Source organism: Entelurus aequoreus, linkage group LG01, assembly GCF_033978785.1.
Source record: "Entelurus aequoreus isolate RoL-2023_Sb linkage group LG01, RoL_Eaeq_v1.1, whole genome shotgun sequence".
Lineage (NCBI taxonomy): Eukaryota > Metazoa > Chordata > Actinopteri > Syngnathiformes > Syngnathidae > Entelurus > Entelurus aequoreus.
The window spans coordinates 92,283,112-92,416,423 of record NC_084731.1 but is presented as its reverse complement, the minus strand read 5'-3'; the positions used below and the strand labels follow the sequence as shown (position 1 = coordinate 92,416,423).

At 39.4% G+C, this 133,312-nt stretch overlaps 3 protein-coding genes across 6 annotated transcripts; all 3 read left to right on the top strand.

Annotated features, from left to right (window-relative positions):
* Positions 1 to 24,564: 24,564 nt before the first annotated feature.
* LOC133659148 (splicing factor U2AF 35 kDa subunit-like) lies at positions 24,565 to 37,835 on the top strand. The gene is made up of 8 exons (XM_062061886.1): positions 24,565 to 24,640; positions 28,708 to 28,795; positions 28,887 to 28,953; positions 30,383 to 30,432; positions 33,226 to 33,324; positions 33,393 to 33,526; positions 37,453 to 37,563; positions 37,605 to 37,835. Exons 1-8 carry the CDS (start codon positions 24,597 to 24,599, stop codon positions 37,672 to 37,674), a joined length of 663 nt encoding a protein of 220 aa, XP_061917870.1. The 5' UTR covers positions 24,565 to 24,596; the 3' UTR covers positions 37,675 to 37,835.
* A 2,660-nt stretch (positions 37,836 to 40,495) lies between these two features.
* cbsa (cystathionine beta-synthase a) lies at positions 40,496 to 71,457 on the top strand. 2 transcript variants are annotated; one of them, XM_062061877.1, is made up of 16 exons: positions 40,496 to 40,653; positions 43,669 to 43,944; positions 44,462 to 44,568; positions 47,647 to 47,781; positions 47,906 to 47,985; positions 48,067 to 48,271; positions 48,385 to 48,476; positions 59,290 to 59,415; positions 59,488 to 59,572; positions 59,673 to 59,778; positions 59,965 to 60,042; positions 65,288 to 65,422; positions 65,489 to 65,597; positions 65,757 to 65,841; positions 70,736 to 70,897; positions 71,188 to 71,457. In XM_062061877.1, the coding sequence occupies exons 2-15, from the start codon at positions 43,676 to 43,678 to the stop codon at positions 70,870 to 70,872; spliced, it is 1,749 nt and encodes a 582-aa protein (XP_061917861.1). In that variant the 5' UTR covers positions 40,496 to 40,653; positions 43,669 to 43,675; the 3' UTR covers positions 70,873 to 70,897; positions 71,188 to 71,457. The 2 variants fall into 2 exon arrangements, with proteins under 2 accessions (XP_061917861.1, XP_061917855.1); XM_062061871.1 differs by having other exon boundaries at positions 70,736 to 71,457.
* Positions 71,458 to 73,493: 2,036 nt separating this feature from the next.
* On the top strand, positions 73,494 to 90,456 carry arl13b (ADP-ribosylation factor-like 13b). Of its 3 annotated transcripts, none has more exons than XM_062061848.1 (10): positions 73,494 to 74,024; positions 82,322 to 82,392; positions 82,492 to 82,741; positions 82,845 to 82,950; positions 83,094 to 83,296; positions 83,514 to 83,628; positions 83,702 to 83,858; positions 89,429 to 89,551; positions 89,775 to 89,843; positions 90,094 to 90,454. In XM_062061848.1, the coding sequence occupies exons 1-10, from the start codon at positions 73,966 to 73,968 to the stop codon at positions 90,168 to 90,170; spliced, it is 1,230 nt and encodes a 409-aa protein (XP_061917832.1). In that variant the 5' UTR covers positions 73,494 to 73,965; the 3' UTR covers positions 90,171 to 90,454. The 3 variants fall into 3 exon arrangements, with proteins under 3 accessions (XP_061917832.1, XP_061917845.1, XP_061917838.1); XM_062061854.1 differs by lacking the exon at positions 73,494 to 74,024 and adding an exon at positions 79,857 to 80,010 and having other exon boundaries at positions 90,094 to 90,456; XM_062061861.1 differs by lacking the exon at positions 89,775 to 89,843 and having other exon boundaries at positions 90,094 to 90,455.
* The last annotated feature ends 42,856 nt before the right edge of the window (positions 90,457 to 133,312 follow it).

Below are 133,312 nucleotides of genomic sequence, written 5' to 3'. Positions count from 1 at the left end.
TTCTGATCTCATTCCTGCACCGCTAAAAGTGCAATATAAGGCGTTGCCGGACGAGAAATGACAAATGAATGGACCAGAAGCTTGAAAATATTGCATTATGAGGAAAAAGTACATATGTACACTTTTAAAGGCCTACTGAAAGCCACTACTACCGACCACGCAGTCTGATAGTTTATATATCAATGATGAAATCTTAACATTGCAACACATGCCAATACGGCCGGGTTAACTTATAAAGTGCAATTTTAAATTTCCCGGGAAACTTTTGCTTGAAAACGTCTAGGTGTGATGACGTTTGCGCGTGACGTCAATGGTTGAAGCGGAAGTATTCGGACACATTGTATCACAATACAAACAGCTCTGTTTTCATCGCAAAATTCCACAGTATTCTGGACATCTGTTGGTGAATCTTTTGCAAATTGTTTAATGAACAATGAAGACTGCAGAGAAGAAAGCTGTAGGTGGGATCGGTGTATTAGCGGACGGCTGCAGCAACACAACCAGGAGGACTTTGAGTTGTATAGCAGACGCGCTATCCGACGCTAGCCGCCGACCGCATCGATGATCGGGTGAAGTCCTTCGTCGCGCCGTCGATCGCTGGAACGGAGGTGAGCACGGGTGTTGATGAGCAGATGAGGGCTGGCGTAGGTGGAGCGCTAATGTTTTTAGCATAGCTCTGACGAGGTCCCGTAGCTAAGTTAGCTTCAATGGCGTCGTTATCAACAGCATTGCTAGGCTTCGACAGGCGACACAGCATTAACCGTGAGACTTTAAACTGTTTTTAACTTTTAACTTTTTTAACTGCTTTTTATCTAACAAAATTGTTCTTAGGGTAATTTTGTATTTGCTTTTTAATGTGTATTTTACTTCTGTTTTAAATTTGATTTTTTTAGTCTGTCCTTTGCCTTTATTTCTTTGTGGTGTACAGCCCTTTGTTTTTCAACTGTGGTTGTTTTTGAAGGGCTTTATAAATAAAGTTGGTAAGGTATGGTATGGTGTGGTTACTTAGACTTAGACTTAGACACACTTTAATGATCCACAAGGGAAATTGTTCAACACAGTAGCTCAGTTACAATGATGGAAAGGACAATGCAGGTATAAATAGACTAATATAGCTATAAAAAAATCTAACATATATACGAATATATACATAATATGTGTACAGAGTAATTTATATACAGATATATTATATTATGTCCATAAGGTCCAGTGTTTGGTTCGGTGTCTCCTGATAGTAGTATTGTTGATCTTCTGTCTATCCTTCCAGTCAGGGGCTTATTTCTTTTGTTTCTATCTGCATTTAAGCACGATGCTATCACGTTAGCTCCGTAGCTAAAGTGCTTCACCGATGTATTGTCGTGGAGATAAAAGTCACTGTGAATGTCCATTTCGCGTTCTCGACTCTCATTTTCAAGAGGATAAAGTATCCGAGGTGGTTTAAAATACAAATCCGTGATCCACAATAGAAAAAGAAGAAAGTGTGGAATCCAATGAACCCTTGTACCTAAGTTACGGTCAGAGCGAAAAAAGATACGTCCTGCACTGCACTCTAGTCCTTCACTCTCACGTTCCTCATCCACGAATCTTTCATCCTCGCTCAAATTAATGGGGTAATCGTCGCTTTCTCGGTCCGATTCGCTCTCCCTGCTGGTGTAAACAATGGAGAAATGCGAGGAGCCCTTCAACCTGCGACGTCACGCTACTTCCGGTACAGGCAAGGCTTTTTTTATCAGCGACCAAAAGTTGCGAACTTTATCGTCGATGTTCTCTACTAAATCCTTTCAGCAAAAATATGGCAATATCACGAAATGATCAAGTATGACACATAGAATGGATCTGCTATCCCCGTTTAAATAAAAAACATTCATTTCAGTAGGCCTTTAAGGTACAACCTTACCACAGTCCAAGTATAACATGGGTGTCAAACTCATTTTTACTGGCCTCGGATGGCTCCATGACCCTGATGCCTTTGATTATTACGATAATTTGCTTTGAAATCATAATCCTAATCAGGCAGATATTTTAAGAGTTTTTGATAACCAAAAAAATGCTTATAGTATATTTTTGCATGATCAGGTGATATTTAAGTTCAAAACAGAGCCAGGACCAAAATTATGCATATGGAGCGCGGACCCTCTTATTATATATCCTTTATCAAATTGTATTTTTAATTAAACTGGCCCTACAAGTTATTATCGTGTGCCCTGTTGCGTCGACAGCTCTTCCTCCCAAGGAAGTCAAAGTCTGCTGTCCACTCCCAAGTTCTTTTAATGGCAAATAAGCTGATGTTAAATTGACCACCAAAAGCAGTAGTTGGTATTTCGTTGTTTATTGTCAAAGCTTTGGCAATAATGAGACCAATCCAGCACCCAAGCGTTCCCTAGCCCGGTCCAGATCGGTCTAGCTCAAAACTCCCGCAAGTCCCGTGATCCTCCGTCTCTCCCTGCCCCCACTCTCTTTGTTTAGACTACTCCGAGTTATCTCTACTCTGACACATTCCAATCTAGAAGGCCAACACCTCACTATGAGACTCAAAAGAAGGAAGAATACTAGCTATTCTTTATATGTCTATAGGAGTTTAGAAATAAGTAACACTTAAATATGGATATATGGAAAATATCCCGTTCCATCACTCCCCCTTTAAGATCTTCTTATAAGATCTTTTACTACTAGTTAAACACTTCTAAAGCACGCCCCACATTAAAGTAGGTGCTGTTTTTTTCTTTGAGCAAGCTAGCAATAAAACAACAGCTTATTTACATGGGAGATAGATGGAGGGAGTCCACGTCAATGTCGTCATGGTCAGGGAAGTAAACCAACAATTCTCGAAAGTCTTAAAGTTACCACTTTGCTAGACCCCCTTTAGTGACACTTAGCCCAAGGGGCGATAAAGCAACTGCATGAGGCTATGATGGCCAAAAAAAAGTTGGTTTCCCGCTGGACTGGACTCTCACATTACCTATTAATGTAACAATTCAATAATTGTACCCACTCTGCATCCACTACAGCCTGTCACCCCGGAGGGGGTCCCTACATCTTCGGTCCCTTCCTAAGGTTTCATAGTTTTCCCAGTTTGGGCTTTTGAAGCTTTTCCTTCCCTGGATGTGGGTTCAGATCAAGGGATGTCAATGTGAAGCCCTTTGAGGCAATTAGGATTTGGGCTGTATAAATAAATAAATGATTGATTGGTTGAGCAATACCAAATTATTAATGGCAGTACAGCCCTAATCGCTGGAAACTTGAGCACCAATCGCTAGCTATCTTAAATGCTAATATAATCATATTAATACTGTGTAAACCTGCAAAGTGCTGCCATTTCCAAACTACACTGCAATATGTTAATACACTCAATATGTTAATGAGTATTAAAAGACATTTGCAGGAGGGAATACAAACGTATATTCAAAGAAATGTTTAACCAAACCAAAACCAAAACCAAGACCTGCTCAGTGGCCTTGTGGTTAGAGCAGTGGTTCCTAACCTGGGTTCGATCGAAACCCAAAGGGTTCGGTGAGTCGGGCTAAGGGGTTCGGCGGAGGTCAAGACACACCCGACTCATCGTGTAGATAAAAACTTCTCCCTATCGGCGTATTACGGATACGGCAACAGCAGAAGTCAGACTGATTTGCAGGTGTGTAATTTGTTGTGAGTTTATGCACTGTGTTGGTTTTGTTGTTTGAACAAGGTGATGTTCATGCACGGTTCATTTTGTGCACCAGTAAAAAAAACATGGTAACACTTTAGTACGGGGAACATATTCACCATTAATTAGTTGTTTATTAACATGCAAATTAGTAACATATTGGCTCTTAACTAGTCATTATAAAGTACTTATTAATGCCTTATTCGGCATGGCCTTATTATAACCCTAACCCTCCAACCCTGCCCCGAACCCTCTAACCCTAACCCTAACCAAATAACTCTAAATTAAGTCTTTGTTCATTAGAATATGTTCCCCATACTAAGGTGTTACCAAAAACATGAACTTTGTCTTGAATTTGAAAAAAAACAATTTTATTTTTCACTAAAGAAGGGTTCGGTGAATGCGCATATGAAACTGGTGGGGTTCGGTACCCCCAACAAGGTTATGAACCACTGGGTTAGAGTGTCCGCCCTGAGATCGGTAGGTCCAAAGACTATAAAAATGGGAACCATTACCTCCCTGCTTGGCACTCAGCATCAAGGGTTGGAATTGGTGGTTAAATCACCAAAATGATTCCTGAGCGCGGCCACTGCTGCTGCTCACTGCTCCCCTCACCTCCCAGGGGGTGGAACAAGGGGATGGGTCAAATGCAGAGGGTAATTTCACCACACCAAGTGTGTGTGTGACTATTAGTGGTACTTTAACTTTAACTTTAACTTTAACTTAAAACATTCAAGACCCCACTGCAGTACCTCTGCGGACCCCCCTGGGGGGGCGAGGATCCCGTATTGAAGACCTCTGGTTTATAAGATATACGATTGCATGTAGCATTGATGGACATTTTTCCCAGGCTATAGGCGATGAGGTGGCGACTTGTCAAGGGTGTACCCCGCCTTCCGCCTGAATGCAGCTCAGATAGGCTCCAACACCCGCCACGACCCCGAGAGGGACAAGCAGTAGAAATGGAACCAGCCACTTGAAATGACGTGGCTGGCCAGAACTGGCACTGTGCAGACTGTGACCCCACCCGGCTTTAAAGAGGGATTTGACAGTGCAGGACGTCTGTCACAGTGCAGTATGCATCCTGCTATTGTTTGCTTGTTGCAGTGTAGTGAGAGGCTGAAAGTATCATGCATTTTTGGTATTATCGTACGAATACGATCAGTATCGTACATCCGGCAATGCTGCACGCTTTCATCAGAATCAGAATCAGAAATACTTTATTAATTCCCAGAGGGGAAATTAAGATTTTCAGCACAATCCCATTCAAGAGCAGATAAACATTACAGGGAGACAGAACAGGATCGCTAACGGGTCTGCCAACTTCCGGCGCCCCTTTACAAAAAAGGTGAGAAACCGGTAAACGCTGGGGGGAGGTGAGAAAAAAAAAATCAGTATAAGCCTGGGCCCCTGGAGAGGGGGTCCAGACTGAGGCAAAGGAATAAAAAAAAACCTCATATACATAGCATGTGTGTAAGAGGGAAACATCAAAGAACACAAAGGACATTAAATACATTAAAAGAGCAGAGCTGATGCAACCAGACATTTCTGCATACAGTTAAGTTAAGTTAAAGTTAAAGTACCAATGATTGTCACACACCTGGGAGGTGAGGGGAGCAGTGGGCAGCAGCGGTGCCGCGCCCGGGAATCATTTTTGGTGATTTAACCCACAAAAGTAAATGAAAGCTGCAAGCAGCGATGGACGGGACCGACTTTGACGGCACATAAAATCCAAACCGTAGCAGTAATTAAAACTCTTTGGTCAACTTTTAACCAGAAGGGTTCAATCTCTCTCCTGTGCTAGTTTGAAGCCGACACGACAAACGCGCTCAGAGGAGATAATGTTTGAAAAAAGGTGACCGGTTTTTACAAAACGTTTGTTTTGAAGGGGGAATTGCAAACTTCCTGTTGATTTTTGCTGGGGGTTGTCAATATATAAAATGTAGGTGTGTGTCAAATATGGTGAGTTTTGAAGCATGTTAAGAGGGTCAAATTACAGCTCAAAGAGGCGGCGATATAATAATAATAACAACTTTTGTTTTGAAGGGGGATTGAAAACTTCCTGTTGATTTTTGCTGGGGGTTGTCAGTGTATCTAATGTAGGTCTAAGTGAGACCTACATAGAGGTTTTTGTTTCATGTCTCTATGACATTCCTACTGCAAGTTACAGGCAGTTTTGTCTGAGTTTTCTTCCTAGGAGCAGTTGTGTCTGCGTTTTCTTCCTAGGGGGCGCTAGAGCGCAATTTTGAGTTTTGGGGTCTGGTTTTTTATTAGATCGCAATATTTGCCAGTCCTGTTGTGTGTGTCCAGTTTGGTGAGTTTTGAAGCATGTTAAGGGGGTTAAATTACAGCTCAAAGAGGCAAAAGTGACTGTTTTTACAAAACGTTTGTTTTGAAGGGGGAATAGCCAACTTCCTGTTTATTTTAGCTGAAGAATGTCACTGTAGGAAATCTAGGTGTAAGTGAGACCTACATAGAGGTTTTTGTTTCATGTCGCTACGACATTCCTACTGGAAGTTAGAGGCAGTTTTGTCTGTGTTTTCTTCCTAGGGGGCGCTAGAGCGCATTTTTGAGTTTTGGGGCTAGATTTTTTTAATAGATCGCAATTTTTGCCAGTCCTGATGTGTGTGTCAAATATGGTGAGTTTTGAAGCATGTTAAGGGGGTCAAATTACAGCTCAAAGAGGCGGCGATATAATAATAATAACAACTTTTGTTTTGAATGGGGGGTTGAAAACTTCCTGTTGATTTTTGCTGGGGGTTGTCAGTGTATCTAATGTAGGTCTAAGTGAGACCTACATAGAGGTTTTTGTTTCATGTCTCTACGACATTCCTACTGGAAGTTACAGGCAGTTTTGTCTGAGTTTTCTTCCTAGGAGCAGTTGTGTCTGTGTTTTCTTCCTAGGGGGTGCTAGAGCGCAATTTTGAGTTTTGGGGTCTGGTTTTTTTATTAGATCGCAATTTTTGCCAGTCCTGATGTGTGTGTCCAGTTTGGTGAGTTTTGAAGCATGTTAAGGGGGTCAAATTACAGCTCAAAGAGGCAAAAGTGACTGTTTTTACTAAACTTTTGTTTTGAAGGGGGAATAGCCAACTTCCTGTTGATTTTAGCTGAAGAATGTTACTGTATGAAATCTAGATCTAAGTTGGACCTACATAGAGGTTTTTGTTTCATGTCGCTACGACATTCCTACTGGAAGTTACAGGCAGTTTTGTCTGTGTTTTCTTCCTAGGGGGCGCTAGAGCGCATTTTTTGAGTTTTGGGGCTAGGTTTTTTTAATAGATCGCAATTTTTGCCAGTCCTGATGTGTGTGTCAAATATGGTGAGTTTTGAAGCATGTTAAGGGGGTCAAATTACAGCTCAAAGAGGCGGTGGTATAATAATAATAACAACTTTTGTTTTGAAGGGGGATTGAAAACTTCCTGTTGATTTTTGCTGGGGGTTGTCAGTGTATCTAATGTAGGTCTAAGTGAGACCTACATAGAGGTTTTTGTTTCATGTCTCTACGACATTCCTACTGGAAGTTACAGGCAGTTTTGTCTGAGTTTTCTTCCTAGGAGCAGTTGTGTCTGGGTTTTCTTCCTAGGGGGCGCTAGAGCGCAATTTTGAGTTTTGGGGTCTGTTTTTTTTATTAGATCGCAATTTTTGCCAGTCCTGATGTGTGTGTCCAGTTTGGTGAGTTTTGAAGCATGTTAAGGGGGTTAAATTACAGCTCAAAGAGGCAAAAGTGACTGTTTTTATTAAACTTTTGTTTTGAAGGGGGAATAGCCAACTTCCTGTTGATTTTAGCTGAAGAATGTCACTGTATGGAATCTAGGTCTAAGTGAGACCTACATAGAGGTTTTTGTTTCATGTCGCTACGACATTCCTACTGGAAGTTACAGGCAGTTTTGTCTGGGTTTTCTTCCTAGGGGGCGCTAGAGCGCATTTTTTGAGTTTTGGGGCTAGGTTTTTTAATAGATCGCAATTTTTGCCAGTCCTGATGTGTGTGTCAAATATGGTGAGTTTTGAAGCATGTTAAGGGGGTCAAATTACAGCTCAAAGAGGCGGCGGTATAATAATAATAACAACTTTTGTTTTGAAGGGGGATTGAAAACTTCCTGTTGATTTTTGCTGGGGGTTGTCAGTGTATCTAATGTAGGTCTAAGTGAGACCTACATAGAGGTTTTTGTTTCATGTCTCTACGACATTCCTACTGGAAGTTACAGGCAGTTTTGTCTGAGTTTTCTTCCTAGGAGCAGTTGTGTCTGTGTTTTCTTCCTAGGGGGTGCTAGAGCGCAATTTTGAGACCAAATAATTTGGACCAAATAATTTGGATCAATTTGCTTATATTTTTGTTATTGTGTATTAAAGGCCTACTGAAATGAATTTTTTAAATTTAAACGGGGATAGCAGATCTATTCTATGTGTCATACTTGATCATTTCGCGATATTGCCATATTTTTGCTGAAAGGATTTAGTAGAGAACATCGACGATAAAGTTCGCAACTTTTGGTCGCTGATAAAAAAAGCCTTGCCTGTACCGGAAGTAGCGTGACGTCACAGGTTGAAAGGCTCCTCACAATTCCCCATTGTTTACACCAGCAGCGAGAGCGATTCGGACAGAGAAAGCGACGATTACCCCATTAATTTGAGCCAGGATGAAAGATTTGTGGATGAGGAACGTGAGAGTGAAGGACTAGAGTGCAGTGCAGGACGTATCTTTTTTCGCTCTGACCATAACTTAGGTACAAGGGCTCATTGGATTCCACACTCTCCTTTTTCTATTGTGGATCACGGATTTGTATTTTAAACCACCTCGGATACTATATCCTCTTGAAAATGAGAGTCGAGAACGCAAAATGGACATTCACAGTGACTTTTATCTCCACGACAATACATCGGTGAAGCACTTTAGCTACGGAGCTAACGTGATAGCATCGTGCTTAAATGCAGATAGAAACAAAAGAAATAAGCCCCTGACTGGAAGGATAGACAGAAGATCAACAATACTACTATCAGGAGACACCGAACCAAACACTGGACCTGTAACTACACGGTTAATGCTGTACCGCCTGTCGAAGCCTAGCAATGCTGTTGCTAACGACACCATTGAAGCTAACTTAGCTACGGGACCTCGTCAGAGCTATTATAAAAACATTATCTCTCCACCTACGCCAACCCTCATCTGCTCATCAACACCCGTGCTCACCTGCGTTCCAGCGATCGACGGAGCGACGAAGGACTTCACCCGACCATCGATGCGGTCGGCGGCTAGCGTCGGATAGCGCGTCTGCTATCCTCCAAGTCCTCCTGGTTGTGTTGCTGCAGCCAGCCGCTAATACACTGATCCCACCTACAGCTTTCTTCTTTGCAGTCTTCATTGTTCATTAAACAAATTGCAAAAGATTCACCAACACAGATGTCCAGAATACTGTGGAATTTTGCGATGAAAACAGAGCTGTTTGTATTGACATACAATGTGTCCGAATACTTCCGTTTCAACCATTGACGTCACGCGCAAACGTCATCATACATAGACGTTTTCAACCGGAAGTTTCGCGGGAAATTTAAAATTGCACTTTATAAGTTAACCCGGCCGTATTGGCATGTGTTGCAATGTTAAGATTTCATCATTGATATATAAACTATCAGACTGCGTGGTCGGTAGTAGTGGGTTTCAGCAGGCCTTTAAAATGGAAGTAATTCAACCATGATTTTGACAGGAAAAGCCAAAGACATCATCCACCCATACATTTTCTACCGCTTGTCCCTCTGGGGGTTGAAGGGGAACTAAAGACAAGAACAAAACATTGCTTGTTTTCCTGTTTTAAACATGAACTCTGATCCTGATGATTCCAGCCCCATACTGCTAACGGATAACTGCGTACACTGAACCCTCCTCCGTGGGCGGCAGTGGCCAAGCAGCGCCACCAGGTGGCAGCCGGTGATCGAGAGTAGCATACATGATGGAGCTTCCATCTTCTAATGTCTTTTTGTTTGACTTGTCTACATCCTGTGGACTCATCCGGCCGCTTCTTGGCAACCGCATGGAGGGTGGTGTCGCTTTCGTAGTTGGCGGGTCCGAGGCAGTTCGCCTGCAGGCCACGGATTTAGTGTCGATATGTAGGTTTGCCATAGAGATGTCCTGCAAACTTTACATATTAGATCAACTTTAATGTTGTACTGAAGTTTCAGGACGTCTTACCTGATTTTCAATGTGCGTCTCTCTCTTTGTGTTCCCTGCGTTTTCAGTACAGATAATGTATCGGTTTATGTATATTTCTTCAATATCTTGGAAAACATGTATAAATATATTTGACATGCAAGGATACGGAAAAAGACCTCACCTTTGCATCGCTGCATTGATATGACATAAATACATGTCATTATTATGAGAAATGCCAGAGCGCCAGCAGCAAAAAATACCCCGGAAATCCTTCCCGCTTCCTCCTCTGGTGCTAAACATAAGCAGATAAACATAGTTTATTTTAAAAGGGAGAAAAAAAAATGTCATCAAAGCAGGAAAAGCAAGAAAGCAAAACATTTCTCATGGGTGTTTTAGATTTAAAAACATAAACTGTCATTTCCGGACTATGAGCCGCTACTTTTTTTCCCGACCGCTGATTTATGAATTTTTCCAGGATCAGGACCTTCACATGCCACCAATAAAATTCAGCCTTGTCAAATAAGACTAATGAAATTGCCGAACTGGTCACGGTGAACCAGTGGAATCGTTCACATTAAATCAAAACACCTACACCATTATTCAGTCGGCCATTTAGCGCATTATGGACTCACCCGCGTCATGGAGAAGACACTACGAAACGCACAAGATGTAGCCCCAAATCCGAAGGAAATCGACTCGGCCATCGAAAAAAGGAAATAGAACGGAAATCCACCACCAATAATGGGCCCCGAAAGGCCAGACCAAAGGAGAAGGACGAAGGCCGCACTCAATGACTTACCAATGGCTACTTGTTTTATACTTTTGTTAAATTTGTCAGTGAACAAAAGCACCTGTGTAAATATTTCATGTTTCAATGTGTTATAGAATTGTGCGGCCAAACGTGTAAAAAAATTAAATGATGAGTGTGTGGTTTATTTCAGGTGTGCTCCACAGCCCGGAAATTACAGGTAGTACATTAGGAATTGGTTGCAAAAGCATTCTTACTTATTGTATTCGTAACTGAGTCGTTGCTCATCATACGGTTATCTAAAGAAAAACAGGTGGTATTTAATGTAAGATAAGCTCTCAAAATTAACCAAAATTCATGACACTGACCTTGCACAGAGACGTTGATGGGGAGCCCCAGGCTGTATCCACTTTCACTTTGACACCGATACAAACCGGCATTGTTTATTTGTATAGCTGTGAAGAGTAAAAATAATGTCCTATGCAATGCATGTCTGACCTTAAGTTCTATATGAGCATGAGAGTCGATGGTCACTGGCACATAGCTGTTGTTTTCCAACTTATACCAGGAGACATTTTCAAACGTGTCTTTGCAAGTACGGCTGTATGTGATTGTGCAATTAATCCTCAACTGTTTCTCAACTGAAACTTTTAAACCAATGTTTTTCGGACCGTAGATGTGTGGGATGCAGTCGTCTCCGTCTGGACAGAAGGGATGAGAAACACGGGAGTTACAGCCGACAGACTGGCGTCCATTTTGAAGACAGTGACAGACTCTACGGACACACAATTGTGACGTAGTAGATGTAAAGTACACATCCGTTCATGACCTCTGTACAAAAATATGACACATTGTGATGCTTTCCAGTAATTTGCACATTGTTGTAAATGGGTCATTCCAACGAATAGGTGCCGTTTGAGCCCCCAGGAAATAGAAATGTTTTATTTAGGGCTGTCAAGTATAACGAGTTAACTCATGTGATTAATCACAAAATATATTGCATTAATCATGTAATATATGCAGATTAATCACAAAATGTATTTTGACCTTTTGGGAAGACTATGTCTCCCGGCTGGCCTGGGAATGCCTCGGGATCCCCCGGGAGGAGCCGGACGAAGTGGCTGGGGAGAGGGAAGTCTGGGTTTCCCTGCTTAGGCTGCTGCCCCCGCGACCTGACCTCGGATAAGCGGAAGAAGATGGATGGACGGATGGATGCTCCTTTACCTTAAAGAAGCCATATGGGAAGAATTTCATGTCAAGTCATCATTAAATGGCCCTGATATGTCAAAAGTAGGGATGTCCGATAATGGCTTTTTGCCGATGTACGATATTCCGATATTGACCAAACCCTTAATTACCGATACCGATATCAACCAATACCAATATATACAGTCATGGAATTAACACATTATTATGCCTAATTTGGACAACCAGGTATGGTGAAGATAAGGTCCTTTTTAAAAATAAAAATAAAAATAAAATAGGATAAATAAATTAAAAACATTTTCTTGAATAAAAAAAGAAAGTAAAACAATATAAAAACAGTTACATAGAAACTAGTAATTAATGAAAATTAGTAAAATGAACTGTTAAAATTTAGTACTATTAGTGGACCAGCAGCATGCACAATCATGTGTGCTTACGGACTGTATCCCTTGCAGACTGTATTTAAATATATTGATATATAATGTAGGAACCAGAATATTAATAACAGAAAGAAACAACCCATTTGTGTGAATGAGTGTAAATGGGGGAGGGAGGTTTTTTGGGTTGGTGAACTAATTGTAAGTGTATCTTGTGTTTTTTATGTTGATTTAATACAAAATAAAAATAAAAATGAAAACGATAATAAAAAAAACGATACCGATAATTTCCGATATTACATTCTAAAGCATTTATCGGCTGGCCGACATTATCGGACATCTCTAGTCATAAGGCATTAATAAATCATCCATCCATCCATCCATTTTCTACCACTTGTCCCTTTCATGTTCTTTTCAAATACCTTTGTAACTGATAACCGTAGTTCAGCCGGGATATGCTCATTTCCGAACTAGATTTACAGCCCTGAAATCTTGTTATTGTTTTCAATTCGGTGTCCCGCCCTCCACCGTATTAACCGATTAGAAAGTCTGTGAGTGTGTCACATCCAGGTTGCCAGTTACGCACCGCCATCTTCGTCGACCTACTGCCACTGGTAAAGTTACTCAACACGTCAGACCTTAGTAAACTTAAAAGGCCTCGTTACAATTCTTAACTTATTCATGACAAAGCCAGGAACAAAATGAGGATTTGTATTGGGGATGCCTTTGAAGGATGGAGACAATTGAAGGCGGAGAAGATTTTTTCATCTGACGCCAAACTTGCTAGTTTCCTCCTTGATAGGTAAGTCAGGCATTTACGTTTTCTTATTACTTGTAATAAATGGAAATGGGCATTTAATATGTAAACTATATTGTCCAATACAGTCTGTGACCTTTGTACTCCGGTCCATTGCTGACCTCCGGTCCAGAGGAAGAAAGTTGCATCATTGACATCCGTTGCAGGCCAATGGAAAGGCCAAAAGTAAGCTCATTCATTTATTTGTCTGTATATTCAATGATATTTCAACTACGACTGAGGGAGGTAAAGTTTCAGTGCAGTCCTGTTACCTGAACTATTTTTTTTTCAATGTTATTTGTTTATTTATTAAACACTTTTTTTTTAATTACTATAATGTGCCTATAGTGCTAGTTCCATGAAACAAAACTCAGTCCTGTTACTTTTAGCCCTGTCATTTTCAGCTTAGGGACCTTTGTTAGAATAATTATGTAGTATATATTATCACACTAACTTTATGCTTAAGGGCCATTGCTATAAATTAATGTCAATTGTGCAGAAGTGGTATTTTTGTATCTGCGCAAAGCTGGCAGTCCAAAAGATTGCCAGCCGACTTTATCAGTGTTGTGTCCAGACTTGGCCTGCTGGCTGCCAAGGCCGAACACCGCCGTGACGCAGACAGAGCAGAGACAAGGCGATATGACCTGCGTCAACTAATTTTTATTTATTCTATAATCATATATTGGGTCTAACTGGAGTTGTCGAGATTACCCCCTTCCCTCAGCGACAGCCTCAGTGATGTAATAGGGCCCTTCCAAATAAATAGAGGAGGCGCGCGGGCTTGACTTCTAGAACGTCGTTTGGATCTGTAACTAGAATACAGCCCAAAACACGTGTCTCCTCCAGCTAAATTGAACTCTGTCTCTGCATGATTCCTTGCTTCTTGTCTGATTATTAAATGTCATCAGTGTTTGAACCTGACACCTGCTACAAACAAAAAAAAGTTGCCAGAGATGGACCAATGTACAGTTTGAGTAAGTTCAACACATGTACATTTTAGATTTAGAGCTGAAAAAAGGCGCTGATTCGGCTGAATTGATTGATTGATTGAGAAGTTTATTGACATCTTAAAGAATTGAATCCATGTAATGCTTTAAAAAGGCAAATGGATGGCACAAAAAGCCAAAAGGCTTGTTTCCATTGTGGTCCATGAATGACCCAAACCCTTTGGATTTACTTTCATGAAAGCATTTCATTATTAAACTATTACTATGTGTATAATACTGTTACTATTATACACATACTTTCTCAGGTGTATTTTGATTTATCTTAATCAAAATGGACATACTCTCTACACACTGTAATTCCTGGATAATAGTAAAAGCTACATTTTAAAGCTGAAAGTCCACATTTCACTTGAATTTCATTGAAAATAATGCACCATTGTTGTGTGTAAATGACTTTCTCTATCATAGTTATATAAGGTATATAGACTCTGGCTATCAATGGAAGTTATGAACATTTAAGGACTGTCCAACAAGTTGGTAATATTAAAATATAGGGTGACTTACCGCTGTCGCTTGTGGTGAGATGTAGCAATGCCAAGATGGACACAACTTGCACGGTCCAGGTAAGCGTCATGGTGGACAGCGATACTAAAACATCTCATTGCAGCACATTTAAGACCAGTCGGTGTCTCAGCACGTCATCTTCTCATCGCACAAACAGAAGTGAGTACTGTTACTTCCTCTTTCTGTTGCGGCTCCGCCACGAGAACTGCAGGTAAGTGATACTTGGTGGGTTTGCAGCTTCTGCAAGAACCTTAACTCAAACATCCCTGATTTGGGCATGCACGCTACCTTGAACGAGTGACGTTGTAGCACACACGTGCAGAGACATGACGGGTTTCAGTGTGGTTGTGGTAAGTGTTTGACCCAGGACGTGAGTTCATTTTGGCCCCTCTGTAAGTGTTCGACGGTGTAGGAAGACGTCGGTCACGTCTCGGAAACCATAAACAGATGACTGCAGTATAACCTTATAACCCATTTTTGTCTCAAATAGTGGGGCGGAGGGGGAGGGGGGTGGTGCAATGGGGGTGAGCTAGGGGAACATGCTTTATCAGTATCATGCTTCAAGCCCCGCTTCGAAAAGCTGTGCACTGCAAAACGTGCTCATTGTAGCCAATCATTTTGACTTTCTGCAAAAAGTGTTACATTTTTGTTTTGTTTAACGATTATATATAAGGATTTCAATTTTTTTTTTTAATGATGAGGCAATTCCTGAAGGAATTGCGTGTGAATGCTCCAATGCTTAAATTGAACTGAAATCCTGGATATTTTTTTTTTTTTATAGAATTGTTGAAGTAGAGCACACAATTCCTGACCAGGCTGAATATTTTCAAGCTGGAACAGTTTGAATCGGACATAAACTGTGGGAGTTGTGGAACTTTGAAGAATGCCCCATTGATTTCAATGGGAATTTCCCAAAAATTTGGGAATTTTGGGAATAAACTTGAATGGTCTGAATGAGTTAAAAAGGTTGGTGTTGGAATTTTTCAAATCGGTCGAGAAATGTTGAAGGAGTAACATGTTGAATTGATAAATGGTATAACGGAATTCCTGGGATTTCGGGAAAACAGGGAATTTTTCCAGTTCATAAAAACAATTTTGTTTTTTTCATGATTAAGAGGAAGGTTTTGACGGTAGAACGGTTGAAATGAATTGAAAAATGTGGAAGGGGTAGACGCCAGAAAAAAAGGGTTGAAATAGGGCTTTGGAAAACCAGGAATTCTGGAAAGTCCTGGATTGTTTTTTTTAGAATTGTTGAAGTAGAGCACACAATTCCTGACCAGGCTGAATATTTTGAAGTTGGAACAGTTTGAATCGGACATAAAATGTGGGATTGGTGGAACTTTGAAGAATGCCCCATTGATTTCAATGGGAATTTCCAAAAAATGTGGGAATTTTGGGAATAAACTTGAATGGTCTGAATGAGTTAAAAAGGTTGGTGTTGTAATTTTTCAAATCGGTCGAGAAATGTTGAAGGAGTAACATGTTGAATTGAGAAATGGTATTACGGAATTCCTGGAATTTCGGGAAAACCGGGAATTTTTCCATTTAAATTTTTTTTTTTTTTTTTTCCTGATTAAGAGGAAGGTTTTGACGGTAGAACGGTTGAAATGCGTTGAAAAATGTGGAAGGAGTAGACGCCAGAAAAAAGGGTTGAAATAGGGCTTTGGAAAACCAGGAATTCTGGAAAATCCTGGATTTTTTTTTTTAGAATTGTTGAAGTAGAGCACACAATTCCTGACCAGGCTGAATATTTTGAAGTTGGAACAGTTTGAATCGGACATAAAATGTGAGAGTTGTGGAACTTTGAAGAATGCCCCATTGTTTTCAATGGGAATTTCCAAAACATGCGGGAATTTGGGGAATAAACTTGAATGGTCTGAATGAGTTGAAATGGTTAGTGTTGGAATTTTTCAAATCGGTCGAGAAATGTTGAAGGAGTAACATGTTGAATTGAGAAATGGTATTACGGAATTCCTGGAATTTCAGGAAAACCGGGAATTTTTCCATTTAAAATTTGTTTTTGTTTTTTTCCTGATTAAGAGGATGGTTTTGACGGTAGAACGGTTGAAATGCGTTAAAAAATGTGGAAGGAGTAGACGCCAGAAAAAAGGGTGGAAATAGGGCTTTGGAAAACCAGGAATTCTGGAAAATCCTGGAATTTTTTTTTTTTTAGAATTGTTGAAGTAGAGCACACAATTCCTGACCAGGCTGAATATTTTGAAGTTGGAACAGTTTCAATCGGACATAAAATGTGGGATTGGTGGAACTTTGAAGAATGCCCCATTGATTTCAATGGGAATTTCCAAAAAATTTGGGAATTTGGGGAATAAAATTGAATGGTCTGAATGAGTTGAAATGGTTGGTGTTGGAATTTTTCAAATCGGTCGAGAAATGTTGAAGGAGTAACATGTTGAATTGAGAAATGGTATTACGGAATTCCTGGAATTTCGGAAAAACAGGGAATTTTTCCAAAAAGAAAAAAAAAATCAGTTTTTTTTCCTGATTAAGAGGATAGTTTTGACGGTAGAACAGTTGAAATGCGTTGAAAAATGTGGAAGGAGTAGACGCCAGAAAAAAGGGTGGAAATAGGGCTTTGGAAAACCAGGAATTCTGGAAAATCCTGGAATTTTTTTTTTTAGAATTGTTGAAGTAGAGCACACAATTCCTGACCAGGCTGAATATTTTGAAGTTGGAACAGTTTCAATCGGACATAATATGTGGGATTGGTGGAACTTTGAAGAATGCCCCATTGATTTCAACGGGAATTTACAAAAAATTTGGGAATTTTGGGAATAAAATTGAATGGTCTGAATGAGTTGAAATGGTTGGTGTTGGAATTTTTCAAATCGGTCGAGAAATGTTGAAGGAGTAACATGTTGAATTGAAAAATGGTATTACGGAATTCCTGGAATTTCGGAAAAACAGGGAATTTTTCCATTTAAAAAAAAAAAAATCAGTTTTTTTTCCTGATTAAGAGGATGGTTTTGACGGTAGAACAGTTGAAATGCGTTGAAAAATGTGGAAGGAGTAGACGCCAGAAAAAAGGGTGGAAATAGGGCTTTGGAAAACCAGCAATTCTGGAAAATCCTGGATTTTTTTTTTTAGAATTGTTGAAGTAGAGCACACAATTCCTGACCAGGCAGAATATTTTTAAGTTGGAACAGTTTGAATCGGACATAACATGTGGGAGTTGTGGAACTTTGAAGAATGCCCCATTGATTTTAATGGGAATTTCCAAAAAATGTGACAATTTTGGAAATAAACTTGAATGGTCTGAATGAGTTGAAATGGTTGGTGTTGGAATTTTTCAAATCGGTCGAGAAATGTTGAAGGAGTAACATGTTGAATTGAGAAATGGTATTACGGAATTCCTGGAATTTCCGGAAAACCGGGAATTTTTCCATTGAAAAAAATGTAGTTTTTTTTTCCTGATTAAGAGGAAGGTTTTGACGGTAGAACGGTTGAAATGCATTGAAAAATGTGGAAGGAGTAGACGCCAGAAAAAATGGTTGAAATAGGGCTTTGGAAAACCAGGAATTCTGGAAAAGCCTGGATTTTTTTTTTTTAGAATTGTTGAAGTAGAGCTCACAATTCCTGACCAGGCTGAATATTTTGAAGTTGGAACAGTTTGAATCCGACATAAAATGTGGGAGTTGTGGAACTTTGAAGAATGCCCCATTGATTTCAATGGGAATTTCCAAAAAATGTGGGACTTTTGGGAATAAACTTGAATGGTCTGAATGAGTTGAAATGGTTGGTGTTGGAATTTTTCAAATCGGTCGAGAAATGTTGAAGGAGTAACATGTTGAATTGAGAAATGGTATTACGGAATTCCTGGAATTTCGGGAAAACCGGGAATTTTTCCAGTTTAAAAAAAAACAACATGTTTTTTTTTCCTGATTAAGAGGAAGGTTTTGACGGTAGAACGGTTGAAATGCGTTGAAAAATGTGGAAGGAGTAGACGCCAGAAAAAAGGGTTGAAATAGGGCTTTGGAAAACCAGGAATTCTGGAAAATCCTGGATTTTTTTTTAGAATTGTTGAAGTAGAGCACACAATTCCTGACCAGGCTGAATATTTTGAAGTTGGAACAGTTTGAATCGGACATAAAATGTGGGATTGGTGGAACTTTGAAGAATGCCCCATTGATTTCAATGGGAATTTCCCAAAAATGTGGGAATTTTGGGAATAAATTTGAATGGTCTGAATGAGTTGAAATGGTTGGTGTTGGAATTTTTCAAATCGGTCGAGAAATGTTGAAGGAGTAACATGTTGAATTGAGAAATGGTATTACGGAATTCCTGGAATTTCGGGAAAACCGGGAATTTTTCCAGTTTAAAAAAAAACATGTTTTTTTTTCCTGATTAAGAGGATGGTTTTGACGGTAGAACGGTTGAAATGCGTTGAAAAATGTGGAAGGGGTAGACGCCAGAAAAAAGGGTTGAAATAGCGCTTCGGAAAACCAGGAATTCTGGAAAATCCTGGAATTTTTTTTTTTATATAATTGTTGAAGTAGAGCACACAATTCCTGACCAGGCTGAATATTTTGAAGTTGGAACAGTTTGAATCGGACATAAAATGTGGGATTGGTGGAACTTTGAAGAATGCCCCATTGTTTTCAATGGGAATTTCCAAAAAATGTGGGAATTTGGGGAATAAACTTGAATGGTCTGAATGAGTTGAAATGGTTGGTGTTGGAATTTTTCAAATCGGTCGAGAAATGTTGAAGGAGTAACATGTTGAATTGAGAAATGGTATTACGGAATTCCTGGAATTTCGGGAAAACCGGGAATTTTTCCATTTAAAGTTTGTTTTTGTTTTTTTCCTGATTAAGAGGAAGGTTTTGACGGTAGAACGGTTGAAATGCGTTGAAAAATGTGGAAGGGGTAGACGCCAGAAAAAAAGGGTTGAAATAGGGCTTTGGAAAACCAGGAATTCTGTTAAGTCCTGGATTTTTTTTTTTTTGAATTGTTGAAGTAGAGCACACAATTCCTGACCAGGCTGAATATTTTGAAGTTGGAACAGTTTGAATCGGACATAAAATGTGGGATTGGTGGAACTTTGAAGAATGCCCCATTGATTTCAATGGGAATTTCCAAAAAATGTGGGAATTTTGGGAATAAACTTGAATGGTCTGAATGAGTTGAAATGGTTGGTGTTGGAATTTTTCAAATCGGTCGAGAAATGTTGAAGGAGTAACATGTTGAATTGAGAAATGGTATTACGGAATTCCTGGAATTTTGGGAAAACCGGGAATTTTTCCAGTTTAAAAAAAACAACTTCGTTTTTTTTCCTGATTAAGAGGAAGGTTTTGACGGTAGAACAGTTGAAATACGTTGAAAAATGTGGAAGGAGTAGACGCCAGAAAAAAGGGTGGAAATAGGGCTTTGGAAAACCAGGAATTCTGGAAAATCCTGGAATTTTTTTTTTTTAGAATTGTTGAAGTAGAGCACACAATTCCTGACCAGGCTGAATATTTTGAAGTTGGAACAGTTTGAATCGGACATAAAATGTGGGATTGGTGGAACTTTGAAGAATGCCCCATTGATTTCAATGGGAATTTCCAAAAAAATTGGGAATTTTGGGAATAAAATTGAATGGTCTGAATGAGTTGAAATGGTTGGTGTTGGAATTTTTCAAATCGGTCGAGAAATGTTGAAGGAGTAACATGTTGAATTGAGAAATGGTATTACGGAATTCCTGGAATTTCGGAAAAACAGGGAATTTTTCCATTTAAAAAAAAAAAATCAGTTTTTTTTCCTGATTAAGAGGATGGTTTTGACGGTAGAACAGTTGAAATGCGTTGAAAAATGTGGAAGGAGTAGACGCCAGAAAAAAGGTTGGAAATAGGGCTTTGGAAAAACAGGAATTCTGGAAAATCCTGGAATTTTTTTTGAACTTGAAAAAAAGGTAGTTTAAATGTCCAGGATAGTGGAATGTGTTGAAGGGGAAATGGTTTAAATCGGTTGAAAAATGTGGAAATGGTGGAAGTTTAAAAAATGGCCAATTCATTTTGAATGGGAGAAATATCCCAGAAAACCTGGAATTCTGGGAAATCTGGGAATTTGGGGAATTTGTCAAGGGAAAGCCCGCGATTCCCGAATAGGCTGAACAGTTTGAAGTTGGAAGAGTGCGCCAAAATCTGGAGAAGAAGAAGTAGTAAAAGAATAAATAGATGAATTTTGGTGTAGAAAACCATGTGTGAATGCTTTGGAGCATTCACACTATAAACGTATTCTTTGTGGTAAGTTGATCTATATTTAGGTCTTTTTGGTTTTCTCTAATGTTAAAAGGGATACAATGTCAACTAATAGCCAGACATTACAAGCCATACCTATGGCAATGTTTATTACACTTCGATATGTTTTTATTTTTCATTTATTCATTTTTGCATAATTTATTTTTACTCATTTTGTTATTATTATTATTATTTTATTGTTTAAAGATGCCTACTGTCTCTCGTCTCCTTAACACTGTGTAAAATAATGTTCCGTGACCCCCCTAAATTTAGTTACTATTTATAACGTGTTCATTTTTATTTATTACCTATACAACACACTTTTGTTACATTCTTTATATAATAACCTTATCATCAAAGTACTGCAGGTGGATAAAATGAGTTGAAATAACATCTGCAAAAATGATGACCAATTTCCATGTTAAGTTGATTAGATAAATATGAAACATTTAAACATCACTGCTCATTTTTCTAAATACACAGGGTAAAAAGTGGGTTGTGCATTTTTATGAAGCTTGGACAGTGGTGTTATGGTAGTTATGGTTATGGTGTTAGTTTATTTTGAACATGCATACAATTACAATATGATACATCACATATTTCCAGGTTCACATCTCACTGCATGTCCGAAAAGCATCCTTCCATTCATCCATCTTCTTCCACTTATCCAAAGTCGGGTCGCGGGGGCAGCAGCCTAAGCAGAGGAGTTCCCAGGCCAGCTGAGAGACATAGTCTCTCCACCATATCCTGGGTCTTCCCCGTGGTCTCTTACCGGTCGGACGCTCCTTAAACACCTCCCCAAGGAAGCGTTCGAGGGGCATTCATATCTATATACAGTATATATGTGTATACATGTTTACATATGTGTGTGTTTGTATACATGTATATATGTATTTACAGTATGTATATATGTATGTATACATGGCAGCATATAAATATTATATATATACATATACTGTATATATATATTACATCTGTATATACATTCATACATATATAAATATATATATATATATATAAGTATATATATATATATATATATATATATATATATATATATATATATATATATATATATATATATATATATATATATATATATATATATATATATATATATATATATATATATATATATATATATATATATATACATGTATATATATACAGTATTATACAGTATATATATCTGGCCCTGGTCTACAAATCCTTAATAGAATCCATGTTAATTTTCAATAAGGCTTCCTGTCTCAACTCAGTTACCATTAAAACATAAAACAAAATTTTCCCTCATAATAAAAAAGGCCAGTAAAATATTTGGACTCGACCAGACCTAACTTACAGATCTCTACACTCAGGCAGTTACCAGGAAAGCCACCTTCATCATTCAGGCCTTCGCTTTAAAGGGAAACTGCACTTCTTTTGGAATGTTGCCTCTCAATCACAATCGTTATGTACGACAAGAACGCATGTTTTCTTTTTTAATGTATTCTAAATAGTAAATAAATGCAATCAAAAGTTTGCTGACGATGGAGCATATGGGAGTCGCTCACTTCTGCCTATAGAGCCCTTAAAAACATCCAAACACCTGCATTAAGGTTTTATATACATGCCGTAAGTATATATGTAATATAGTAACCGGCACATATAGTAACATTCAATATTTACGTATTTTGCTCATTTTAAACATACGCTGCACATTAATTTCAGGAACGCGTCATGTTAGCTTTTTTTAACAACACCTCATCACTGATCTGATCACTGCAGACTTCATGTGAGCCAACAAACATAATAAAACATTACTTACTGTACAAGGTCTGCTGTCATTAGGATGCCGACTGGTATAATCTTGCTATATTCCCGTTAAAATGATGAATGACTCATAATCCTCACAAAAGAAAAGTGTCCTTTCGTGTCGTTCTCACCAATTTCTAGGTCCAAATTGGCTGTCATGGTGTACCAACTTGTCGGAATACGTCCTCATCCTTCTACAAGCCAGGTGAGAGGCATTATTTATGATCTAGAATAAACTTTCACGAGCATGAAAGCAAGGAAACAGCTCATCATGTCAACATTAGCATACAAGCTTGTTATCACGGCACCACCATAGTTTGTCTGCATTAGCGCTTATTATAACAATATATCACTAATACTTGGTCAAATTCAAGTAAGGAAATGTAAGTGGAGTATTGTTGGTGCTTTTCGGATGTTTACGTATTTGGCTGTAAGCAAAATTGTATTTACGTTTGTTTACGAGTTAGGATGCATTAAACAAAATACATCCGTCGTCATGTTTTTCGTAATGATTTTAACGATAGGAAAAAATATTTTAAAAAGTGCAGTTCTCCTTTAAAGTCCGACTTTTTCCGGAAAATCCCATATAAAAATTGTATTGTAATTTAATTATAATTAAATTGTAGTTAATAAAAAAATATGGTAACACTTTAGTATGGGGAACATATTCTAAGTAACAAAGACTTAATTTAGAGTTATTTGGTTAGGGTTAGGGTTGGGGTTGGGGTTAGGGTTAGAGGTTTAGGGTTAAAGGGTTAGGGTTAGGCTTACTGGTTGTATAATAAGGCCATGCAGAATAAGGCATTAATAAGTCCTTCATAATTACTAATTAAGAGCCAATTTGCATGTTAATAAGCAACTAATTAATGGTGAATATGTTCCCCATACTAAAGTGTTACCAAAAATATTACTTGTTTGTTTCTTGTGTTTTATTTTGATTATAATGATCATCAACAAATTCAAGGCAAAATAGCAATTAATTAATTAATGGTCCTTAAAATGTTAATACTGTGTACAGCTCCACTAATGGACATTGGAGTGTTACTTTCAAAGGCAAAATTAAAGTATTGCTAGAAACTTAATTTTAAATGGGACTTTATTGTATTATATGTATAGTGTACTATACATATAATACAATAAAGTCCCATATAAAATTATCAACAAAAAAAAAAGCATAAAACACCACCAAAATTAAAGATATTACAAGTCAAAGTGATGAAGCTTAGTGTTACGCTCATGACTTGGTGTAACTAAACATTACCCTATAAGATGAAGGCAATTGCATTTTATTGATATTTGAAATGTATTCAATGTTTATAAATTAATATTTAAATATCCTAAATGTAAAAAAGGGAATACATATTCTAAATAAGATCATTCAATTAAATCTAGTTTGGTTACGCCATCATGAGCGCAACACAAGGTTGTAAAAGTTTCAACTACAATTCTAAATAAGATGTCAAAAGCAAACTGACATCAAATACACACAGCTTAAAGATTGATCAATACCTATTTAAATTTAGTAATGCATTAATATATTAATATATCAAAATATAAAAGAAATATACCTGAATAGAACGCTCATGATGGTTACACCAAAAAAGTAACACTATGAATCGTGTTTTTCCAAGTTTTTGGGGCATTTTTATGCTGTTTCCAAGCATCTCCTTTTTATTATCGTTGATTTTAAATGGTCAAACTAATGCATATTATATATGCATGCCCTAGTAAACAAACAAAAAAGTCATATTTATTTTGATTGTTACATTTTGAAGTACATTTGTGCAGGTAGGTGCGAATATATCCATTACCAGAGCTGTACACTACTGTAATAACAGTACTTGATATCGGATTAATACCAACATTTGCCAGATTGCCCCTCTTTTCATGGACTGTAACTATTTTAGTGATATTTTGGACCAAACTTCAGCAGCTATCAGCTCACACTTATCCAACTTGAATCATTCAGATACAGAAGTTACATCAGTTACATATGTATTAAAAAAGACATATTTCTGAATGGTAAATACAATAATAAAACACTTCACAGGCGCGCCGCTATGTGGGTGATTGTGTCATTGCAACCAAGTCACGCCCATCGCTCTTTACGTGATGACGTCATTCCACGGCGTCAGCCAAAATGGCGGAGTATCTGGCATCTATTTTCGGCACGGAAATAGACAAGTAAGTTGTACTACCTGCTTTATTGGAGACGACTTTAAAAAAAATGATGGACGAAATGTAACTACACATTTGTAGCGTAACTAATAACTAGAAGTGAGGCTCATTTATAGTTGAAACTTCAACTGAATGGCTCAGTGAAGCTGATGCTAGCGCTGAGCTAAGCCTATGAACGAACCCCATCGTGAATTCCATTTCTGCAAACCTGTAGCTGCAATGTGCCTTTCTCGCAACATTTGCCCATTATTCAACTACGTTTTAATCCCAGTTTTGTTTCGAATCGATTATGAAGGTGTCGGCTAATTTAGGTGCTTTTCACTTGATTGTTTTGGTTTCACTTCACTAAAGACGAGCAGCACATTTGTAGTGATTTATGCTACTATTTATTGATAGGTTCGTCATGCATTACTATGTTTTCATTCTTCTGTTTAAAAACACTGTCAATGTTTTTTTATGTATAGAAAATGTCAATATAACAGGTAGGGATGATGTTTGATAAGAAATTATCGAGTTTGAGCCTATTATCGAATCCTCTTATCGAACCGATTCCTTATCGATTCTCTTAACGAGTCCAGATAGGTTGTTGTATATGGAAAAAAACACACAATATTTGGTTTAACAAATCACTTCATATTCTCTACTGCTCGCTACTATAGTATTACCATATCTGAGTTATTGTGCAGAAATGTGGGGAAACAACTACAAATGTGTGCTACATTCGTTAAAGGCCTACTGAAACCCACTACTACCGACCACGCAGTCTGATAGTTTATATATCAATGATGAAATCTTAACATTGCAACACATGCCAATACGGCCGGGTTAACTTATAAAGTGCAATTTTAAATTTCCCGCCACACTTCCGGTTGAAAACGTCTAGATATGATGACGTATGCGCGTGACGTAAACGGTTGATACGGAAGTATTGGTACCCCATTGAATACAATACAAAAAAGCTCTGTTTTCATTTAAAAATTCCACGGTATTCTGGACATCTGTGTTGGTGAATCTTTTACAATTTGTTTAATGAACAATGGAGACTGCAAAGAAGAAAGTTGTAGGTGGGATCGGTGTATTAGCGGCAGACTACAGCAACACAGCCAGGAGGACAGAGATGAAAAGCAGATGCGCTAGCCGCCAAACTCACCTTAACTTCCTCCGTCTCGCCGACCGCATCTGTGATCGGGTGAAGTCCTTCGTCGCACCGTCGATCGCTGGAACGCAGGTGAGCACGGGTATTGATGAGCAGATGAGGGCTGGCTGGCGTAGGTGGATAGCTAATGTTTTTAGCATAGCTCTGTGATGTCCGGTTGCTAAGTTAGCTTCAATGGCGTCGTTAGCAACAGCATTGTTAACCTTCGCCAGGCTGGAAAGCATTAACCGTGTATTTACATGTCCAGGGTTTAATAGTATTGTTGATCTTCTGTCTATCCTTCCAGTCAGGGATTTATTTATTTTGTTTCTATATGCAGTTAAGCACGATGCTATCACGTTAGCTCCGTAGCTAAAGTGTTTCGTCGATGTATTGTCGTGGAGATAAAAGTCACTGTGAATGTCCATTTCGCGTTCTCGACTCTCATTTTCAAGAGGATATAGTATCCGAGGTGGTTTAAAATACAAATGCGTGATCCACAATAGAAAAAGGAGAGAGTGTGGAATCCAATGAGCCAGCTTGTACCTAAGTTACGGTCAGAGCGAAAAAAGATATGTCTTGCACTGCATTCTAGTCCTTCACTCTAACGTTCCTCATCCACGAATCTTTCATCCTTGCTCAAATTAATGGGGTAATCGTCGCTTTTTCGGTCCGAATCGCTCTAGCTGTATTGAAAACAATAGGAAAATGTGAGGAGCCTGTCAACTGACTACGTCACGCTACTTCCGGTAGGGGCAAGGCTTTTTTTTAATCAGATACCAAAAGTTGCGATCTTTATCGTCGTTGTTCTCTACTAAATCCTTTCAGCAAAAATATGGCAATATCGCGAAATGATCAAGTATGACACATAAAATGGATCTGCTATCCCCGTTTAAATTAAAAAAATTCATTTCAGTAGGCCTTAAATCGTGTTACAAAAAAAATTAATTAGACTGATACATAATGTTTGATATAGAGAACATACAAACACTTTATTTATTGAGTCAAAAATATTAAAGGTCGATGATTTGGTAAAATTGCAAACAGGTAAAACAATGTGGAATTAAATGATGGAATGGATTAAATAAAGAAGTTAAACATTGTACTGATATGATCCAGTTTAAGAGGTTGTTCTAATGAATAGTGCTTACAAAGTACAAAGAAGAAAAATTATGAGAAATACTTTCAACCTTATTGAAAATAAGATATTCTTCATCTCAGTATATTAATAGTGACTGAATTAATTGATTACATGTTACAAAACTGTTGTATATACTAAATCACAGATATTTTATTATAAAAAGGTCAGTAAATGATGTATATATTTGTAAACGCTATGAAGTGGGAAAGGGGTAGGATTAAAAAAGCTTTGCTTCTTCCTACTCCTGTAAAGTGAAATGATATGAAACTGTGATGTATTATACTGTAAGTGTGTTCATGTTCCAAATAAACTAAAGAAATAAAGAAAGCACTAGTTTATTAGACAGACTTGCAAACTCTGTCGTGGTGTAGGCTACAAGATAACGTTAAGGTTATCAGACACATACAAAAAGGCTCACGTTAACGTTACCGTTAGCCACTGACTATGCTTAGGTAACGTTAGTCTAGCTAACATTACTGCAGTCCTGGTTGACATAAGAGGTAACGTTACTACAAGTGAGCAGATATGGAAATTGACCGGCAACAGTTAACATTAGTTACTCACCGGTGTCACCGCCACTGTAGCTGGGACTTGGGCAGCTGGCAGAAGAAGAGGGGCGTTCTTCGTCGTCTCTGCCGCTGCTTCAAAACGTGTCGAAGACACGACACGCTTGTTGTGCTTCCCCCCTTACACGAGAGCGAAGCCTGGCCAGTGTTTCCCACACATTCATTTATTTGTGGCGGCCCGCCACGAAAGAATTACGTCCGCCACAAATTCAAAAAATAAAAAAAATAAACTTTTTTTTTTTTTCCTGTCCAGCTTCTTAGGCAAATCATATAGTTGATGTAGATGCCCATATAGGCTGTTCAGATTTACTTTACAAAAGAGAAGTGTAGGATACTTCTCTTGTTGCCTTATTTGTATTTGACCACTACTGTTTTCTGTTTATTTGTTACTGACTGTGGCAGGACACCTCTGCCTCTGTTTCACTTTATGTTGCTGGTAAATAATATGGTTGTAGTAGTAGGCTAAAGTTAAATTATTTAGTATGCACTAATTAAAGGGGCAGAGCTTTAAGAGATATTTTAGCTTCTATATTTTATAAGATATATTTTTTGTAAGAACCACAATTAATAAATATATTTCAGTGAATAACTTATTGTTCAAATCTGTATATAATTCTGTACATAAAGTGTTGTAATTATATTGTAAAATGGATGGATGGATGGACGTTTAAAACAAAACAGTTATTATTAATTAGTAAATATACATTTTTTGAGCCTTTTTAGAGGAAATCATATCATTGTAGTAAATTATGCAAATTACTCGATGATGTCATGGTGACCACGCCCATAGCCACGCCCCCACCGCCACAGGTATCTTGGCAGTTTATGGGAAACACTGCTGGCAATAATTGCATATTGCCGCTTCCTCTGTTTTTTTTTGGTGAAATGAAGCCATGCCTTGGAGCGCTTTTTGCGGTCCATTTTTTTCTTGCTTTCCCCATCTGCGCCTAATGACTGAGCTACGTGACGTCATTTCTTGTGATGTCCCACGGGGCATTTCTTGTCGGGATGGGATTCGTTCCCAGGGATTCGAATAAAGAACCAACTCTTTTTCTTTACTATAGTGGTCTCGATAACGGGTACCGGTTCTCAAAAAGGGATTCGAGTCCGAGGACTCGGTTCTTTTCTTATCGAACAACCGGGAAAACCGGTTTCGAGCATCATCCCTAATAACAGGTGACTTATGTGAAATTGTCATGCTTATGATTGTCTTTTTTTTTTTCTTCCACAGGGTCAATTGTTCCTTCTATTTCAAAATTGGAGCTTGCAGACATGGAGATCGCTGTTCAAGATTGCACAATAAACCAACCTTCAGCCAGGTTTAGAACACTGCTGTTGTGCAATTGCTACCAACGCCACACACTGCACGCTTGATTTGCCTTTTAAACTTTATTGTTTTTTTCTCTCCAGACGATATTGATTCAGAACATCTATCGCAACCCCCAGAACAGTGCACAGACAGCCGACGCAACGCGCTGTAAGCCTCGCTTCTACACTTGTGAGATGCTACAAAAAGAAACAGCCACATGCTACACGACACAGGAGTACACAAACAACGCACGTCTGGTCCTGCGCGTCAGCTGGTGAGGCAACGCCTAAAACAAACATCTGGTGGGGAAAAGTACACCACTAACAGGCTAGCTCGTTAAACAGTAAACTGCACACGTGACTTCAGACTTGTTGGTTGGTTGTATCGTTATCCTTTGTGTCTCCTGGTTGGTAAAACACACATCTGCGCATGACTGGCACTTTGTCGGTCGCCACACACACATACAATAACAACGCCAAACACACTGCAATGCATTTACAACATATTGTGGGGGTTTACTGCAACATAAGGCCGTAAAAGGAGACTTCGGTGATTATGCCGTTTTAAACTCTATTGTATACGTGTCGTTCCTACCTGCAATATGATACCTCAATATTTTGCCCGAGCTGGTGAAAAGTGTATGTTTTATCTTTATCAGCATTCTGATTAGAAGCCCGACCTTGGAACAGGAAAATAAAAAACTGGCATCTCTGTGCTGTTTTTCCTTGCAAAGTCACGATGAGAAAATCAAGTTTAAAAACGTACCGCCATTAGCCCTCTGGCTTCGTTGCTCGCACATGCAAAGCCACTCTTCAATATCTCCAATATGATTAACTGAGAAGGTGTAATTATTGTCCTGAGAAATGTAATAATATGTTTTCCCTCCCCAGCTCCACATTCTGGTTTCTGTATGTCACACAAGTTTACGTTTTGTATTTCAGACCATTTCCCTCTTGAACATTTCCCTTCAAAACCTTGAAAACTGTGCCCAAGTCTGCTGATGGTTCGCACTGTAAGTTCTTCCTCATACCCAGGACCCTCCAGCATTGACTGCAATAATGTTACCGAATCCCACAATATTCGTAACAATTTGGCCGGACTTCAAACCAACGGACCATGTGCAGTTTCCTGTCTAGTTGTGCCTGCGTGGTGCGTATATTCCTACAATGTCTTTTCTTTTGCAATTTTGCTGATTTCAAATTAATGGAACATCCAAGATGGGTCGATTTCTAGGGTTCACTTGCCCATGTCTATCCCTAGTTTAACTCTCCTTGGATTGGCCGTGACATACTGGGCCTGTTTGTCCGAGCCTGTTTGCTTTGTACTCCTTTGACACTTAATACACACGTAATCTGATCTACTGACACAGGGCGCAGATCCCAAACTCTGTAATGAGTACATCTAGAACCCGATCAATAATTGAGGTCATAGTAGCAGTGACACATTGTACCTTGAAGACAAAGCCAACTTGCTAGTTAATATGAACAGAACACACACACACCAAACTTAGTTATTTCACATCAACTGGTAAAATGTCAAAGTTTGTGGACTTTGGGGAAGCTGAGGTTTTTGACAGTGCTGTGTTCTCATTTTGCAGGTGCCGTCAGTGATGTGGAAATGCAAGAGCACTACGACGAGTTCTTTGAGGTGAGTGACCTTTTGTGTCGCTCTTTCTCATTTCCTGGTGTGTCACTATGTAACAACTACCCCAGCAGTGCACTTACACTACCGTTCAAAAGTTTGGGGTCACATTGAAATGTCCTTATTTTTGAAGGAAAAGCACTGTACTTTTCAATGCAGATAACTTTAAACTAGTCTTAACTTTAAAGAAATACACTCTATACATTGCTAATGTGGTAAATGACTATTCTAGCTGCAAATGTCTGGTTTTTGGTGCAATATCTACATAGGTGTATAGAGGCCCATTTCCAGCAACTATCACTCCAGTGTTCTAATGGTACAATGTGTTTGCGCATTGGCTCAGAAGGCTAATTGATGATTAGAAAACCCTTGTGCAATCATGTTCACACATCTGAAAACAGTTTAGCTCGTTACAGAAGCTACAAAACTGACCTTCCTTTTAGCAGATTGAGTTTCTGGAGCATCACAATTAAACGGTCAATTAAACGCTCAAAATGGCCAGAAAAAGAGAACTTTCATCTGAAACTTGACAGTCTATTCTTATTCTTAGAAATGTAGGCTATTCCACAAAATTGTTTGGGTGACCCCAAACTTTTGAACGGTAGTGTATTTAGCAAGCTTTAACTTTTTTCAGTTCTTTTATGAATTTATTATGGGTCTACTGAAAATGTGACCAAATCTGCCGGGTCAAAAGTATACATACAGCAATGTTAATATTTGGTTACATGTCCCTTGGCAAGTTTCACTGCAATAAGACACTTTTGGTAGCCATCCACAAGCTTCTGGTTGACATTTTGACCACTCCTCTTGGCAAAATTGGTGCAGTTCAGCTAAATTTGTTGGTTTTCTGACATGGAGTTGTTTCTTCAGCATTGTCCACACGTTTAAGTCAGAACTTTGGGAAGGCCATTCTAAAACCTTAACACCAGCCTGATTTAGCCATTCCTTTACCACTTTTGACGTATTTTTGGGGTCATTGTCCTGTTGGAACACCCAACTGCGCCCAAGACCCAACCTCTGGGCTGATAATTTTAGGTTGTCCTGAAGAATTTGCAGGTAATCCTCCTTTTTCATTGTCCCATTTACTCTCTGTAAAGCACCAGTTCCATTGGCAGCCAAACAGGCCCAGAGCATAATACTACCACCACCATGCTTACCCCGGCCGAGTCATACCAAAGACTATAAAAATGGGACCCATTACCTCCCTGCTTGGCACTCAGCATCAAGGGTTGGAATTGGGGGTTAAATCACCAAAAAATTATTCCCGGGCGCGGCACCGCTGCTGCCCACTGCTCCCCTCACCTCCCAGGGGGTGATCAAGGGGATGGGTCTAATGCATAGGACACATTTCACCACACTTAGTGTGTGTGTGACAATCATTGGTACTTTAACTTAACTTGACGGTGGGAATGGTGTTCCTGGGATTAAAGGCCTCACATTTTCTCCTCTAAACATATTGCTTGGTATTGTGACCAAACAGCTACATTTTTGTTTCATCCGGCATCACATGGACAAAGATAAGACCTTCTGGAGGAAAGTTCTGCGGTCAGATGAAACAAAAATTGAGCTGTTTGGCCACAATACCCAGCAATATGTTTGGAGGAGAAAAGGTGAGGCCTTTTTAATCCCAGGAACACCATTCCTACCGTCAAGCATGGTGGTTGTAGTATTATGCTCTGGGCCTGTTATGCTGCCGATGGAACTGGTGCTTTAAATGGGACAATGAAAAAGGAGGTTTACCTACAAATTCTTCAGGACAACCTAAAATCATCAGCCCGGAGGTTGGGTCTTGGGCGCATTTGGGTTTTCCAACAGGACAATGACCCCAAAAACATGTCAAAAGTGGTAAAGGAATGGCTAAATCAGGCTAGAATTAAGGTTTTAGAATAGCCTCCCCAAAGTCCTGACTTAAACGTGTGGACAATGCTGAAGAAACAAGTCCAAGACAGAAAACCAACAAATTTAGCTGAACTGCACCATTTTTGTCAAGAGGAGTGGTCAAAAACTCAACCAGAAGCTTGTGGATGGCTACCAAAAGCGCCTTATTGCAGTGAAACTTGCCAAGGGACATGTAACCAAATATTAACATTGCTGTATGTATACTTTTGACCCGGCAGATTTGGTCACATTTTCAGTAGACCCATAATAAATTCATAAAAGAACCAAACTTCATGAATGTTTTTTGTGACCAACAAGTATGTGCTCCAATCACTATCACAAAAAAATACGAGTTGTAGAAATTATTGGAAACTCAAGACAGCCATGACATTATGTTCTTTACAAGTGTACGTAAACTTTTGATTGCGACTGTATATATATCTGTGATGCTAAAGTGCATCACAGATCATTTCTGCCACGTCTTATTTTGGGGCAAATCAGCTGCAGAGGAGGTGTGTTGTGAAGCTGAGTTATGCCACATCTCCCGTTATTCTACACAACCACACTTCCATTATCGGTTGTTTAAAAGCAAGGGTGGACTGGAAAGCGTGTAATCTGCATTCATGACAGGCTTCCAAGAATAAGTACACATATGGGAAACATTGCTGAGCATTGATGCGGCTCGCTGAGGAGAAAGTGTTGTATATTTTTCGGTACTGACAATACTGAAAAAAACATTTATCGGTGTATTTTTTGCGAGTTAGTATAAAAGTATATGATACTTTTGACAACCCTAGTAGAACAGGTTTGTATGAATAATTAATTTACCATATCTGTAAAGAAAACATAAAACTAGATCTTGCAAAGTGCTTGTATCGGACCCTGAAAAAGTTGCACAAACCCCAAATTGTGTTTGTGCAGGAGGTCTTCACAGAGATGGAAGAGAAATATGGGGAGGTGGAGGAGATGAATGTGTGTGACAACTTGGGTGACCATCTTGTTGGCAGTGTCTACGTCAAGGTACGTAGCAAATTGCCATAAAGTTCTATGAGAAGTTCTGGAACCTTCTTTGACAATTTTGTGTGCAGTTCCGCCGTGAAGAGGATGCAGAAAAAGCAGTCATGGACTTGAACAACCGCTGGTTTAATGCTCAGCCCGTCCACGCCGAGCTTTCCCCAGTCACGGACTTCAGGGAAGCTTGTTGCCGCCAGTACGAAATGGGGTGAGCAACCACTGTCACCACTGTTCACCGTAATGCAAACCATGAAGTTGGGCTGCACGATTAATCGATATCGAACCGACATCGAGGTTTTAATTAGTGTGATTACCAAACCGCAAGAGGCAAGGTTTTTTTTTCATCTCTCCACCGTCACTATACCGATAAATGCTTTAAAATGTAATATCGGAAATTATTGGTATCTGTTTCAAAATTATCGGTATCGGTTTTAAAAAGTGAAATTTACGACTTTTTAAAACGCCGATGTGTACACGGACGTAGGGAGATGTACAGAGCGCCAATAAACCAAACCTTAAAGTCACCGCCTTTGCGTACCGACCCAATCACATAATATCTACGGCTTTTCACACACACAAGTAAATGCAAGGCATACTTGGTCAACAGCCATACAGGTCACACTGAGTGAGGGTGGCCGTATAAACAACTTTAACACTGTTACAAATATGCGCCACACTGTGAACCCACACCAAACAAGAATGACAAACACATTTCGGGAGAACATCCGCACCGTAACACAACATAAACACAACAGAACAAATACTCAGAACCCCTTGCAGCACTAATTCTTCCGGGACGCTACAATATACACCCCGCTACCCCCCCCAACCCCCACTCCAATTAAAAAATGTTTTTAAAAAAATTATACTGAAATCTTTTAACCAAGTTTTTTAATTAATAAAACACAAAACAACACATTCAAAATCATTTGAAGAAGAAACATTATTGTACAAAAGAACACTTTCATGTACCTCAAGTAGAAATTTGGTGTGCATATGAAAGCAACACAATCCTTATAAACAAAGTAATATGCAGAAGAAAAATAATAACATAAATACAAATAAATGTGAAAATTGTGCAAGATGGCACCTTAACATAAGAGATAAAGAATTAAAACAAATGTAGGAATTTGGCATGATGGCACCTGATGGCCATAAGATGTAACTGACTTTTTTGGCCATATAGATAGAAATAGTGCTCATGTATGAGATCTAGTCTTAAACATAGGGCTGCACAATTATGGCCAAAATAATAAGATCATTTTTTATCAATATGGAAATCACGATTATTAATAAAGATTATTCATTATGTTAGGTCAAACAGTGTTGGGGTGGGGTGTGAACGCAACACCATCATGTAGTTTGTAAACTCTAATAAAAAGGCTATAGATAAACGTTCTCTATATATTTATTGACAAATATTTGTGTTTTTGTTCATTAATAGTATCAACGTGTCAGGTTTTTCTCATTACATGATGCCTCTATCTGTATTTTTTACATTTTGATAGAGACAAGTATTTTTTTAAAGTTATGTACATTTTGTGGACATTAACATGTACTACATGCTGTATCGGGGCATTCGAGTTTGAGCAGAAATGTGTCGAATAGGAATTAACTATACACCATAAAACAATAAAAAAATGCTACGTCACATGAATGGTTTTCAAAATAATAATTTTGTGACATGCAAAAAACAGCCGCAAGTAATACAAAAAACATGGTGTTTACTTTTTGATCTCAATATAAAACACAAAGCAGTTTGGCTAATGCCAATAAAGTCAAATAAATAAGCTTTGTTCTTCTCCAACAACAACATGTGGTTCAGTGCACATCTAATACACAATCTTCGTGCCTCTGACAGCTCAGCGTGTTGATACTTCACAGCCTGCACTCAATTCAAAGAAATGACAAAACATTTTAGCTAGTATTGATGTTATTGGAACACTGATTAGGTCGGCAATTAAATAAAGGACCGGCCACCATTATAACATAAACAAACGGCAAGACTTTATAAACAAGTTGTGGCGGCGTTCCCTACACATCAACTGTAGCATGGTAACTCTCAGTCACAGCGGCTGAGTGAAGGATGCTTTGTTGAGAAAATGAAAGCGACATCTACCGTATTTTTCAGAGTATAAGTCGCTCCGGAGTATAAGTCGCACCGGCTGAAAATGCATAATAAAGAAGGAAAAAAACATATATAAGTCGCACTGGAGTATAAGTCGCATTTTTGGGGGAAATTTATTTGATAAAACCCATCACCAAGAATAGACATTTGAAAGGCAATTTAAAATAAATAAAGAATAGTGAACAACAGGCTGAATAAGTGTACGTTATATGAGGCATAAATAACCAAAGGAGAACGTGCCTGGTATGTTAACGTAACATATTGTGGTAAGAGTCATTCAAATAACTATAACATATAGAACATGCTATACGTTTACCAAACAATCTGTCACTCCTAATCGCTAAATCCCATGAAATCTTATACGTCTAGTCTCTTACGTGAATGAGCTAAATAATATTATTGGATATTTTACGGTAATGTGTTAATAATTTCACACATAAGTCGCTCCTGAGTATAAGTCGCACCCCCGGCCAAACTATGAAAAAAACTGCGACTTATAGTCCGAAAAATACGGTAATGTTTTTCTCCTTCGCTGTATACTTTTTGTGTGGGACAAATGCGTCTGTCTTCAATAGAGATGTCCGATAATATCAGGCTGCCGATATTATCGGCCGATAAATGCTTTAAAATGTAATATCGGAAATTATAGGTATCGGTTTAAAAATTATCGTTATCGGTTTCAAAAAGTGAAATTCATGACTTTTTAAAACGCCGTTGTGTACACGGACGTAGGCTGATGTACAGAGCGGCAATAAACCAAACCTTAAAGGCACTGCCTTTGCGTACCGACCCAATCACATAATATCTACGGCTTTTCACACACACGAGTAAATGCAAGGCATGCTTGGTCAACAGCCATACAGGTCACACTGAGGGTAGCCGTATAAACAACTTCAACACTGTTACAAATATGCGCCACACTGTGAACCCACACCAAACAAGAATGACAAACACATTTCGGGAGAACATCCGCACCGTAACACAACATAAACACAACAGAACAAATACCCAGAACCCCTTGCAGCACTAACTCTTCCGGGATGGGTCAAATGCAGAGGGTAATTTCACCACACCTAGTGTGTGTGTGGCTATAAGTGGCACTTTAACTTTAAATTCCAAACAGTGTGAATTACATATCAATGAGTAATGAAATGATAAATTAACATTTTAACATACATTGAAGACTCTTGTTGCCAAATATAGTGATGGGAGGAAGGAGGAGAGAGCCACTAGTGGTTAGAGTGTCCGCCCTGAGATCGGTAGGTCGTTAGTTCAAACCCCGACCGAGTCACACCAAAGACTATAAAAATGGGACCCATTACCTCCCTGCTTGACACTCAGCATCAAGGGTTGGAATTGGGGGTTAAATCACCCAAAATGATTCCCGGGCACGGCCCCCGCTGCTGCTCACTGCTCCCCTCACCTCCCAAGGGGTGATCAAGGGTGATGGGTCTAATGCAGAGAATAATTTCGCCACACCTAGTGTGTGTGTGACAACTTTAACTTTAACGTGGATGCCATCTTTTTACTTTGCTACAAGTTGTTTCTTGAATTCAATAGTTTCTCATCCTCTTGATTAAAGCGTTGGCACATACAAGTTTCTTTGGTCCCATGTTAGGTTATTTTGCAGTATTAATCAATAATCACTAAGACGGCAATAGCAACGTGTGAGATTCTTTGTTTGGGCACTCAATTCCACATACTAATTCACGGGCAGATGGACTAGTTTGTTCAGTGCAATGTTTATGTTTATGAATGATGGGTTCCCACTTCTCTGTGAGCGCTTTGAGTATCTAACAAAAGAAAAGCGCGATATAAAATCTAATCCATTATTATTATTATGTTTAGCTGTATGATAACTGAATCAATATATGAAAACTGGGGCAAAATTCCACCAGCATTTTTGTAAAAGTGAGGTACTACCGTATACGTGTAGATACATTTATAGGAGAATAGACACTACAGAATGGGGGCGGTGGACTCAAGTCATGCACGCTGTCTTCCAGAGAATGCACAAGAGGGGGCTTCTGCAACTTCATGCACCTGAAACCAATATCGAGAGAACTTAGACGAAAATTATACGGACGCCGCAGAAAAAGGTTTGGACGCCCAATTCAGTTGGGTTAAATTAATTCAAACAATTCAGTGTCATTGAAAGATCCAAGGACCGGCGACGGGATCGCGAAAGACGACGGTCGAGACACAGAGAACGCTCGGGAAGGTTTTAAGTGAAGAAAAGGCTTTTCATGTAACACTTCTTTCTCTAATACGCCGACAGTGAAAAAGGAATTTTGTGTTTTGATGAATTATGACAATTATTTTTGTTTTATCCCCCTTTTTTATGTAACGATTATGTCACTTTCACAATAAAACAGATTTTGTTACTCTGCATCAGTTTATCTCTTTGAACAGCCAGGAGTGCACATACACTATATTGCCAAAGGTATTTGCCACCCATCCAAACGATCAGAATCAGGTGTCCTAATCACTTGGCCCGGCCACAGGTGTATACAATCAAGCACGTAGGCATGGAGACTGTTTTGCGAAAGAATAGGCCGCTCTCAGGAGCTCAGTGATTTCCAGCGTGGAACTGTCATAGGATGCCACCTGTGCAACAAATCCAGTCGTGAAATTTCCTCGAATATTCCAAAGCCAACTGTCGGCTTTATTATAAGAAAATGGAAGAGTTTGGGAACAACAGCAACTCAGCCACAAAGTGGTAGGCCACGTAAACTGACAGAGAGGGGTCAGCGGATGCTGAAGTGCATAGTGCAAAGAGGTTGCCGACTTTCTGCACAGTCAGTTGCTACATAGCTTCAAACTTCATGTGACCTTCTAATTAGCCCACATACAGTACGCAGAGAGCTTCATGGAATGGTTTTCCATGGCTGAGCAGCTGCATCTAAGCCATACATCACCATGTCCAATGCAAAGCGTGGGATGCAGTGGTGTAAAGCACGTCGCCACTAGACTCTAGAGCAGTGGACACGCCTTCTCTGGAGTGATGAATCACGCTTTTCCATCTGGCAATCTGATGGACGAGTTTGGGTTTGGAGGTTGCCAGGAGAACGGTACATTTCGGACTGCATTGTCCCGAGTGTGAATTTTGGTGGAGGAGGAATTATGGTATGGAGTTGTTTTTCAGGAGTTGGGCTTGTCCCCTTAGTTCCCGTGAATAAAACTTTGAATGCTCCAGGATACCAAAAACCTTTTGGACAATTCCATGCTCCCAACCTTGTGGGAACAATTTGGAGCGGGCCCCTTCCTCTTCCGACATGACTGTGCACAAAGCACAAGAAAGGATGGGGCGAGGTACACCCCTTTGTCCACAACTGCGTGAGCAAATAGTCAAACAGTTTAAGAACAACGTTTCTCAAAGTGCAATTGCAAGAAATTTAGGGATTTCACCATCTACGGTCCGTAATATCATCAAAGGGTTCAGAGAATCTGGAGAAATCACTGCACGTAAGCAGCTAAGCCCGTGACCTTCCATCCCTCAGGCTGTACTGCATCAACAAGCGACATCAGTGTGTAAAGGATATCACCACATGGGCTCAGGAACACTTCAGAAACCCCCTGTCAGTAACTACAGTTGGTCGCTACATCTGTAAGTGCAAGTTAAAACTCTCCTATGCAAGGCGAAAACCGTTTATCAACAACACCCAGAAACGCCGTCGGCTTTGCTGGGCCTGAGCTCATCTAAGATGGACTGATACAAAGTGGAAAAGTGTTCTGTGGTCTGACGAGTCCACATTTCAAATTGTTTTTGAAAACTGTGGACGTCGTGTCCTCCGGACCAAAGAGGAAAAGAACCATCCGGATTGTCATAGGCGCAAAGTTCAAAAGCCAGCATGTGTGATGGTATGGGGGTGTATTAGTGCCCAAGACATGGGTAACTTACACATCTGTGAAGGCGCCATTAATGCTGAAAGGTACATACAGGTTTTGGAGCAACATATGTTGCCATCCAAGCAACGTTACCATGGACGCCCCTGCTTATTTCAGCAAGACAATGCCAAGCCACGTGTTACATCAACGTGGCTTCATAGTAAAAGAGTGCGGGTACTAGACTGGCCTGCCTGTAGTCCAGACCTGTCTCCCATTGAAAATGTGTGGCGCATTATGAAGCCTAAAATACCACAACGGAGACCCCCGGACTGTTGAACAACTTAAGCTGTACATCAAGCAAGAATGGGAAAGAATTCCACCTGAGAAGCTTAAAAAATGTGTCTCCTCAGTTCCCAAACGTTTACTGAGTGTTGTTAAAAGGAAAGGCCATGTAACACAGTGGTGAACATGCCCTTTCCCAACTACTTTGGCACGTGTTGCAGCCATGAAATTCTAAGTTAATTATTATTTGCAAAAAATAAATAAAGTTTATGGAAGACCCAGGACACGTTGGGAAGACTATGTCTCCCGGCTGGCCTGGGAACGCCTCGGGATCCCCCGGGAGGAGCTGGACGAAGTGGCTGGGGAGAGGAAAATCTGGGCTTCCCTGCTTAGCCTGCTGCCCCCGCGACCCGGCCTCGGATAAGCGGAAGAAGATGGATGGATGGATGGAGTTTGAACATCAAATATCTTGTCTTTGTAGTGCATTCAATTGAATATGGGTTGAAAAGGATTTGCAAATCATTGTATTCCGTTTATATTTACATCTAACACAATTTCCCAACTCATATGGAAACAGGGTTTGTACTTGTGCAATGACAATAAAGTCCTATCCTATTCTATAAGGCTGCAATGTGCACATGAAATCAGAATTGAGTCTTTTCCTGGTATTATATGAACGATCTGTGTTTTTGTCAAACATGTTATCTTCTTTAATCCGTGTTTATCAGCGAGCTAGACCATGTGGACAAATATAAAGTGGGAGAGTATCATTAGTCATGAGAAGTGTCAAGATGTGTTTTCTGGCTTGTCCTGGCAATGAAATGTAAACAACAGAGAACACTGGGCATGGAGTCGACCGAACCCACATTGAGAACTCTGCTCTGATTGGTGCAGGAGATTAAGCACACGCCCCCTCCTCAGCCAATCAGCGGGGACCATGACGCTTATGCCCAAGCTACCGTATCAAGCCCGCATGTTCCGTGATTCATCACTGAGGCTGCAAAGCGAAACTTGCTCCCGTCGCAGCGTCCCGCAGCATCCCCTGGTGTGCTGCAGTTGCCCTGACATTCTCGTTTTGGACAACTTTGACTTAGCGGGTGAGTAAAAATAAATAAATAAATCGAGTAATTCCAGTGGGCGTTCATCGAAACGTAACACCGTGAGTGAAGACGCGTCGCCTTTATTCGGCTGATGCAACACTGCATCATTGTCACCTTCGAGCTATTTCAACTACACCAAATTATTCTCACTAAATTAATTCCTCATTTACATTTTAAAAAATCATTTATCTGTATTGTTTGATGTTTTTATAGTAACGTCGCCACAATTTGGCATACACTTATCTATCGCCATAAAGGGGACAAAAGGGCTCAAACACACGTGTGTATACAAACTTAAATATGAATCAGTATAAATATTGCCAGACTCGCGCGATAATCGTAATGCTTTAAAGTGGCGTTTTTTTTTATATCGTTTCTTTGGTCAGCATTCCTGCTATGCAGTTTTAGCCCATTTGTCATGGCCCAGTGGGTGGCTTCTGCTGACCATGCAGAAAGGGTATTTAAAGGAGTCACCCACAAATAATGAAACATGGGCCAGCAGGTTATTCCAGAGGGAGATTAGACATGTGATATCCCCACCTAATCAGAACATCTTTTCACATAGTTTTGTCTTATATCTAATCATATTTCAGCCTAAACCAGGAGTGTCTTTGATGGATGGATTGATTGATTGATTGAGACTTTTATTAGTAGGTTGCACAGTGAAGTACATATTCCGTACAATTGACCACTAAATGGTAACACCCGAATAAGTTTTTCAACTTAAATTGATTCATGATACAGATTAGGGCTGCAACAACTAATCGATTAAAATCGATTATAAAAATAGTTGCCGATTAATTTAGTCATCGATTCGTTGGATCTATGCTATGCTCATGCGCAGAGGCATTTTTTTAAATTGTTTTTATAAACCTTTATTTATAAACTGCAACATGTATAAACAGCTGAGAAACAATAATCAAAATAAGTATGCTGTTTTTTTCCAATAAAATACTGGAAAGGATAGAAATGTAGTTTGTCTCTTTTATCCAATTGTTAATCGATTAATCGAAGTAATAATCGACTATAAAATTAGTCGTTAGTTGCAGCCCTAATACAGATAGACTTAGACAAACTTTATTGAGCCACAAGGGAAATTGTTCAACACAGTAGCTCAGTTACAATGATGGAAAGTGTAAGGATGGAAAGGACAATGCAGGTATAAATAGACTAAAAAAGCTATAAAAGAAATCTAACATATATACGAATATATACATAATATGTGTACAGAATAATTTATATACAGATATATTATATTATATCTATAACATATATACAATATAAACCAATGACCATGTACAATACTACAGTATATACAGTATATATGACAGCAGCAGCATAAAATAGAGAGTAGGTCCAGCAGGAAATAGAAAATAGACATTATAAACATTATAAACAAAGAGAAGTAGCTAACATGTCAGGTGTCAGGTAATAGGCAGATGTCATCTATTGCCATAAAGGGGACAAAAGGGCTCAAACACACGTGTGTATACAAACATAAATATGAATCAGTATAAATAAATAAATAAATATATATATATATATATATATATATATATATATATATATATATATATATATATATATATATATATATATATATATATATATATATATATGCTATCATATATATATATATATATATATATATATATGCTATCATTCATATATATATATATATATATATATATGCTATCATTCATATATATATATATATATATATATATATATATATGCTATCATATATACTATCATAATACAGTCATCACACAAGATAATCATCAGAGTTTATACATTTAATTATTTACATTATTTACAATTCGGGGTGTGGGATGTGGAGGGGGGGGTTAGGTTTGGTTGTTATCATCACTTCAGTCATCAACAATTGAGAACAGAGAAATGGACATTGAAACAGTGTAGGTCTGACTTGGTAGGATATGTACAGCAAGTAGTGGACTTAGAGAGAGAGAGATCAGAAAGCATAAGAAAAAGTATCTACATTTGATTATTTACATTTGATTGAGGAGGGTGTTAGTTTCGGGTTGAAGTTGCCTGGAGGTGTACTTTTATTGCGGTTTTGAAGGAGGATAGAGATGCCCTTTCTTTTACACCTGTTGGGAGTGCATTCCATATTGATGTGGCATAGAAAGAGAATTAGTTAAGACCTTTGTTAGATCGGAATCTGGGTTTAACGTGGTTAGTGGAGCTCCCCCTGGTGTTGTGGTTATGGCGGAAGTAGTTTGACATGTACTTCAGTATCAGGGAGGTGTCGCGGATTTTATAGATTAGGCTCAGTGCAAGTAGTTTTACTCTGTCCTCCACCCTGAGCCAGCCCACTTTGGAGAAGTGGGTAGGAGTGAGGTGGGATCTGGGGTGGAGGTCTAGAAGTAATCTGACTAGCTTGTTCTGGGATGTTTGGATTTGAGGGTTTTGGAGGTGCTAGGGTACCTGTATTTTTTTTGCATGGGGTGGATGGATCTGTAGCTATGCGCATCTTGGTAGCTAAGAGTTAAGCTACACAACAGAGTATTGATCAAATTGAAGCTTTTTTTTAATCAATATTGCCATGGTGTGAGTTCTGATTTAACAACAGCTACACCAGTTTGGGGTTTGATTAAACATCATTTTGAAAAATTGTGTAATACTAAATTATTTCTTTCATTTGGGTAGTGTGATTTGATGTGCGTCCTTACGAGTTGAGCTCTGTCCTCCCCCTCCAAACCCTCTTACCGTGCACCTCCAAGAAACTAACCTAACTTTGAGTTTCGGCAACGTGGCTGTGATTGGTCGGCTTTTAGTACGTCGTCTCCTTTGTTTATAAAACTCCTTCAGAGGGCCTTTTTGCCTCTTCTTCTGAATTCGAATCAATATTTGCAATAAAAGTAATTGTGTAACACATTGATTAGTTCCAGTTACAATAACACTCTCCGTCTTCCTTTAAGTTGCCGTTCAATAGTGACGGTTCCCTTCGTCTGGTAGAACACAAATTCATTTCTTTCTGGTTCTTCCCAGACAAGCCATGCCATCAGTTCCCTTGTCCAAAGAGAGCCCTGTCAAGAGCCCTGTCTGCCCCCATTCTGCTAAGCTGCACCAACACACCAACGGTGATGCCATACTGCGGGAGGGTAGGCTCCTGCATAATGGGGTTGAAGCGGCAGCTGCGGTAGAGGACCCTGCAGAGCCCAACAGTGGCATTCAGAGGAAATGGATCCGACCAGACCTCCCCAGCCGCTGCAAGTGGAGCCTCGGGGCCTCACAGGCTGAGTCTCCTCATGCTCAAGTCCCCAGGTGAGTGATTAAAGTCATGGCACATTTTATTACACTCAAGGCAGAGCTATGCTACACACGACGCCGGCTAACTCCTCCCCCTACAAACCCTCGGGCAGAGCTTGATGTGCATCTCCCAAAAAATCTAACCTTGTCAACTGCAATGTGGACCTCAGAGCTGTGATTGCCTCATTGTTAGTACATCATTTCCAGTTTGTGTCTCTTGCAAAATAAATAATGACGCAGATTGAGGAGTGTCTCGGCAAGACATTACCAAATACTGGCAATCATGGAAATATGATATAAATGTGGGCGGTTTCGGAGAAGCAAAACACAATCATTACCACTACACACAAAGCTAAATAGCTAGTCAACAACAGCTCTGGTTTGCTACTTCTCAGGAAAACACTGCCCTGAGTGTTTTAGCAAATAATTGCAAGTCACAAAGAGCTAGAACCGGTTCAAGAGTGTTCAGCCTATAGTGTATGTTTATTGTAATGAATTTTTGCTGACACACCTTTGTTTGCCCCCTTGACAGAAAGGTAACGCCTACAATTCTTCCGAACATCCTGCACAAAATTGGTGACACTCCCCTGGTGCGGATTAACAAGATCCCTAAAGCATTTGGACTCAAATGTGAACTATGTAAGATACATTCACAGATCCTCTCTCTCTGTTCTGCCCTAAAGTGCAATATTCATCACATATAGTCATGGCCAAAAATATTGGCACCCCTGCATTTCTGTCAGATAATGCACCACTTTTTCCAGAAAATTGTTGAAATTACTAATGCTTTGGTATTCACATGTTTATTTCTTTTGTTTGCATTGGAACAACACAAAACCCGCCTCCAAAAAAGCCAAAATCAATATTATTTTACACAGAACTCCAAAAATGGACTGGACAAAATTATTGGCACTTTTTCAAAATTGTAAGAAATAGTTGTATTCTAAGCATATGATACTCCTTTAAAGGCCTACTGAAAGCCACTACTACCGACCACGCAGTCTGATAGTTTATATATCAATGATGAAATCTTAACATTGCAACACATGCCAATACGGCCGGGTTAACTTATAAAGGGCAATTTTAAATTTCCCGCGAAACTTCCGGTTGCAAACGTCTATGTATGATGACGTTTGCGCGTGACGTCGATGGTTGAAACGGAAGTATTCGGACACCATTGTATCACAATACAAACAGCTCTGTTTTCATCGCAAAATTCCACAGTTTTCTGGACATCTGTGTTGGTGAATCTTTTGCAATTTGTTTAATGAACAATGGAGATTGCAAAGAAGAAAGCTGTAGGTGGGATCGGTGTATTAGCGGCTGGCTGCAGCAACACAACCAGGAGGACTTCGACTTGGATAGCAGACGCGCTAGCCGCCGCTAGCCGCCGCTAGCCACCGCTAGCCGCCGACCGCATAGATGATCGGGTGAAGTCCTTCGTCGCGCCGTCGATCGCTGGAACGAAAGTGAGCACGGGTGTTGATGAGCAGATGAGGGCTGGCGTAGGTGGAGCGCTAATGTTTTTATCATAGCTCTGACGAGGTCCCGTAGCTAAGTTAGCTTCAATGGTGTCGTTAGCAACAGCATTGCTAGGCTTCGACAGGCGGCACAGCATTAACCGTGTGGTTACAGGTCCAGAGTTTGGCTCGGTGTCTCCTGATAGTAGTATTGTTGATCTTCTGTCTATCCTTCCAGTCAGGGGCTTATTTATTTTGTTTCTATCTGCATTTAAGCACGATGCTATCACATTAGCTCCGTAGCTAAAGTGCTTCACCGATGTATTGTCGTGGAGATAAAAGTCACTGTGAATGTCCATTTTGCGTTCTCGACTCTCATTTTCAAGAGGATATAGTATCCGAGGTGGTTTAAAATACAAATCCGTGATCCACAATAGAAAAAGGAGAAAGTGTGGAATCCAATGAGCCCTTTTACCTGCACTGCACTCTAGTCCTTCACTCTCACGTTCCTCATCCACAAATCTTTCATCCTCGCTCAAATTAATGGGGTAATCGTCGCTTTCTCGGTCCGAATCGCTCTCGCTGCTGGTGTAAACAATGTGCAAATGTGAGGAGCCCTTCAACCTGCGACGTCACGCTACTTCCGGTACAGGCAAGGCTTTTTTAATCAGCGACCAAAAGTTGCGAACTTTATCGTCGATGTTCTCTACTAAATCCTTTCAGCAAAAATTGCAATATCGCGAAATGATCAAGTATGACACATAGAATGGATCTGCTATCTCCGTTTAAATAAAAACATTTCATTTCGGTAGGCCTTTAATTTGTAAATAAACTCACCTGTAGCAAGAAACAGGTGCTGGCAATACAGAAATCACACTTGGAGCCAGTTAAAATGGAGAAAAGTTGACTAAACCTTTGTGTCGTGTGTACCACACTGGGCATGGAGAAAAGAAAGAAGAGCAAAGAACTCTCAGAAGATTTGAGAACCAAGATTGTGGAAAGGCATGGACAATCTCAAGGTTACAAGTCCATCTCCAGAGATCTAAATGTTCATGTGTCTACTGTGCGCAGTGTCATCAAGAAGTTTAAAGCCCATGGCACTGTAGCTAACCTCCCTGGACGTGGACGGAAGAGAACAATTGATGAAAGACTGCAATGAAGGATTGTTAGACTTGTGGATTAAGAACCTGGATCCACTTCCAAACACATTCAAGCTGACCTGCAGACACAGGGTACAACAGTGTCAGCTCGCACTTCCCGTCGCCATCTCAATGAAAAGGGACGCTATGGTTGGAGACCCAGGAGGACCCAGCTGCTGACACAGAGACATAAAAAAGCAAGACTGGAGTTTGCAAAAACTTACCAAAGGAAGCCAAAATCCTTCTGGGAGAACGTCCTGTGGACATATGAGACTATAAAGTGGAGCTTTTTGGTAAAGCACATCATCACATTGTTTACAGAAAATAAAATGAGGCCTTCAAAAAAAAGAACACCATCCCTACAGTCAAACATGGTGGAGACTACAGTCAAACATGGTGGAGACTCACTGATGTTTTGGGTTTGCTTTGCTGCTTCTGGTACCGGATGCCTTGACTGTGTGCATGGCATCATGAAATCTGAGGACTACCAAATAATTTTGGGGCATAATGTAGGGCCCAGTGTCAGAAAGCTGGGTCTCCGTCAGAGGTCACGGGTCTTCAAGCAGGACAAGAACCCAAAGCTGTTCAAAAAGCACACAAAAATGGCTTAAGACAAAGCGCTGGAGAGTTCTGAAGTGGCCATCAATGAGTCCAGATCTAAATCCCATAGAACATCTGTGGAGAGATCTTAAAACAGCAGTTGGGAGAAGGCACCCTTCAAATCCTGGAGACCTGAAGCAGTTTGCAAAAGAAGAGTGGTCCAAAATTCCAGTAGCAAGGTGTAAGAAACTCATTGATGGTTACAGGAAGCGATTGATTTCAGTTATTTTTTCCAAAGGGTGTGCTACCAAATTTTAAGTTGAGGGTGCCAATCTATTTGTCCAGTCCATTTTTGGAGTTCTGTGTAAAATAATATCAAATTTGGCTTCTTTTTTTTTTGTGTGTTCCAATGCAAGCAAAATAAATAAACATGTGAAGATCAAAGCATTTGTAATTTCAACAATTTTCTGGTAGAAGTGGTGCATTATCTGACAGAAATGCAGGGGTGCCCATATTTTTGGCCATGACTGCATATATGAAGATAATGGTTTGACAAAGTTTTTTCCCCCATGATTTAGTGGCCAAGTGCGAGTTCTTCAACGCCGGCGGCAGTGTCAAAGACCGGATTAGTCTGCGAATGGTGGAGGATGCGGAGAGAGAAGGGATCCTCAAGCCAGGGGACACCATTATCGAGCCCACTTCTGGAAACACCGGTAAGTACTTGCACATGTTTGTGCTCACAAGTGTGTTGCGATGCTATGACAAAATGAATTTTAATGAGTTGGAAGCAGCAGGCTTGCGAAAGCTTACTCGCGTATGTGTTTGCTTGGTGTTCAGGTATTGGATTGGCTCTGGCCGCAGCTGTGAAAGGCTACCGCTGCATCATCGTCATGCCAGAGAAAATGAGCATGGAGAAGGTAAGTTGTCCTTTTTACTTTGGTCACTTTTTCACCAGAGATGTTTTTTTATGCAATCATATAACACACAAAACAATGCAGGTGGATGTCCTGAGGGCACTCGGAGCCGAGATTGTCCGCACCCCTACTAGTGCTCGCTTCGATTCCCCAGAATCCCACGTGGGAGTTGCATGGCGCCTGAAGAACGAGATCCCGAACTCTCACATCCTGGACCAGTACCGCAACCCGAGCAACCCTCTGGCTCACTACGACACCACAGCAGAAGAAATCCTGGAGCAGTGCGACGGTAGAGGACACCACTGAGATGATTAACATCTAATTTCTCCTTTGCCTCTGCTAAACTCTTGACAGCATATTGGGATCCCCAAGTTACATATTTGATACCTCTCTCTGTGACAGGGAAACTAGACATGCTGGTGGCAGGAGCCGGCACTGGAGGAACCATCACAGGCATTGCTCGCAAACTAAAGGAACGTTGCCCCAACATCAAAGTAAGTTGTCACTAGAGATTTTTGCGTCGACCAGCTCTTCCTCCCAGGGAATCTAAGTTACTGGTCAATCCCAAATTCTTTCGATGACAGATATGCTGAGTAAGAAGGACCACCAAGACAGAATAGAAATATTATCAAGTTTTACTGAAATTTCAGGAGATCAGCCCACACCGGTACATTCATATCGGCTACTCGAGTTGATCTCCCATTCAAACGGAAAAAACTACTCTTTAAAGAAGGAAGAAAGCAGCCCCCGCCCCAGAAAAGGGATGCCTCTCCCTCTCGCAACACTGATACGGCAAGAAGGGGGGGTGTATTCACATTCCAATGTCTAAGGCACTAAACAGACCTATGAAGACAAAGAAAAACTGGTAGAATATACAAAGGAAAAGTACTAGCTGGTCTAAACATGGCTATGAATAAAGAAAGAACTCTTAAAACATATATGCATTCTCCACAAGATTAAGGTAGGCCTTTTAGTTATGTAGGCGACAAAGTCACATAGTACCATTGCCTTCGCTTCTACCAAGGATTCTTAAAAGGAATATAAGCATGCAGCATTTAACAGACAGACCAATGCAATGGTGTCTATCTCTTCAAAGCATACAACTAGAGGGTTTCCCCTGATTGATCGTGGCACACCGCCACACCCTAAAAATTAAGTAGTTTTTTTTACATGAAAACAAATGTAAGTATTATATGAATGGGTATAGTCTGTTACTTATTTCTATGGATGTTCTCATTCATCCAGGTCATTGCTTTCTTAGGGCATTCAATAAATCAAAACTAGACTTGTTTTTTTTTTCTTAGAAGATGTTTTGCCACTCCATGTAGGCTTCATTGGTTCATCCTCATAGACTTTGATTGGTCAGATCTAGTCTTAAACTTAGATTGGTCAGATCTAGTCTAGCGACTGGTGCCAAAACCCCAAATATTTATACTCTCAACACCGGGTGGGTGTTTCTGGGCAAGGATGGTTTCGCCCTATCGTAGTGAGAAAAACAACTGTTGAGATGCAAACTATCAATCCTACTGTCGATGCTTAACGGCAGTTTAAATGGAACATCCCCTTGTTAGCATTGAGGTTTTGAGTGGCAGAACAATCGCTCTGGATCGACCACATTATTTATGCACTATTGGCCATAAATAGTTTAAAAACATTCCAAATATCATACTAATATTCCTTTTATTTTGAAAAACGTGCATCTAAAGTGACTGTAAGCATGATTGCTAAAGCTGGTCACACCCGATCGACCGTAGAACAGAGTTATTTTGGTTAATAAATGCATTTTTTGTTGAAGCTTGTGAAAACTACCCACATTTTGACATTACTACCGACCGTAACGTCTAACTTTAGGCTATGTGTGTTTTCGAACCTCCGTTCTTTGTGTGGCTCGGTTGGTACAGCGGCTGTGCCAGCAACTTGAGGGTTGCAGGTTCGATCCCCGCTTCCGCCATCCTAGTCACTGCCGTTGTGTCCTTAGGCAAGACAATTTAACCACCTGCTCCCAGTACCCACCCACACTGGTTTAAATGTAACTTAGATAATGGGTTTCACTATGTAAAGCGCTTTGTCGCTAGAGAAAAAGCGGTTTGGTTGTTATCGTCATTCATCAACAATTGAGAACAGAGAAATGGATATTGGAACAGTGTAGGTCTGACTTGGTCGGATATGGACAGAAAGTAAGTAAGAGAGAGAGAGAGAAGAAGGCATAAGAAAAGTATCAGAAGGCATGAGAAAAGTATCTGCATTTGATTGTTTACATTTGATTATTAGCAATCCGGGGAGGGTGTTAGTTTAGGTTTGTAGCTGCCTGGGGGTGAACTTTTATTGCGGTTTTGAAGGAGGATAGAGATGCCCTTTCTTTTATACCTGATGGGAGCGCATTCCACATTGATGTGGCATAGAACGAGAATGAGTTAAGACCTTTGTTAGTTCGGAATCTGGGTTAAACGTGGTTAGTGGAGCTCCCCCTGGTGTTGTGGTTATGGCGGTCATTTACGTTAAGGAAGTAGTTTGACATGTACTTCGGTATCAGGGAGGTGTAGCGGATTTTATAGACTAGGCTCAGTGCAAGTTGTTTTACTCTGTCCTCCACCTTGAGCCAGCCCACTTTGGAGAAGTGGGTAGGAGTGAGGTGGGATCTGGGGTGGAGGTCTAGAAGTAATCTGACTAGCTTGTTCTGGGATGTTTGGAGTTTAGATTTGAGGCTTTTGGAGGTGCTAGGGTACCAGGAGGTGCATGCGTAATCGAAAAAGGGTTGAACGAGAGTTCCCGCCAGAATCCTCATGGTGCTTTTGTTGACCAGAGAGGAGATTCTGTAGAGAAATCTCGTTCGTTGGTTAACCTTTTTGATTACCTTGGTTGCTATTTTATCACAGGAAAGATTAGCCTCTAGAATGGAACCTAGGTAGGTGACCTCATCTTTCCTGGTGATAACAATGTCACCCACTTTTATAGTGAAGTCATTGACTTTCTTAAGGTTGATGTGGGACCCAAATAGGATGGATTCCGTCAGTTGTGAATGTGAATGAATGTTTGTCTGTATATACCCTACAAATTTTCGTTTTTAATGAGCTGGTCCATTACAGGGCCGTAAAATGTGAGTATTTCACTCGCATATGCGCCTAAAATTGGATTGTGCTAGTAGAAAAATAATACTTTTTTGCTTGCACAACAAGTGCTCGAAAGAGATGTGCAAATAACGTCTAAAGTAGCGTGCTGCCAAAGACGCTCTTATTAAATTTTATTGCTGAACACGCCAACGGCAACTCCATATTCTTAAACATGCACACATGTTTCTCCGTCATTGTACACACCAGCAACACGGCACTACCTCATCCATCAATCACACTCAGGGTGAAGTGCATTCACGAACACTCTAATTCTGACCATCAACATTAATTAATCAGGCATGTGATTTTTCCGTCTAAAGTCGGAATTCCGTCTTTTTTAATCTCGGGAAAAAAAAAATTATCTCCCGTTTTTCCGTTTTTTTCCCCGACCCTAAATCAAGATTCGAGACGTAGTTTATATTACACCGTAGTTGATTGGTCGATATGTTCCTTGTGACCAATCAGGACATCTGTTATGAATGATGACGTTAATAACGTCATCATTCATAATGGTTATTAGCGCCATTTTCCATATGTAAACGATGTCGGTTCTCGAGAGAAAGGACGCTTTACGAGTAAAAGAAATTGATAAACATGTCAAAAATAAGTTTCGATGGGACTGGATGGAAAGGTAAATCACTGATACTGTTGGGAAGAAGGAAGTTACGACTTTGTTCGGTGATTTTATTCGGAAAATCGATCGTCCCGGAAAGGTTTTGTGCACGTGGTGTCATGATAATGTTGACTATGGATCACGAGGTTTCAAGGCTTTGGAAGTACATGCGGAACGCCAAAAACATATGAAACAACTTGAAGCAAGGAAAACAAACTTTTCACTAGCTGGTACTTTTGGATGTCAACCGAAAGTGAGCAAACCTTACGGACTTCATCTTTTGTTTACATCGAAAACTGCCGTAGACATCGAGAGGAAAGATCCACCCACTTCAGTTGCAGACAGGGTTGTTAATAATGAGGTAAGCTAAAAAATATTTGCTTGCGAAATACGCATGTTTGTTTTAAATATTAACCAATTATTGCTTTGCGAAATATAAATGGGTTTTTCTAAAAATAAAAAGCCACGTGAAAATATATTATGAAATTACAGAAATTCAAAGAGTCGCATTATTGATTCTAGTTAACACTTTATTTGAAATAAATTAGCATATAATACTATTTTGTAATATTAAGTTCTTATGTAGTCTGTTGAAACTATTGTCAGTGGTGTAACAATCTTGAAGGTAAATATTTTCACACTTGTTTCATGCAATATGTCAGTGTCCTCACATTATTATTATTTCCTATTTTCAAATATGAGTAAACAATACTAAACATGTTTAATCATTTTCATAAATGTATATCCTATTTTGGCGAAAAGAATGAAATGTTTACATTACATTACATGAACTGAAGTAATGTGGTAATACTGTAAATAAACTGTAGATAATAACACTGATCAATGTGACACCTGTGGATGTGAAATGAACACAAGATGTAAATATTAGTGACTAAATACTGTTGGGACTGAACCATATACAGTGATTCATTAGGATAATTGGGTTATGCATGTTCTATTAATGATGTTTTCATGTCTTTAAACACTAAAATATTTTCTTCAAATGGTGCTGTCTTTGTTAATTTTAGCATGTTAAATTGGTGAAAAACCAGGAGCTTCGGGGGGCGTTGTCCCCCCCAGGACCTGTCTGGGGGCCTTTCGTCCCCCAGACCCCCGGAAATTTTTTCAGTCTTTTTCATTGTGGTCAAATCACATGCCTGTTAATTCAAACATGCTGGCCGTTACACTATGGTATGGTATGCTCTTTATTGTCATTGCACAAGTACAACGGAATTTCCCTTTCACCACAAACCCGTTCAAGATTAGACAATGTACAGGGAACAGAACATGACCTCGCACTCCCTTCCCTCTGTTGCTAGATATCTCGAGATGTATGTTGTAATATGTTTATGTGCTTTGCTATGGAGGTTTTTTCCCACTCCAGACTAGGCCCCCTTAGGAGCACAGTCTAGATTGTATTTTTTTACTCATCCTTCCCCAGCGTTTTACCTTTTTCCCATCTTTTACGGGGCGCCTTGTGGCGACCCATCAGCATTCCTGTTCTGTAACCCTGTACACTGTTTGTTTGTCTAATCTTGAACGGGTTTGTGCTGAAAACAAAGTTTCGTTGTACTTGTGCAATGACAGTAAAGACCTATCTATCTCTATCTATGAACGGTGTCGGATCGCTACTTACGGCGAGGCCGTAAAAGGTGGAAAAAATGTAGACACTGGAGGAGGATGAGTTAAAAAAAAAAGTTGATTACAGACTAGGCTACTATTGAGGGCGACCCAGTCTGAAGTGAGAAAATAACTCCATTGCAAAGCACATAAACACTCAATGCAAAGCATATATACACATTACGACACACTCGAGACTTCCAACAAGGGGGCAGGCATCCGGCCCGAAGCTGCCAGCCACTAGGGGGCGCTGCTGCATGTGCCATCATGCCACGTGGTTTGAAGTGTCGTGGGATGGGGGGTGGGGTATAAGAGACAGGGTTGGAGTTTGTTGCGTCTTCACTGCACTGTCCTCTGGGAGAGTCCTGATTTTAGAGAGCAGTGCAAAAAGAGGCAACAAGAAAGTTAAGACAAGACAAAACAAAGAAGCAAGCAGGCTAGGGAAAGGGGAGCGTCCGCCTTCGATGAGTGCCAGTGACTAAATTCATTGTGGTCATTTAATGCATAACTCTTGCATGTACAATTGACTAGCAAACATAGTTGTAATGCTAGTCTAACACCGCCAAAAGTGTGTGTCAGTTAACAACTTGTGCTCAAATTGTGTTAATGTGTGCACTTTAAAGGCCTACTGAAATGAACATTTTTTTATTTAAACGGGGATAGAAGATCCATTCTATGTGTCATACTTGATCATTTCGCGATATTGCCATATTTTTGCTGAAAGGATTTAGTAGAGAACATCGACGATAAAGTTCGCAACTTTTGGTCGCTGATAAAAAAAGCCTTGGCTGTACCGGAAGTAGCGTGACGTCACAGGTTGAAAGGCTCCTCACATTTCCCCATTGTTTACACCAGCAGCGAGAGCGATTCGGACCGAGAAAGCGACGATTACCCCATTAATTTGAGCCAGGATGAAAGATTCGTGGATGAGGAACGTGAGAGTGAAGGACTAGAGTGCAGTGCAGGACGCATCTTTTTTCGCTCTGATCGTAACTTAGGTACAAGCTGGCTCATTGGATTCCACACTCTCTCCTTTTTCTATTTTGGATCACGGATTTGTATTTGAAACCACCTCGGATACTATATCCTCTTGAAAATGAGAGTCGAGAACGCGAAATGGACATTCACAGTGACTTTCATCTCCACGACAATACATCGGCGAAGCACTTTAGCTACGGAGCTAATGTGATAGCATCGGGCTTAACTGCAAATAGAAACAAAAGAAATAAACCCCTGACTGGAAGGATAGACAGAAAATCAACAATACTATTAAACCATGGACCTGTAACTACACGGTTAATGCTTTCCAGCCTGGCGAAGCTTAACAATGCTGTTGCTAACGACACCATTGAAGCTAATTTAGCAACGGGACCTCACAAAGCTATGCTAAAAACATTAGCTATCCACCTACGCCAGCCAGCCCTCATCTGCTCATCAACACCCGTGCTCACCTGCGTTCCAGCGATCGACGGAGCGACGAAGGACTTCACCCGATCATCAATGCGGTCGGCGTTAGCGTCGGATAGCCCGTCTGCTATCCAAGTCAAAGTCCTCCTGGTGTTGCTGCAGCCAGCCGCTAATACACCGATCCCACCTACAGCTTTCTTCTTTGCAGTCTTCATTGTTCATTAAACAAATTGCAAAAGATTCACCAACACAGATGTCCACAATACTGTGGAATTCTGCGATGAAAACCGAGCTTTTTGTATTGGATACAATGTGTCCGAATACTTCCGTTTCAACGATTGACGTCACGCGCAAACGTCATCATACATAGACGTTTTCAACCGGAAGTTTCGCGGGAAATTTAAAATTGCACTTTATAAGTTAACCCGGCCGTATTGGCATGTGTTGCAATGTTAAGATTTCATCATTGATATATAAACTATCAGACTGCGTGGTCGGTAGTAGTGGCTTTCAGTAGGCCTTTAAGTACATTCAATTCTTGCAACATTCCCTGTGTTCTTCCGTATTGCTGTCTGCTTCTGATAAACACACTTAATAGCCGCAATGCGTATTTTAGGGAAAATATTTGAAATAAACAAATGTTTCCGCTTGCTATAGATTTCATTTTTTTTCTAATAAATTCACATCATCAGCATTGAAATTGGACTTTTAACATGTGTGCATTAATAAAATGAGCCTGAGCCCCCTTTGAAAAAGAAGTGCTTCTGCAGCAGGCTGCAGAGCGTGGGAAGACCGTAAACATAAATATTGTGATTTATAAGTGGTTGATGTATATAGGCTAGTAAGGTAAAGTCTTGTACCTGACAAGTTTCGGCTATCTTGCTTCTGCAGCCTTCCTCAGATGATTCTGATGAAGGCTTTATCAGATGATTCTGATGAAGGCTTTATCAGATGATTCTGATGAAGGCTGAAGAAGCAAGATAGCCGAAACTTGTCAGGTACAAAACTTTACCTTACTAGCCTATATAAATCAACCACCTAATAAATACACATTAGTAGGCTAAATGAACATCTTCAACATAAATATTGGGAATTTTGTTTTAAAACAAAAAGTACTGCAGCAGATTGGCAACACCAGCTGTGATGGAACGGGTGATGGATGATTCAAGTTTTTATTTGAAACGTGTTAAATGTTAACTGTGCTGGTTTACCAAATGTTCGCTTACTCTCTGTAACGTTGTTGTACAAAGAAAGCATAGACAATGTATTGCTATAATTCACTTTTTTTTTATCTTGAGGATAATGTTGCAAATATTTTGTTGTTGTTTGCAAATCTTTTTTTGAATTTATTGCATAAAGAAGACTCAAATGTATCTCAGTAGTTACATGGGATGAACCCAAACAAGCGTGGATAATAATACTTCATTAAAGTAGATGACATTTTATGTGTGTTCCAGTGCTTTTTGTCTGCTTTCAAAATTAAAAAGTTGAGCTGTTGTATATTTTGAAAAAAAAAACTTAACACTTTTTAAAATGTATTTTTTAAATTTTTTTTGCACATGCTAAAAATCCTTTACTCATCTGGGTTAAATCCCAGAATCTTGTTCTATCCTAAATCCGCCCCAACATTTGTATTTTTGTCCCTTCTTTTTAAGGAGCCCTACTAAGCAAAACCAACCTTTCTTACCTATTGGTACCTACTGTTGTGTATTAAGAGCTGCATAAATCCCCCAAAATTGAAACCAAATCGTGAAAGTATTGCAAAAATAGTTATAAAATAATCTTACCTTCCTTCTTACTTCCGCCAAACGAGCCGTTTGGAATTTACAATGTTATGTCATTGTAATTTGACGCTGTTGTCAATAAACGCCTTCTTTTTCGCTATGCTTTTTTTCTGGGGCAGACGGACTCTTACATGCACATGCATCCTCCACTATTGCCATTTCTACTACAAAGTAGCGTATAGTTCAAACTTATCTGTCAGTAGACTCCATATAGAAGTGCTAAAAACTACAACAAATATGACGGGGACAAGACGCTGTTGAAGTATAAGGGACCGCCCATAAAACGGCGCATTCTGAAGAGAAGGTCAGAAAGCGGCTTAAAAACGGTCTGTAAAACATAATCCATGCAAAATTTTAACCAAATAACCATCATTACATGTTATGTAGACCAGTGATCCACAACCACCGGTCCGCATTTGCTACCAGGCCGCTCAGAAACATTAAATCATTTATAAACGTCTGCATTTTCTCCGACCTAACTTTTGCCTGTCCCACTAGACACACCAATAAGCTTGTATATAGATGTACAATAAAACTCCTCATAGGAAGTTGCCATTTGTTATAACTTTGTGGCATAATACAATGCACATTAATGAATATAAAAAATATAAATGTGACAGATTGTAGCCAAAGGCTGATTCCCATCTGCAGTCCCCAGCAGGTTGATGGTAACCTGCTGGGGATCTCATTGCAAAGAAACAAGCCCAGGACTCCCACTAATTCAGCGTTATAGTGAGTTGTATTTTTCATGCACTTATTTTTGCTGTATTTATCTGGCGCAAGTGGAAAGCCGATCCCTGAAAATAATGCCTACATTAAACTGGTCCGCGGTGCTAAAAAGGTTGGGGACCACTGATGTAGACCAGTGGTTCTCAAATGGGGGTCCGTGTACCCCTGGGGGTACTTTAAGGTATGCCCAGGGGTACGTGAGATTTTTTTTAAATATTCTAAAAGTAGCAACAATTCAAAAATCCTTTATAAATATATTTATTGAATAATACTTCAACAAAATATGAATGTAAGTTCATAAACTGAACATCAAATCAAGTAGGCTATTCCATTCATTACCATAAACCCAGAGTTTCCCCCATGCCATGATGGTTTGACCCTCACTAAAATGTCTGTCAAAAAGAACTGTGAAAAGAAATGCAACAATGCAATATTCAGTGCTGACAGGTAGATTTTTTGTGGACATGTTCCATAAATATTGATGTTAAAGATTTCTTTTTTGTAAAGAAATGTTTAGAATTAAGTTATGAATCCAAATGGATCTCTATTACAATCCCCAAAGAGGGCACTTTAAGTTGATGATTACTTCTATGTGTATAAATCTTTGTTTATAATTGAATCACTTGTTTATTTTTCAACAAGTTTTTAGTTATTTTCATACCTTTTTTTCCAAATAGTTCAAGAAAGACCACAACAAATGAGCAATATTTTGCACTGTTATACAATGTAATAAATCAGAAACTGATGACATAGTGCTGTATTTTACTTATTTATCTCTTTTTTTCAACCAAAAATGCTTTGCTCTGATTAGGGGGTACTTGAATTAAAAACATGTTCGCAGGGGGTACATCACTGAAAAAAGGTTGAGAACCACTGATGAAGACCACAAAAACAAAATCATAATATGACCACTGTTAAAACACTGGCACAGTTTCAACAGTACTATTTAGGCGCAGGTATCGGATGTAAACAAGACCCAACAGTACTCCTTCGCGGAGCAATTAAGCTTAAACTGGGCGCCAGAGTCACTTGCTACTATCAATCACAAAAACACTTCTTAGCACGACTACACAAAGTACCAATGACCACAATGCAGAGCTTCTCAAACTTGTTTCACCAAGTACCACCTCAGAAAAAAACTTGGCTCTCCAAGTACCACCATAATGACCAACATTGAAATATTGTAGCATAATAGCCTTAAGTGTTCATTAAAACAAGGCAGAGGTTTTATTTTAACAAGTATTTTTAATATTTTGGCCACTCCAGCATTACACACAGTTTGGACAGTAACACTGTTTGAATATAGAAAAATAAAACACTACTTTAATGACGTGATTCTTTGGTGTACCATTTGAGCAGTGGTTCTTAACCTTGTTGGAGGTACCGAACCCCACCAGTTTCATATGCGCATTCACCGAACCCTTCTTTAGTGAACATTTAAAAAAAAATTTTTTTTTGAAATTCAAGACAGTTATGTTTTTTTTACTGGTGCACAAAATGAACAGTGCATGAACATCACCTTGTTCAAAGAACAAAACCAACACAGTGCATGAACTCACAACAAATTACACACTTGCAAATCAGATGGAAAATTAGAGGGAACATTGTTTGGTGGTATCCGTAATACGCCGATAGGGAGAAGTTTTTATTTACACGATGAGTCGGGTGTGTCTTGACCTCCGCGGCGGAGGCTCCGCCGAACCCCTGAGGCTGACTCACCGAACCCCTAGGGTTCGATCGAACCCAGGTTAAGAACCACTGCACTAGATACAGCTCACGTACCACAGTTTTTAATCACTGCCATAATGTTTTGAGCTGAGAATTTACACATGTAAAGCATTGCGGCACCAAGTCTGACAATAAAATCTGATGGCGAAATAAGGTTTGATAATTTACACATGTAAAGCATTGCGGCGAAATAAGGTTAGGCCATTGACCTCTAGTCTGAATTATGTTTTTGTCAGTAAAATGATAACCCTCTACTGTACAATTTGGATAGAGTATGACTATGAAGCAACACTAACCTGTATAATCCGGTCTGTAGATTGTTGGTGTGGACCCAGAAGGTTCTTGCCTCGCTGAGCCAGAGGAACTGAACAAGACGGATAAGACCCAGTATGAGGTGGAGGGCATCGGCTACGACTTCATCCCCACGGTGCTTGACAGATCTGTGAGTTCCACCTCGCTTTTCTTCTTTTCTTCTCACATGCTTGCTTCATGGTAGCAACTTTGATTTTGTCAGGTTGTTGATACCTGGTATAAGTCCAAAGACGAGGAGTCCTTCAACATGTCTCGTATGCTAATCAGGGACGAGGGCCTTCTGTGTGGTAAGTGCTCGCAGCTGCCAAGCGAAACCATTACTCTGTGCTTAGAAGTACCAATAAATGTAATCTTATCTTGGCAGTGAAATGATTGTGTGTTAAACAGGAGGGAGCTCTGGCACCGCAATGGCAGCCGCTGTCAACGTTGCCAAAGAGTTGAAGGAAGGCCAGCGCTGTGTTGTCCTCCTGCCAGACTCGGTCCGAAATTACATGTAAGAGTTCATCCCACAACCCCAACGGGTGGTAAAGTGGCTTTTGTGATTACCTGGAAATCTTTTGTATGTTCGTACTGTCATATATTTGATAATGACGGGACATCATGTTAGGTTTGTGTTCCTGGAAATGATAAATATTTGGTCCGCAGTTGCTGTCAACTCAATTATAATTTCTTCTGCAAGGTCCAAATTCCTGAGTGACAAATGGATGGTACAGAAGGGCTTCCTGAGCGAGGAGGATCTCATGGTGAAAAAACCCTGGTATGGAGATTGTCACCGTTTCATTACGAATTATATATTTTTTTAAATCAGACTTTTCACATTGTTGAATTTGGATTATTCACGGTTGGTACAAAAGCCTAGCTTAATTTATTTGTGGTACTTTTGCTGACAACATACTCTCAGCCAGCGTTTGTTGTCCACTACCCGTTGGTTGTTTGTTTTTTTTTGATTGATTGAGACTTTTATTAGTAGATTGCACAGTACAGTACCTATTCCGTACAATTGACCACTAAATGGTAACACCCAAATAAGTTTTTCAACTTGTGTATGTCCACGTTAATCAATTCATGGTATACATATATACTATTAGCATAATACGGTCATCAGAAGAATCAGAATCAGAATCAGCTTTATTGTCATTACGCAGGGTAACGAGATTGAGGCCATTCCATACAGTGCGATAAAACAAGTGTACACTCTATACAGAGGGTGAAATGAATATGTACATGAATATCTACATGAAACAGGGTGGTTGGTGGAATGGGTTATTGCACCGAAGAGAAGGCAGTTATGAGGGTCAATGGGGAAGTCTGTTCAGGGTGGTTATGGCCCTGGGGAAGAAGCTGTTTTTTAGCCTGTTCGTCTTGGTTTTAATGCACCTGTAGCGCTTCCCAGAGGGCAGCAGGTGGAACAGGGTGGGTGCTGTCCTTGATGATGGCACTGGCTCTGTTGAGGCAGCGGGAGGTGTAGATGTCCATCAGAGAGGGGAGAGGGCGGCCGATGATCTTTTGAGCCGTCTTGACCACTCTTTGCAGCCTCTCCCTGTCTGCTGCAGTGCAGCTGCCGTACCATACTGTAATACAGTAGGTCAGCAGGCTCTCGATGGACGAGCGGTAGAAGGTCAGCAGCAGGTCAGGCTTCAGGTTGTACTTCCCGAGGACTCTCAGGAAGTGTAGCCGCTGCTGAGCCTTCTTGATGATTGCTGTGGTGTTGACAAGTTAATCATCATCAGAGTATATACATTGAATTATTTACATTATTTACAATCCGTGGGGTGGGATGTGGAGGGGGTTGGGGCCGGGGGGTTAGGTTTGGTTGATATCAGCACTTCAGTCATCAACAATAATATAATCTGAGAAATGGACATTGAAACAGTGTAGGTCTGACTTCGTAGGATATGTACAGCCAGCAGTGAACATAGTGAGCTCAGAAAGCACAAGAACAAGTATATGTGACCCGTGCTGGCAAAATGAGTCGGAATGCGCACAGGCTAATTTTGAGCTACAGGCAAATAAGTGAAACAAATTTATCTTGGTTGAAATTGAGATTTTCACAAAAATGAGTCCATAAAGCCACAATCTAGCGATCCCAATCATCGAAATAGCTAGAAAACATCTTAAATCACCTTTATTTGAAGGTTTTGTATGAGGTATGTCTTCAGAAATTAGTCCTTTGTGTTAAAATTCCTTGAGAAAATCAAGTGTTTTCAACGCTCACTCGCGGCAATAAGGGGAAATCCCCCTAGCCATATTTGGTATCATTGTGACGCCAAGTTTACCTACTTTCTAAAAATGAGCATGGAATTCCAGATGACGCCATTCTGAACCTATATAATTCGAGTTTTTAAACCTGTCCCGACGTAAACAAATCCGGCTTGTTGCTAAGGGTCGCTGTGAGGCGTACCCTCATTGGTTGAATCACCCCGCGCGGTGCATTGTGGTATCATGGCTGCGCCCTGATGAAAAACAACACAGTAATTTGAGCGGAATATTATGTGAAAAAAGGTGATTTTCGAACATTTAATTATTATTTTTGTGGATAAGTTAGACTGTTTTACATTCCATAATGGATTTAGAAGGTGGAGAGGGTACACAGGCGGTTGCAAGTGCGCTAAATTCACTGCAGTCGGCGAATCTTCTTAGTGCTGCTGGTCAGGAATATTACGGACAGCTGACCAGCTGACAAACTGACCAGTGAACAAAAAAACTGTGACATATCAGTGTTGAAATTTTTGTACATAACCGTTTTCAATAGAGTTGAATATATATTTTTCCTTTAGACATGGGATTTGACTTTAATTGTACCAATTTTGGTGTTGCTACAAGGACCTTTAAGGTATGGTTGCTATGGAGTTTTGTTTTGGAACATTCTGTTCTGGAACAGTAAACTTTAAGCTGTTTTTTCTCAAAACGGACCCTCAAACTTGGTCGACTTCAATCGGATGTAACTCGGTCATTTTCTGTCCGAGTCCAACAAACCATATATCATTTTGAAGGTCTTTAGATGGAGAATGTGTAAATAACAATAACTCAGTTTTTAAAATTTCCTCATTGTGATTCATTTTGCCAGCACAGGTCACATATACATTTGATTATTTACATTTGATTAATTACAATCCGGGGAGGTGTGATGTGCTGGGGGGAGGGTGTTAGTCTAGTAGCCTGCAGCATTCTTGCTAGCAGGTTCCTCAAAAACGTGTTTTGTTTTTAGATGCTATTTTAAACTTATGATGCGGTAATATATGCAAATTACCTTGTTTTTTTTCTAAAGTCCCGTCAGGGGTGTATTTTGAAGTGATTATTTGCAACAGTCGGTGTCTCCTCACTCATTTTTGCACATAGCACCATAGGGATGTAAATCTCTTGTGTTGGACGATTCGGTACGCATCTCGATGCATGGGTTACGATGCGATTCAAAAACGATTTATTTATAAAAAAGAACGATTCGATGCGATTCCATTTAGTGTATGAACGATTCATTAAGATTCGATACGGTGTATGATTCATTCAATTCTATTAACATTTGTTGATGGACACATTTTTTTTTACACCACAAAAGCACTCCTTCCTGTGTATACGCTCCTCCTCATGTTAGAGGATAGTTGGTACATTGCTCAGACTAGATCTGTCCAAGCTAAGTCTATGAGCATTAACTGATAAACTACTCGGATGAGAGGCCAAACGTCTTCTAAGACAACTGATCAGTTGAATGCCATGAGAATACCAATAACCTAATGAATGTGAACAGCCATAGGCACATTCTTCTTAAAATATAAAAAAAAGCACATTTTATGAATGTGAGATGCTTCCAGTATTTTTTTAAACACAACATATATCCCCAAAGATGTTGAATAAAGTAAAAAGGCACAAACACATGTCACATGTATTTTTTTTCCAAGAGTCATGTCAAGTCAGTGTTGTCACAGATGCCTACAGGTTATAGCCAATGGCTTAACTGGGGGCGGGACTTCCCGGACGAGGATGGGAAGCAAGTGACGTGTGTTGTATAGTTGAAAGGGGAAAGGAAAGTTGTCTGAAAAAAGCGCAAGACACGGAAATGTAGCCATCTGTACGAGAACGTTGCGTTTTGTGAAACACAGAAAGACAAACTGGGAATCTGTCTGTTCCGCCACTACTTGGAATGATACTTTCAGGCTCAAACACTGATAACATCTATTAAACAAGACAAGAAGCAAGGAATCAAACAGAGACAGAATTAAATTTGGCTCAATGAGGAGAAACTCATACACCTGTACCCTTGTACACAGTGTCATCACGCTCTGATGAAAGATTGTACGCCTCCTCTTTTATTTGGACTTTCCCTGATTACATGGCAACAGCTGTTTCTAAGGGAGGGGGGTCGTAAACAGCCATCGCCTTTGATTAAAAACAGTTAAAAGAAAAGGTCGCCTGGAGGGGAGTCTGGTCCTGCTTCCTCTCCGCTTTGTAGTCAAGACAAAATCTTTCTGTGGATTACAATACATCAAAGAAACAACACCTTCATGTTGCTTCCCATCCAACACAGTGGAGTTTTACAAACCTTCTCGGTAGGATTAAAGACAGCTTTTGTCTTCTCGCCGGGAACTCATTGAAACACAACGTTTTGTGATAACTTAGATACAATTATTCTGACAGTTACAATATTAACGGACGGCACTGCACGGAGACGGTCCGCAGGTTTTTGACGTCACGTATCTTGTGGGTAGTTATTTGGCGGACAGCCATGACTCTCGTGTTGTTTTAAAGATCAAAATGTCTACTGATTGCAAGTCTCGCGTGGCACCCGGTCCGTGTATTCTCGTCTCTCTAGTTACATACTATAAGTCTGTTTTTCAACTACTAGTGTGCCGCGGGATACAGTCTGGTGTGCTCTCTAGAGCTCGGCAGAGTAACCGTGTAATACTCTTTCATATCAGTAGGTGGCAGCAGGTAGCTAATTGCTTTGTAGATGTCGGGAACATGGCTTGTCGTGATCACAATATGCAGGAAGCAGCATGCGTGTAGGTAAAAAGGTATCTAACACTTCAACCAAAAATAAACTAAAGGCGAGTGCCGCGAAGAAAAGGCATTGAAGCAAAACAAAACTAAAACTGAACTGGCTGCAAAGTAAACAAAAAAAGGATGCTGGACGACAGCAAAGACTTACAGCTTGTGGAGCTAGATGGCGTCCACAAAGTACATCCGTACATGACACGACAATCAACAATGTCCCCACAAAGAAGGATTGCGCCCGCACAACTTAAATAGTCTTATTGCGAAAACAAAGTCTGTGCGGGGAATAGCATTCAAAGAAGACATGAAACTGCTACAGGAAAACACCAGCAAAAGAGGAAAAGCCACCAAAATAGGAGCGCAAGACAATAACTAAAACACTACACACAGGAAAACACCAAAAAACTCAAAATAAGTTACGGCGTGATGTGACAGGTCGTAAGAGTACACCTACTTTGAGACAAGAGCTATAGTGATGCATCGTTGGTTATGGTTTGAATTCACATCCAACAATTGCGAGAACGACTTTTTACTGTCAGTATAGGCTGCTGAGTTTCATTTTTTTAATGTTTTCTGCTGGTAGAGTGCCTCAGAATTTTTTCAATTTAAAAAATGTGCCTTGGCTCAGAAAAGGTTGAAAAACACTGCTATAAGTAACATAACAAGCACGTCACTCTTTTCCAAACAACCCTGGCTTTAGTGTTTTTAAAGACAAAAACTGTCAACTGATTCATAGTTTGGCGTGTTCACCAGTTTTTGTGTCTACACTCCATTAACCTAAAGATTCACAACTGAACCTTGTCGACTGAGGGGACTGTAACCGGGCATCCAGTCCCATCGGTTTATCGTTAACTACCCTACCTACGCCACCTTTCTGGTAACCATCCGTGGTTAAAATAAAGGAGCATGTATGCACACAATCTGCCTTTATACTTTATTATTCCAATATTTTGTCGTTAATTTTGACAGCCCTCATTCGAACATAACATTCCTACACAAATCTTGTTGGTCAGGTGGTGGAATCTTAATGTGCAAAGTCTGAACCTGTCGGCGCCGCTCACCGTCCTGCCGACTGTCAGCTGCCAGAGGACGATCAAAATCCTCAAGGAGAAGGGCTTCGACCAGGCACCTGTGGTGGACGACTCAGGGTGGGTGTTCTGGAAGAAAAATAAGAGGAGACTATGCCGTGTTTGTAATGCCATGTGTGCATGCAGGTTAATCCTGGGCATGGTGACTTTGGGAAACATGCTGGCCTCTATACTTGCCGGGAAGATCAAGCTGTCAGACCCAGTCAACAAAGTGCTCTACAAGCAGTTCAAACGGGTCAGATTAACCTCTTGTGTTTGGTTGAGAGTCACCTTGATCATTTTTTTTTTAAGTGTAAACCAAGTTCTAGATTAGGTCGGTCTGTCTGAAACTTGGATTTTTTACTATTTTTTTTCCAAACTCTTCTAAAATATTCTCCTTGTTTTATGATTTTAGATCCGTCTGCTGGATAACTTGGGAAAGTTGTCCCGCATTTTGGAGACCGATCACTTTGCCTTGGTGATTCATGAGCAGATCCAATGTAAGTTGTCCAACCACTCTGGCGCCCACTACTGGAAGTATAGAAGAAGTACACTTGCCTCTTTTAAAACCCTAGTAAACAAAGTAAAAGTAATTAGACATCGATTATTTTAGTAAATATTTACTCTGCCAACAGGTTTATTTCTTATGTAGAATATGCTGTATTTACACATTTAAATACCGCATTTTTCGGAGTATAAGTCGCACCGGAGTATAAATCGCACCTGCCGAAAATGCATAATAAAGAAGGAAAAAAAACACATATAAGTCGCACTGGAGTATAAGTCGCATTTTTTGGGGACATTTATTTGATAAAACCCAACACCAAGAATAGACATTTGAAAGGCAATTTAAAATAAATAAAGAATAGTGAACAACAGGCTGAATAAGTGTACGTTATATGACGCATAAATAACGAACTAAGAACGTGCCTGGTATGTTAACGTAACATATTATAGTAAGAGTCATTCAAATAACTATAACATATAGAACATGCTAAAGGTTTACCAAACAATCTGTCACTCCTAATCGCTAAATCCCATGAAATCTTATACGTCTAGTCTCTTACGTGAATGAGCTAAATAATATTATTTGATATTTTACGGTAATGTGTTAATAATTTCACACATAAGTCGCTCCTGAGCAGTGTTGGGACTAACGCGTTACTGTAACGCCGTTAGTTTCGGCGGTAACTAGTAATCTAACGCGTTATTTTTTATATGCAGTAACTCAGTTACCGTTACTGCATGATGCGTTACTGCGTTATTTTACGTTATTTTTATGTAGTATCGGCTAGAAACTGGAGATCTGAGTGTGTTTTATTGGAGCGCTCCGGTGGAAAATAAGAGGCGTGCTTTCTGTGGGTGGGGGAAAGCACGCCTCCCCGCAGGGGAGACGTTCCTCCAGAGCCGTACTTCGGGGCTAACAACCTTCACTTTACCCGGAAGAGGGTCTTTACAGCTGAGGGTGAATGACGAGACCGGCGGTTTGTTGCAACTTTGTGACTTTATTGGACGCAGCCATCCACCAAGCTAGAACACCTGCACGCACTCACTGTCGCCGCTCCCTCACCTCTCTCGCCCACTCACTCACTGACGTCACTCACCTCACATGTTGTCGTATCTTAAAGGGCCACACACACACACATACGCTACTCTCATAACAACTAACAAGACATCATGGTGAAGCCAGAAGTCGAGTTTTTTAACATGGAGACATTCTCAATACTTTTCTTTTGTCGAGCACAAAGAAAATAACATTTTAGTTAAATGTAAGTTGTGTCTTGGATCAAAGATCCTATCTACTTAGAGTGAAAGTTAAAGTGCCATTATGTTGCAGCTATTTAAAATAGTTTTGTCAATTTTTTCTGGCCTGAAATAAATTGGCCCTTTGAAACATATCTTTGTCTTTGTGTGTTGTATGTAGACCACATTGTTTGTGTGTTGTATGTAGACCACATTGCTTTCTGAGTTCTGTGATGCAAATGCATGTCAAGTTGATCAACAGATGGTATTATTCTCCAGTGCAATAACAGTACTGAAATGAAGGCTAAAAGGGCATTAATGGGAGCCTTAAAAAAAAAGGGGGGAAAAAGAAGTAACTAAATAGTTACTTTTCACAGTAACGCATTACTTTTTGGTGTAAGTAACTGAGTTAGTAACTGAGTTACTTTTGAAATAAAGTAACTAGTAATTGTAACTAGTTACTGGTTTTCAGTAACTAACCCAACACTGCTCCTGAGTATAAGTCGCACCCCCGGCCAAACTATGAAAAAAACTGCGACTTATTGTACGAAAAATACGGTACATAATGGGAAGAGTAGGCCTAAACACTGTATTGTGATATTCATCGCAACCACTTGCAATAATGAATTATATCACAGTACATTACCTGCCATAGAGATGGTAATATAACCATTTCGGAGCAGGTTGTATAGGCCCTAAGAAACTCTGTATTCATTGTGCAAAGCTGTATATTATATATTGAAATAAATCAAATACAAGAACATCATATTTTATTAATTCTGTTCAACAACTTGCAGCCAGTTTTATCCCAAGACCGCTACCATGTAATGATACGGAAGATTCACCCTCATCTTTTCACATAACACTGGCTAATCAAAACAAGATACATGAAAAAATTAGCTATCTGAACAATTGAAAAGCAAAATATATATTTAATATAAACAGTTCCTTAAAAAAAATGCATGCTACAATATAATTCATTCATTCATTAATTTTTTATTTATCTCCTTCATTTTTGATCAATAGACAATTAAACTTTAGCAACTAAACACATATTTACACACCTATGCTTGAGAAGGAACAGGATGAAGAAAATAGTACTTTTCCTGCCCCCTTCAACAAAATAAGTAGTCTTACTTAATGGATAGCCCAGTTTCACATGCATGCAAACCAAACAAATACATCCAAATATAATGAAAACAAACAAACAAAAAAAAAAAAACAAGTGCAAAACTTCATGAAGTACAAACCGAACAAAAAAAGTAATCTACACCTCTCAGGATGATACAAAACCAGACAAAAAATAAGTAAAATAATAAATATAAAGCAAAATGTAGACACTTACGGCTTGTCATATGATCTTATTGTTCTGTCTTTATATATTTTTTTCAATTGGAATATATTTCTACAATCTTTTATCTCATTGTAAAGAGAATTCCATAGTTTAACCCCCACCACTGATATACACATTTGTTTTTAAGTTGTCCTTTGAATACTGATGTTTGAAATGACCTTTTCTTCTATGCTCTTCATTCTTAGAAGTGATGACAAACATTGGGTGGGGGGGTGTATATTGTAGCGTCCCGGAAGAGTTAGTGCTGAAAGGGGTTCTGGGTATTTGTTCTGTTGTGTTTATGTTGTGTTACGGTGCGGACGTTCTCCCGAAATGTGTTTGTCATTCTTGTTTGGTGTGGGTTCACAGTGTGGCGCATATTTGTAACTGTGTTAAAGTTGTTTATACGGCCACCCTCAGTGTGACTTGTATGGCTGTTGACCAAGTATGCCTTGCAATCACTTGTGTGTGTGAAAAGCTGTAGGTATTATGTGATTAGGCAGGCACGCAAAGGCAGTGCCTTTAAGGTTTATTGGCGCTCTTTACTTCCCCCCTACGTTCGTGTACACAGCGGCGTTTTAAAAAGTCATACGTTTTACTTTTTGAAACCGATACCGATATTACATTTTAAAGCATTTATCGGCCGATAATTTCGGTAGTCCGATATTATCGGACATCTCTAGCTAGAAGTCCTATGTACTTTGACATCGGTTACCTGTGGGTAGCAATGTTTAATTGTACTGTCCCTGTCAAATAAATACATAAATAAAAAAATATAAAAACATCGGTCCCCTCATAATAGTCTGTACCTATCACCCCATAATGACTCCACCAAAAAAGTTTTCTGAAGTGTTTGCAAATACCGTATTTTTCGGACTATTAAGTCACAGTTTTTTTCATAGTTTGGCCGGGGGTGCGACTTATACTCAGGAGCGACTTATGTGTGAAATGATTAACACGTTACCGTAAAATATCAAATAATATTATTTAGCTCATTCAGAGAGACTAGACCGGGGGTCGGCAACCCGCGGCTCTAGAGCCGCATGCGGCTCTTTAGCGCCGCCCTAGTGGCTCTCTGGAGATTTTTCAAAAATGTATGAAGAATGGAAAAAGATGAGGGGGAAAAAATCAATTTTTTTGTTTTAGTATGGTTTCTGTAGGAGGACAAACATGACACAAACCTCCGTAATTGTTATAAATCACACTGTTTGTATTAAATATGCTTCACTGATTCAAGTATTTGGCGAGCGCCGTTTTGTCCTACTTATTTTGGCGGTCCTTGAACTCACCGTATAGTCTGTTTACATGCATAACTTTCTCCGACTTTCTAGGACGTGTTTTATGCCACTTCTTTTTCTGTCTCATTTTGTCCACCACACTTTTAACGTTGTACATGAGTGCACAAAGGTGAGTTTTGTTGATGTTATTGACTTGTGTGAAGTGCTAATCAGACATATTTGGTCACTGCATGACTGCAAGCTAATCGATGCTAACATGCTAGTTAGGCTAGCTATATGTATATATTGCATCATTATGCCTAATTTGTAGCTATATTTGAGATAATTTAGTTTCCTTTAAGTCCTCTTACTTAAATTTATATCTCATGACACATGTAATATGGCTTTTAATTTTTTGCGGCTCCAGACAGATTTGTTTTTGTTTTTTTGGTCCAATATGGCTCTTTCAACATTTTGGGTTGCCGACCCCTGGACTAGACGTATAAGATTTCATGGGATTTAGCGATTAGGAGTGACAGATTGTTTGGTAAACGTATAGCATGTTCTATATGTTATAGTTATTTGAATGACTTTTACCATAATATGTTACGTTAACATACCAGGCACGTTCTCAGTTGGTTATTTATGCCTCATATAACGTACACTTATTCAGCCTGTTGTTCACTATTCTTTATTTATTTTAAATTGCCTTTCAAATGTCTATTCTTGGTGTTGGGGTTTATCAAATACATTTCCCCAAAAAATGCGACTTATACTCCAGTGCGACTTATGTGTTTTTTTCCTTCTTTATTATGCATTTTCGGCAGGTGCGACTTATACTCCAGAGCGACTTATACTCCGAAAAATACGGTATATTTAAAATAGTGTTGGATGCACTGTGATGTAGGCTCCACCTCCTCCCTATTCCTCGGCCCTGGTTTAAATTGTCCCGAGCAGCATACGTTCGTGTGTGTGTGTGTGTGTGTGTTAAATTGCAGCTAACATTACTTCAGCGGAAGCGTACGCCACCACCTGTGTAACTGTAAATAAGTATCAATCCACTTCCTCCTCCTCCTCTCATACGTTCTATTTCCATTGCAGACTTGACAGACGGCTCTCCTAGTCAAAAGCAGATGGTCTTCGGGGTGGTAACTGCTGTCGACCTGCTCAACTTTGTCACGACGCGCGAGCGGAGGGAGCGTTCTTTCTCAGATTCCACGGACGAGTTGTCTCTGTGAAGCGCGCCATTGCACAATTGTACAGGTCCTGCAGCAACGTAACACACTCGGCTCTTCTCCATTAGTTGGTCTGAAGTATTATTATTTTTTTAATGTCCTTAAGGATTTTGATTAGGATTCCTTTTTTTCTTTCTAATCGTGTTTATGTTTCTGTGTACTATAAAGTTTGTTACACCGTTCATGTAACTAGGGATAGGGGCATTTACTCTCAAGCAATTAGCTGTTACAAAGTAAATCTGCTTGCTGTTAAAGTTTTGTTTCATTACAAAACCTTTACTATGAACTTCACAAATATTTTGGGTTTTTTTCTTGCAAAATGAAGACACTTATGCCATGAGAGTCCAAAATCGAGATTTTGACGGGTTGACATTTATTTTAGTTGATAAATATTTCAAGTTGCATTGTACGTTGTTTGCTGCTTGTGCTTTGAGTATAATCAAATCAGAATGTGTAAAGGATTTTTCCTACTTTCAGCACAGTGCCAGTAATGTGAAGTGTTAGGAGGAAAACGCTTTTTATTTTTATTTTTATTTACTCAGCTTACTGTAATGAATGGGTATGTATTAATAAAGGGTATAAACTGTATTTTATGCATATTGGTCATGAATTGTCCAAAATCTAGATGCATTCATTATTTGTGTTTTGTTATAATGCAAAAAGAAAGCAAGAAAGTAATATTTATACTTTATACATACATATATATACACATATATATATATTTACATACATGTATATACATATATATATATACATGTGGAAATATATGTATATATATATATATATATATATATATATATATATATATATATATATATATATATATATATATATATATATATATATATATATATTATAATATATAATATATATATATTATAATGTGTGTGTGTATATATATATATATATACACCCATCCATCCATTTTCTACCGCTTGTCCCTTTTGGGGTCGTGGGGGGTGCTGGAGCCTATCTCAGCTGCAATCGGGCGGAAGGCGGGGTACACCGATATATATATATATATATATATATATATATATATATATATATATATATATATATATATATATATATATATATATATATTGCATTCTATTTTACAGTTACTTTATTGAGTTTACAACCCCCTGGCGCTGTTTTGTACTGTTTTTGTACTTATTTTGATTATTATTATTTCTCAATTGTTTGTAAATGTTGCAATTTATAAATAAAGGTTTATAAAATTTAAAAACTAAAAATAAATAAATGTAAAAAATAAATACATAAAAATAAAAATACATAAAGTGTATTATTTATATAAATGTAAGTTTCTCAATACCCGACCGTTTTTTTGTGCCTTTAAAAAACTATGTTAAAACACTCTACCTCTAACAACCAAAAAGCTGTGAAAACGATGATGCTGTGTTCCAAATTTAAATTATTTACTGAACTTGTGTGAGCCTATGGCTTTACATTTTGTTATATATCGGCAATCGGAGGGTTGCTGGTTACTGGGGTTCAATCCCCATCTTCTACCATCCTAGTCACGTCCGTTGTGTCCTTGGGCAAGACACTTCACCCTTGCTCCTGATGGGTGCTGGTTAGCGCCTTGAATGGCAGCTCCCGCCATCAGTGTGTGAATGGGTGAATGTGGAAATACTGTCAAAGCGCTTTGAGTACCTTGATGGTAGAAAAGCGCTATACAAGTATAACCCATTTATCATTTAAATAAAAATTAAAATAAGTATTATTTATATAAATGTAAGTTTCTCAATACCTGACCTGTTTTTTGTGCCTTTAAAAAGAATTAGAACTCTACGTCAAAACACTCTCTACCTCTAACAACCAAAAAGCTGTGAAAACGATGAGGCTGTGCTCCAAATTTTAATTATTTACTGAACTTGTGTGAGCCTATGGCTTTACATTTTGTTATATATATATATATATACATATATATATATATATATATATATATATATATTTTATTGCATTCTATTTTAGTTACTTTGAGTTTACAACCCCCTGGCGCTGTTTTGTACTGTTTTTGTACTTATTTTGATTATTATTATTTCTCAATTGTTTGTAAATGTTGCAATTTATAAATAAAGGTTTATAAAAAATAAAAAAATAATACAAAAAAAATAAATAAAGTGTATTATTTATATAAATGTAAGTTTCTCAATACACGACCTGTTTTTTGGGCCTTTAAAAAAGAATTAGAACTCTACTTTAAAACACTCTACCTCTAACAACCAAAAAGCTGTGAAAACGATGATGCTGTGTTCCAAATTTAAATTATTAAAATTATTAAATTAAATTATTTACTGGACTTGTATGAGCCTATGGCTTTACAATTGTGTTTTATTATTTCTCAAGTGTTTGTAAATGTTGCAATTTATAAATAAAGGTTTATAAAAAAACAAAAAATAAATAAAAAAACAAATCAAAACAAAAAACACGGCAACATGTACTTGTTTTGATTATTATTTATTTGATTGTATATAAATGTTGAATATTATAAATAAAGGCTTTGAAAAGAAAAAAAGACGAATAAAAAAAACCTGACCTGGGACACAGCTATAGTGTGGTGCCAACATGGCCGCAGGGGGCGCTCTTTACAGTCATCAGTCTAGATTTATTCGACGAAGGAAAATGACGTCATCATGCTTGCAGCCTAGCAACAGAAAAAGAAGGCGCAGCAAAGCGGAAACAAGCTAAATGCTAAATTACGCGTTCCGTGTAAAACGTCTTCATCTTTTTCAATATCATAATCATACCTGACGGCGAACACAACTGTAGTTCACACGGGTGCGTGTCGAGACTCAAAACGAGTGTAAAAATCTCGCTATAGCGAGCTCGAAGCGCGTTAGCATTAGCATTAGCTGTAGTTAACGGTTTGGGGCATTTGTAGATATGTATTCTTTGTGTCAGGCTTTCCGCGACAGTGAAGCTCACCTCGTTGGGTGGAAACCATGTTAAACAACCGCAGCAACGCCGATGTTATGAGAAGGTCGCTCATAATGTAGTGCACTTAGTTTAGGACGACAGAAGCCTGGGATAGCGGTGGGACTGTGGAGGCTCGATGAGCACTTGACTGCCGTCCACGCTCGGCCTGACATGTTTAGTCTGATGGCGAACTGCTGCAACTGGCTCAAACGCTGGCGAGAGCCGGCAAGGTGAGTTATTTTACTATATTATGTCCTAAATATAGACGTCACAACAAGGTTACTATTTATGCTGCACACATACACATTTTTATGATTTTTGAGTCAGAAAATGTATTTTACAATAACTTAAAATAACATATGTATGTATATTTTTATATATATACATACATATATACAGTATACAAATATACACAAACACTCAATTTGACATACAGAATAACTACTATTTTTAAGAACAAGTTACAGTAATATATAGGCGTCACAACAAGGTTACTATTTATGCTGCACACATACACATTTTTATGATTTTTGAGTCAGAAAATGTATTTTACAATAAAATAACATGTATATACACTACCGTTCAAAAGTTTGGGGTCACCCGAACAATTTTGTGGAATAGCCTTCATTTCTAAGAACAAGAATAGACTGTCGAGTTTCAGATGAAAGTTCTCTTTTTCTGGCCATTTTGAGCGTTTGATTGACCCCACAAATGTGATGCTCCAGAAACTCAATCTGCTCAAAGGAAGGTCAGTTTTGGAGCTTCTGTAACGAGCTAAACTGTTTTCAGATGTGTGAACATGATTGCACAAGGGTTTTCTAATCATCAATTAGCCTTCTGAGCCAATGAGCAAACACATTGTACCATTAGAACACTGGAGTGATAGTTGCTGGAAATGGACCTCTATACACCTATGTAGATATTGCACCAAAAACCAGACATTTGCAGCTAGAATAGTCATTTACCACATTAGCAATGTATAGAGTGTATTTCTTTAAAGTTAAGACTATTTTAAAGTTATCTTCATTGAAAAGTACAGTGCTTTTCCTTAAAAAATAAGGACATTTCAATGTGACCCCAAACTTTTGAACGGTAGTGTATATATATATATATATATATATATATATATATATATATATATATATATATATATATATATATATATATATATTAGGGATGTCCGATAATATCGGACTGCTGATATTATCGGCCGATAAATGCTTTAAAATGTAATATCGGAAATTATCGGTATCGGTTTCAAAATTCTCTGTATCAGTTTTAAAAAGTAAAATTCATGACTTTTTAAAACGCCGCTGTGTACACGGACGTAGGGAGAAGCACAGAGCGCCAATAAACCTTAAAAGGCACTGCTTTTGCGTGCCGGCCCAGTCACATTATATCTACGGCTTTTCACACACACAAGTGAATGCAAGGCATACTTGGTCAACAGCCATACAGGTCACACTGAGGGTGCCCGTATAAACAACTTTAACACTGTTACAAATATGCGCCACACTGTGAACCCACAACAAACAAGAATGACAAACACATTTCGGGAGAACATCCGCACCGTAACACAACATAAATACAACAGAACAAATACCCAGAACCCCTTGCAGCACTAACCCCCCCCCCCCACACCCACCTCAACCCCGTCCCCCTCCCAACCCCGCCCACCTCAACCTCATTCTCTCCCAAATTCCAAGCTGCTGTTTTGAGGCATGTTAAAAAAAAAAGCACTTTGTGACTTCAATAATAAATATGGCAGTGTCATGTTGGCATTTTTTTCCAAAACTTGAGTTGATTTATTTTGGAAAACATTGTTACATTGTTTAATGCATCCAGCGGGGCATCAGAACAAAATTAGGCATAATAATGTGTTAATTTCATGACTGTATATGTCGGTTGATATCGGAATCGGTAATTAAGAGTTGGACAATATCGGATATCGGCAAAAAAGCCATTAACAGACATCTCTAATATGTAAGACAAGAACACATACTTGGCTTTATAAATAAATGGCTAACAATTGTCTTCTATTGTGCCCATAATATCTTCTCTAAAAACATCCAGAAACTGCCAACAATACTCTGTTTACATGTCGTGACCTGAAAATTAACCAAATATGAGCGATCTTGTTATCATAAGCTCCAAATCAGACGGCCTATTTTAGCGGCGCATTGATAGCGGTGAGCTAATGCTGGCTGACGCTGCTGTTGTTGACACACTGAGCCGGCGGCTGCTTCTGCTTCATTTTTAAACTTGGCAAAAGTTAATTTTAGATTATAATTAAGGCATCTCTCACCTGGTAGTGAACAAATCTGGCCATGGGCATCGACTTCCCCCCGAGATGGCAAAACAAGATTCTAGTTGCTGCAACTTTTCTGTAACCCCTTGTGAGGATTGTGAATGATTCTTCATCTAAACGGAATAATGTGAGCGTCCCGTCGGTCGACCTCCCAGCGAAAGTGGAAATATCAGAGTGTTTATTTTATTATGGTTAGTTTGTATGTTTAGCACCGAACAATGCTGTTGATGCTATAATGTTACAATAAAGCTGCACCTGTTTAGCGCTCGGATTCTAAAAGGTATTACTCATCCTCTTTGTGCTAGGGCTCAAAAAGGCTGCAACGATTAGTCGACAACAAAATTTGTCACCGACAATTATATGTGTCGACAATAGTCGTGACGTAATTAAATGTGTTTTTCCGGCTGAAAGTGGGTCACTCGCAAACACACTGCCAGTGATAACATGTAAAGTGTGAGGATATTTTGTTCTTATTCTTGTTAAAAACATGAATACATTGCTCTTTTTGCAAAGCGGAGACATAATGTGGGACATTTGGAGGTAGGATGCGGACACAGCCTCGATAAGTGTACTGTTTGCTTCTACCTTGCTAGTTGACTAACAAGAGTGAGACCAAGTTGTGTGAAAAATAACTTTAACTATCATTTTAGCCAAAGTCCGCCAGCTAAATTTTTTCTACATCAATTCAAGTATGTTTTAAAGCAGCGTCAATTTGCAACACACACACACACACACACACACACACACACACACACACACACACACACACACACACACACACACACACACACACACACACACACACACACACACACACACACACACACACACACACACACACACACACACACACACACACACACACACATACGCACACACACCAGTGAGGACATATCATAAGATTAAAAATACAATCTATTGAATAGCGAGCATTTTAAGAAATAATCAAATATAAAGTTCTACACATTGAGTCTATTAGAGTGCTAAAACTGCCAAGAGATAATCAATAGTTAATATATCAGTGTGAAGCTTTTTAAACATCAAAAAATGCTTTTCTTCTTGAGTAAGTTAGATTTTGTGTTTTGTTGTTTTTCACTGCTGGTTTTTTCCCAGTTTTTTAAATACTCAAACAAGGTTAATTGTTTTTTTTTAAGCACTTTGCCTTTCCTTTCTTTTAAATGGACGTTTCATTAGTCATTTACATTTTTGTAACAGCTGAATGAGCAGCACAGTCACCGTATAAATAAATATTAAGAATGAATTAATCATCCTTGTTGTTAGTAAGCACATGCTTGAAATAACTTAAGCTGCATTTAGAAGTCGTAATATATATATATATACACTGCCGTTCAAAAGTTTGGGGTCACCCAAACAAATTTGTGGAATAGCCTTCATTTCTAAGAACAAGAATAGACTGTCGAGTTTCAGATGAAAGTTCTCTTTTTCTGGCCATTTTGAGCGTTTAATTGACCCCACAAATGTGATGCTCCAGAAACTCAATCTGCTCAAAGGAAGGTCAGTTTTGTAGCTTCTGTAACGAGCTAAACTGTTTTCAGATGTGTGAACATGATTGCACAAGGGTTTTGTAATCATCAATTAGCCTTCTGAGCCAATGAGCAAACACATTGTACCATTAGAACACTGGAGTGATAGTTGCTGGAAATGGGCCTCTATACAACTATGTAGATATTGCACCAAAAACCAGACATTTGCAGCTAGAATAGTCATTTACCACATTAGCAATGTATAGAGTGTATTTCTTTAAAGCTAAGACTAGTTTAAAGTTATCTTCATTGAAAAGTACAGTGCTTTTCCTTCAAAAATAAGGACATTTCAATGTGACCCCAAACTTTTGAACGGTAGTATATATATATATATATATATATATATATATATATATATATATATATATATATATATATATATATATATATATATATATATACACACCGTATTTTTCGGATTATAAATTGCTCCGGAGTATAAGTCGCACCGGCCGAAAATGCATAATAAAGAAGGAAAAAAACATATATAAGTCGCACTAGATATAAGTCGCACTAGAGTATAAGTCGCATTTTTGGGGGAAATTTTTCACCAGTCCCTTACAAGTTTCTCGCTTACTCCAAACTTTCTTTCTGATGCTCGATTGCCGTTTTCTGCTGCATATTTCACTACTTCCAGCTACCTGCAGTATATGATTTCCTTTTCAGTGCCATTTTTGTTCAGCCCTTCTCAGTTTTTATAAGTTACCGGCAATGTTGAAATGATCTATTTTCATAGGTACGGAAGTAGTAGCAGGTAGCATCTTTTTTTTCACAATGCACTTCTGCCATGACCCGCCCCCGCCAAATTTTTATTGGTTGACGTGTGTGTGTGTCACGATTGCCGATATACGCCTAGTCTCTTACGTGAATGAGATAAATAATATTATTTGATATTTTACGGTAATGTGTTAATAATTTCACACAAGTCGCTCCAGAGTATAAATCGCACCCCTGGCCAAACTATGAAAAAAACTGTGACTTATAATCCGAAAAATTCGGTTTATATATATATATATATATATATATATATATATATATATATATATATATATATATGGTAACACTTTAGTATGGGGAACATGTTCACCATTAATTAGTTGACTTAATTTAGAGTTATTTGGACACTAGGGGAACATATAAGGGTTAGGGTTACCAATAAGCAATAATTCTGAGGTTATTAAGGGAACACTCTTAGTTAATGGCTTACTGGTTGTAAGCAGAATATATATCTTCATATGTCTTATCTGTAGTTTATCCTTTATCTCTACTCATGGTTCTTACTATTTTACAAGTTTTATTATTTTCACTTTCCAACGTTCCTTAGAGGGAACCACCTGCCTCAGGAGTTGTCGGCCGTGCTGTGGGGGCGCTTTGTGTGTCAGCGTCCTGGTGGCCATAGTCTAATGACTTCCTGGTGCAGATGGCTCCTGTGATAGTGTTTACTCACATGTCTCCTCTGTACTCAGGCATGCATTCATTTGTTCATAGAGTTGCATGTGTGTGTGTTTGGTATCTGTGTCTGTGCGTGCGTATGTGATAATGGGGGATCTGGGTCATCAGAATATTGTTTTTAACTTTGTAAAGCTCTTTGTGTTGCATTTATTTTATAAAGTTAAAGTTAAAGTGCAATGGGTCCCATTTTTATATACTTTGGTATGACTCGGCCGAGGTTTGAACTCACGACCTTCCAGTCTCAGAGCGGACACTCTAACCACGAGGCTACTGAGCAGGTCTTATGTATGAAAGCTTTATAAATAAAGTTTGATATATTGTGTAATAATAATATTAAACCAAGTATTCCTTTGAAATGCGATAAACTTGGATTTTTTTTAAAAGCTGTTTTTTTACCAAACTCAATGGACATTGCCTAGGTTTTGAAAAGATTTCCCTTTGCATGTATAGCCTTTTCATATTCTTTCACCTAATCACAAAGTTTTCTTGCTTTTATTTAATAAAAAGATGAATACATCTGATACTTAATAGTAGTTACATTATAGTGGCAAAATATTGAAAATTCCTCTAAGTTGTGCTATTTTATTGCCATGTGTCCAGCAACTGAGGAACACAAAACAAACATTTGAGCCGAGCCCACGTGGTACTGGTGAGACATCTGATCCTGGATTTAGTTTGAAATCCTCATGTAATCCCCCAGTCAGGTCTGTTCAGCAAGTCTCCTTTGACACATTGCTGTGTGGGGTGTGCAAACAATAACCCAGAGGGTTATGGGGTCTCCGGTAGTGGGCGTTCAGAACATAACCATTCTCTGGGTTTACGTCATGAGGCTGTTCTGAGTAAAGGGTGCCGGCTCCAGAGGACTCTTTGATGGATTGTGCGCTTGATGTCTTTTCTGCACAACTGTCTAAGTTAAGTATGTATGGCAGTATGACAATGGCAGGTAGTGTTTATGTCACGTGCTTACCAACCCCCATAGTTTGTTCTTGATCGTGTAACTTGTGGAGCAGCCATGGTTTGCATGTCAGAGCTATTGATTACTGTTTCTTTTACTGCATATTTAGCAGACGTATGATCCAAATTAATTATTGCAAACCTTGTGTTTAATTACACGTTTTTAAAAGATGCAAGCCTGTGACAATTGCTGACTCATTTAGTTGTGCTTTTTATCTAATTGGCTTATCTGTGCCTTCCGATGTGACAATCCGAGATATCCAGATGATGGGGTCGGATTGGGTGCCAATTAGAGATGTCCGATAATATCGGACGGCCGATAAATGCTTTAAAATGTAATATCGGAAATTATCGGTATCGGTTTCAAAAAGTAAAATGTATTACTTTTTAAAACGCAGCTGTACGGAGTGGTACACGGACGTAGGGAGAAGTACAGAGCAGTTGCATCTCCCAGTCATACTTGCCAACCCTCCCGATTTTCCCGGGAGACTCCCGAATTTCAGTGCCCCTCCCGAAAATCTCCAGGGGCAACCATTCTCCCGAATTTCTCCCGATTTCCACCCAGACAACAATATTGGGGGCGTGCCTTAAAGGCACCGCCTTTGCGTGCCGGCCCGATCACATAATATCTACGGCTTTTCACACACACAAGTGAATGCAAGTCATACTTGGTCAACAGCCATACAGGTCACACTGAGGGTGACCGTAAAAACAACATTAACACTGTTACAAATATGCGCCACACTGTGAACCCACACCAAACAAGAATGACAAACACATTTCGGGAGAACATCTGCACCGTAACCCAACATAAACACGACAGAACAAATACCCAGAACCCCTTGCAGCACTAACTCTTCCGAGACGCTACAATATACACACCCCGCTAACCCCCCCAATGCCTCCCAACTCAAACCCCACACACAGAGAGAAAGACAGGAGCTGGCATGCCAATAGCAAAGCTAACCTAGTCCTAAACAACACAAAGTAAGTGCTTAGTAAAGTTTACAAAGTGTAGATGGACCTAAGTCACACAAGAAAGTAAGCAACGATTTACGGGAAAGTAACAAGTAGATTAATAAGAGTTAGAGGATAATATAACAACTGTTGGTATGTCAGCATTGTCACAGTCAGTACACGAGGAGGTTCAATCCATAAATTGGTGGTGTCAATATTAAGGTTGGCCCTGCGATAAGGTGGCGACATATCCAGGGTGTACACCGCCTTCCACCTGAATGCAGCTGAGATAGGCTCCAACACCCCCTGCAACCCCGAAAGGGACAAGCGGTAGAAAATGGATGGATGGACTATTAAGGGTAGTATCAGTATATGATCAATACCTAAGTAATAAGATTACCTGAATAAAGGAGGACTCAAACAAAGGATTGAAATGAGTAAGAGATACTTTTTACTTTTTTTTTAGTTATTGTGTACTATTGACTTAGTTTTGCTCAAACAATTGTATGTAATAACAGAGGATAAGGAACTAGTTGAAATATTGTCTTGATACTGTTGAACTGTCGTGTCAATAGCACTCCCTGTGAATACGTTGAAAAATGTACAGTTAATACATGTGATCGGTATTGGACGATATTACTCATGGATGATCGATATCGGAATCGACGGCACACAAAAGCTAATTTCTAAAGCTAAGGGCTAAAGCTTCAATGTAAAGTAGGCGGGATCGATCCAGATGTCGATAATATTGATACTGTGTGTAGTATCAGTATACCAACGATACTAAATTATTAATTCTGTATTTTTCTTTTTATTGTTCTTAATAAAAATGTTTTTTGGGGGAGTCATTTTTGTTTGTATTTAAAAACTCAGGAGTAAGTTTCTGGATACAGTAAGGCTTTGAGGGAAAATAAGCCAGTAGTAGTTTATGCTTTTCTTTAGTTATTGTGCACTCTTCACTTTATTTTGTAAAAAAAATTATATGTAGAATTCATTACCACAAATTATCATACATCATCTGATTTACAACAATTCTAGCAATTCTAAATTCACCAAGATAAGCTTTATATTAATGTGTTCACTATAGTTACTTGCTGTAAAACATTTTCAGTTGTATAATTTATTGTCTAAGTGTCAGATCGGGACTCAGTCGGATTGAATCTGAGGACAAAAAATCACACCGGGATCGACGACCAATTATGTTGATCGGGACATCCCTAGTTGTTCTGAGCCTGCCTGGACTTCACTGACGAATCGGAATGTGTGTCTATTTTAGGCCAAAGTGTAATCATACTCATTTCTAATTTTACAGAAAAGTGACTCTGGTAATGGTAGGATTGGATAATGCAGGAAAGACCGCCACAGTACGTGGAATTCAAGGAGGTTTGTACCTATTTTTACATCTTTTAAGAGCTTCATGTTAACAAAGGTGTCTTTTTGGCTAAAACGGGTGCAACCTGTGTCTTTTTAATTTGATTTCAGAGAATCCCCAAGATGTCGCCCCAACTGTGGGTTTTTCTAAGGTTGACCTGAAGCAGGGCAAGTTTGAGGTCACGATCTTCGATCTGGGCGGTGGGAAGAGGATCCGTGGCATATGGAAGAATTACTACTCTGAGTCACACGGTGTGGTGTTTGTGGTGGACTCCAGCGATGTGCAGCGAATCCAGGAGACACGGGAAACCATGGCAGAAGTCCTGCAGCACCCACGCATCGCTGGGAAGCCTGTGCTCGTGTGAGTGGATAGAACCTAAATGATATACTGTACATTTGTGTTTGAAATTGCGGTTTACTTGCCAGGTGGCATATATTCAATGAGTTCTTGTCTTGGCTTCCAGACTTGCCAACAAACAAGATCAGGAGGGCGCATTGGCTGAAGCAGATATCATTGAGAACCTGTCGTTAGAGAAGCTTGTTAATGAGAACAAGTGTCTTTGTCAGATTGTAAGTGTTTGTGCACCTGGCACAGTAGTGAGTGACATGTAGAGTCAGTTTTACCCCGAGCCCAGCCATTTATAGAAATGTTTAGTATCCTAGCCTGCTTGAACTCGTCAGTGCTATTGAAATATTTTATATTCCTTTTCCAGGAGCCGTGCTCTGCAGTCTTGGGTTATGGCAAAAAATTTGACAAATCCATTAAAAGGGGCCTGAGCTGGCTGCTTAACAACATTGCCAAAGATTATGAGGCCATCACCGAGCGCGTGCAGAAAGACACAGCAGAGCAGCACGCTCAGGAGGAGCAGGATAAGAAAGAAAGGGTAGAACGAGTCAGACGGATACGAGAAGAGAGGTACGTGCGTCTGGATAGGTTATGTACTGTATGGTCGCTCAGCATGCTGGCCAAGGACTTAAGACAATCTCTGTCTGCAGTGTAATAGAATATTTATTCATGGCTTGGAGTCAAAACTTGACCTCAATTGACCTGAGCATATTTTTTTCTGTAACTAACTTTGCCCTAAAGATGTGTATATCAAGATGCCATAAGGTTAATAACATTTTTCTCTTAGAGAGCGGCAAGAGAGGGAGGAGGCAGACCGCGAAGGCGTGCATGCCTGCAAAGACGAGCTTTTTGAACAACACGTGCACAACCCCTTCCAGCCCATCGAAAATGTCCTAACTGAGGTGTGGAAGCTGCTACCGACCATTAAAACAAGACCAATTGACCAATTTCACCTTTATCCAAAATTTAATTCAGTGTGAAGATAAGGAAAATTGGAAGAGGAGGCAACAGGAGCTGCAGGAGCACATGAGCAACAGTTTTAAGACAGATGCAGAGGCAGAGGCAGAGTTTGAGGAGGATAATCACGAAGAGCCAGACAATTCCAGACAAACGCCGGAAAATTCCAGTTCAAGTAAGTGTAACTTACAATTAAGTAACTGTCATCTTTTTTTTCTGTGTTTCGGCGTACACTTGAACACCTGTCAGTGTGCAATTCCACCATGCAAAAATGTAATTATCACTGAACTAAAAATAATCAGTGTGAAGATAAAGGCTGATGGCACTTTTGAAGATCATTAGCACGACAGCATGTGGCCTGTTTTTGCACCACCTGGGAAGAGTCAGATTGATCTGACTCCCAAGCGAAAGTAACAACCAGTCCCTCCAGGAATTTGCAAAAGCACAAATCAACCAATCCCTGTGAATTTTGCGCAGCCTCGTAACTTTATCCAATGCCTACAACTTCCCTGCATATTTTTGCCAACCGAATTTGTCTCTCAAGGGGTGCTTGAACACGCACGTCAACGGTCTAATCAAAGCTTGTTTTGTTTCTTGTGTCGAAGAAGCAGGAACAACAACGCTCTTTATTTCTCCAACGGCTCAAGCGTCATCCTCCCGAGTATCTCAAACCTACTTCCGGGTCCGGTTTATGGCGCTAAGCCTTTTGTGTAATGTAGTATATAAACATTTAGCAACACACTGGGGTCCTGACTTCCTAGTTTACAGGAAGGGGATTCACATGGCCCCATTCGTCACAGTTTACCTGACACATGAAACGTGACACATTTGAACGGGGCACTAACCACTTTAGCCGCCGTATGGCAGTTGAGTGTCGGATATATTAAAATGTGTTTTGTGGCAATTCCAACTTTGACCACAGCGGCAGTTGGTAGGTCTTTATTGTCATTGCACAAGTAAAACAAAACTTTGTTTTCAGCACAAACCCATTCAAGATTAGACAAAACAAACAGTGTACACTGTTACAGAACAGGAACGCTGATGGGTCGCCACAAGGCGCCCCGTAAAAGATGGGAAAAAGGTAAAACTCTGGTGAAGGATGAGTAAAAAAATACAATCTAGACTGGGCTCCTAAGGGGGCCCAGTCTGGAGTGAGAAAAAGCCTCCATAGCAAAGCACATATACATATTACAACGTACATCTCAAGATATCTAGCAACAGAGGGAAGGGAGTGCGAGGTCATGATGGTAGGCCGCAGCTCTCAGGCGCTGACCATCCATTCATCACCCCTATGGGATTTGCGTCGAGGGCGTTGGATTGGGGGTGGGGTGTGTATGTGTGGCGTATATTTTTGTGGATGCATGTTTGTGTTTAAGCCCCGTAGTGTGTCTCTGTTCCACGGCCTTGGTGTTCTTGCCAGTCAGTCCAAAGTCAACAACAACCGGTGTGTGTCCATGAGAGTTAAGAAGAGTTAGTTGTGTCTTCGCTGCACTGTCCTTCGGGAGAGTCTCGAAGCCAGGGAAACAATCCAAGTTAGAATGTTTTGTATGCGAGTGAAAATAAAATTTGCTTTTCACTCTAAATTGTCTATGACTGGTCCTCAAAACTGTGGGGCAGACAGTCCGATGTGATCCAAAACCACAAGAGTGTCCACAGTTCTTCCCACATCCTCCAATCATTTGTGGCAGCTTTGGGGTACTTTGAAGACTGCCAGCAACTTCCAATTTGTCGACAAACCAGAGCAACGCTTACTCCAATCAGCAGATGTCCTGTTGTCATAATTCCGAATAAGTCGATATCTTCACGTCCTCGACTGAAAAGGGTTGCCAGGCGCTTTCCATCATTTTCAGTAGACTCCAATGCAAAATGATTAAACTTAACACGATAATAACTCGTTAACTATAAGGTAATTTAACGGCGCTAATTGTTTTAACGCGTGGTTAACACGCAGGCGTCCTGACTCCTTTTTAAACCTCGGCCCATTTTGTAGCATGGGGGAATGTAATGGGGTTAGTTACTTTCGAGCCGCAAGTTCAAAAATAGCGAGCAGAAATACACAAAGAAAGGCGTTCATTATGGAACTCTCAGATCCAAAGCCATAGCAAGTCGTTCTCCCGACAAGACATTACCATTTTGTCTTCGATTGCCGTGAGACGACGTCATTGGAGCGAACGCCTGCTGGCGCACTTTGCCGCTTGTAGAGGAGAGGAGCTTCATGTCTGTGTTTACTTTACAGTTTAGTGCATTCATCCATCCATTTTCTACCGCTTGTCCCTTTCGGGGTTGCTGGATTTGATAACATAAAATGTAGATTGTTTCACTAACTGCATTAGTAATATGGCATTAAAGCTCAACAGAAAAAAAGACTGTGGACAAGAGGTCAAGAGTCACTCTTTAATCGGAGACCTTTGGCAAAACATGTCAAGACACTTACACACTTTCGGCTTCACAATAATAGCGCAACACGTCAAATACAGTCTAAATATATAAGAAAATGAAAAATTGTCTTACATTACGATAATGCTCTGTCAAATATGTTTTATTGTGTAATCCAAGCCGCTAGGATAGGCTCCAGTTCCCCATGACACAGAGAGGGATAAGCGGTAGAAAATGAATGAATGTGTGTTGGTCATGTAGGATGTCTTTTTGTTATTGTTTGTGATGTGTAATGTCTATTGTTCAAATGTACGGCAGTGACAATGAATTTCCCCAAGGGGACCAATAAATCTAAATCTAATCTAATCTAATCTAATCTAATCTACCTAAATAAGTGTTTAGTGGCAGATTGAAATAAAGTGTATATTCTTTTATAACATGTTGTGCTTGATAGTCCTCAATTCCAGAAAGTTTAATAAAACCTTTGTTTTAATTAATACGGAAGGTAAAACATTGTCATGCAGATATATGAATACCATTGACTTGTACAACATGTAATGTACAGATAATCAGAAAACATTTTTTCAGTTTGAAATATCACAGATTACATTACCAAACATCTTTGACAATCGAACCAGGATTGTAACAATCCACATGTTGTGTCATAAATGTGTGAAATTGGTATCTAAACATGAAAGTGTAGTTCCTCTTCTGAATGCAAGCGCTCCTAGAGCAGGAATACAAATACTGTATTCCTACGAAATACAAAATCTGGCAAGACACCTAGGCAATGCAGGTATTTTTTGACTTATTCTCATTAAAACAATGTCCTTTTTGTGTTGAGCTGTTTAAAATAGCATAATGTTTAAAAACATTTAATTAAAGCAAAGTAATTGTCCAATCATAAAAACATGAAAAAAGGGTACACTTATTAATGACACAAATATTTATTTATCTGCAATTGATCGCGGTTAGTTTTGAGTTAACTATGAACAAATTGTTGATTTTTTGTCCTCAGGTTCAATTATCCAGGGTGCGGCAATTAATGATATAACGATACCTGCTCAGTGGCCTTGTGGTTAGAGTGCCCGCCCTGTGATCGGTAGGTCGTGAGTTCAAACCCCGGCCGAGTCATACCAAAGATTATAAAAATGGGACCCATTACCTTCCTGCTTGGCACTCAGCATCAGAGGTCGGAATTGGGGGTTAAATCACCAAAATGATTCCGAGCGCGGCCACCACTGCTGCTTCACCTCCCAGGGGGTGGAACAAGGGGATGGGTCAAATGCAGAGAGTAATATCAGTGGTAGTGCAGAGAGTAATATCAGTGGTACTTTAACTTTAATATTGTCATTTGTAATGTTGACCGAGCAAAGAGGCAGCATTTAAATGACAGAGATGTGTGATGACAATCTTACCGTCTCTCATTGACCAAACAATAATACCACTATATATCACTCTCAATAGATCACACATGTTCTTAACATTGTGTTGGAACATAAATGAATGTTTTAGATAGACAAACGTAAAATAAACATGGAATATTTCTGCAACATAGCAGACAGCTGACAATAAGTAAGCCTTTGGTGGTGTTTCTTTCTGTAATTTTGATTAATTATTACTAATTAAAACAGTACAATCATTTGACAATTAGCTCTTAATATGAATTTTAACTGCCATCTAATGTAAATTGTGTGGTATAAACATACTTGCCAACCTTGAGACCTCCGATATCGGGAGGTGTGTGTGGGGGGGGGGGGGGGGGGGGGGGGTGGTTAAGAGGAGAGTATATTTACAGCTAGAATTCACCAACTCAAGTATTTCATATATATATATATATATATATATATATGTATGAAATACTTGACTTTCAGTGAATTCTAGCTATATATATATATATATATATATATATATATATATATATATATATATATATATATATATATATATATATTTATTTATTTTATTATACATATAAATAAAAGAAATACTTGAATTTCAGTGTTCCAGAGACTATCCAGTAGATGGCAGCATTGTCCTGTTTAACTTCTCCGTTCATGAATGAGTATATCATTTTGGCCACCGTGTTTAATGGAGAAGTCTGTTCTACAAAATGTACAGGCAACATACCCCTTCCCCTTCGAACTGTCCTGGATGAACTGAAATTCTTGTTTCCATTCGTTTTGGAACTTGCAAGCGTATTTCTTCATCTTGCTCGTCGACGGCGTCGCCTTGTCTGTAACTTCCTCGTTCTTCTGCTTCGTCTCCTTGTTGTGTGCGCAGTTGTGCAATCTACTCTCTAAAAGCCGTAGATGTTATGACGTCATTGGGCAGGCAAGCTGTTTATATTGTGGGAAAGCGGACGTGAGAACAGGCTGTCCCCACTCAGGTCCGCATTGAGCTGGAGGGGGCGTGGCCTCCAGCTCCGGCTGAATACCGGGAGTTTGTCGGGAGAAAATTTCTGCCGGGAGGTTATCGGGAGAGGCGCTGAATACCGGGAGTCTCCCGCTAAAAACGGGAGGGTTGGCAAGTATGCGTATAAAATAAGTAAAACATCAATACAGTATTTGTTCCAATTTATGTAGAAATCCTGTGCTTTTTGAGATTAAGGTTACAAGGAAAATGTTATCCCAAGTTGATTAAATGTTTTCAAAAACAAATGAGCCTCAAAACAACTTTTGCCACAACTACCTTAAACTACTGCGAATTGAGGCGTTTTTAGGCCGCAGCAATCACAAAAAAACCCCGCAAAATTTTGGAAGAATGGACAAAATAATGGGCAACACGGTGGGACAGGGGTTAGTACATGGACAAAATAATGGGCAACACGGTGGGACAGGGGTTAGTGCATGGACAAAATAATGGGCAACACGGTGGGACAGGGGTTAGTGCATGTGCCTCACAATATGAAGGTCCTGAGTAGTCCTGGGTTCGATCCTGCGCTCGGGATCTTTCTGTGTGGAGTTTGCATGTTCTCTTTGTGACTGTGTGCGTTCCCTCCGGGTACTCCGACTTCCTCCCACCTCCAAACACATACACCTGGAGATAGGTTGATTGGCAACACTAAATTGGCCCTAGTGTGTGAATGTGAGTGTGAATGTTGTCTGTCTATCTGTGTTGGCCCTGCGATGAGGTGGCGACTTGTCCAGGGTGTACCCCGCCTTCCGCCCGAATGCAGCTGATAGGCTCCAGCGACCCCAAAAGGGACAAGCGGTAGAAAATGGTTGGATAGATGAACAAAATAATAGTGCTGAGACTGTTTTAAGGAATGAATATGATTTCAAACGTCAAACATTTGATGCAGTGGAAATACAGTACGAGAGATTTTCAATTTTAATTTCTGAGTTATTGTACCGCACTTTGTTGCAGGCACCGCTACTGAGCCGAGCAAGAAAAAAGGGAGAAAGTTGTATCTGAAGAGGAAGCACCGTGTGGACCCGCTGAAGACGGAGGAGGGGCAGGGAGATAACGCCACTCCTCCACCTCCTCCCGGTTAGTCCTCTCCTATCTAGTTCACACTTCATCAAACTGATTAAATTGCCCTCTTTACACGGAGATGTTTCATTGATTACACGAAACTAAGCAGGAAGTGGATACTGTTGCAATTTTAGATTGTCAAGTATGTAGCATAGTTGATCATCTCTGAAGCGACAGCCATAAGAAGGGTCAGGCACATTTTTTCCTGACAGAATTTTCCATTTTTCTACTATTTTAGTTGGATGGGCCACGCCTAAAGTTTCTAGGCTGCCCAAACTAGAGCCACTCTGGGACTCAAAGCCCTCTGGTAAAGAAATGTGTCCAGAATAAAATTCACTGCTCATGTTTCATTCTTTAACTCCCACCTCACCGCTTGCTAACTGGTCGTGGTTTTCATTTACTGTACTCATCCACTAATACTGAGACGTTTCCTCCTCAGCTTGGTTGTCTTTTTATCCATCTGTCTGTCTCAATGCAGCATCTTCACTCTTTATTTTTCTTTGTTTGATTTCAGTTGTTGTGTGATAATTTAGCAAACCCTCTCTTTCGCTTTACAGAGTTTAACAAGAAGCCCCTCCCACCTGTTGCAAACAGGCCGCAGCCTAACAGTGACACTCATGACGTGGTTTTTTAACCTCTTCGCCGATCGAGGCCCCACCCGATCACGGCTCTCCCCTTTTGCTTTTTGCCTCAAGCAAATGGAGTGTAAACAACCGAACGCACACAACCTGCAGCTTCTCTGGGAAAGAGCAGCTTGGGAGCACTGAGCATGATGTAAGAGGTAAAGAGGCAACACAGAAATGGGCGTCCTGTTAAGAGGTCCTTAAAACGGTGGTTTCACTGACATGGAAAAAAATATTTTACTATACACTTGTTTGTTCATGTACCATATGTTTTTACAATGTTATTAAACTAAAAGAATATTGTATTCATATTCACATTGTCTATTATTTTATGCAATATGTATTTTCCATACATATAATTAATGCATCTGCATTATGATCTGACCCACACACTAGTGAGAAACCACAACAGTCCATGGGAAAACTTGCAGTTCACATTAAAACAGCTGGATTTTTCTAAATACTTTTGATTTCTGGGCTCCTTTTAACGACTCGGTGACTATCAGGTGGAAGAAAGCATACATAGTCATTGCACATAATTATTAGTATTACAGTATGTTATATAACATACTCAATGTACAACCTTAATTAGTTCTGTGACAGAGCTCTTACCTCGAAACACTCTGCGTCTCCTATTGAAATGTATTTAAATGGTGCTTGAGCCCTCCCCCCAAAAAACAGCACAATAGTAACATGTAACACGCCTTTTAAAAAGGAAAACATGCTTTCAGATAATAAATATGGCATAAAAACGGTACAATTGTGTACGAATAACAACTAAGGTAGTTTTATAAAGTAATGTAATAATAGTGTAAATACGTTTTTTTTTACCAAATACCTTCTAGAAAACAAGTACCACCATAATGACAAACATTAAAATGCAGTAGCATGGTACACCTGAGTACTCATTAAAAAAAGGGCATAGGTTCTATTTAACAATTATATTTACCCTGCCTACCGCCCGAATGCAGCTGAGATAGGCTAGCTGAGATAGGCTCCAGCACTCCCCGCGACCCCCGAAAGGGACAAGCGGTAGAAAATGGATGGCCACTGTTACATTACACACCGTTTGAACAGTAAGACTGTTTTTCAATATATAAAATTAAATCACTTGTACTCTACTCAAGTCATTCTTTGGCATACCACTAGATGGAGCCTGTACCACAGTTTTGAGAATCACTGGCGCCTGAATGCGGCTGAGATAGGCTCCAGCACCCCCCGCGACCACCGAAAGGGACAAGCGGTATAAAATGGATGGATGGATGGATGGTTTAGAGCAGGGGTCCCCAAACTATCCGCCCGCCAGCGTCCAAAATCCGGCCCGTGGGAAGTCCCAAGTTAAAAAAAATAAAAAATATATATATAATTTTTTTAATTATTTTTTAAATCTGTCTTTTCTAATCCATTTTCTACCGCTTGTTACTCCCGGTGTCTCCAAGCCACTTAGGCAAATCATATTGTCAAAAAATGCATTTTCCCAGGGGATTTTATATACTTCAATAAAATCCCCTGAAGAGCAGGGAAACCTGCGAAACAGGTCAGGAAAAAAACACAGAGGCTATTTCATCCCTACAAGCCTGTTTCGCAGGTTTCCCTGCTCTTCAGGGGATTTTATATACTTCAATAAAAGCCTGTTTTGCAGGTTTCCCTGCTCTTCAGGGGATTTTATATACTTCAATAAAAGCCTGTTTCGCAGGTTTCCCTGCTCTTCAGAAGATTTTATTGAAGATATTTTGCGAAACAGGCTTGTAGGGATGAAATAGCCTCTTTGTTTTTTTCCTGACCTAACGTGTATATATAAATATATATATATATATATATATATATATATATATATATATATATATATATATATATATATATATATATATATATATATATACATACAGCCCGGCCCCCGACTAAATTATTTTCACCTAATGCGGCCCCCCGAGTCAAAAAGTTTGGGGAAACCTGGTTTAGAGCATTTACTGATGAATGGGCTTCTACAGTTTTGCCTTCCAGCTGCTTCTACGTCAAACACACCATCAGCATCTTTTGCATATTTTAATGGCTAAAATAACCGCCGTTAAGATATTATTTCAAGCTGCACACGCTCGGTCATGTTTTTGATTATTTGTTTTTTCAGTTCAACGAATATTATCCACATATTCTTCTCAGCTCTTCACTTTCTCATTGTTGGAAAACAAAGTTATGTCTAAGTGGGCGCATCTTGTGGGGTTCACTGTGGCATTTGCTACGCCACCCAATGGCTGGGGTGCTTGGACGGTTAGGAAAGGGATTAATCAGGCCCCGTTTCTGGGTCTTTCTGGGGGCGGAATTGTAATCGTCTTGCTGAAAATGATGGAAAAGCGCCACTCTACATAGCAACGGACGGTGTGGTCGAAGTCAGAATTTCCACAGAACACCTTTTAAGGTATTTAACACTACTGGCAGCTTTCACGTGCTTCCTACTGTAACTTTAAAGTTTTGCCTGCAACTTAAAGCATAACAATTAGCCGAAAGACTTCTCTGATGTCAAAACACTCCTAAGTTGAGGTACCACTATATGCATCTCGGTCAAATCAAACCTTGCTGTTTTGAGATGTGATAGGGGGAGAATTTGCATAGCATGTTCATCACAATTTGTTTATTTTGTGCTGTTCAACAGATCTTACCTAGAACATTTAACATGTCGTTTTGACTTCATTGTTGTTTCATTGTCTTTAGTATCACAACAACATCCTAAAGATGTGACAAAACTGAACTGAAGACTCACTTTTAGGTTGTTTGACTTTTTGGGTTTAATTTTGTAAGTCCTTCCTTAGGCATACTTTTTAATCATGCCGGTGCTCAGGGTTCAGAATCCTCTCGTCAGCCCCCTGAAGTGCTGCAGCAGTCACCTTCCAAACCCGCTGACCCAGCACGAGAGTGCCTCCTAGAGAGTTCCGTTCGCAAGCTGCAGATGTCCAATGGTCCAGCGCTCCCATTGCTGGCTGTCTTCTTGGCACCCTCAGAGTAGATTCCATGACTGCCGGTTGCTTAGTGTCCTTGCTGTCCTCTGCAGTGACCTGTTCTGCTGACTCTGGACAATGTTGGCCTTTCCAGGTAGATTTTCTTTTTCCCCATCCCATTTGTCCCCTGTTTTTTGCACTTTTAAAAGTCCATTGTCTTGGCTGCAGCCATCCAAGGGGCCAGAACTGGAGGTGAAAGTGAAATCTCCCAGTTGCCAGATTCTTAATGGTTCCGGTTAATTATTTGTTGCGTCCTCCGGGACTACACAATCGTTTCTGAACTTTATTAGCTAGACAGACCATACGTCATCTTTTCCCCCGGACATGTCCTCATTTGCGGGGCTGTCCGGGCGGGGTTTCTTAAATGCCTCAAATGTCCTGCATTTTGAGTCAGGGTTGCGTGTATTTTCAATGTACATCCAGGGTTAAAGGCCTACTGAAAGCCACTACTACCGACCACGCAGTCTGATAGTATATATATCAATGATGAAATCTTAACATTGCAACACATGCCAATACGGCCTGGTTAACTTATAAAGTGCAATTTTAAATTTCCCGTGAAACTTCCGGTTGAAAACGTCTCGGTATGATGACGTTTGCGCGTGACGTCACGGAGTGAACGGAAGTATTCGGACCCCATTGGATCCAATACAAAAAGCTCTGTTTTCACCACATAATTCCACAGTATTCTGGACATCTGTGTTGGTGAATCTTTTGCAATTTGTTTAATGAACAATGAAGACTGCAAAGAAGAAAGTTGTAGGTGGGATCGGTGTGTTAGCGGCGGACTACAGCAACACAACCAGGAGGACTTTGAGATGGATAGCAGACGTGCTAGCCGCCGACCTCACCTTGACTTCCTCCGTCTCCGGGCTGCCGACCGCATCTATGATCGGGTGAAGTCCTTCGTCGCTCCGTCGATCGCTGGAACGCAGGTGAGCACGGTGTTGATGAGCAGATGAGGGCTGACTGGCGTAGGTGGATAGCTAATGTTTTTAGCATAGCTCTGTCGAGGTCCCGTAGCTAAGTTAGCTTCAATGAGGAAAGTGACAGTGAAGGATTAGAGTGCAGTGCAGGACGTATCTTTTTTCGCTCTGACCGTAACTTAGGTACAAGCTGGCTCATTGGATTCCACACTTTCTCCTTTTTCTATTGTGGATCACGGATTTGTATTTTAAACCACCTCGGATACTAAATCCTCTTGAAAATGAGAGTCGAGAACGCGAAATGGACATTCACAGTGACTTTTATCTCCACGACAATACATCGGTGAAGCACTTTAGCTTCGGAGCTAACGTGATAGCATCGTGCTTAACTGCGGATAGAAACAGAAGAAACAGGCCCCTGACTGGAAGGATAGACAGAAGATCAACAATACTATTATTACTTCTACTATCAGGAGACACCGAACCAAACCCTGGACCTGTAACCACAGGGTTAATGCTGTCCAGCCTGGCGAAGCCTAGCAATGCTGTGCTAACGACGCCATTGAAGCTAACTTAGCTACGGGACCTCGACAGAGCTATGCTAAAAACATTAGCTCTCCACATACGCCAGCCCTCATCTGCTCATCACCACCCGTGCTCACCTGCGTTCCAGCAATCGACGGCGCGACGAAGGACTTCACCCGATCATCGGTGCGGTCGGCGGCTAGCGTCGGATAGCGAAACTGCTATCCAACTCAAAGTCCTCCTGGTTGTGTTGCTGCAGCCAGCCGCTAATACACCGATCCCACCTACAGCTTTCTTCTTTGCTGTCTTCATTGTCCATTAAACAAATTGCAAAAGATTCACCAACACAGATGTCCAGAATACTGTGGAATTATGTGGTGAAAACAGACGACTTAAAGGCCTACTGAAATGAATTTTTTTTATTTAAACGGGGATAGCAGATCTATTCTATGTGTCATACTTGATCATTTCGCGATATTGCCATATTTTTGCTGAAAGGATTTAGTATAGAACAACGACGATAAAGATTGCAACTTTTGGTATCTGATAAAAAAAAAAGGCTTGCCCTACTGGAAGTAGCGTGACGTAGTCAGTTGAACATATACGCAAAGTTCCCTATTGTTTACAATGATGGCCGCATGAAGTGAGAGAGATTCGGACCGAGAAAGCGACAATTTCCCCATTAATTTGAGCGAGGATGAAAGATTTGTGGATGAGTAAAGTGCAAGTGAAGGACTAGTGGGGAGTTGAAGCTATGCAGATAGGGAAGATGCTGTGAGAGCCGGGGGTGACCTGATATTCAGCTGGGAATGACTACAACAGTAAATAAACACAAGACATATATATACTCTATTAGCCACAACACAACCAGGCTTATATTTAATATGCCACAAATTAATCCTAATCATAATCATAATCATAAAAACACCTGCGTGTTTGTTATGCTAGCTCCTAGCTCCTCTGCTAGCTCCTAGCTCCATAGAACACGCCAATACAATTCAAACACCTGATCAACACACACAATCACTCAGCCCAAAAGACCGTTCACCTAACCCAAGGTTCATAAAGCTTATATATTTTTAAAAAGTTACGTACGTGACGCGCACGTACGGTACGGTACATGTTATGCTAGCTCCTAGCTCCTATGCTAGCTCCTAGCTCCATAGAACACGCCAATACAATTCAAACACCTGATCAACACACACAATCACTCAGCCCAAAAGACCGTTCACCTAACCCAAGGTTCATAAAGCTTTTATATTTTAAAAAAGTTACGTACGTGACGCGCACGTACGGTACGGTACGTGTTATGCTAGCTCCTAGCTCCTCTGCTAGCTCCTAGCTCCATAGAACACGCCAATACAATTCAAACACCTGATCAACACACACAATCACTCAGCCCAAAAGACCGTTCACCTAACCCAAGGTTCATAAAGCTTATATATTTTAAAAAAGTTACGTACGTGACGCGCACGTACGGTACGGTACGTGTTATGCTAGCTCCTAGCTCCTATGCTAGCTCCTAGCTCCATAGAACACGCCAATACAATTCAAACACCTGATCAACACACACAATCACTCAGCCCAAAAGACCGTTCACCTAACCCAAGGTTCATAAAGCTTATATATTTTAAAAAAGTTACGTACATACGCAAAAAAAAGTTGCGCACATACGGTCAAGCGATCAAATGTTTAGAAGCCAAAGCTGCATACTCACAGTAGCACGTCTGCGTCTTTGTCATCCAATTCAAAGTAATCCTGGTAAGAGTCTGTGTTGTCCCAGTTCTCTACAGGCGTCTGTGTATCGAAGTCAAAAGTCCTCCTGGTTAGAGTCTCTGTTATCCGAGTTCTTCCATCTTGACTGCATCTTTCGGGAATGTAAACAAAGAAGCGCCGGCTGTGTACTGTTGTTGCTGACTACGTTCGAAAAATACGTCCATTTCGCACCGACAACTTTCTTCTTTGCTTGCTCAGCTTCCTTCTCCATAATGCAATGAACATGATTGAAACAGATTCACGAACACAGATGTCCAGAATACTGTGGAATTATGAAATGAAAACAGAGCTTTTTCGTATTGGCTTCAATGTGGAAGGCATACCCGTGTTCCCCGGTCTACGTCACGCGCATACGTCATCCTCAGAGGCCTTTCGAACCGGAAGTTTAGCGGCAAATTTAAAATGTCACTTTATAAGTTAACCCGGCCGTATTGGCATGTGTTATAATGTTAAGATTTCATCATTGATATATAAACTATCAGACTGCGTGGTCGGTAGTAGTGGCTTTCAGTAGGCCTTTAAGCTGGCGACCGTGCTATTCCAAAATGTCTGCTTCAACCCGTGACGTCACGCGCAAACGTCATCATACCGAGACGTTTTCAGACGGATATTTCGCGGGAAATTTAAAATTGCACTTTATAAGTTAACCCGGCCGTATTGGCATGTGTTGCAATGTTAAGATTTCATCATTGATATATAAACTATCAGACTGCGTGGTCGGTAGTAGTGGCTTTCAGTAGGCCTTTAACATTGCTGTATGTATACTTTTGACCCTGCAGATTTGGTCACATTTTCAGTAGACCCATAATCAATTCATAAAAGAACCAAACTTCATGAATGTTTTTTGTGATCAACAATTATGTGCTCCAATCACTCGATCACAAAAAAAAAAAAAAGAGTTGTAGAAATGATTGGAAACTCAAGACAGCCATGACATTATGTTCTTTACAAGTGTGTGACTGTATATCTGTCCGTAGACTCGCTATGGAAGCGCTAAAACTGCCGGTACAGCAAAGATGAGGGGTAGAAGACGCTGTCAAAGTGGCGCAATATAAATAAGACCGCCCACAAAACAGCGCATTCTGAACGGTCAGAAAGTGGGTTGTAAAACATAATCTATGACATTTTGACCAAAGGACCACCATTACACACAAAGGTCTGAAAAATATTTTATATGGGCTGGAATGGGTTGGCCATGCTTCGGTAATTTTGACAGATCCACTTGCATTTTCCCCAATCAACTTTGGGAAACCTTTAGGATCAGGATACACTTTATGCCAGTTTCCCCCCTCTAAGTATGACTTTACACACTGCAAATAATAGCTCAGTGTGGTGGCAATAGCTCAATTTGTCTGGATTTGGCTTTTGGACTGGAAATGCGCAACAAATAACAATGCAAATTTGGAAGGTAATATGAAAAGCTGATAGTTTTACCGTTGACATGCCTGAGCAAGGCACTTATGAACAGGTTCTTATTAAAATGTGATGCATCTGACATTGAATCCTGTCCTGTTATGTACAGTAGATTTGATTGTTGTTATTGGGGCTTAAAGGGTTGCATGCAGGGTGAGCATTGATCAGAGCCTCTAAGGCTGTTGAGTAGTTCTCTCTGGCGCAGTGATGATAACATGGTATTGAGATGGTTGTCAGGGAATAATTCGGATTAATGACTTTTGCGGTCCTGAACTCGTTCTTGCATAGACTGCACAAATACCCAGAAGATGCTGTTGATGAGAGGCTTTTCTGCGCTTTGGGAAACTCGATAAAAGCTGCTTCGCCAGTGTAGCTGCATTCTTTTACATTAGCTTGGATATGTCATGCGTGGGTCATTTTGATATTATTATTATTTTTTACCTTTTAGGGTCATAAAAATCTTAAAAATAAGTAATATATTACTATTATGTTTTTTCAACGCTTAAATCAGATCAACTTCAGATCTATCGGTCAAAGTTTACATGTTATGCCCTTTGGTTCAAGAAAACCCTGTTTTTTTTATAGCAAAAACACAAAATGTGAAACATTTCCCCCCCCCCAACAAATGTTCAAAGTGGAATATTTGACGTGAAGTAATTGGACCCACTAGAATTCTCGGGGATCCAAAAGGGTCCCACTCGTAAAAGTGTTAAAAATAAGTGAGTCTGGCTTTGGAGGTTGCCAGGAGAATGGCACATTTGGGACTGCATTGTGCTGAGTGTGACATTTGGTGGAGGAGGAATTATGGTGTGGGGTTGTTTTTCAGGAGTTGGGCTTGGCCCCTTAGTTCCAGTGAAAGGAACTTTGAATGCTCCAGGATACCAAAACATTTTGGACAATTCCATGCTCCCAACCTTGTGGGAACAGTTTGTAACAGGCCCCTTCCTCTTCCAACATGACTGTGCACCAGTGCACAAACCAATGTCCATAAAGACATGGATGACAGAGTCTGGTGTGGATGAACTTGACTGGCCTGCACAGAGTCCTGACCTGAACACGATAGAACACCTTTGGGATGAATTAGAACGGAGACTGAGAGCCAGGCCTTCTCGACCAACATCAGTGTGTGACCTCACCAATGCGCTTTCGGAAGAATAGTGGAAAATTCCTATAAACACACTCCGCAACCTTGTGGACAGCCTTCCCAGAAGAGTTGAAGCTGTAATTGCTGCAAAAGGTGGACCGACATCATATTGAACTCTATGGGTTAGGAACCGTATGGCTTTTCTGCTTTGGGAAACTCGATAAAAGCTGCATGGCCAGTGTAGCTGCATTTAAGTATGTATGTGAGTCTTCTTTTACATTAGCTTGGATATGTCATGCGTGGGTCATTTTGATATTTACATTTATTTTTTTTTACCTTTAGGGCTCTCCTAAAGTTTGGTCCTGGGGACCCGGTCATAAAAATGTTAAAAAATAAGTTATTATTATTATGTTTTTTCAACGCTTAAATATCTAGATCAACTTCAGATCTATCTGTCAACGTTTACAATTTATGCACTTTTGTTCAAGAAAACCGTGTTTTTTTATAGCAAAAACACAAAATGTGAAACATTTCCCCCCCAACAAATGTTCAAAGTGGAATATTTGATGTGAAGTAATTGGACCCACTAAAATGATCGGGGATCCTCGCTCATAAAAGTGTTAAAAATAAGTCATACATTATTTTTTAACTTTTAAGTCTTTGTGTAATGCCCTTTTTGTCGTAGAAAGGTCAGTTTTTTTATGGCAAACATAAAATATGCAATAATTTCCCCCCAAAATATTTCATAGTGGAATATTTGATGTGAAGTAATTGGAGCCTCGAATAGTTCAATAAATCCTAACGATTTTGATTCATTATTATTTTTTGAGCAATGATAAATAATGATAATGACAGCTTTAAAGAAAAACACAGTCTGCATTACAACTTGTTCTCGTTACATTTCACCTATTTGCTCTTTTATTGACCTTTTTTATATATTTTTTTCAAATAGTATTTTTAGATAGCCCCCGGGCCGCACTTTGGACACACCGATGTAGTGGATTGTGATGTTGCATCAGGGCTGCAGTAAAGACCAGAGGATGGACATATTTAGAGTAAAGGTACTGATAAAAACAATACCCAGGATTCATTTTGCTCTTCTGTCTTCTGCTGCATAGTTTTGAAAAGCCAGCATGAACAAAACTAGTGTAAGTAATTGACCTCTTGATCCAATTACTGTTTCTACCAAAAAAGGCCTCTGCAAGTTCTGTTTCAACACAGAGAACTACAAAAACAGGTTCTGGCTGGTGATTAATGCACCAGCACATTGTTTCAAAACTGGGTAGAACATATGCTGGAGAATTGCTGCAACAACCTGTTGAACTGTTGTTATTGTGTCCCATACAGTTATTCATTTTTGCCAGCAGAGGGCAATGCAGCCCCAGTAATCACAGCTCACTATCAATGGAAGATGCTTACACGTTGCCAAAAGTACAAGGACATCTCTCTATATCAGGGCTGTCCAAAGTGCGGCCATCAGCTATTTTTTTAACGGCTCATTCTAAAAACACTATTATAAAAAAAAACACATAAAAAGTGGACTAGAAGAGCGAACAGGTGAAATGTAACAAGAAAAAGTTGTAATGTTGCCTCTGATAGCACAAAGCTGCCATGAAGGCTGTTTTTTTTTCTTTAAAACGTGTCATTGCTCAAAAAATAATGATGAATCAAAAATAAATATTATTTTAAATTATTGACCTATTCAATGCTCCAATTACTTCACATCAAATAATGCACTTTGAAATATGTTTAGGGGAAATATTGTGTATAGTGTGTTACCAAAGTTGTCTATGACAAAAAAGCACAACACAAACACATAATACCCCATTAAAAAAAAAAAAAAAAGTATATTTGACGGATGGATCTGAAGTTGATCGACAGATTTTATATATATATATATATATATATATATATATATATATATATATATATATATATATATATATATATATATATATATGTATGTATATATATATGTATATATATATATATATATGTATGTATATATATATATATATATGTATATATATATATATATATATATGTATATATATATATATATATGTATGTATATATATATGTATATATATATATATATATATGTATGTATATATATATATATATATATATATATATATATATATATATATATATATATATATATATATATATATATATATATATATATATATATATATATATATATATATATATTTTAAAAAGTCATAAATGTTACTTTTTGAAACCGATACCGATAATTTGGTATCGGCAGTCCGATATTATCGGACATCTCTATTTTTTTTGCCTCTTCCTTGGTTCCTGTTAGTTTTTATGGACCATAGGTTCATCCCCGCTGCTGTCTTATTTTTCAGCGTTGACATATTATTTCACGTGCACGCCACCTCTCGTCTCTGCATCCTGGGGTCACGCCAAAGCCAAGTTCACCCTGTAATGAAATCTGCTCGGCAACCGAGCCCTCGCATAACAAATCTGTACCCGTGTGACATGCCCGTTTCAGTGTTACTGATCCACTAGCCTTATTGACTTTGGCCTTATCTAAAACAACGGCGCGAAGCACCAGATATTCCCCGCCGTTCGTCATTTCCGCCAACATCGCCTTAGTGTTTGGTACAAGCACACCTGATGGGGGACAATGCTCGATTTGATTGAGGTCATAAAAAGGTGGCAGTTTGCGAACGGCAGGAGAAAAAAGGGAGATTAGGCGAGGGGAGCCAATGAGAGATTGGCGGGAGAATAAGAGAAGCAGATAAGGGATAATGAGGTGAGTGGTGTTCCAGGAGGAAAAGAGAGGGAGTGGAATTTGGGGAAGGGGCAAATGTGATAAAGGTGAATAAGTAGACTGGAGGGAAGTTTCATGTATAAATAGGAGGACCTGCATCAGTACCATGAGGGGAGACCGGATGCAACGGACGTCGAGTGAGTCTAGCATAATATTGTGAAAGTCCAGTCCATAGTGGATCTAACATAATAGTGAGAGTCCAGTCCATAGTGGGGCCAGCAGGAGACCATCCCGAGCGGAGACGGGTCAGCAGCGCAGAGATGTCCCCAACCCATGCACAGGCGAGCGGTCCACCCCGGGGTCCCGACTCTGGACAGCCAGCACTTCATCCATGGCCACCGGACACAGGTCCGGTGGCCATGGATGAGGGGCAGAGGAGAAAAGAAAGGAAACGGCAGATCAACTGGTCTAAAAGGGGGTCTATTTAAAGGCTAGAGTATACAAATGAGTTTTAAAGATGGGACTTAAATGCTTCTACCGAGGTAGCATCTCTCACGGAGTTTTAAGATGGGACTTTAAGATGAACCAAGACATTTGAATAAGCTTCACAAGGTTGCACACAACTCTATTTTAACAAGCAAATACTTTTTTATTTACATTTACTTTTTGTTTACATTTGAATAAGGTTGCTCAATTTCGCCTAAGATGTGAATCACGATTCTAATGATAATAATAATACATTTTATTTACATAAGATAGTTACATACCGGGACTTTTTTTTAATTTTTTTTACAGAAATGGATAAAAATACAAAATAATCCCTCTAGTCAAAAGCATGGCAGCTCACTCACCCCACAACATTCATTCATGTAATAAAGACAAGTCAGAAGAATAAGTCAGTTTCAGTTTCAGTTTATTTGGAACATGCATGCGATACAATGTAAGGCATCACACATTTCCAGTTGTTTCATTACAGCACGTCCGAAAAGGAGTAGGAAGAAGCAGAGTTTATTTAATCCTACCCTATCCCTTTTCATACCATAGCAATTTTGTCCAATTTCCTTGTTGTCTGTAACAGAACAGTGACCAAATAAATAATGAATAAACAGTGTTGGGACTAACGTGTTACAAAGTAACGCGTTACTGTAACACCGTTAGTTTCGGCGGTAACTAGTAATCTAACGCGTTATTTTTTATATTCAGTAACTCAGTTACCGTTACTACATGATGCGTTACTGCGTTATTTTACGTTATTTTTTATGTAGTATCGGCTAGAAACAGAAGATCTGAGTGTGTTTTATTGGAGCGCTGCGGTGTCGTCCTTCTGTGTCACAAGGAAAAGAAGAGGCGTGCTTTGTGTGGGTGGGTCAGAGGGGGGGCTCCCAGACCGTAGTTGAGGGGCGCAGGGAGACGTTCCTCCAGAGCCGTACTTCGGGGCTAACAACCTTCACTTTACCTGGAAGTGGGTCTTTACAGCTGAGGGTGAATGACGAGGCCGGCGGTTTGTTGCAACTTTGTGACTTTATTGGACGCAGCCATCCACCAAGCTAGAGCACCTGCACGCACTCACTGTTGCCGCTCCCTCACCTCTCTCGCCCACTCACTCACTGACGACACTCACCTCACATGCTGTCATATCTTAAAGGGCCACACACACACACACACACACACACATACGCTACTCTCATAACAACTAACAAGACATCATGGTAAAGCCAGAAGTCGAGTTTCTTAACATGGAGACATTCTCAATACTTTTCTTTTGTCGAGCACAAAGAAAATAACATTTTAGTTAAATGTAAGTTGTGTCTTGGATCAAAGATCCTATCTACTTAAAGTTAAAGTTAAAGTGCCAATATGTTGCAGTTATTTAAAATAGTTTTGTCAATTTGTTCTGGCCTGAAATGAATTGGCCCTTTGAAACATATCTTTGTCTTTGTGTGTTGTATGTAGACCACATTGTTTGTGTGTTGTATGTAGACCACATTGTTTGTGTGTTGTATGTAGACCACAATGTTTGTGTGTTGTATGTAGACCACATTGTTTGTGTGTTGTATGTAGACCACATTGTTTGTGTGTTGTATGTAGACCACATTGTTTGTGTGTTGTATGTAGACCACATTGTTTGTGTGTTGTATGTAGACCACATTGTTTGTGTGTTGTATGTAGACCACATTGTTTGTGTGTTGTATGTAGACCACATTGTTTGTGTGTTGTATGTAGACCACATTGTTTGTGTGTTGTATGTAGACCACATTGTTTGTGTGTTGTATGTAGACCACATTGTTTGTGTGTTGTATGTAGACCACATTGTTTGTGTGTTGTATGTAGACCACATTGTTTGTGTGTTGTATGTAGACCACATTGTTTGTGTGTTGTATGTAGACCACATTGTTTGTGTGTTGTATGTAGACCACATTGTTTGTGTGTTGTATGTAGACCACATTGTTTGTGTGTTGTATGTAGACCACATTGTTTGTGTGTTGTATGTAGACCACATTGTTTGTGTGTTGTATGTAGACCACATTGTTTGTGTGTTGTATGTAGACCACATTGTTTGTGTGTTGTATGTAGACCACATTGTTTGTGTGTTGTATGTAGACCACATTGTTTGTGTGTTGTATGTAGACCACATTGTTTGTGTGTTGTATGTAGACCACATTGTTTGTGTGTTGTATGTAGACCACATTGTTTGTGTGTTGTATGTAGACCACATTGTTTGTGTGTTGTATGTAGACCACATTGTTTGTGTGTTGTATGTAGACCACATTGTTTGTGTGTTGTATGTAGACCACATTGCTTAGCAGAGTTCAGTGATGCAAATGCATGTCAAGTTGATCAACACATTGTATTATTCTCCAGTGCAATAACAGTACTGAAATAAGGGCTAAAAGGGCATTAAAGGGAGCCTTAACAAAAAAAAGGGAAAAAAAATAAGTAACTAGTTACTTTTCACAGTAACGCATTACTTTTTGGTGTAAGTAACTGAGTTAGTAACTGAGTTACTTTTGAAATAAAGTAACTAGTAACTGTAACTAGTTACTGGTTTTCAGTAACTAACCCAACACTGTAAATAAATAATATACCATAGTAAGTAGACAAATATTAAATACATAAACAATCTTTGTCTCAATAATAATAATAAAAAAGGGTTCAAGATGTTCATCATAATTCTTGTTCTGTGTACTTTGTGAACACTTGTAGTTTGAACAGTCTCTTAAACTGAATCATTTTGGTGCTTTGTATGATTTCTTTGGTTCATCCATTCCATAATTTAATTCCACATACTGATACGCTAAAGGTTTTAAGTGTTGTACGTGCATACTAATGTTTTAAACTAGATTTTCCCCTAAGGTTATATTTCTCCTCTTTGGTTGAGAATAGTTGTTGTACATTCTTGGGTAGCAGGTTATAGTTTGCTTTGTGCATCATTTTAGCTGTTTGCAAATGCGCCAAATTGTTGAATTTCGATTATTGTGATTTGATAAATATAGGGTTTGTATGTTCTCTATATCCAACATTATGTATTATTTTAATTGATCTTTTAATGGTCCTGTGCCAAAGTACATCCCTGACATGTAAAAGTCAGGTAATTAATGTTTCTCCCGCGAGCTGACGATGATGGCCAGGGCGGGTTGGCTGTGCCGCCCTGGCCGGGGAGGCGGATGACAAGGAGAGCAAGGAGGAGAAGTAGGCCGTCATGCTAACAAAAGTACAGCATGATTTCTTTAGGGAAATTGATGTGTTTGTTTGTGATGTGGCTTGTTAAAGAGGACCTATGACGCATTAAATATTTTCTGACGTACACATATTGTTATTGCCAGAAAGTGTTTTAGTTTTATCTTATTCTGACGCAGTTTTAAGATGGTAGGTTTCCTGTGCTCTTATTTTGGCGATCTAGTCTGAGACGTCATTTCCTGTTTGCAGCGTTTTCTGCGTAATATAAGTGATGGTGTAAACAGCATCGTGTGCGTTCCTTACTAAAATGTAAATATACGGCGAATATAGCACTGTTATTAGTGCTAAAAGGCCTATAATGTGTTAGATGTAGCCTTAACCAAGTGTTTGTTTGCAACAATGTTTCTGCATGACGATATAATTCGCCAATTCAACATTCGCCCTTTTAACGGCGACATACTTCTTGTTACACAGTAGTTACCCTATCCTACCACTAGAGGGCGACATAGACCACGTTTAAAGCACTGTCTAAATCAACAGTGCTTCTTCTCCATTCATTTCTAATGGACATTTTTAATAGTCCAGGTAAATTTGTTTGTATATTGTTTCATAACACGTTGTAGAGTATATTATATTATATATAACATTATACATATCCTGTTATATTATCTCATAGTATATTGCCTAAATGTATCTCAATCATTTTTTAATCCAAAGACTATAAAAATGGGATCCATTACCTCCCTGCTTGGCACTCAGCATCAAGGGTTGGAATTGGGGGTTGAATCACCAAAAATGATTCCCGGGCGCGGCCACCGCTGCTGCTCACTGATCTCCTCACCTCCCAGGGGGTGATCAAGGGTGATGGATCAAATGCAGAGAATAATTTCGCCACACCTAGTGTGTGTGACAATCATTGGCACTTTAACTTAACTTAACTTTAAATGTGTTCCATGATTTCACAGCGAAGTGGACGTTCTTATTTGGACATTAAGGCCCCTTCTACACTAAGCCGGCTAAGGTTATCCAGGGTAAATCCCACCTAACCTTATCCTTGTCCACACACACACAATTGTCGTTTAAGACCTTCTGCCCTGTGGTTAGTTAGTGGTTAGTGGTCAGGACACTCCTCACTCTTTTGCCTTCACCTTCATTGGCCATTTCTTTTTTGGTGACTTTATATACTCTGGACCTAGACGTTGAGTCCGGGACATACATAACTGATACAGTCTGCTTTGCCAGTCCAAATGCGTTCAATGTTTTCCGTAGTCTTCCCTCGACGGCCAGGTAATACGAATTACAGGCTACCTTTTTTATCACATCCACGGGAGCCCGCATTCTCATTGACTCTCCTTCGACAAATGGACAAAGTTTTTCGGTAAGCAGAATCCCAGCTGACCTGGACATTGGAAAGTTCTCTTGCCGTCTGAGAAGTGTTGTATCCCAAATAGCTGCAATCACTTTCTCTTAAGGTAGAAACACGGGCATGTCTGGATGACTCGCCTCCAGTGGTCTTTCCGGTGGTTAGCTCTGAGTTACGAAACCGCTTTATTATGAAGCTGGCTGTGGCACGTTCTTTCTGACGTCACTTCCTGTGTGGGGCACGCTCTTTCTGGCGTCACTTCCTCTCCGAACTCAGTTTGTAAACGATCAATGAGTCCATACAAAGCTAAGAGCTGGAGATTCAAGAAATACACGGCGCACTTACCCGTGTAAAAAATTGTCCGAGGAGGGGAACCTTAAACGATAGTTTAGTGTGGCGGAAACAGGGCTTAGGCTAAATAATTATTCGTTTAAGGGGTTATCCGGCTTAGTGTAGAGATAGCCTTAGTCAAGCTCTCAGCTGGAGGCCGATGAGATCCTGTCTCAGGTTGTGAGGAAACACAAAAAAGGTTGGATAAAGGCAAAGCAAGGCAAGTTAATTTATATAGTACAGTTCGTAGATAAGGCAATTCAAAGTGCTTTACAGAAATGTACAAAAGGCTACAATTAAAATATAAAATAATCATAAAATAATCATAATTCAAATTAAAATTATAACATAAAATCATCATAAAAACAATCATAATTCAGATTAAAATCAATCAAATAGTGTGGATAAAATAATTTCAGTTGTCATATGCACAAAACTAAATACAAGTAAATTAATAATTGCCAATATTGAGGCCTGTCTCACGTCTTTTGAATGACTATTCCAGATTTTAGAAGCATAAACGCAGTCTCACCATGTTTGGTCCTGACTCGGGGCACCGGCAGGAGACCACTCCCTGAGGCTCTCAGAGTGCAGGAAATCAGTGCACTGACCTAAGCATAGGGTTGGGTATCGTTTGAATTCGAACGATTCCGATTCCTGACGATTCTCGATTCCGATTCTTTTAAGAGGCAGAGTCAAAAAAAAGTTTTGGATATTTTAAATGAGCTAGCTAACCTACATACAGTCTTTCTGAATGAAATAGTCTGACATTCTCCATCAATTTTAATTCTATTAACTTTTTATGAACTTTACTATAAATTCCTCACAGGGCTGTTTTCAACTAGAATATAAATATCAAATCTATGAACTTGAATATAAATATTATAAATACATTTTCACAGGGGTACACTTTCCTCAAGAGAGCTTTATTTTTGAAAACCTCATGAAAACACATTTACACATAAGTTTATGATGCTGCAGGAAACCTCATGAAAACGTATTTACACATAAGTGTATGATGCTGCAGGAAACCTCATGAAAACACATTTACACATAAGTGTATGATGCTGCAGGAAACCTCATGAAAACACATTTACACATAAGTGTACGATGCTGCAGGAAACCTCATGAAAACACATTTACACACACAAGTGTATGATGCTGCAGGTACTTAAACATGTTACCGTGCTCCCACTGATGGGCTAACCTGGTGCAGAAAAGCAAATAAACAATAAGAAACAACTTGCAAAACCCAGTCCAGATTAGCAGCAGGTACAGTATAAAATCAGAGACAGTTCTTGTTTAGGAAAATGACCATATCCGCCTTCTCAGGCAGGATGCGTGAGCGTTCTGGACAGATAGTGTCTCCTGCTGTGGAAAATACATGTTCGCTGGGTGTGGAAGAAGCTTGAAGGCATAAATAGGAGAAAGCGAGATCTGACAGCAGGAGGAGGACGGTCGGCGCAGCGCGTCGAAGACGGGACATGCATATATTTGTACTTCATGAACTCGGAGGTGCTTCATCATGTTCGACGTGCACCCTCCTAAGCACGAAACAGTCCTGTCGCACGTGGTATATTTCGCCGATATTTCATTTTTTTTAGTAAAATAAAGCCACACTTTCGACCGCCGACGCCCGCTATCCATGCTTGACTGACTCGCTCGGCTACATAGGCTCGGCTATGCTAACACTTCCGGCGGTGGGCGCTTCTTCGTTGTTGTTCAGCGGCTTCTTCTTCCGGTCGGCGGACTTATTCTTTTTTTCCGGTCGGCGGACTGGGTATCGAAACTAGGAATCGAAATTTAAACTTTTGATCGATTCCGGGAGAATCGGAAAGTTAGTCCCGGTTCCAATCGATACTCGATACTCGATACCCAACCCTACCTAAGCACTGGACTAATATGGTCATATTTTCCGGTTCTAGTCAGGACTTGAGCAGCAGCACTCTGGATGTACTGCAGCTGCTTTACACCCCTTGTTGAGAGAGCCCAGAGAGAAAGTGTTATTTTCATCTAATCTTGGCGTGCAAATAACACTGACACGTGCTGTGACATAAATGCTGCTAAAAACAGCTGTGTTTTATGCACTCTCTGAATAAGATGGACCCAATGTTGACGCTGGGTGAATTTATAGCATATTCTGAAGTTTATTTTCAACCATGTCTGGGAAATAAAGTAGCAGTGACGACTTCAAGATATATATTTAAAGGCCCACTGAAAGCCACTACTACCGACCACGCAGTCTGATAGTTTATATATCAATGATGAAATCTTAACATTATAACACATGCCAATACGGCCGGGTTAACTTATAAAGTGACATTTTAAATTTGCCGCTAAACTTCCGGTTCGAAACGCCTCTGAGGATGACGTATGCGCGTGACGTAGACCGGCGAACACGGGTATGCCTTCCACATTGAAGCCAATACGAAAAAGCTCTGTTTTCATTTCATAATTCCACAGTATTCTGGACATCTGTGTTCGTGAATCTGTTGCAATCATGTTCATTGCATTATGGAGAAGGAAGCCGAGCAAGCAAAGAAGAAAGTTGTCGGTGCGAAATGGACGTATTTTTCGAACGTAGTCAGCCACAACAGTACACAGCCGGCGCTTCTTTGTTTACATTCCCGAAAGATGCAGTCAAGATGGAAGAACTCGGATAACAGAGACTCTAACCAGGAGGACTTTTGACTTGGATACACAGACGCCTGTAGAGAACTGGGACAACACAGACTCTTACCAGGATTACTTTGATTTGGATGACAAAGACGCAGACGTGCTACTGTGAGTATGCAGCTTTGGCTTTTTTTTGCGTATGTACGTAACTTTTTAAAAATATATAAGCTTTATGAACCTTGGGTTAGGTGAACGGTCTTTTGGGCTGAGTGATTGTGTGTGTTGATCAGGTGTTTGAATTGTATTGGCGTGTTCTATGGAGCTAGGAGCTAGCAGAGGAGCTAGGAGCTAGCATAACACGTACCGTACCGTACGTGCGCGTCACGTACGTAACTTTTTAAAAATATATAAGCTTTATGAACCTTGGGTTAGGTGAACGGTCTTTTGGGCTGAGTGATTGTGTGTGTTGATCAGGTGTTTGAATTGTATTGGTGTGTTCTATGGAGCTAGGAGCTAGCAGAGGAGCTAGGAGCTAGCATAACAAACACGCAGGTGTTATTATGCAGGATTAATTTGTGGCATATTAAATATAAGCCTGGTTGTGTTGTGGCTAATAGAGTATATATATGTCTTGTGTTTATTTACTGTTGTAGTCATTCCCAGCTGAATATCAGGTACCGTGAGTATGCAGCCTTGGCTGCTAAACATTCGATAACTTGACCGTATGTGCGCGTCACGTACGTAACTTTTTAAAAATATATAAGCTTTATGAACCTTGGGTTAGGTAAACGGTCTTTTGGGCTGAGTGATTGTGTGTGTTGATCAGGTGTTTGAATTGTATTGGCGTGTTCTATGGAGCTAGGAGCTAGCAGAGGAGCTAGGAGCTAGCATAACAAACACGCAGGTGTTTTTATGCAGGATTAATTTGTGGCATATTAAATATAAGCCTGGTTGTGTTGTGGCTAATAGGGTATATATATGTCTTGTGTTTATTTACTGTTGTAGTCATTCCCAGCTGAATATCAGGTCACCCCCGGCTCTCACAGCATCTTCCCTATCTGAATAGCTTCAACTCCCCACTAGTCCTTCACTTGCACTTTACTCATCCACAAATCTTTCATCCTCGCTCAAATTAATGGGGAAATTGTCGCTTTCTCGGTCCGAATCTCTCTCACTTCATGCGGCCATCATTGTAAACAATAGGGAACTTTGCGTATATGTTCAACTGACTACGTCACGCTACTTCCGGTAGGGGCAAGCCTTTTTTTTATCTGATACCAAAAGTTGCAATCTTTATCGTCGTTGTTCTATACTAAATCCTTTCAGCAAAAATATGGCAATATCGCGAAATGATCAAGTATGACACATAGAATAGATCTGCTATCCCCGTTTAAATAAAAAAAAATCATTTCAGTAGGCCTTTAAACAGTGTATATTTTCAGAAGATACATTGTGGTATTTTTGGAGAAAGTGGGGCGTGGCTTCATTTGCAATCTGGAAACCTTCCCACAAATGAACATCTTGCAGACATACCCTATTACGGGACTATAAGGCGCACTTAAAAAAAAATGTTTCCCTCCAAACTCGACAGTGCGCCTTGTAACCCGGTGCGCCTAATGTATGGAATAATTCTGGTTTTGCTTACCGACTTCGAAGCTATTTTATTTAGTACATGGTGAAATGATAAGTGTGACCAGTAGATGGCAGTCAAACATAAGAGATAAGTGTAGACTGCAACATGATGGCAGTCACACACAAGAGATATGTGTAGACTGCAAAAACAACACCAACATTTTATATGTTCCATTGAAAATATAGAACATTACACACGGCGCTCAAAAATCTATCAAAAATGTTCTAGTCCGACTTTGGTAAGCTACGAGTATTATTATGGTGTGTGTATAAGGTAAGACATTATCTGACGTTTTGTTTCGCAATATAATGCAAAAGCAACTTTTATTACCTTCTGGTACCTGCTGATCTGTATTTGGGATCTGAATAAGTCCTGAAAAATTGTGCGCGTTCGCTTTTGTAGTCCATGCCGACACCGTAGTCGATAAGCTTCTTCTTTTTCTCTATCTTATTGTTATCCTCCGCTGTTGCCATTTCTAATATAAAGTAGTGTAAAGTTCTTGCTTATATCCGTCAGTAAACTGGACATAAAAGCGCTAAAACATACCGGTATAGTGAGTTTACATTATTCACCCAAGGAACTTTAGTTATTATTGGGCTCAGGAATCCAATCCAATCCAATCCACGTGATTTATATAGCACATTTAAACAACAAGAATGTTTCCAAAGGGCTGCACAGCCATGTTAAAAACAATATTAAAAACAATATTAAAAACAATATTATGCTCCACCAATGACTGAATAAAAACAAAAAATAAATAAATATAAAACCAATATAAAACCAATATAAAAATAAATATGATTAAAAACGATTTTAAAGGGTAAAACCAATTAAAACAGTAAATAGAAATCAAAATTTATAAAAAAATAAATAAATAAAGTAAAATTAAAAAACACAGAGGACAACAGAGGACAGAAGACCACACAACTCACGTAGTGTTAAAAGCCAAAGAATAAAAGTGGGTCTTAAGACGAGACTTAAAACACTCCACTGTGGAAGCAGTTTGAACATGGAGGGGCAGAGTGTTCAGTGTTTCCCATAAACTGCCAAGATACCTGTGGCTGTGGGGGCGTGGCTATGGGCGTGGCTATGGGCGTGGTCACCATGACATCATCAAGTAATTTGCATAATTTACTACAATGATATGATTTTCTCTAAAAAGGCTAAACAAATGTATACTTACTAATTAATAATAACAGTTTTGTTTTAAACATCCATCCATCCATCCATTTTACAATATAATTACAACACTTTATGTACATATTTATATACAGATTTGAACAATAAGTTATTCACTGAAATATATTTATTAATTGTGGTTCTTACAAAAAATATATCTTATAAAATATAAAAGCTAAAATGTCTCTTAAAGCTCTGCCCCTTTAATTAGTGCATACTAAATAATTTAACTTTAGCCTACTACTACAACCATATTATTTACCAGCAACATAAAGTGAAACAGAGGCAGAGGTGTCCTGCCACAGTCAATAACAAATAAACAGAAAACAGTAGTGGTCAAATACAAATAAGGCAACAAGAGAAGTATTCTACACTTCTCTTTTGTAAAGTAAATCTCAACAGCCTATATGGGCATCTACATCAACTATATGATTTGCCTGAGAAGCTGGACAGGACAAAACAAAAAAAAAAAAGTTTTTTAATTTGTGGTGGACGTAATTCTTTCGTGGCGGGCCACCACAAATAAATGAATGTGTGGGAAACACTGGTGTTCTAGAGCTTAGGGCCAACCACAGAGAAAGCCCTGTCTCCCCTGGTTTTAAGTCTCGTTCTTGGGCACCACGAGCAGGAGGTGGCTCTCGGACCTCATAGTGCGCGCAGGAGTGTACATTTGGATGAGGTCCGAGATATACTGAGGTGCCAGTCCATGTTAAGCTTTAAAAACAAACAGCAATGTTTTAAAATCAAATCTAAAATGAACAGGGAGCCAGTGCAAACTCTCAAGAATTGGGGTTATATGCTCGCATTTCCTGGCCCCTGTTAAAAGTCGTGCTGCCGCGTTCTGGACTAACTGCAACCGGAAGAGAGCTTTTTGGCTAAAGGAACACTTCAGAGAACCACTGTAAGTAACTACAGTTGGTCGCTACATCTGTAAGTGCAAGGTAAAACTCTACTATGGGCCCGAACTCATCTAAGATGAACTGATGCAAAGTGGAAAAGTGTTCTGTGGTCTGACGAGTCCACATTTCTAAAATTATTTTTGGAAACTGTGGACGTCATGTCCTCCGGACAAAAGAGGAAAAAAACCATCCGGACTGTTATAGGCGCAAAGTTCAAAAGCCATCATCTGTGAAGGTATGAGGGTGTAGGGTGTATTAGTGCCCAAGACATGGGTAACTTGCACATCTGTGAAGGCGCCATTAATGCTGAAAGGTACATACAGGTTTTGGAGCAACATATGTTGCATTCCAAGCATGGACGCCCCTGCTTATTTCAGCAAGACAATGCCAAGCCATGTGTTACAACAATGTGGCTTCGAAGTAAAAGAGTGCGGGTACTAGACTGGCCTGCCCGTAGACCAGACCTGTCTCCCATTGAAAATGTGTGGCGCATTATGAAGCCTAAAATACCACAACGGAGACCCCCGGACTGTTGAACAACTTAAGCTGTACATCAAGCAAGAATGGGAAAAAATTCCACCTGAAAAGTTTCAAAAATTGGTGTCCTCAGTTCCCAAACGTTTACTGAGTGTTGTTAAAAGGAAAGGCCATGTAACACAGTGGTAAAAATGCCCCTGTGCCAACTTTTTTGTAATGTGTTGCTGTCATAAAATTCCAAGTTAATGATTATTTGCCAAAATAAATGTTGTTTCTCAGTTCCAACATTAAATATCTTGTCTTTGCAGTCTATTCAATTGAATATAAGTTGAAAAGGATTTGCAAATCATTGTATTCTGTTTTTATTTACAAAATACACAACGTGCCAACTTCACTGGGTTTGGGTTTTTGTACATTCATAAAGACTTAAAGGCCTACTGAAATGATTTTTTAAAATTTAAACGGGGATAGCAGATCCATTCTATGTGTCATACTTGATCATTTCGCGATATTGCCATATTTTTGCTGAAAGGATTTAGTATAGAACAACGACGATAAAGATCACAACTTTTGGTATCTGATAAAGAAAAGCCTTGCCCCTACCGGAAGTAGCGTGACGTAGTCTGTTGAAAGTCTCCTCACATTTTCCTATTGTTTTCAATGCAGCGAGAGCGATTCGGACCGAGAAAGCGACGATTACCCCATTAATTTGAGCGAGGATGAAAGATTCGTGGATGAGGAACGTTGGAGTGAAGGACTAGAGTGCAGTGCAGGACGCATCTTTTTTCGCTCTGACCGTAACTTAGGTACAAGCTGGCTCATTGGATTCCACACTCTCTCCTTTTTCTATTGTGGATCACGGGTTTGTATTTTAAACCACCTCGGATACTATATCCTCTTGAAAATGAGAGTCGAGAACGCGAAATGGACATTCACAGTGACTTTTATCTCCACGACAATACATCGACGAAACACTTTAGCTACGGAGCTAACGTGATAGCATCGTGCTTAACTGCATATAGAAACAAAATAAATAAATCCCTGACTGGAATTATAGTTAGAAAATCAACAATACTATTAAACCATGGACATATAAATACACGGTTAATGCTTTCCAGCTTGGCGAAGCTTAACAATGCTGTTGCTAACGACGCCATTGAAGCTAACTTAGCAACCGGACCTCACAGAGCTATGCTAAAAACATTAGCTATCCACCTACGCCAGCCAGCCCTCATCTGCTCATCAACACCCGTGCTCACCTGCGTTCCAGCGATCGACGGTGCGACGAAGGACTTCACCCGATCACAGATGCGGTCGGCGAGACGGAGGAAGTTAAGGTGAGTTCGGCGGCTAGCGCGTCTGCTATCCATCTCTGTCCTCCTGGCTGTGTTGCTGCAGCCAGCCGCTAATACACCGATCCCACCTACAACTTTCTTCTTTGCAGTCTCCATTGTTCATTAAACAAATTGCAAAAGATTCACCAACACAGATGTCCAGAATACTGTGGAATTTTGAAATGAAAACAGAGCTTTTTTGTATTGTATTCAATGGGGTACCAATACTTCCGTATCAATCGTTGACGTCACGCGCATACGTCATCATATCTAGACGTTTTCAACCGGAAGTGTGGCGGGAAATTTAAAATTGCACTTTATAAGTTAACCCGACCGTATTGGCATGTGTTGCAATGTTAAGATTTCATCATTGATATATAAACTATCAGACTGCGTGGTCGGTAGTAGTGGCTTTCAGTAGGCCTTTAAGGCTGTTAGCAGTCGTTAAGAAATTTGATCAGGTGGTTAAACATAATTCTGAGGTGAATATTTAGTACTTAATACTTAGATCACACACTGATTGGAATCCAGTTTTTAAATTTGTTTGTGTGTGAAGCCTTACATTTGAACATTGGAACCGACAGGTCCGCTGGAATACTTGAATTTACCACCATGAAATGTTGTTTGGGATTAGAAAAGTCAGGATTTAGGGCGGATGTTTGTGGATTAAGATCATGACTTGCTGTCATCTGAGGCGAGATTGTTACGGACGTGCAAACACAGACCAGACGTGGTGTAATTACCTGCACGTCAGGTGTGTCAAGTGTCGGGAAGTCCGGCTTTTGTTGTTCTGAGACGTCCCTGCCTTGGAAAGTGACAGAGTAAGAGAGAGAAAGTGGAAAACAACAAAGGCAAAGATGGAGACGCTCCGTGTGTGTGAAATTACACTTAATAACCCGAATCACGGTTACTAATCTCGGTGTGACAAGAGACACAGATTTTTTACAGAATCGCCATTTCAGCGCAGTTGGCAAATCAAGTTCTGAGACCATTTTCCCATCTCGGGACCTTGAAATCTATGTTTTGATCACGACTTTGCTTGACTGTAACACATTTTATTACAGCCAGCCTTCCCTCCATCGTTTACAGCGAGCACAGAAAGCTCTTATTCTTTTAACTGCTTCCTGTAAACCTCAGCATTTACTCTTGTCCTGGCTTCCAATATTTGGATTCCCGTTTTTTACCACGTTTAAGTGTTTATGTTGTCTTGCACCACCTACATTATTACAGACATTTAAAAACATATTTTTATTGTTTGACTTTCAACATAGTTTCATCTTACTAATTGCCCTTTGTTTTTTTATATTTAGTCAACTATAAGACACACACACACACGCTGTTAGAATAATTATGTATATATTATCACACTAACTTTAGTATGCTTAAAGTCCATTGCTTTAGTTATTAGCTATTGTGCTCAAGTTAGACTTTTCTAATCTATGCAAGGACAAAACTTCTTGTCTGAGGGGTGGCCTCAGCCACAGATGTTATCTTTGTTTTAGCCCGCTAACAGCCAAGGACTTCAACGACCTCAACGAAGATAAGATGACAGCACACAGACGAAGCAGAGACTTCAAGGACCTCAACGAAGATAAGATGACAGCACGCAGACGAAGCAGAGACTTAAAGCACCTCAACGAAGATAAGATGACAACACGCAGACGAAGCAGGGACAAGGCGAAATCACAAGGCCCCCAGCACATTCCGTCACGTATTGTGCGTCCTAGACCTGCTTTGCATGATATATGGGACCACTCCTTTTAGAGGCGGCCTCATTGATGTTGACTGTGGAACTCCTGAATAAATAGAGGGATGCAGGAGCTGAATCTTAGATCCTAGGGCAAGACTGTGACTAAGGGTGCAGCTCCATGCGTTCTCCTCATGAGCTAAATTGAACTCTGTGTCTGCATGATTCCTTGCTTCTTGTCTGATTAATAGATGTCATCAGTGTTTGAACCTGACACGCGCACACATAAATACACTACATTGCCAAAAGGATTCGGCCACCCATCTAAATGATCAGAATCAGGTGTCTTAATCACTTGGCCCGGCCACAGGTGTATAAAATCAAGCACTTAGGCATGGAGACTGTTTCTACAAACATTTGTGAAAGAATGGTCATAAGATCCCACCTGTGCAACAAATCCAGTCGTGAAATGTCCTCGCTCCTAAATATTCCAAAGTCAACTGTCGGCTTTATTATAAGAAAATGTAAGAATTTGGGAACAACAGCAACTCAGCCAAGAAGTGGTAGGCCACTTAAACTGACAGAGAGGGATCAGCGGATGTTGCACAGTCAGTTGCTACCGGGCTCCAAACTTCATGTGACCTTCCAATTAGCCCACGTACGGTACGCAGAGAGCTTCATGGAATGGGTTTCCATGGACGAGCAGCTGCATCTAAGCCATACATCAGCAAGTCCAAAGCAAAGCGTTGGACGCAGTGGTGTAAAGCATGTCGCCACTGGACTCTAGAGCAGTGGACACGCCTTCTCTGGAGTGATGAATCACACTTTTCCATCTGGCAATCTGATGGACGAGTCTGGGTTTGGAGGTTGCCAGGAGAACGCTACATTTCGGACTGCATTGTGCCGAGTGTGAAATTTGGTGGAGGAGGAATTATGGTGTGGGGTTGTTTTTCAGGAGTTGGCCCTTTAGTTTCAGTGAAAGGAACTTTGAATGCTCCAGGATTCCAAAACATTTTGGACAATTCCATGCTCCCAACCTTGTGGGAACAGTTTGGAGCGGGCCCCTTCCTCTTCCAACATGACTGTGCACCAACTTTTACAGTGCTTTCCCCACAACCCGGAAAGAAGACAGGTGCATCCGCTCTGAGTGCTTGACTGCTTGTTTCCTGGCCAAATGTTTTGCGCAACCCACACGTGATGTTTCATGCATCGAAGCTTATCGAAAAATGGCACCGTTTGTTGTTACGTGAATCAGTACCTGATAGTACCGACTGACTTCAGTCATGTCTATAAAAGTACCAAATTTGGTAATCATCCATAGGCTGGTGTTTGGGGAAATGTTCCACCTTTAAGCGGAATAGAACGCTTTAGAATGAGCATTCTATCTGCTAGAAGAGAAACACACTGTTTTGTTATCTATGCACTCTCACACACACGTATTGTTCTCTGTAGTTTAAAGGTGTCATAAAGTACCAGCCTGAAGGGAGAGTGGAGGAAAATGCGTCTGGTGGAATTTCAGTTTCAATGCCTGCCAAGGCGTGGACAAAAGCATGAGAGACGGGCAACCATTTCAGAGATCGCTCTGACTTTGAGAAAGCGTGTCTCTCTCTCTCTCAGTGCTGGTATTGGAGTTGATTTTACTTACTCCTTTGTATTGAATAAATTGTTAAATTCCAGTTCTAGTCACCTCTTATCATTTTAAACAGCATCAGAATAAACAAATATGGGAGGACTCGTCCATCCTAAAAGGGAGGGTCCTAATATATTAGAGCTACTACTCCATTGACCTTGACCACATGGTAGCAGGCTGAGTGTGTCGCGTCTCGCTCCTTCATGCCTAATTAACCTCAAATCCGCCGATACTAACTCTCTCCTAACAACACATTAAACCAATAAGTTTGCTGTTTGCACATGTTTATTCTCTGATTCTAAAAATGCCGAAAACCAGAGGAAATCAGACTGACGCGGAACCCGAACTCTCTATGGCGTCTTTGACCACTCTGCTCGAGTCCCATCGGGAATCTCTATCCAAAGACTTCAAAACTTCGCTCGCAGCTATAGAGAGCAAACTGGACGAAGTACAAGCCACAGTGTCTGCGAACTCTGCCAAACTTCAAAATCTTGAGATTACGGCTAATGACCTGGAGAGCCGCGTGCGAACTCTGGAAACATCCATTACAGCACTAGCAGGCAAAAATACCAAACTGGCAGTCAAAGTTTTGGACCTTGAGTCCCGCAGCCGCCGCAATAACATCAGAATAATTGGCTTACCTGAATCCATTGAGGGTCCACAACCTACTGCTTTCTTCTCCAACATGCTGGACTCCCCACCCGAATGCGAGCGCGCCCACAGGTCCCTCGCCCCCAAACCTCCAGCAGGCCAGCGACCGAGACCGGTTATCATCAAGCTCCTTAGGTTCCAGGAAAAGGACGCGATTATCCGGGAAGCCCGGTCCAAGAGAGGAAAGCTGAAGTTCCGTGGTCACTCTATCTTGGTCTTTGAGGATTATCCACCCGAAGTTGTCGATCAGCGAAAGGAGTACAGCGATGTCATGTCGAAGCTCTTCAAGCTAGGTCTCAGACCTGCCCTGCGCTACCCGGCCAAACTTTCCATCATGGTGGAGACAGGCAGGAGATCCCTCTCCTCGGTCGATGAGGCTAAGGCATTCATCGCGACCCGAGCCGCTAGCTGCAACTTGGGTGTTGAGCCAGCTACTGAGGCGGCAAAACGGCTAACGTGACTTGCTACATGGTAAGGCTAATGTTAGCTAGCTAGCTAACACACCTTAACTTTCTCGGAGTAGAGTAATGTTGACATTAACACACATCTCTCCTAACTGATCTACCAGCCCACGCCTTCACGTTGCGCTTTAAAGTCAATATGTAAAATCCCATGCGTTGATGTTCCTCATATTGTTCACAGTTTTTGTTGCTGTTTTGGTTTTCTCTGAAGTGAGATCAGCGCAGGCTACACCTGGCTCTGATACACACGTGACATTCTTGTTATTGTTTTGGTCTCGTATTGGCCGTAATTTCTTTTTACCCCGCGGGGCGGCACTGATGTGCCTCTGAACTGGTCCAAAACCTGACTGCTAGTTGGGACCTCTCCTTTTGGTAGGAACTTTTACGTTTTCGTGGGACTCATACGCCCATCGGGGTGACTGCGCGTGACATTTGGTGGGTTGGTGACGGGTTGGGGGAGGTGCGTGAATGTTTATTTTTCTCGGCATGTCACGTCATGTTCATACATTGAAGGGGATTGATGCGATCCTATGCTAAATGGAAGCAGCATTTTCCAGTATGTATGGTACGAGTGTGTGTGAATGGGAGTGTCCATGTATGAGTATTTACTGTTTGAATGCCATCCCAGCAGGCAACCCTGACTACTTTCATATATTATTTTATGGGTTTTGAAGACCTTGACACAGTTGGAGATTTACAGCACTGTATTGGTATTGAGAATAATATAAACTGCAATGTCTATGATCCTAAGCAATTTAAGTCCTTATATGATCTTCATAATTACTCATTTTTACATTTGAATACTAGAAGCCTGAATAAACATCACACTGATTTAGTTTCTCTACTTTCCAATATGAGCTGTATGTTTGACTTTATTGCCTGTAGTGAATCGTGGCTTTCTGATTCCTCTTATATTGATCTGTTTGGACTGGATGGATACAATTTTCATGCAAAAAATAGACCCAGTGGAAGAGGTGGAGGTGTGTGCCTCTATGTCCGGAACAATCTTCATGCCAAAGTATGCAACATCACCCTAGAAGACGATCTCTGTGAATCCTTGTTCATGGAGATCAACCACAAAGGGAAAAAGTGAATTGTTGGAGTACTCTATCGTCCTACTGACTCACCTCTTGACACTTTTATTTCCAAATTGGATGAACTATTACTCAGTCTAAATAAACTAAACAAAAACTGTATCCTTCTTGGAGACTTTAATATTGATATTTCCAAGGACAATGGAGCAAAACTGAATTTTATCAACACGTTACATTCCTCTTCCTTCTTCCCCACCATCAATAGGTTCACTCGAGTCACAGATGCCTCTAAAACAATAATCGATAACATTATTACCAACATCCGGAATACAAAGCTCGTGACAGGGGTGGTGCAATCCGATATCACAGACCACTTTCCCATAATACTATTCTTTGACTCTGGAACCCCCCCACCTCCTAAAGGTAAAACCAAAATACTCAACAATACAACTCTACAACACCTAAATAATAATCTGCTTGCCAGGCAATGGGACTCTGTGTTTAATTGCACCTGTCCCGAAGTTGCATATGAAAACCTGATTAAAATGATTCAGGATGCTATTCAGGAAACAATCCCTGAAAAAACTATCAAAAATCATACCTCAGAAAAAAATCCCTGGATTACAAGGGGGATCTTAAAGTCCATCAGACAAAAGAATAAACTCTACAAATGTTTTATTTCGAACCCTACCACTGTCAACAAAGAAAAATACACAAATTATAGAAATAAATTAACTCATATTATCAGGAAAAGTAAGCGCAACTATTATTCTGAACTATTACAAGCATCGCAGGGGGATTGTAGGAGAACATGGAACGTGTTGAATACTGTTCTCAACAAGGGACATAAGGCCCCTGTTCCGGATACAGGGTCAAATAGGGCTGATCTTGCCAATAGTTTTAATACCTTTTTTGCTTCTATTGGGGAAAACCTATCTAGTAAAATAAGTCAACCTCCAGGGTATTCCTTTAAAGAATTTTTATCAGGCAGCTACCCTAGCTCCTTTTTCATGCAGCCAATCGACATCAATGAGCTTTATACGATCATTATGGACCTGAAGTCATCACATACAGCTGGAGTGGACGGGATATGTAGCAACATCTTGAAAGCCATAGCAAATGTGATCACAAATCCTCTTTGTCACTGTATCAACCTGTCACTTAGTGCTGGCATTGTACCCAAAATGTCCAAAGTGGCAAAAGTAATCCCAATTTTTAAATGAGGTGAAAAAAACGATATGAACAACTATAGGCCAATTTCAATTTTACCAACATTTTCAAAAATATTTGAGAAAGTGGTCTATAACCGACTGAATGGCTTTCTAGAAAAACTAGATATCCTTGTCCCCTCCCAATATGGTTTTCGTAAAAAAAGTACCACCTGTATGGGTATACTCGACCTCTTGGAAAAGGTTAATGACTGTATCGAATAAGGAAAATGTGGTATTGGTATTTTTTTGGATCTGTCCAAGGCCTTTGACACAATAGACTTTGAGATTTTATTATATAAGCTATATCACTATGGTGTCAGAGGGGTACCTCTCGATTGGTTTCGTTCTTACCTATACGGAAGGCAACAATGATCACAATTCACCCTGTATGACCATAAATTATGGGGTTCCCCAGGGATCCATCTTGGGGCCTCTCCTTTTTATCCTATACATAAATGATTTTGTAAACTCCTCAGAAACTTTTCATAAAATAATTTTTGCTGATGATACAAATTTGTTTACCTCACACAGGAGCCTCCACGATCTACAAGTAACTGTCAATTCAGAGCTTGTGAAAGTGGATTCCTGGTTCAAACGCAATAAGCTCTCTCTTAATGTTAATAAAACAAATGTTATTGTATTTCATTCTAATAAAAACCGGACAAATACTGAGCACTGCCATATCAACATCAATGGGCAGGAAATAAAGAGAGTGTATTCCACAAAATTCCTGGGGGTCATCATTGAGGAATACCTCAATTTCAAATGTCACATTAGCCATCTGTTAAACAAATTATCCAAATATGTTGGCCTGGTCTTTCACCTTCGTCATTATCTTCCTCTGTATGCTCTACTTACCCTATATAAAACTCTCTTTGAACCACATCTTAACTACTGTAATGTCATCTTTCCCTACCTACCTTCACAAATTAGAATCCATGCAAAAGAAAATCATACGGGCCCTGTCATGGTCCAAGTTTAATGCCCCCACTCGACATCTATTTCATAATTATCATCTCTTAAGACTGACAGAGTTCAATATTTATCAAAATGCTTGTTTAACCTATCAAGTCATCCACAGGCTGAATCTGAGGCTCTGTAGCTTGGTTCCTATCTACCATCCCCAGCATGCCCACAACACTCGTAACTTAGACCTGATATCAGGTAAACATCGTCTACTGGCTTGTACCGATCAAAGTGTTGTATGCAGGGGACCTAAGATTTGGAACCGGCTTAATGAGAGCCTCAAGATGCGGTATCCATCCTCCAACTTCAAAAAGAAACTGAAAACTTACCTATTACCTAATAAAAAAAATAAAAAAATTGCATCAAGCAAATGTTTATTTAGGGCCGGATTTACTTAGAACTAAATAACTTAAGTTAAACAGCGTGTACAATCTATAAAAAAGCGTGTACTATAAGTGGGCGCGTTGTGTGTGTGATCTACTAACTGTGTGTGCAATTAAAAAGTGGTACAGCCCGCCTTATTTAAATGAGGATTTTGCGTGTACTAAACAAGGCATCACCACAGAGACACTCATTTACTGCACATTCATGTTGTCATGTTACACCTGTCGCGTTTTGCTATGTTTTCAAACAAGCAGGAAACATGTACACTGCAAAAACTGCAATCTAAGTAAGTAAATATCTCAAATAAGGGTGATATTTGCCTATTTTCTGTCTGATAAGATAATTATTCTCACTAAGCAGATTTTATGTTAGAGTGTTTTACTTGTTTTAAGGGTTTTGGTCTTAAATGATCTCAATAAGATATTACAGCTTGTTGCTGAGATTTGATGACCTATATTGAGTAAAACATGCTTGAAACTAGAATATCAACTGTTGCAAAGCTGTGTCATCAACACTCACAAGTATAAAACTACTTTTTTAAAGTAATAATTTCTTATTTCAAGCATGAAAAAAAAATCATGACTTTGACACAATTGTGTCTCATAATTAAGACGGTTGACAGCCAAGAGGACTTTGCTGTTTTATTTTCAATGAAACAAGAGAAAATACGTACTCATATAGTAGTACAGTTGGCACAGTACAGCAAACTGACAGCTAATATTTAAACATTTAACATGTGACATTTCAAACTATTTTGAACAGAAATAGTTCATGCACATTCAGATGAATTCTTCAAAATTACAATTAACATTTTTTGGCCGGGGGCCGGGCTGTATATATGCGCACTAATTGACTGAAAGAGCACGCACTTGGCGCGATGATGTCATGTTATCGATGGAAAAAATAATTTTTAGACCATATGATTTGCCTGAGTGGCTAGTAGACCCCGAGAGTAACAAGCGGTTGCCTTGTTGCCTTTCCATTAAGAACAATAAATTAGTTTTGAGTGTAAGTTTGCTGGTTTCAAGAAATGTAATGCCGGACGCATATTATTATGTCAAGATAATGGCACTAGCATTTACTTAATTTAAGAATATTTGTCCACATATTGAGCAAAAAGGTCTCTTTTTTTTTTTTCTACCAAGAAAAGTGCACTTGTTATTAGTGAGAATATACTTATTTTAAGGTATTTTTGGGTTCATTGAGGTTAGCTAATTTTACTTGTTTTGGAAAGTCTTGACAAGCCAAATGTTCTTGTTCTATTGGCAGATAATTTTGCTTAGTTCAAATAAAATAACCCTCTTTTTTTTTTTTTTTTAATTGTTTTTGAACACTGACTTTTTGCAGTGTACCACTTCTAAAATTAGAAGCAGTCGTGCAGTGCATCTATGTTGACAAATACTAGAATGGATAATGACACAATATGTTACCGCATATGTCAGCAGACTAATTAGGAGCCTTTTTTTGTTTACTTACTACTAAAAGACAACTTGTCTTGTATGTTCAATATTTTATTTAAGGACAAACTTGCAATAAGAAACATATGTTTAATGTACCCTAAGATTTTGTTGTTAAAATAAAGCCAATAATGCCATTTTCTTGTGATCCCCTTTATTTTTATAAAAGTATGGAAAAGTACCGGAAAGTATCAAAATAATTTGAGTACCCGTACCAAAATATTGGTATCGGGACAACACTAGTCTTAAATTTCTGATCATCCAAATATCTTGAAACGTACACGTTGTCAGTTTGCACGTGATGAGTGCTAAAAAATCACATTGCGTGTGCTAAATAATTATATTTCCACTTTATCTTCCCAGTATTGTTGGTGTTTTATTGATCAGCATATATGTTGCATATTAATGAAGACAGAGACGCAAAATAAACTGCACTCCTTATTTTGCACACCTAAGAGACACAATCCTTTTTGCACATGTTTAGTAGCTCAGCTTTGCGTGTGCTACCAAGTTTGCACGTTCTTAAGTAGACGCAGACCTTCAGCAAATCAGGCCCGACGTGTTTGCAGTTCTTTATCGCTTTCTGATTCTGTTGACATTATGTACAACAATTAAAATAGTCATTTTCTGCAGCTTTACACTTAAAATCCCAGCTGTCGCAACTAAAAATGGAATGTGGCTTAAGAGAGTTGAATCAACAAACGCGTCGTTCACATTTATCACAGACAGCAGGACAGTGAATCCATGCCGTGATAGGGAATCATTACTGTGCATGTGGGTTGTGATCAGTTGATGGCCTGGCTGATGAAGGCTCGGAATTATTGTCACATGGCGAGAAGAGCGCCTTTTGATGTTGATGGGCGGAGGAAAATGACTGTGGAGAAGGGTATTGAAGATACTGAAGAGTGATTGCTCCCTGAGGGGTCAATCAGAGGGACTGCCGAGAGTGGAGGTGTGCCTGCGAGTCCCTCTGCGCATTTTCAGAGTGACCATTTCTTGCTGCTGCCATTCACCGGCAATGATACTGCTCAGGCAGGGGTTGGCCCGGTAATCATCTCATCACAGTTCCACTTATTACCTTACACGACTATTTACACTACAAGTTCACCGTTATAGTATATAAGGCTGCTGTTAGACTGACATCTAACAAGATGCATTACAGAGATGCTTGTTTTTATCTGTTGTCTCCCGAGTGCGGAGACACTTCAAGGCCTTGGAAATTGGATTTATTTACTGCGGAGGATGTATTGGTGTAAATGAAATAGTGCGGCGGGAGAAAAGAGAGTCCTAATCTGTCAATCCCAGCGACGGCGAGGAGCGCCCAAGGGACGGCCGGGACCTGAAATTGAGATAGTCGGCGAGGACGCCGGGACGATGTCATGGCTGTAAAAATGTAGCAAATGATTGCAGTGTCTTGCATTGGTGACGACGCCATGTGTCAAATCTCACTGTCACAGCACATTGTGGAATACTAGTGGCTGTGTCTGATTCAGTTAGTCTCCACCTTTTTTCAGCGAACACAAGTACGAGGGGTGTCTTGTTCCGATATTGATATCGGCCCAATATCAGCCTAAAAAAACCCAACAAGTATCGGATTACCGTATTTCCTTGAATTGCCGCCGGGTATATACAAACCCCGTTTCCATATGAGTTGGAAAATTGTGTTAGATGTAAATATAAACGGAATACAATGATTTGCAAATCCTTTTCAACCCATATTTAGTTGAATGCACTACAAAGACAAGATATTTGATGTTCAAATTCATAAACTTTTTTTTTTTTTTTGCAAATAATAATTAACTTGGACTTTCATGGCTGCAACACGTGCCAAAGTAGTTGGGAAAGGGCATGTTCACCACTGTGTTACATGGCCTTTCCTTTTAACAACACTCAGTAAATGTTTGGGAACTGAGGAGACACATTTTTGAAGCTTCTCAGGTGGAATTCTTTCCCATTCTTGCTTGATGTACAGCTTAAGTTGTTCAACAGTCCGGGGGTCTCCGTTGTGGTATTTTAGGCTTCATAATGCGCCACACATTTTCAATGGGAGACAGGTCTGGTTAAGAGGGGAGGAGTATATTTACAGCTAGAATTCACCAAGTATTTCATATATATATACATATAAATAAATATATATACTGTATATATATATATATATATATATATATATATATATATATATATATATATATATATATATATATATACATATATATATATATATATATATATATATATATATATATATATATATATATATATATATATATATATATATATATATATACAGTATATATATTTATTTATATGTATATATATATATATATATATATATATATATATATATATATATATATATATATATACAGTATATATATATCTACATCTTGAAAATATGCAAACAAAACTGTGTTTAGATCATTGATACTTCAAACTTGCATAAATAAATCTTAAGGAATATAACATAACTTGACTTCTGAGAGCTTCAAAATGTAATGAATAAAATGCTAAAGTTGTTGATAAACAAGCAATTATTTTAATAATTAAATATGGTCATTTTAAATGAATGATTATGATCATTTCAAATTAATTACTTCAAATATGTTTATTTTAATGTATAATTCTATGGCTGGATGTAATAAGGAGTCAGAAAAAATACAAATAAAAATACAATTAATTTTGATGTTTTTAGCAAAATATAGTAAACATTTATTTAGTTTTTCTTTTTTAAATTAATAAATATATTTTTAGGTAAGATAAACATAATAATACAATGTATCTCTAGTCTGGATGATTTAGTTCTTGTCACCCTGTTGTCCTCCCGTCTCTTCCCCAAGGATGGCTCCATAAGCTGGGTAAACGCCTGGAGATGCCCTACGTCAGTGGTCCCCAACCTTTTTGTAACTGCGGACCGGTCAACGCTTGAAATTTTGTCCGACGGAGGTTAATAAAAAAATACAATCATGTGTGCTTACAGACTGTATCCCTGCAGACTGTATTGATACATATTGATATATAATGTAGGAACCACAATATTAATAACAGAAAGAAACAACCCTTTTGTGTGAATGAGTGTAAATGAGTGTAAATGGGGGAGGGAGGTTTTTTGGGTTGGTGCACTAATTGTAAGTGTATCTTGTGTTTTTTATGTCCATGTTGGTGATGTGTTTGTCTGCAATTTTTTATTTATTTACAACACACATTGCAGCACTAGATGCTCTCTGGGGGCGTGCCTTTAGCGTCTTCTCTCACCTGAAACCTTCACCCTATAACGGCCGCATGCTGTCCCCAGTCACGTCCGCTTTTCCTCCATATAAACAGCGTGCCGGCCCAGTCACATAACATCTATGGCTTTTGGAACACAACAACCTATCTGGATTGGATAAGAGATTCGATAAGGAATCGGTTTGATAAAAGGATTCGATAATGGGCTCGAACTCGATAATTTCTTAACGAACATCATCCCTAGTGTTTACTTGTGCAAAGTTGGACAGCCTGTTAACATCGGAATGTCCTCCAATAAGCACACAACGTTGGTCTTTTCTTGTATTTTTGTAACGGTACAGTGGGAGGCGGGGACGTCATTTAGCTTGTAGCGTGTTTATTAATATACAAGAATGAAGTGTGTGACTAATCCAAATACACTGCAAAAAGTCAGTGTTCAAAAACAAGAAAAAAAATACAAAAATGAGGGGTATTTTATTTGAACTAACCAAAATTATCTGCCAATAGAACAAGAAAATTTGGCTTGTCAAGACTTTCCAAAACAAGTAAAATTAGCTAACCTCAATGAACCCAAAAATACCTTAAAATAAGTATATTCTCACTAATAACAAGTGCACTTTTCTTGGTAGAAAAAACAAATATAAGACCTTTTTTCTCAATATGTTGAAAAATATTCTTAAATGAAGTAAATGCTAGTGCCATTATCTTGACATAATGATATGCGCTCAGCATTACATTTCTTGCCATTTTCCCATCGATAACATGACATCATCGCGCCAAGTGCGTGCTCTTTCAGCCAATTAGTGCGCAAGGAATATATATATATATATATATATATATATATATATATATATATATATATATATATATGTGTGGGAAAAAAATCACAAGACTATTTCATCTCTACAGGCCTGTTTCATGAGGGGTTTCCTCAATCCTCAGGAGATCTCCTGAGGATTGAGGAAACCCCTCATGAAACAGGCCTGTAGAGATGAAATAGTCTTGTGATTTTTTTTTCCCCACACATACATATTACGCTCTACCACGGTATCGAGCACTATTTTTTGGATAATCTAATTAAGACATATATATATATATATATATATATATATATATATATATATATATATATATATATATATATATATATATATATATATATATATATATATATATATATATATATATATATATATATATATATATATATTTACAGCCCGGCCCCCGACCAAATTTTTTTTCAATTGTAATTTTGAAGAATTTTTCTGAATGTGCATGAAATATTTATGTTCAAAATAGTTAGAAATGTCACATGTTAAATGTTTAAATATTAACTGTCAGTTTTCTGTACTGTGCCAACTGTACTACTATATGAGTACGTCTTTTCTATTGTTTCATTGAAAATAAAACAGCAAAGTCCATTTGGCTGTCACCTGTTTTAAATAAGAGACACAATTGTGATTTTTTATTTCATGCTTTAAATAAGAAATTCTTGCTTTGAAAAAGCAGTTTTATACTTGTGAGTGTTGATGACACAGCTTTGCAACAGTTGATATTCTAGTTTCAAGCATGTTTTACTCAATATAGGTCATCAAATCTCAGCAACAAGCTGTAATATCTTACTGAGATCATTTAGGACCAAAAGTAAAATAATCTAACATAAAATCTTCTTAGTGAGAATAATTATTTTATCAGACAGAAAATAAGCAAATATCACCCTTATTTGAGATATTTCATCTTACTTAGATTTCAGTTTTTGCAGTGTATATATGGGAAGCCATTATACGTAGAGTGTTACCGGGTGGTGTTGAAGGTGCGTGTTGAGATCGTTGCGGAAGTCCAGAAAGGGCAAGGCATGTTCAGAGGTCCGGGGACAGGCGGGTGGTCAGGGGCTGGAGCGAGGCGTCGTTGTCCGGGGGCAGGCGTGAGGTCGAGATCCGGGAAAGCAGCAGGAAGTCCAGAGGGGATCCGGGGAGACGAGACACACACCTCGAAACCAGGGAATGACGAAGGACTGCTGGATGACGACACAGGACAAGACACGATGAGCACAAAGGAGGGGAAACACAAAGAGAGAGGGTAGAAGTAGCTACGTTCTGGCACTGGAACGCAGGATACGCTGGCTTAACCCTGTAACACCCCTTGTTGTAAAATTACAACGTTACCTTTAACCATCCTAAAAAACAATCTGTTATATATATATTTTTTTTTTTTACCACATTTACATAGTCATTGGGTCCAATTGTTCAGTCTCACAAGGCTATTGGATCGTACATTTGTTTATAAGTCACGCCTTCTGGCCATGAACTCACACAACCTCTCAAGGTTTCCTTCGAACAAAATCTATTTGTTTCATTGGACTGGATTTATCAGATTCAAGTAATTAAAATGTCTTTTGTAGTTTTTTTTTGGTTGTTATTACAATGTCTAGAGCATGTACATATGTAGTTATTGTGGAACAGATGCATCAAATTTCATTTAGAGCTTGTTATATAATTGTTGCAATTATAAAAGAGGGGGAAAAAAGCGTTTTTTTAAGAGTTTTATCTTGTTTCATACTTTTTATATTTGTAATAAATGACTTCATAAAAATATAACTAATTTGTGATTATTATTAATGGTATATACCGTTATGGGGCTAAGTAAGCAATCAACCCTGCAAATGAACGCTTAGTTGTTCAGACAACGTGAGTACAAATACAGAAATTCTGCTCCCATCAAAGCCCAATGTTGCAATATTACAACATTTCTCTAAAAAAACAATTTTTTTTTTTTTTTTTAACTCTTCAATTTCTGCATCAAATGCCTCCTACAACAACATCTGAAAGGTCAAATATTTTTTTTTTTTTAGGTTTTTCTATATTCGGGTCTGACAGGGTTAAGAAGGCAGGGATCTCATCAGCATCAGGTGTGTTGATTGTAGAGTGAGTGCAGGAGAGGAACGCCCAGATGCGCCTCCCGGATGCGCCTCCCGGAAGCGCGCTCAGCGGAGCGCACAGCAGAGTGAGAGGCGGCAGGTGTTTGAACCGTAACAATTTTAGTATAAAATCATACAAAATCATTTAGAAATGGATCATTTTTGGATCATTTTGCCTAGTAGGTAGCATGTAGGCCACACAGTTGGGAGATCTGGGTTCGAATCTCCGTTTGGACATCTCTTTGTGGAGTTCTCATGTTCTCCTTCTTTATTATACATTTTCGGCCGGTGCGACTTATACTCCGAAAAATACGGTATAAAGTAATACAATATTACTGTAGGCCTACAGCATTAGAGAGCGGACTTCTACGGTGTCTCTTTCCACCCTGTTCTCCAGCAAACACACCATCAGCAGCTTCTCCACTTCCGCCGTTTAGATATTATTTTAACATTCTTGGCTGGCGTTAAGACTCATTGTGCTTTAGTATGGTGCAGACTAGCAGTGATACGCTCATATTGCTTTGCCAATTTTTGACGATTTATTTTTTTATTAATTAACTATAATTCACTTGTTGTCCTCAGCACTGTCCTTCACAACCACATTTAAAAACTGAAATCTAAGTCAGATTAAATATCTCAAATAAGGGTGATATTTGCTTATTTTTTGTCTGATAAGATACTTCTTCTCACTAAGCAGATTTTATGTTAGAGTGTTTTACTTGTTTTAAGGGTTTTGGTCCTAAATGATCTCAGTAAGATATTACAGCTTGTTGCTGAGATTTTATGACCTATATTGACTAAAACATGTTTGAAACTAAAATATCAACTGTTGCAAAGCTGTGTCATCAACACTCACAAGTATAAAACTGCTTTTTTAAAGTATTAATTTCTTTTTTCAAGCATGAAATAAAAAATTCATGACTTTGACACAATTGTGTCTCATAATTAAAACAGATGGCAGCCAAATGGACTTTGCTGTTTTATTTTCAATGAAAAAATAGAAAAGATGTACTCATATAGTAGTACCGTTGGCACAGTACAGTAAATTGGCAGTTAATATTTAAACATTTGACATTTCAAACCATTTTGAACAGAAATAGTTCATGCACATTCAAGTAAATTCTTCAAAATTACAATTAAAAAAAAATTGGCCAGTGTACGTATATATATATATATATATATATATATATATATATATATATATATATATATATATATATATATATATATATATATATATATATATATATATATATATATATATATTCCTTGCGCGATGATGTCATGTTATCAATGGAAAAATGCATTTTTAGACAATATGATTTGCCTGAGCGGCTCGTAGACCCCGAGAGTAACAAGCGGTTGCCTTACCATCAAGAACAATAAATTAGTTTTTAGTATAAGTTTGCTGGTTTCAAGAAATGTAATGCCAAGCGCATATCATTATGTCAAGATAATGGCACTAGCATTTACTTGATTTAAGAATATTTTTCAACACACTGAGAAAAAAGGTCTCATATTTGTTTTTTCTACCAAGAAAAGTGCACTTGTTATTAGTGAGAATATACTTATTTTAAGGTATTTTGGGGTTCATTGAGGTTAGCTAATTGTACTTGTTTTGGAAAGTCTTGACAAGCCACATTTTCTTGTTCTATTAGCAGATAATTTTGATTAGTTCAAGTAAAATACCCCTCATTTTTGTATTTTTTTTCTTTGTTTTTGAACACTGACTTTTTGCAGTGAAACTAAGCAAAACTGTTAGAACACTGTTTTGCGACTTTTATATTTTTTTAAAATTGTTTTTTTGTGTGTATCTAATGGCTGTTATTTTGACGGTTGCATTAGCAGATATGCTTTTATCCTGATAGAACGATAGGGAAACAAGTTAAACAGTTACAGTTATAGTCTAATTTGTGTAATTGTGCAAAATGAGGTAAGGCTAAAATATGTATCCTAATGTTCCGTTTCTTCTGTATGTTTGCTCATTAGCTCTTTCATTGGTCATTGGACCCACGGGTGTTGAATAAAAGACCATTCGACCATCAGTTCCGGACATTAATTTCAACTGAGCTGCTACAATAACAATTAGCCGAGAGAGAGCTCTAATCCCAAAACACTTTCGAGTTGAGGTACCACTGTATATTTTTGGACTCCCCCCTGGAGTGCCTTCAAGTTAGTGTCGTTTTATGACACACGCAAAGTCTTGCCGGCTTCCACTGACACGCAAATAAAGCGATTTGGGTTCGAACCAGCCAGTAAAATCAATGGGCCTTTAACAGGACACTGATATCTTGAAATTGTTCGAAGTAGAAACGTTCCTTGGACGTGTCAGTGCAACAGGCTGGGATCATCCTAATCAATAGCCACCTGCTTTCAACTTCATGGAAAATCCATCTAAGGCCATTTTGTCCCGGCAATCCAATTGTCCGTCTGATAGTCGAGGGCCCAAACGTGAAATGAGCAGATCAAAAGTCGTTTACGAGTGAGAGGGAGAACCGAAGCCGGTGAGAAGGAAAACATTTAAGAGTGTTTTGTCAAGTGTGATCAGCCATTGTTGTGTGTGT

Excerpts from the sequence above, each read along its gene's own strand:
- LOC133659148 (XM_062061886.1), top strand. The coding sequence starts at position 24,597 with ATGGCGGAGTATCTGGCATCTATTTTCGGCACGGAAATAGACAA. Across the intron at positions 24,641-28,707 it reads TTCGGCACGGAAATAGACAA|GGTCAATTGTTCCTTCTATT; the intron begins GTAAGTTGTACT and ends TTTCTTCCACAG. Across the intron at positions 28,954-30,382 it reads GACAGCCGACGCAACGCGCT|GTGCCGTCAGTGATGTGGAA; the intron begins GTAAGCCTCGCT and ends CTCATTTTGCAG.
- cbsa (XM_062061877.1), top strand. The coding sequence starts at position 43,676 with ATGCCATCAGTTCCCTTGTCCAAAGAGAGCCCTGTCAAGAGCCCTGTC. Across the intron at positions 47,782-47,905 it reads GCCCACTTCTGGAAACACCG|GTATTGGATTGGCTCTGGCC; the intron begins GTAAGTACTTGC and ends CTTGGTGTTCAG. Across the intron at positions 65,842-70,735 it reads GATTCATGAGCAGATCCAAT|ACTTGACAGACGGCTCTCCT; the intron begins GTAAGTTGTCCA and ends TTTCCATTGCAG.
- arl13b (XM_062061848.1), top strand. The coding sequence starts at position 73,966 with ATGTTTAGTCTGATGGCGAACTGCTGCAACTGGCTCAAACGCTGGCGA. Across the intron at positions 74,025-82,321 it reads CGCTGGCGAGAGCCGGCAAG|AAAAGTGACTCTGGTAATGG; the intron begins GTGAGTTATTTT and ends CTAATTTTACAG. Across the intron at positions 83,297-83,513 it reads AGACGGATACGAGAAGAGAG|AGAGCGGCAAGAGAGGGAGG; the intron begins GTACGTGCGTCT and ends TTTTTCTCTTAG.